We start from the raw sequence: 144,179 nt of genomic DNA, 5'->3' as shown, positions 1-144,179 counted from the left end.
CTCAACAAATAGGCTGTTCCCAGAGTGCTGTATCAAGGCACCTCAATGGTAAGTCTGTTGGAAGGAAACAATGTGGCAGAAAACGCTGTACAACGAGAAGAGGTGACCGGACCCTGAGGAAGATTGTGGAGAAGGACCGATTCCAGACCTTGGGGAATCTGAGGAAGCAGTGGACTGAGTCTGGTGTGCAGGAAATGGGCTACAGGTGCCGCATTCCCCAGGTAAAGCCACTTTTGAACCAGAAACAGCGGCAGAAGCGCCTGACCTGGGCTACAGAGAAGCAGCACTGGACTGTTGCTAAGTGGTCCCAAGTACTTTTTTCTGATGAAAGCAAATTTTGCATGTCATTCGGAAATCAAGGTGCCAGAGTCTGGAGGAAGACTGGGGAGAAGGAAATGCCAAAATGCCTGAAGTCCAGTGTCAAGTACCCACAGTCAGTGATGGTGTGGGGTGCCATGTCAGCTGCTGGTGTTGGTCCACTGTGTTTCATCAAGGGCAGGGTCAATGCAGCTAGCTATCAGGAGATTTTGGAGCACTTCATGCTTCCATCGGCTGAAATGCTTTATGGAGATGAAGATTTCATTTTTCAGCACGACCTGGCACCTGCTCACAGTGCCAAAACTACTGGTAAATGGTTTACTGACCATGGTATTACTGTGCTCAATTGGCCTGCCAACTCTCCTGACCTGAACCCCATAGAGAATCTGTGGGATATTGTGAAGAGAAAGTTGAGAGACGCAAGACCCAACACTCTGGATGAGCTTAAGGCCGCTATTGAAGCATCCTGGGCCTCCATAACATCTCAGCAGTGTCACAGGCTGATTGCCTCCATGCCACGCCGCATTGAAGCAGTCATTTCTGCCAAAGGATTCCCGACCAAGTATTGAGTGCATAACTGAACATTATTATTTGATGGTTTTTTTGTTTGTTATTAAAAAACACTTTTATTTGATTGGACGGGTGAAATATGCTAATTTATTGAGACAGGTTTTTTGGGTTATCAGGAGTTGTATGCCAAAATCATCAGTATTAAAACAATAAAAGACCTGACAAATTTCAGTTGGTGGATAATGAATCTATAATATATGAAAGTTTAATTGTAATCATTACATTATGGTAAATAATGAAATTTAACACTATATGCTAATTTTTTGAGAAGGACCTGTATAACAAATATACACATCAATAGCGGTATTCCGTATATAATGTATATAGACTGCTATATATACACATTATATAGGTGATACTGCTGTATATAATCACTGCATCACCTATATAATCTATGTATAGCAGTCTATATACATTATATAGTGAATACTGCTACTGATGTGTATACGCGGCCCTTGTCAGTGCAGGAAACAAAACGCGCGCATACAGGACCATTTAAAGGGCCGGCTGGAGGGATGGTGCACTATGTAGTAAAATCGCTGCCGATCTTCCAGCGGCCCTGTACAGCTGCTCAGGCACCGGCCCGGGGGGCACATGCATTCCTGCCAACCGGCCCAGTCCGCCCCTGTGTATGGTGGAGGTTTATATTCATGGCGCACAAAACGGATCAGCCACTGGAATTCAGCAGAACAGATCCTTCCCTCCGTGACACCTTCTGCTGAGAGAGAGTTGGGAAGCCCCATAAACAGACTTTTGGCTGTTCCCACAGACTTTAGTCTTAAAGGGGTTGTCCATTACTAGGACAACCCTTTTCCATCTAAATGTTTGGCCCCCGATAAAATAAAAAGCTTATACTCACCTCCCGTGTCGATGCCGTTTCAGCAGTGCCGATACACGTGCTCCCGGTGCTCTTGTGCGGTTGCATGACACGTGGTGCTTATAAGCATTGGCGTGTCTGTGTCCGCCTTCATACGAATTGAACGTATAGAGGAAGCCTGAGATCAACTGCAGCCCTGGCTTAATCTTCATGTTCACTTCGACAGAAGGCGGTGACAATGACGCCAGCAATGACTGAGTGCCGGACACCACAAGTCATAAACTACAGAAGCTTTATGTGCAACATATTCACATCAGAATAGGAAGACCTGTACCTTGAAGATGCCAGCGATGGAAAGGGTGAGACTGGATGTTTTTGAAACCAGTAGAAATTCTGAATATCCAAGGCCAAATGCAAGCAATCCTCCTATACCAAGGGTAGCTAATAAAAGCAGAAGGCTGTGGACATCTTGATAGCGAAAAAGCTGTGTTGAAGTGGATACGTGCAGACCTAAAAAAAGAGAAAAGACACAACTAGTTTTTAGCACTGGATTGTGAGAATTTATACATATAAGTATGGAACTAATGGATTTGCCACTCTATAATCTGACAAGAGGATACATCAATGCTCAGGGGCTGGCTGGCAATTTTCAGCCTGGGGGGCAATCACAAGGCAGTGGCCCTCGAGTTGCGGTGGCCCTCCTTTTCCCTGCTTATATCTGGCCACTGCATTAAAGTAGTAGAGATAACAGGCTTTAAAAACAGGCTGGTACACAGATATGGGAACTGAACGGAGCTTGCTGCATAGATATGGGAGCAGAATCGAGCTTACTCCAGAGATATGGGAACAGAACGGAGCTTACTACAGAGATATGTGAGCAGAACAGAGCTTACTACAGAAATATGGGAGCAGAAAAGAGCTTATTATAGAGATATGGGAGCAGAACCGAACTTACTAGATTCAGAGATATGGGAGCCGAACCGAGCTTACTGCAAAGATATGGGAGCAGAACCAAGCTTACTACAGAGATATGGGAGCCAGAACCGAGCTAACAGCAAGGATATGGGAGCAGAACCAAGCTTACTGCAGAGATATGGGAGAAGAACGGGGCTTGCTACAGAGATATGTCAGCAGAAACTAGCTTACTACAGAGATAAGGGAGCAGAACTAAGCATACTACAGAGATAGGGGAACAGAACCGAGCTTACTACAGAGATATGGGAGCAGAAACGAGCTTACTACAGAGATAAGGAAGCAGAAACGAGCTTACTACAGAGATATGGGAACAGAACCGAGCTTACTACAGAGATATGGACGCAGAACCGAGCTTACTGCAAAGATATGGGAGCAGAACCAAGCTTACTACAGAGATATGGGAGCAGAACCAAGCTTAGTGCTGAGAAATGGGAGCAGAACCGAGCTTACTGCAGAGATATGGGAACAGAATCGACCTTACTACAGTGATATGGGAGCAGAACCAAACTTACTACAGAGATATGGGAGCAGAACTGAGCTTACTACAGAGATATGGGAGCAGAACCGAGCTTACTGCAGAGATATGGGAGCAGAACCGAGCTTACTACAGAGATAAGGGAGCAGAACCGAGCTTAATAAGTCTACTACATGGAACCAAGTCTGCTACATAGAAACTGGAGCAGAACTGAGATTACGACATACATACAGTACCATAATCTAGATTACTACATTGATAGAGTACCAGAACCAAGCTTACTGCTTAGATATGGTGCCATAACGGAGCTTACTTACAAACATACACACAACAATACAGCTATACAGTGCCTAGTACTATCTCCACTACAGAGAATACATCTATAATATAACGCTGGGAGCGTCACTCTGTCCGAAGCCTCTATAGACTGCGCAAGCGCAAGCGCCGGCGCAGTCTGGACCGCACAGAGCGACGCTCCCAGGAGATCGCGGTATGCGTAAGCGCTGAACACACACCGCGATCTCCACCGGACAAGCAGGGACGAGCCAGGAGGCGGAGGGTGAGTATACTTACCTGACCCGTTCCACCGACGCGCTTCCGGGCCGTGACTGTCCCCCTGCTCCCGGAATCGGCGCCTGCGCAGTCCGCGCTTTCCGGCGCCATTTTCTTGAAGACACATTGCAGTGTCTTCAAGAAAATGGCGCCGGAAAGCGCGGACTGCGCAGGCGCCGACTCCGGGAGCAGGACCAAGAAAATGGCCGCACCCAGCACAGCCGCCGCGCCCAGCACAGCCACGCACAGCCGCCCACAGCAACGCACAGCCGCCGCACCCAGCACAGCCGACCATAGCCGCCCACAGCCACGCACAGGCGCCCACAGCCACGCACAGCCGCCGCACCCAGCACAGCTGCCCACAGCCACGCACAGCCACCCATAGCCACGCACAGCCGCCGCACCCAGCACAGCCAACCACAGCCGCTGCACCCAGCACAGCCGCTGCACCCAGCACAGCCGCCCACAGCCACGCACAGCCGCCCACAGCCACGCACAGCCGCACCCAGCACAGCCGACCACAGCCACGCACAGCCGCCGCACCCAGCACAGCCGCCCACAGCCACGTACAGCCACCCATAGCCACGCACAGCCGCCGCACCCAGCACAGCTGCCCACAGCCACCCATAGCCACGCACAGCCGCCGCACCCAGCACAGCCAACCACAGCCGCTGCACCCAGCACAGCCGCCCACAGCCGCCCACAGCCACGCACAGCCGCACCCAGCACAGCCGACCACAGCCACGCACAGCCGCCGCACCCAGCACAGCCGCCCACAGCCACGTACAGCCACCCATAGCCACGCACAGCCGCCGCACCCAGCACAGCTGCCCACAGCCACCCATAGCCACGCACAGCCGCCGCACCCAGCACAGCCAACCACAGCCGCTGCACCCAGCACAGCCGCCCACAGCCACGCACAGCCGCACCCAGCACAGCCGACCACAGCCACGCACAGCCGCCGCACCCAGCACAGCCGCCCACAGCCACGTACAGCCACCCATAGCCACACACAGCCGCCGCACCCAGCACAGCTGCCCACAGCCACCCATAGCCACGCACAGCCGCCGCACCCAGCACAGCCAACCACAGCCGCTGCACCCAGCACAGCCGCCCACAGCCACGCACAGCCGCCCACAGCCACGCACAGCCGCACCCAGCACAGCCGACCACAGCCACGCACAGCCGCCGCACCCAGCACAGCCGCCCACAGCCACGTACAGCCACCCATAGCCACGCACAGCCGCTGCACCCAGCACAGCCGCCGCACCCAGCACAGCCGCCCACAGCCTCGCACAGCCCACAGCCGCCGCACCCAGCACATCCGCCGCACCCAGCACAGCCATGCACAGCCACGCACAGCCGCCGCACCCAGCACAGCCACGCACAGCCGCCCACAGCCACGCACAGCCGCCGCACCCAGCACAGCCGCCCACAGCCACGCACAACCGCTGCACCCAGCACAGCCACCCACAGCCGCCGCACCCAGCACAGCCGCCGCACCCAGCACAGCCGCCGCACCCAGCACAGCCGCCGCACCCAGCACAGCCACGCACAGCCGCCACAGCCATGCACAGCCTCCGCACCCAGCACAGCCACGCACAGCCGCCTACAGCCACGGACAGCCGCCGCACCCAGCACAGCCACCGCACCCATCACAGCCGCCGCACCCAGCACAGCCGCCCACAGCCACGCACAGCCGCTGCACCCAGCACAGCCACGCACAGCCGCCTACAGCCACGCACAGCCGCTGCACCCAGCACAGCCACCGCACCCAGCACAGCCGTCCACAGCTGCCGCACCCAGCACAGCCGCCCGCACCCAGCACAGCCACGTCACATACAGCCGCCCGCACTCAGCACAGCCACATACAGCCGCCCGCACTCAGCACAGCCGCCCGCACTCAGCACAGCCGCCCGCACTGATGGGGGCGCAGGATGGAGCAGCACGTGATAGGATGGGAGCACATGACAGGATGGGGATGAGGATGGAGCAGCACATGACACGGTGGAGCAGCACATGACAGGATGGGGGCGCAGGATGGAGCAGCACATGACACGGTGGAGCAGCACATGACAGGATGGGGATGCAGGATGGAGCAGCACATGACACGGTGGAGCAGCACATGACAGGATGGGGGCGCAGGATGGAGCAGCACATGACACGGTGGAGCAGCACATGACAGGATGGGGGCGCAGGATGGAGCAGCATATGACAGGATAGGAGCAGCACATACCAGGATGGAGACCATATTCCAATATAAATGCTCGCCACCCGGGCGTAGAACGGGTTCAATAGCTAGTAATATTATAATATCACCATTACCTCTGCATGAAACTACATTCTATACAAAGACCAATGATGCCACCATACACTCCCTGACAGAAGTTATGTCGCTTATCCGTGTTATGTAAATAAAAGCTTATAACCTGATGTTAAATTCATCCATTGGTTGTATAAGTTATTCTTTTGAAAGCTGGAACCCTCCAAAATGTGATTTAGGTTAAGAAAATAAATGATCAAAGCAGAAATATTGATCAGGTAATGGACACAGAATGGTCAGATTTTTGCCCACAGACAAATAATTAACTTAAAATACAAATATATGTTGCATAACATTGGTGAATGAAGTTGTGGTGCTCATCTAGATTCTCTGGTTTTGTCTTCCAAGCTTCCTCTTTCATCCTTCCCTAAACATGCTCAATAATGTTCATGTCTGGTGACTTGGCTGGCCAGTCCTTGAGCACCTTGATCTTTTTTGCCTGGAGGAACTTTGTTGTAGAGATGGATGTATGAGATGGAGCACCATCCTGCTGCAGAATTTGACCTCTTTTATGATTTGGAATATAAGCGGTAGCTAATACTTCTTGATTTTTTAGGCTATTGATATTGCCTTCCACCTTGCAAATGTTTCGCACACCCCCATACTGAATGTAACCCCATGATCTTTCAACCACCAAATTTAACTGTCTTCTGGGTGTATTTTGGATCCATACTGGCTCCAGTAAGTCTCCTGCAGTGTTTGTGGCAGCTGTGGTGTAATTCTACTGAAGAGAAATCCATCTTCTGCTACTTTTCCAGTGTCCATCTATTTAGCAGGCTGTGGGACTTTGCAAATGCCACATGGTTTTTTATTTGCCTTTTGTTTAGTGCTGGCTTCTGGGCACTGATTCAACCATGGAGGCCATTTTGAGACAGAATCCTACAAACTGTTCTGGTTGACACAGGTAAAGGTTTAGGTGTGCACTCAGCCTTATTCTGGACCAATGGCCCAGAATAACAGTAAAAGTTAAATTCACTGCACTCTCTCTAGGTTTCTTATGCAAAGTCTGGTATAAATTTATTATACATAAACTGGGAGCGTAACAGAATATTACAGCATCTGTGATTTTTTATATACAACGTTTCGGCTCAACCAGAGCCTTTGTCACGTAATCGCTTGTTCCAGCTAAGATAGTGATATACAGAGAAGGCGGAAAGTCCCAGCGGTGCAATATAAGCTCTATTGTAATCTAAATGTCCGCCTATGGAAGATCCTGTCCAGTAGTGTGGACCTGCAGTGTCTGTTATGACAAGCGGCGCTCTCGCGCCTTGCTAACAATCGGCGTGTCATGTGCGGTGAATTTAACTTTTACTAGTTGACACAGGGACTTGAGGTGACCAGACCTGTTGGAGCTCTGCTGCTGTGGAAGAGGGGCTTGCTTTGGATTTCTAACCAACAAACATTCCTCCTGAGCAGTTGTGTTGCGGGGTCTGCCGGATCTGGGCTTGAAAAACACATCTCCAGTCTCTTAAAATCTTTTTTTTAATTCTTTGTACTTGACGCTGAGACACATTAAAGGTGCCCGCCACCTCTGCAGTGGATCTGGTCTTCAGCCTCTTGATAATCCAGGCTTTGGTCGCAGGGTGGATTTTTGGCATGTTGTCAAGAGCTCAAGTTGCAGTTCAAGTGAAGGTCTGGGGTGCTAGGTTTCTTTTTATACACACACACTAAATAACCGATCATTTACGGAGCACAGGTAAGGATGTAAACTAGGATTGGGTGCATTATATGACCAGGCGACAAAATTTTTGTCTTGCTAAAATCTGACCATTCTGTGTCCATTAACTGATCAATATTTCTGCATTGATGTCAATTTATTTTCTTAACCTAAACCACATTTTGGAGGGTTTCAGCTTTCAAAATAATAATTTATACAACCAATGGATGAATTTAACATCAGGTTATAAGCTTTTATTTACATAACATGGATAAGCGACATTACTTCTGTCAGGGAGTGTACAACTTTTACTACTAGTATACTACAATACTGATCATTAATTTAAAAAAAAGCACAACACTAAGTGCCATTGTATACAGGAACTCTGTATTTACGGTCAGTGTAAAGATACTACAGTGATCACTGGTGACCTTATACACAGGAGATCTGTATAAGGTGTCAGTGTACAGGTAATACAGTGATCACCACTGCCAGTGACATTATACACAGGAGCTTTGTGTATAGTATACAGTGTATAGTGTCAGTGTACAGGTAATACACTGACTCACTAGTGATGTCTCTAGCTGAAGTCCTTCATCTTTGCTTTTCATTTTCTTCCAGCACAGACTGCCATCACTTCTTCCAGTTAGCACTCGTCTCTGCATAAAATAACACAGTTGCCTAGAGCACGGCTTCCAGACCACATTCCCCACTTTTTCCCTTTCTTCTACACCATGTTCCAAATTATTATGCAAATTATATTTTTCTCGGATTTTCCTAAATGGTCGGTGCAAATGACAGTCAGTCTAATAAAAGTCATCACCCGTTAGAGTATACATCGAATTTTATTGGAGAAACCTCCCAATGATAACAGTATAATCTCCAAAATGAATAAAAACTCAAAATGCACTGTTCCAAATTATTAGGCACAGTAGAATTTCTAAACATTTGATCTGTTTTAAAGAACTGAAAATGCTCATTTGTGGAATTTGCAGCATTAAGAGGTCACATTCACTGAACAAAAAAGCTATTTACCTCCAAAACATCCTAACAGGCCAAGTCACATGTTACCATAGGAACCCTTCTTTGTTATCACCTTCACAATTCTCGCCTCCATTGAACTTGTGAGTTTTTGGAGAGTTTCTGCTTGTATTTCTTTGCATGAAGTCAGAATAGCCTCCCAGAGCTGCTGTTTTGATGTGAACTGCCTCCCACCCTCATAGATCTTTTGCTTGATGATACTCCAAAGGTTCTCTATAGGGTTGAGGTCAGGGGAAGATGGTGGCCACACCATGAGTTTATCTCCTTTTATGCCCATAGCAGCCAATGACTCAGAGATATTCTTTGCAGCATGAGATGGTGCATTGACATGCATGAAGATGATTTTGCTTCTGAAGGTCTGAAGGTACAATTCTGATTTTTATACCATGGAAGAAAGTTGTCAGTCAGAAACTATATACTTTGCCGAGGTCATTTTCACACCTTCAGGTACCTTAAAGGGCCCTTCCAGCTGTTTCCCCATGATTCCAGCCCAAAACATTACTCCTCCATCTCCTTGCTGACGTTGCAGCCTTGTTGGGACATGGTGGCCATCCACCAACCATCCACTACTCCATCCATCTGGACCATCCAGGGTTGCTCGACACTCATCAGTAAACAAGACTGTTTGGAAATCAGTCTTCATGCATGTCTGGGCCCACTGCAACCGTTTCTGCTTGTGAACACTCTTTAGGGGTTGCCGAATTGTAGGTTTATGCACCACAGCAAGCCTTTGAAGGATCATACACCTTGAGGTTCGAGGGACTCCAGAGGCACCAGCAGCTTCAAATAACTGTTTGCTGCTTTGTAATGGTATTTTGGCAGCTGCTCTCTTTATCCAATGAATTTGTCTGGCAGAAATCTTCCTCATTATGCCTTTATCTGCATGAACTCAGTCTGTGCTCTGTTTCAGTCGCAAATCTAATCTCTTCACAGTATGATGATCACTCTTAAGTTTTCGTGAAATATCTAATGTTTTCATGCTTTTGACCAAGGCATTGCACTATTTAATGCTTTTCAGCAGCAGAGAGATCCTTTTTATTTCCCATGTTGCTTGAAACCTGTGGTCTGCTTTATAATGTGGAACATCATTTTTAAGTAGTTTTTCTTTAATTAGAATCACCTGGAAAACTAACGATCACATGTGTTTAACCCCTTCCCGACCCATGACGCCACGTAGGCGTCATGAAAACCCGTGCCAATCCGACCCATGACGCCTATGTGGCGTCATGGAATGATCGCGTCCCTGCAGATCGGGTGAAGGGGTTAACTCCTATTTTACCCGATCTGCAGGGAGAGGGGGAGTGGTACTTCAGCCCAGGGGGGGTGGCTTCACCCCCCCGTGGCTACGATCGCTCTGATTGGCTGTTGAAAGTGAAACTGCCAATCAGCGATTTGTAATATTTCACCTAAAAAACTGGTGAAATATTACAATCCAGCCATGGCCGATGCTGCAATATCATCGGCCATGGCTGGAAATACTAAAGTGACCCCCCCCACACCCACCGATCGCCCCCCCAGTCCTCCGTTATGGGGTCCGGTCCCCTCCGTCCGCCTGCCGGCTCCCCCGTCCTCCTGTCCGCTCCCTCCTTGCTCATATCCACCCCCCCTGTGCTCCGATCCCCCCCCCTGTGCTCCGATCCACCCCCCGTTCATACTTACCGATCCTCCCGGTGTCCATACGTCTGCTCGCTGGGCGCCGCCATCTTCCAAAATGGCGGGCGCATGCTCAGTGCGCCCGCCGAATCTGCCAGTCGGCAGATTCCTTACAAGTACATTTTGATCGCTGTGGTAGGTTCTACCACAGCGATCAAAATAAAAAAAATAATAAATAACCCCCCCCCCCTTTATCACCCCCATAGGGACAATAATAAAATAAAGAAATTTTTTTTTTTTCCCCACTAGGGTTAGGGTTAGAACTAGGGTTAGAACTAGGGGTAGGGTTACGGGTAGGGTTATGGCATGTGCACACAGAGCGGATCGGCCGCGGATCCGCAGTGGATCGGCCGCGGATCCGCAGCGGATCGGCCGCGGATGGGCCGCGGATCCGCAGCGGATCGGCAGCGGATCGGCAGCGGATCGGCCGCGGATCCGCAGCGGATCGGCAGCGGATCCGCAGCGGATTGGCCGCGGATCCGCAGCGGATTGGCCGCGGATCCGCAGCGGATTGGCCGCGGATCCGCAGCGGATTGGCCGCTGCGAATTCGAAGCAGTTTTCCATCAGGTTTACAGTACCATGTACACCTAAGGAAAACCAAATCCGCTGTGCCCATGGTGCGGAAAATTCCGTGCAGAAACGCTGCGTTGTATTTTCCGCAGCATGTCAATTCTTTGTGCGGATTCCGCAGCGTTTTACACCTGTTCCTCAATAGGAATCCGCAGGTGAAATCCGCACAAAAAAACACTGGAAATCTGCTGTAAATCCGCAGGTAAAACGCAATGCCTTTTACCTGCAGATTTTTCAAAAATCGTGCGGAAAAATCTCACACGAATCCGCAACGTGGGCACATAGCCTTAGGGTTAGGGTTGGAATTAGAGTTAGGGTTGGAATTAGGGCTAGGGTTTGAAATAGGGTTAAGATTAGGCTTGTGGTTAGGGTTACGGATAGGGTTAGGGGTGTGTTGGGGTTACAGTTGTGGTTAGGGTTGGGATTAGGGTTACGGTTGGGATTAGGGTTAGGATTAGGGTTGGAATTAGGGTTACGGGTGTGTTGCGGTTAGGGTTGTGGTTAGGGGTGTGTTGGGGTTAGGGTTGTGATTAGGGTTATGGCTACAGTTGGGATTAGGATTAGGGGTGTGTTGGGGTTAGTGTTGAAGTTAGAATTGAGGGGTTTCCACTGTTTAGGCACATCAGGGGTCTCCAAACGCAACATGGCGCCACCATTGATTCCAGCCAATCTTGCGTTCAAAAAGTCAAATGGTGCTCCCACCCTTCCAAGCCCCGACGTGCGCCCAAACAGTGGTTTACCCCCACATTTGGGGTACCAGCGTACTCAGGACAAACTGGGCAACAACTGTTGGGGTCCAATTTCTCCTGTTACCCTTGCAAAAATAAAAAATTACTTGCTAAAACATAATTTTTGAGGAAAGAACAATTATTTTTTATTTTCACGGCTCTGCGTTATAAACTTCTGTGAAGCACTTGGGGGTTGAAAGTGCTCACCACACATCTAGATAAGTTCCTTCGGGGGTCTAGTTTCCAAAATGGGGTCACTTGTGGGGTGTTTCTACTGTTTAGGCACATCAGGGGCTCTGCAAATGCAATGTGACGCCCGCAGACCATTCCATCAAAGTCTGCATTTCAAATGTCACTACTTCCCTTCCGAGCCCTGACGTGCGCCCAAACAGTGGTTTACCCCCACATATGGGGTATCAGCGTACTCACAACAAACTGGGCAACAAATATTGGGGTCCAAATTCTCCTGTTACCCTTGTGAAAATAAAAAATTGCTTGCTAAAACATCTTTTTTGAGGAAAGAAAAATGATTTTTTATTTTCACGGCTCTGCGTTGTAAACTTCTGTGAAGCACTTGGGGGTTGAACGTGCTCACCACACATCTAGATAAGTTCCTTGGGGGGTCTAGTTTCCAAAATGGGGTCACTTGTGGGGGGTTTCTACTGTTTAGGCATATCAGGGGCTCTGCAAACGTAACATGATGCCCGCAGACCATTCCATCAAAGTCTGCATTCCAAAACGTCACTACTTCCCTTCCGAGCCCCGGCATGTGCCCAAACAGTGGTTTACCCCCACATATGCGGTATCAGCGTACTCAGGAGAAACTGGACAACAACTTTTGGGGTCCAATTTCTCCTGTTACTCTTGCAAAAATAAAAAATTCTGGGCTAAAAAAATATTTTTGAGGAAAGGAAACACATTTATTATTTTCACGGCTCTGCGTTATAAACTTCTGTGAAGCACTTGGGGGTTCAAAGTGCTCACCACACATCTAGATAAGTTCCCTTGGGGGTCTAGTTTCCAAAATGGAGTCACTTGTGGGGAGTTCCTACTGTTTAGGCACATCAGGGGCTCTGCAAACGCAACCTGATGCCCGCAGAGCATTCCATCAAAGTCTGCATTTCAAAACGTCACTACTTCCCTTCCGAACCCCGACGTGTGCCAAAACAGTGGTTTACCCCCACATATGGGGTATCAGCGTACTCAGGAGAAACTGGACAACAACTTTTGGGGTCCAATTTCTCCTGTTACTCTTGCAAAAATAAAAAAATTCTGGGCTAAAAAAATATTTTTGAGGAAAGGAAACACATTTTTTATTTTCACGGCTCTGCGTTATAAACTTCTGTGAAGCACTTGGGGGTTCAAAGTGCTCACCACACATCTAGATTAGTTCCTTGGGAGGTCTAGTTTCCAAAATGGGGTCACTTGTGCGGGAGCTCCAATGTTTAGGCACACAGGGGCTCTCCAAACGCGACATGGTGTCCGCTAATGATTGGAGCTAATTTTCCATTCAAAAAGCCAAATGGCGTGCCTTCCCTTCCGAGCCCTGCCGTGCGCCCAAACAGTGGTTTACCCCCACATATGGGGTATCATCGTACTCAGGACAAACTGGACAACAACATTTGGGGTCCAATTTCTCCTATTACCCTTGGGAAAATAAAAAATTCTGGGCTAAAAATCATTTTTGAGGAAAGAAAAATTATTTTTTTATTTTCATGGCTCTGCGTTATAAACTTCTGTGAAGCACTTGGGGGTTCAAAGTGCTCACCACACATCTAGATTAGTTCCTTGGGAGGTCTAGTTTCCAAAATGGGGTCACTTGTGCGGGAGCTCCAATGTTTAGGCACACAGGGGCTCTCCAAACGCGACATGGTGTCCGCTAACGATTGGAGCTAATGTTCCATTCAAAAAGTCAAATGGCACGCCTCCCCTTCCGAGCCTTGCCGTGCACCCAAACAGTGGTTTACCCCCACATATGAGGTATCGGCATACTCAGGAGAAATTGCCCAACAAATTTTAGGATCCATTTTATCCTGTTGCCCATGTGAAAATGAAAGAATTGAGGCTAAAAGAAATTTTGTGTGAAAAAAAAGTACTTTTTCATTTTTGCGGATCAATTTGTGAAGCACCTGGGGGTTTAAAGTGCTCACTATGCCTCTAGATGAGTTCCTTGGGGGGTCTAGTTTCCAAAATGGGGTCACTTGTGGAGGAGCTCCAATGTTTAGGCACACAGGGGCTTTCCAAACGCGACATGGTGTCCGCTAACGATGGAGATAATTTTTCATTCAAAAAGTCAAATGGCGCTCCTTCCCTTCCGAGCCTTACCATGTGCCCAAACAGTGGTTTACCCCCACATGTGAGGTATTGGTGTACTCAGGAGAAATTGCCCAACAAAATTTAGGATCCATTTTATCCTGTTGCCCATGTGAAAATGAAAAAATTGAGGCTAAAATAATTTTTTTGTGAAAAAAAAGTACTTTTTCATTTTTACGGATCAATTTGTGAAGCACCTGGGGGTTTAAAGTGCTCACTATGCTTCTAGATAAGTTCCTTGGGGGATCTAGTTTCCAAAATGGGGTCACTTGTGGGGGAGCTCCAATGTTTAGGCACACGGGGGCTCTCCAAACGTGACATGGTGTCCGCTAAAGATTGGAGCCAATTTTTCATTCATAAAGTCAAATGGCGCTCCTTCCCTTCCGAGCCCTGCCGTGCGCCCAAACAATGGTTTACCCCCACATATGAGGTATCAGCGTACTCAGGACAAATTGGACAACAACGTCCGTGGTCCAGTTTCTCCTTTTACCGCTGGGAAAATAAAAAAATTGTTGCTAAAAGATCATTTTTGTGACTAAAAAGTTAAATGTTCATTTTTTACTTCCATGTTGCTTCTGCTGCTGTGAAACACCTGAAGGGTTAATAAACTTCTTGAATGTGGTTTTGAGCACCTTGAGGGGTGCAGTTTTTAGAATGGTGTCACTTTTGGGTATTTTCAGCCATATAGAACCCTCAAAATGACTTCAAATGTGAGGTGGTCCCTAAAAAAAATGGTTTTGTAAATTTTGTTGTAAAAATGAGAAATCACTGGTCAAATTTTAACCCTTATAACTTCCTAGCAAAAAAAAAAATTGTTTCCAAAATTGTGCTGATGTAAAGTAGACATGTGGGAAACGTTATTTATTAACTATTTTGTGTCACATAACTCTCTGGTTTAACAGAATAAAAATTCAAAATGTGAAAATTGCGAAATTTTCAAATTTTTTGCCAAATTTCCGTTTTTTTCACAAATAAACTCAGAAATTATCGACCTAAATTTACCACTAACATGAAGCCCAATATGTCACGAAACAACAATCTCAGAATCGCTAGGATCCGTTGAAGCGTTCCTGAGTTATTACCTCATAAAGGGACACTGGTCAGAATTTCAAAAAACGGCAAGGTCATTAAGGCCAAAATAGGCTGGGTCATGAAGGGGTTAAGATTGATTTCAGTGATCCATTGAGCCCTGAGACACAATACCATCCACGAGTTTATTTGAAAAACAAAACAATTAAATCTTTATGACACTTAAATCCAATTTGCATAATAATTTGGAACATGGTGTACACTAGACATCTGAATACAGAGGTGCACCCACAAACAATATATAATTGGTTATTATGCAACCTCAGATTGTAAGCTTGCGAGCAGGGCCCTCATTCCTTTTGGTATCTGTTGATCTATGTGTTTATTGTTATGCTTAATGTCCATTGTCTGTACAAGTCCCCTCTAAAATGTAAAGTGTTGACACTATAGAAATAAAATTATCATTATTATTATTAACCGACCATTCCAAATATAAATTATAATCCGCCACTGTTGCACCTCTATCTGTGCATAGCCACTTTCCCCATTTAATATATAAATTAATTAGCACCTGTACTCTTTCCCCCAATTCATTACCAGTCACTTCATCCTCAACGCCCCCCCACTATGTACCTACCACTCTAACCCTAACCCCGATTCATTATAGTTACATGCCCCTCCCGCCCCAATTCATTGTCATGTCTTTCTCTCTCACCCTCTATTCATTATCAACTGCTCTACCCCACATTCAATACATCATTTACTCCCCCACCCTTAAAATTAATTATTTGTTCTTCCCCTAGATCATTTGCTCTCCCCACCCCCTCTTCAATTGATCATTTGCTCTCCCCACCCCCACCTTCAATTAAATTGCTGTCCCCTGTCCCTCACACTGAATTTATCATTTTGCAGTTCCCCCACTTTAATTTGAAGTCCCCTTACTTCATTCATTGCAGTCCCCTATCACCCCCTCACTTCATCTGCAGTGCCCCTTCATCATTTGCAGCCCCCTATCCGCCTTCCATTTCATCATGAGCAGTCCCCCATCAGACACACTTCATCATGTGCAGTCCCGCAGTCCCCTTCTCCCACTTCATCACGTGCAGTCCCCTTACCCCCCACTTCATCATGTGCTGTCCCCTTACCCCCCACTTCATCATGTTCAGTCACCCTTACCCCCCACTTCATGTGCAGTCCATCTTACACTCCACTTTATCATGTGCAGTCCCCATTACTCCCCACTTCATGTGCAGATCACCTTACCCCCCACTTCATCATGTGCAGTCCCCTTTAACCCCCAATTCATCATGTGCAGTCCCCCTTACCCCCCACTTCATCATGTGCAGTCCCCCTTACCCCCACTTCATGTGCAGCCCCACTCCCCCTTCATCATGCGCAATCCCCCTTACCCCCACATCATCATGTGCTGCCCCATTCCATCATGTACAGCCCCACTCTCCCCACTTCATCATGTGCAGTCTCCTTTATCCACTAAACTATCATGTGCAGCCCCACTTCCCCTTCATCGTGTGCAGTCCCACTCCATCATGTACAGCCCCACTCAACCTTCATCATGTGCAGCCCCACTTACCCCCTCACTCCATCATGTGCAGTCTCCTTTAACCCCCAAATTCCATCATGTGCAGCCTCCTTACACCCCCCACTTCATAACTTGCAGTTACACACCATTAAATTTATTTTATAAAGAAAACAAAAAAGTTCTTCATACTTACCTCACCAGTCGCTCCCCTGCAGTGCCTCTGCTTCTAGGGTCATGTCAGCGTGTGCGTGTTGACGCCATCGCGCATGCCCAACACCTAACCTAGAAGTATAGAGAACATGAAGGGAGCAGTAGCTGCGCAGCCGTCAAGGTGACAGCCAAGCATAGCTCCTGGCCCCAGCACAGACGTGTGCGCTAACTGTGATGCGGCTGTGTCTGCTGCCAGCCACATCACAGTACAGCAGACATGGCTGCACACAATTTGCTGTGTGGCTGTAGCCACCACCAGGCAGCCGGCCCTGAACAGCTGCTGGGGGAGCGGCCCGGGGGGCATTTGCCTCTTTGCCACCTGGGCCAGTCAGCCCCTGCACTTGGCCGTATTCTACGGTAGTGTGACTCCAGCCTTAGATGAACATTACAAAGCTTCAGTAAGCGCAGCTCCTGGCCTTTACTAATAAAGTAATGTGATCTTTTATTTAGACGATTAAATCCATTTGCAATGTTCAGAAGCTGAAAGAAGACACTTTCATTCCAAAGACTGTCATTAAACGCATCCCAGGAGATTCCATCTTCAATCCAAGCATTACGCTAAATTGGGATATTCTAGCTGTGTACACAGGGGAGAGACCATTACTAACCTAATCAAAGAGTCCAAAAAGCCTCTGCTCTAATACAGGCGTAGGGATCAATATCCTGCACAAGTGCAAATCTCCCAAATGTGTGTCAGACAAGCAGATCATGCAAGTAACAAGTCAGACAAAACAGTAGAGCACGTCATGGTGCCAACTGATCTAGAAAATCTAGAGCAGACTAAAAATCGGTATGAGAATACATAAGGAATCTTGGTATCCAGGTTTTACATTAAGGCTATGTGCGCGCGCTGCGTATTTGCTTGCAGAAATGTCTGCATCTCTTGGCAGAAAAACACAGCTGGGAATACACACGTTTATACATTTTTTGCAAATCCATAGAGCCGAAGATGTTTAAAAAAAAAAAAAAAAAAGTGATGTAATTTCCTTGTTCAACCACTTCAGCCAGATACCCTCATTAATATTAAAGACACACACACCAGCCTATGTAGGAGTATTAACATAATTAACCTACATATGCTGTAAAGCAACTGTCAGAAGTCAGCGTGAAATGCAATTTTTTTTTTTGAAAAATAAAGTAGAAAAAATATACCGGATTACTCACCGGTAATGCTCTTTTATAGAGCCCACGACAGCACCCACTAGAGAGAGGGGATCCGCCCCTAGGAACAGGAAACCTACAGAGAGATAAAAGGGGCGGCCCCCCCTCGCTCCTCAGTTGTTTTACAGAGAAAAGGAGGAACCGCCGCCAGGTTTTAGTTAACAGGTTCAGACATATGTACATATTTACAACCTTATACTACATTACTCTATTAGGCCGGCGTCACACTCGGCGTAAGACAATACGGTCCGTATTTTACGGCCGTAATATGGAGAAATGTTCCCAAAATAGTGATCCGTAGGCAGGGTGTGTCAGCGTATTTTGCGCATGGCATCCTCCGTATGTAATCCGTATGGCATCCGTACTGCGATATTTTCTCGCAGGCTTGCAAAACCGACATCTAATGGATTTATGTGCTCAAATGTTCGGTAAAACATATATACAGTATATATATATATATCTATATATATATATGTCATTGAGACACATATATATATATATATATAGCCTGTATTTATATTTACTACAGCGCGATATCTGTGAAAAGCCGGTAATTCAATTGCCGGCTTTTCATTTCTCCTTCCCAAACCCGACAGGATATGAGACATGGTTTACATACAGTAAACCATCTCATATCCCCATTTTTTTTGCATATTTCACACTACTAATGTTAGTAGTGTGTGTATGCAAAATTTGGGCGCTGTAGCTGCTAAAATAAAGGGTTAAATTGCGGAAAAAAATTGGCGTGGGCTCCCGCGCAATTTTCTCCGCCAGAGTGGTAAAGCCAGTGACTGAGGGCAGATATTAATAGCCAGGAGAGGGTCCATGGTTATTGGCCCCCCCCCCCGTGGCTAAAAACATCTGCCCCCAGCCACCCCAGAAAAGGCACATCTGGAAGATGCGCCTGTTCTGGCACTTGGCCACTCTCTTCCCATTCCCGTGTAGCGGTGGGATATGGGGTAATGAAGGGTTAATGCCACCTTGCTATTGTAAGGTGACATTAAGCCAGATTAATAATGGAGAGGCGTCAATTATGACACCTATCCATTATTAATCCAATTGTTTGAAAGGGTTAAAAAACACACACACACATGATTTAAAAGTATTTTAATGAAATAAACACAGCGGTTGTTTTAATATTTTATTGCTCTCTCAATCCATTTGCAGACCCTCGCTTGGCAAAACAATAAACCCACAATATACATACCTTCTGCTGACCCGTCACGTCCCACAAGATAATCCATCTGAAGGGGTTAAAATAATTTACAAGCAGGAGCCCTGCAAATGCAGCTGTGCTCGTGCTTGTAATTCCCCGGCGAATGAATGAAATGTAGGTCATTGACCTACATTTCCTTCAGTCGCGGTGGTGCGCCCCCTGGTGGATGTCCTCATATGACCTGGAGCGTGGGAAAAAGTTCCCAGGCTGCAGTTCATGAGAACATCCAGCAGGGGCGCATCACCGCGACTGAAGGAAATGTAGGTCAATGACCTACATTTCCTTTATTCGCCGGGGAATTACAAGCATGAGCACAGCTGCATTTGCAGGGCTCCTGCTTGTAAATTATTTTAACCCATTCAGATGGATTACCTCGTGGGACGTGACGGGTCAGCAGAAGGTATGTATATTGTGAGTTTATTATTTTGCCAAGCGAGGGTCTGCAAATGGATTGAGAGAGCAATAAAATATTAAAACAACCGCTGTGTTTATTTCATTAAAATACTTTTAAATCATGTGTGTGTTTTTTAACTCTTTCAAACAATTGGATTAATAATGGATAGGTGTCATAATTGACGCCTCTCCATTATTAATCTGGCTTAATGTCACCTTACAATAGCAAGGTGGCATTAACCCTTCATTACCCCATATCCCACCGCTACACGGGAATGGGAAGAGAGTGGCCAAGTGCCAGAACAGGCGCATCTTCCAGATGTGCCTTTTCTGGGGTGGCTGGGGGCAGATGTTTTTAGCCACGGGGGGGGGCCAATAACCATGGACCCTCTCCTGGCTATTAATATCTGCCCTCAGTCACTGGCTTTACTACTCTGGCGGAGAAAATTGCGCGGGAGCCCACGCCAATTTTTTCCACCATTTAACCCTTTATTTTAGCAGCTACAGCGCTGAAATTTTGCACATACACACTACTAACATTAGTAGTGTGGAATATGCAAAAAAAAAGGGGATATGAGATGGTTTACTGTATGTAAACCATGTCTCATATCCTGTCGGGTTTAGGCAGGAGAAATGAATTGCCGGCAATTGAATTACCGACTTTTCACTAACACCGCTGCGTATTTCTCGCAAGTCACACTGCTGGTCCGTGTGGAATACGTATTTTTCTCGCCCCCATAGACTTTCATTGGCGATTTTTTTGCGCAATACGCTGACAAACGCAGCATGCTGCGATTTTGTACGGCCGTAGAACGCCGTATATTACGGATCCGTAATATACAGCTGATAGGACGAGACCCATTGAGAAGCATTGTGCCGTATGTTATGCGAGTTTTACGCACGTAGTTTCTGCGCTCTTACGTCCGTAAAACTCGCATGTGTGACGGCGGCCTTATTTACATCTCCCTACCAAGGCACCACGTGCAACTAAATAAAAGAAAAGGGAGGGATGTGAATGGGTGCTGTCGTGGGCTCTATAAAAGAGCATTACCGGTGAGTAATCCGGTATTTTCTATTCGCCACGACAGCACCCACTAGAGAGATTTTCAGAGACTATAGATTGGGTGGGTTAACTGAGTCAAGAACCGAAACCCCAAAGGTTAGATCAGAAGCAGCAGATAGGTCTAATCTATAGTGCCTATAGAAGGTATTTGGTGAAGACCAAGGTGCAGCCTTACATATAAGGTCTATTGGCACGTTCGCCCTTTCTGCCCAGGAGGTCGACACGGCTCTTGTGGAGTGTGCTCCCACATGCATTGGAGGATCTCTTCCTCTAGCTTTATACGCCAAGATTATAGCATCCAGCGTGATAGCGTGTTCTTTGTGACTCTGGAACCTTTGGTTTTACCCTGGAAAGACACAAAGAAAGCCCTACTCTTCCTCCAGTCCCTAGTTCTCTCTAAATAGGCTAGAACAGCTCTTTTAACATCTAGGGTATGAAGTCTTACTTCTTCTGGAGTTGAGTGGTCTTTATAAAACGTAGGTAATAAGATCTCCTGGGATCTATGAAAACTAGTGGCTACTTTAGGGAGATAACAAGGATCCGTTTTCAAACTTATTCTATCGGATGTCACAGATAGAAAAGGAGGATCAATTGATAAGGCATGTAGATCACTCACTCTTCTAGCAGATACCAATGCTACCAACAATATTGTTTTTAACGAGATGTTCTTTAAAGAGGCTGCATGAAGAGGCTCAAACGGGCTCTGCGTCAAGGCGTCTAGGACCAAAGTTAGATCCCACTGAGGCACCTGTGGTATATCTATTGGTTTTGATCGTTCACATGCCGATATAAAACGAGATACCCATCTATCTCCTGCCACATCATGACTAAAGAGGGCTCCTAGAGCTGAAACCTGGACTCTCAGAGTATTTACAGAAAGCCCCAATTCAAGTCCTTTTTCCAAGAACTCCAATATTGAAAATATAGGCACCTCAGAAGATTTAAGTTGTGTTGTATGAAATTCAATAAATTTCCTCCAGACTCTGACATAGATCTGGGTAGTAGAAGGCTTTCTACTCTTCATGAGGGTATCTATAAGCCCACTAGAAAAACCTTAGAGTTAATAACTGCCTCTCAAATTCCATACAGTCAAATTCATGCCCTTTACCCGAGGATGGAAAAACGGTCCCTGAGACAGTAGGTTCCTGGTCTGCGGCAGAATCCAAGGGTCTGTAGTTGACATTGCCCTTAGCCATGAGAACCATGGCCTTTTGGGCCAAAATGGGTCTACCAACAGAACTCTTGCCCCCTCCTCCCTTATTTTTCTTATTACTATTGGTAATAGATTCCATGGAGGGAATGCATAAGCCAGGTCGAATGTCCATGGCACCTGAAGGGCAACGAATATGTCCGGGTTGTCCAGTCTGCAAAGGGAAGCAAATGTTTTGACCTGACGATTGGCCCTTGTTGCGGATAGGTCTATTTGAGGCATGCCCCACCGGCTTGTTATCAATCTGAAAATTTTTCTGTTGAGCATCCACTCCCCTTGATGAAGGGTATGACGGCTGAGGAAATCGGCACGAAAGTTGTCTATGCCTCTGATGTGCACCGCTGATAAGGACAACAGATGATTTTCGGCTAACATCATGATGTTTGATGTGACTTCCATAAGATTGTCTGACCGTGTACCTCCTTGATGATTCAAATAGGCCACCGCAGAGGTGTTGTCGGAGAGGACCCTTGTGTGGGAGCCTCGTAGCTGGGGAAGAAAGTGGAGTAGGGAATAATATATAGCTTTCAATTCTTTAGCATTAGAAGATTTAGCCGATTCTGATCTGGACCAAAGACCCTGAACCACCTGATCTCCAAAATGTGCCCCCCAGTCTTCAGGACTAGCATCTGTGGTCACTATAGCAGAAGGAGTGATGACCCATAGTACGCCCTTTGATAGATTTTCCCAGTTTAACCACCATGTAAGGGAGTGTACTACCTCTGACGTTAGAAAAACTGTCTGATCCAAATGTCCTCTACTCCTAATGTCCTCCTGTAATATAAATTTCTGGAGCTGCCTGGTTTGAAATTGTGCCCATTTAACCGCAGGGATACATGATGTCAGTGACCCTAGCAACGACATGGCACTTCTCAGTGACATACTACGTTTTTTGATTGCTAAGCCCACTTTGTCAATAATGGAAGCCTTCTTATCATCAGGCAACCAACATACTTGGTCAACTGAATCCAGAAGGAGTCCTAGGAATTTTTGACAAGTAACCGGTTGGAGTCTGGATTTCTCCCAGTTGACAATCCAGCCAAGTGTTTGTAAGGAAAATGCCACTTCCTCCAACCTTTGCTCACACTGTAGGGCATTTGTTGTGATCCGCTTTTTGGCTCCCCTGGTGGTGGCTGGTGGTACTGGAGACTTGTGTGTGCTTTTCTGCCTCAGCTCACCTGCTTCCATCAGTTTTGGGAGTTCCCTATTTAGCCTTGCTCTCCAGTCACTTCCTTGCCGGTCATCATTGTAACCTGAGTCATTCAGTTGCATGTTCCTGCTACTAGTCTGCTGATCAGCTAAGTGGACTCTTGTCCTTATTGTTTTGTTTTTCTTGTCCAGTTTACAGTTTTGTCATTTCCTGTTACTGGAAGCTCTTGTGGACTGAAATTGCCACTCCTGTGTCATGAGTTGACACAGGAGTCTTAAAGTAATTTCAGGATGGGTTTTTTGAAAGGGTTTTTCAGCTGACCGTGAAGTCCTCTTTTGTATCCTTCCTCTATCTAGTAAGTGGACCTCGCTTTGCTAAATCTACCTTCATACTGTGTATGTCTTTTCCTCTGAACTCACCGTTAATATACGTGGGGGCTACTATCATCTTTGGGGAATTTCTCTAGAGGTAAGCCAGGTCTGTTCCTTCCTCTTCCAGGCGTAGTTAGTTCTCCGGCTGGCGCATGGCATCTAGGCAGCCGTAGGAATGCTTCCTGGCTACTGTTAGTTGTGTGGTAGATTTAGGTCACGGTCAGCTTGAGTTTCCATCACCCGAGAGCTAGTCTGTTATTTTTGTGTTTCTGATGTTCCCATGCCATTGGGGAATCATGACAGTATGACCGGCCGCTGTTAAAGTAATTGGCAGAAGAAAGGAGAGTAAAAGAAGTCTGTAGATTTTTTTTTTTTTTTCCCTCTCATGTTTGCTACTTAGTTGGCTCAGTTGTATTTCTGCTCTATTTACAGCCTTGCCTTTCTCTCCTTCTAATCCTTGAATGGCTCTGATCTCTCCGGTTTAAGGATGGACCCTCAGAGTTTGGCTGCAGGTTTAAATAATCTTGCTACGAAGGTTCAGAATTTACAAGATTATGTTATACGTACTCCTATTTCTGAACCTAAGATTCCTACACCAGAGGTATTTTCCGGAGATAGATCTCGGTTTCTGAATTTCAAATGTAATTGTAAATTATTCCTTTCTCTCAGACCTCACTCCTCTGGAGATCCTGTTCAGCAGGTTAAGATTGTGATTTCTTTGCTGCGAGGTGACCCTCAAAATTGGGCATTTTCATTGACACCAGGGGATCCTGCGTTGCTCAATGTGGATGCGTTTTTTCTGGCTTTAGGGTTGCTGTATGAGGAACCTAATTTGGAGATTCAAGCTGAAAAAGCTGTAATAGCCCTGTCTCAAGGGCAAGATGAAGCTGAGATATACTGCCAAAAATTTCGTAAATGGTCTGTGCTTACTCAGTGGAATGAGTGTGCCCTAGCGGCAAATTTCAGAGAGGGCCTTTCTGATGCCGTTAAGGATGTCATGGTGGGGTTTCCTACGCCCACAGGTCTGAATGAGTCCATGACAATGGCGATTCAGATTGATCGGCGTTTGCGGGAGCGCAAACCCGTGCACCATTTGGCGGTATCTTCTGAAGGGACGCCAGAGAAAATGCAATGTGACAGAATTCTGTCAAGAAGCGAGCGGCAGAATTATAGGCGCAAAAATGGCTTGTGCTTCTACTGTGGTGATTCCGCGCATGTTATATCAGCATGCTCTAAACGTACTAGGAAGGTTGACAAGTCTGTTTCTATTGGCACTTTACAGTCTAAATTTCTTCTGTCTGTAACTCTGATTTGTTCATTATCAGTTATTACCGTGGATGCCTATGTGGACTCTGGCGCCGCTCTGAGTCTCATGGATTGGTCCTTCGCCAGGCGCTGTGGGTTTGATTTGGAGCCTCTGGAAGTTCCTATACCTCTGAAGGGTATTGATTCTACACCTCTGGCTTGTAATAGACCACAGTTCTGGACGCAAGTGACTATGCGTATGACTCCAGACCATCAGGAGATGATTCGCTTCCTCGTGTTGTATAATTTACATGATGTTTTAGTGCTTGGATTACCATGGTTACAATCTCATAACCCAGTACTGGACTGGAAAACTAGGTCTGTGTTAAGCTGGGGATGTCGGGGGGCTCATGGGGACATACCTTTGGTTCCTATCTCGTCATCTATTCCCTCTGAGATTCCTGCATTTTTGTCGGATTTTGGGGATATTTTTGAAGAGCCTAAAATTGGTTCTCTCCCTCCCCACAGGGAGTGTGATTGCGCCATAGATCTGATTCCAGGCAGTAAATTTCCAAAGGGTCGTTTGTTTAACCTATCTGTACCTGAGCATGCTGCCATGCGAGAATATGTTAAGGAGTCCCTGGAAAAGGGACATATTCGTCCTTCTTCATCACCTTTAGGAGCTGGGTTTTTCTTTGTCTCTAAAAAGGATGGCTCGCTGAGGCCTTGTATTGATTATCGACTCCTGAATAAAATTACTGTCAAATATCAGTATCCGTTGCCGCTGCTTACTGATTTGTTTGCTCGCATAAGGGGGGCTAAGTGGTTCTCCAAGATTGATCTCCGTGGGGCGTATAATTTGGTGCGAATTAAGCAAGGGGATGAGTGGAAAACCGCATTTAATACGCCTGAGGGCCACTTTGAGTATTTAGTAATGCCTTTCGGCCTTTCTAATGCGCCTTCAGTTTTTCAGTCCTTTATGCATGATATTTTCCGTGAATATCTGGATAAATTTATGATTGTGTATTTGGACGATATTTTGATTTTTTCTGAGGACTGGGAGTCTCATGTTCAGCAGGTCAGGAGGGTTTTTCAGGTCTTGCGGGAGAATTCTCTGTGTGTAAAGGGTTCTAAGTGTGTTTTTGGGGTTCAAAAGATTTCCTTTTTGGGGTACATTTTTTCCCCTTCTTCTGTTGAGATGGACCCTGTCAAGGTTCGGGCTATTTGTGACTGGACGCAGCCTACTTCTCTAAAGGGTCTTCAGAAGTTCTTGGGCTTTGCTAATTTTTATCGTCGATTTATAACTGGTTTTTCTGGTGTTGCTAAGCCTCTTACGGATTTGACTAAGAAGGGTGCTGATGTTGCCAATTGGTCCTCTGCCGCTGTGGAGGCCTTTCGGGAACTTAAGCGCCGCTTTTCGTCTGCCCCTGTGTTGCGCCAGCCCGATGTCTCTCTCCCCTTTCAGGTTGAGGTCGATGCTTCCGAGATCGGAGCGGGGGCGGTTTTGTCGCAGAAAAGTTCCGATTGCTCAGTGATGAGACGTTGTGCGTTCTTTTCTCGAAAATTTTCTGCCGCCGAAAGAAATTATGATGTCGGTAATCGGGAGCTTTTGGCCATGAAGTGGGCATTTGAGGAGTGGCGTCATTGGCTTGAGGGTGCTAGACATCAGGTGGTGGTTTTGACTGATCACAAGAATCTGATTTATCTTGAGTCTGCCAGGCGCCTGAATCCTAGACAGGCGCGCTGGTCGTTGTTTTTCTCTCGGTTTAATTTTGTGGTCTCATATCTACCAGGTTCTAAGAATGTGAAGGCGGATGCCCTTTCTAGGAGTTTTGAGCCTGATTCCCCTGGTGATTCGGAACCTACAGGTATCCTTAAGGATGGGGTGATATTATCCGCTATTTCCCCAGATCTGCGACGTGCTTTGCAAGAGTTTCAGGCGGATAGACCTGATCGCTGTCCACCTGGTAGACTGTTTGTTCCTGATGATTGGACCAGTAGAGTCATCTCGGAGGTTCATTCTTCTACGCTGGCGGGTCATCCTGGAATTTTTGGTACCAGGGATTTGGTGGCTAGATCCTTCTGGTGGCCATCTCTGTCTCGTGATGTGCGTGTTTTTGTGCAGTCTTGTGATGTGTGTGCTCGGGCCAAGCCTTGTTGTTCTAGGGCTAGCGGGTTGTTGTTGCCCTTGCCTATTCCGAAGAGGCCTTGGACGCACATCTCGATGGACTTTATTTCTGATCTTCCTGTCTCTCAGAGGATGTCTGTTATCTGGGTGGTGTGTGACCGTTTTTCTAAGATGGTTCATTTGGTGCCATTGCCAAAGTTGCCTTCCTCGTCTGAGTTGGTTCCTTTGTTTTTTCAAAATGTGGTTCGCTTGCATGGTATTCCTGAAAATATCGTTTCTGATAGGGGTACCCAGTTCGTTTCTAGATTTTGGCGGGCATTCTGTGCCAGGTTGGGCATTGATTTGTCTTTTTCGTCTGCCTTCCATCCTCAGACTAATGGCCAGACGGAGCGAACTAATCAAACTTTGGAGACGTATTTGAGGTGTTTTGTGTCTGCGGATCAGGATGATTGGGTTGCCTTTTTGCCGTTGGCGGAGTTTGCTCTTAATAATCGGGCCAGTTCTGCCACTTTGGTTTCCCCTTTCTTTTGCAATTCGGGGTTTCATCCCCGTTTTTCTTCTGGTCAGGTGGAGTCTTCGGATTGTCCTGGAGTAGATGCTGTGGTGGATCGGTTGTATCGGATTTGGGAACAAGTGGTGGACAATTTGAATTTGTCCCAGGAGAGGACTCAGCGGTTTGCTAACCGCCAGCGTCGGGTTGGTCCTCGCCTTCGTGTTGGGGACTTGGTGTGGTTGTCTTCCCGTTTTGTCCCAATGAGGGTTTCTTCTCCTAAATTTAAGCCTCGGTTCATCGGTCCCTATAGGATTTTGGAGATTATTAACCCTGTTTCCTTTCGTTTGGACCTTCCGGCATCTTTCGCTATCCATAATGTGTTCCATCGGTCGTTGTTGCGGAGATACGAGGTGCCGGTGATTCCTTCTGCTGGGCCTCCTGCTCCTGTGCTGGTTGAGGGTGAATTGGAGTACGTTATAGAGAAGATCTTGGACTCCCGTATTTCCAGGCGGAGACTCCAGTACCTGGTTAAATGGAAGGGCTATGGTCAGGAAGATAATTCTTGGGTAACTGCCTCTGATGTTCATGCCTCGGATTTGGTTCGTGCCTTTCATAGGGCTCATCCAGGTCGCCCTGGCGGTTCTTGTGAGGGTTCGGTGCCCCCTCCTTAAGGGGGGGGTACTGTTGTGATCCGCTTTTTGGCTCCCCTGGTGGTGGCTGGTGGTACTGGAGACTTGTGTGTGCTTTTCTGCCTCAGCTCACCTGCTTCCATCAGTTTTGGGAGTTCCCTATTTAGCCTTGCTCTCCAGTCACTTCCTTGCCGGTCATCATTGTAACCTGAGTCATTCAGTTGCATGTTCCTGCTACTAGTCTGCTGATCAGCTAAGTGGACTCTTGTCCTTATTGTTTTGTTTTTCTTGTCCAGTTTACAGTTTTGTCATTTCCTGTTACTGGAAGCTCTTGTGGACTGAAATTGCCACTCCTGTGTCATGAGTTGACACAGGAGTCTTAAAGTAATTTCAGGATGGGTTTTTTGAAAGGGTTTTTCAGCTGACCGTGAAGTCCTCTTTTGTATCCTTCCTCTATCTAGTAAGTGGACCTCGCTTTGCTAAATCTACCTTCATACTGTGTATGTCTTTTCCTCTGAACTCACCGTTAATATACGTGGGGGCTACTATCATCTTTGGGGAATTTCTCTAGAGGTAAGCCAGGTCTGTTCCTTCCTCTTCCAGGCGTAGTTAGTTCTCCGGCTGGCGCATGGCATCTAGGCAGCCGTAGGAATGCTTCCTGGCTACTGTTAGTTGTGTGGTAGATTTAGGTCACGGTCAGCTTGAGTTTCCATCACCCGAGAGCTAGTCTGTTATTTTTGTGTTTCTGATGTTCCCATGCCATTGGGGAATCATGACAGGCATTCTTTCCCACAATTAGGAGATCATCCAGATATGGAATGACCAGTGTGTCCTTTAACCGCAGAAAGGACATTACCTCCAACAATAATTTAGTGAAAACCCTTGGAGCCATAGATAGGCCAAAGGGCATTGCCCTATATTGTAGATGACGAACTTGACCGTCTATAAAAACTGCTACCCGAAGAAACTGCTGGTGTGACTGGTGTATAGGAAGATGGTAATAAGCATCTTTAAGATCCAGTACTACCATGTAACAGTTAGGGAACAAATTTTTAATGGCTGATCGAATAGATTCCATTTTAAATGCTCTGGGTCTTATGAACGTGTTCAGTTTTCTCAAATTAAATATAGTTTTAAAGGATCCGTCAGGTTTAGTAATCAGAAACAAGGGGGAGTAGAACCCCTTCCCTGTTTGAGATGACGGAACCTCTATTAAGACCCGTTTGGCAAGAAGGGACTTAATTTCTATTTCCAGTGCTTCTTGCTGTAGTCTGGATTTTAGGGAGGTGAGCAGGAAGGAATCCGGAGGTTTTCGGATAAAGTCTAGGGTGAGGCCTGAGGATATTAATTTTATGGCCCATGGATTTACAGTTATTTTCTTCCACTGATCAATAAATCCCAGAAGTCTACCGCCCACTGGTGGAATAGGGTTCCCGGAATTTTTCAGCTGGCCTGAAGGGACGTTTGTTGAACAAATTGCCCTTCTGCCTGAACTCTTTGTTCCTCCATTGGTCCTTAAAGCCTCCCTTTCTGCCAAATGATGGCTTCCTGAATGCCCTTCTGTAAGAAGGAACAAAGGGATTAGGGAAACCCTTCTTTCTCTCACCCGCCTTAGTGAGTATTTCATCCAAAACGGTTCCAAAGAGGTACTCACCCTGACAGGGTATGGCACACAATTTGGATCTAGACTGGGCATCCCCCTTCCAGTTTTTCAGCCATAATGCTCTCCTAGCAGTATTGGAGAGGCTAGCTGTCCTGGCCGCCAGGCGGAGAATCTACGGAGGCATCAGATATAAAAGCCGCAGCACTTTTAATTAAGGGAATAGATGCACGTAAGTTTTCCCTAGATACGCCACTTTTGATACTTTGGTCCAGCTGCTCTAACCAAACCAGCATAGACCTACTGGTACACGTGGCTGAGATTGCCGGCTTAAATGCAGTGACACAGGCTTCCCACGATTTTTTAAGAAGTGCGTCCGATTTCCTATCCATGGGATCGGATAAGGAACCTGCATCCTCTACAGGTAAAGAAGAACGGCGAGATGTAGACGCAACAGCCGCATCGACTTTCGGTATTTTAGCCCAGGTATTCAAATCCTCATCATCAAAGGGGTAGCGTTTTTTACAGGATACTGGCACAAACCCCTTTTGGCCCTTACTCCATTCTCTCTTAACGAGGTCCTTTATAGCCTGGTTTACTGGAAATACGTGGCCTTTCCGCTGAGAGACCCGCGAACATAACCTCCTGTGGCGTTTGGGGTTCTTTTGCCTCAGCCACCCCCATCGTACTTCTTACTGATTTAACCAGATTGTTTACGCTATCAGTTGGAAAACAGACATAGTCCTCTTCATCTGATGAACCAGATAGGTGAGAGACATCTGAATCAACCTACCCACTTTCTGCTGATGTGTCAGTTCTCGGTGAGGATACTTTCCTACTCCTTTTTTCAATATTTACGGAGGGACCACCTCCCAACGACTGAAGTTCTTCCCGAATCATTAGCCGTATTTCTTTTAACTTAACGGACTCCTCCTGCCGCAAGGTGTTCTCTATACATGCCTGACACAGCTTTTTAGAATAAGAGTCAGGCAGGGGCTCGGTACATATAGCACACTGCTTGTGCTTAGTCTTCCCTGTCCTTTTTCCCTAAAAAAGGAACAAAAGCAGAGGAAATGAATATAAGACTTAGCCAGGCTGTGTATCCACTCACCCAGAAGTACAACTATATACCGGCTGCTGGGTTGTTCGCCTGGCCTGGGGTGTGGAACGGGACGACTTCCTTCCCGATTTGTCAGTGGAATCACTCTTTTTAGAGTGTCCACTACTTTTTGTAGCATCACCACTGGGTTGTGGCTCCTCCACAGGGTGCTCACAGACCTCCTCTTGGAACGACATAATGGCACGCTGGCTGCACTACTACTGATCCTTTTATAGTGCAGGAGTCCCAACACATACCACACACACACCCTGCCACTGCCCTGATTTTTTTTTTTTACCTTGTCCTACGACCGCATCCAGGGAGGAATGGGACCGCCTGGAGTAATCCAAGATGGCAGTTCCCCCGGAAATACAATGCCGACCTCAGAGGTTCGGCTGTAACTATATCCGGGATTCGATCCTACTGCGCATGCGCCAGCGTTCTCTGCTCTGCTTCCGGGAACGGCAACCCCACACCGCGTCGCCATCATACCTGAGGGACCGGGGGGATATCCAGACCGGAACAACCAGGTACCTTCACCTTTCGGCCGTCCCCAACAACGATGTCCCAGCAGGGAGATCGTTGCAACTTTAGGCTCCGTAGTCGGCCGCCGCAGATGAGGAGGGAACCAACAGGAACCCCCGACTCTGCCCACCCGCTCTGGAGCCCCTGCCGCTCAGCAGAGACGCACAGGCGGCATCCAGGCGAGTCTTCCTCTTCAAGTAACTACACTAGAGTCTTCTCTGTGGGTTCCCTTCTAGGAACAGGAAACCAACTGAGGAGCGAGGGGGGGCCGCCCCTTTTATCTCTCTGTAGGTTTCCTGTTCCTAGGGGCGGATCCCCTCTCTCTCTAGTGGGTGCTGTCGTGGCGAATAGAAAAAAAAAAAATTGCGTGGGCTCCCGCATCATTTTAAATAACCAGAAGAGGGAAAGCCTCTGAGGGCAGATGTTAATATTCTGGGAAGGAGCCAATAGGTTCCCAGGCTATTAATATCAGCTCACAGGTGTTTGCTTTAGCCTTTACTGGCTAGTTTACAGGAGAAACCCAGAAAATAGGTCCCCCTATAAAATCAAACCAGCAAAGGCTAGGCAGACAGCTGCGGGCTGATATTAATAGCCTGGAAAGGGGCCATGGATATTGGTATCCCCCTAGGCTAAAAACCTCAGCTCTCAGCCACCTTAGAAATGGCGCATCTTATATAGATGTGCCAATTCTGGCACTTAGCCTCGCTCTTCCCACTTGCCCTGTAGCGGTGGCAAGTAGGGTTCATATTTGTGGGGTTGATGTCAACTTTGTATTGTCAGGTGACATCAAGCCCACAGGTTAGTAATGGAGGCGTCTATAAGATACCTATCAATTACTAATCCTATAGTTACATAGTGAATAAAGACAGGGCCAGAATAAAGACAGGGCCAGAATAAACACAACGGGCATCACTCCGACAGCGGTGGACACCGCGTCAAGACCCGCACATCGTCAGCACTCAGACGTGCTCTCTGCTCGCTACAAAAAGCAGACTTCAGATAAACTATAAGAACCATCAGATCTACTGAGTGGACACTCAGTCATTCTACTGTACGTAACTGACGAAGGCCACACCAGGCCGAAACGTTTTTTGATCGTACTACAGAATAAATACCTTAAATTCAAGTTGAGTGCCAGGTTCTTTATATATCACAAGTACCGTATATACTCGAGTATAAGCCGACCCGAGTATAAGCCGACCCCCCTAATTTTGCCACAAAAAAAACTGGGAAAACTTCTTGACTCGAGTATAAGCCTAGGGTGGAAAATGCAGCAGGTACCGGTGAATTTCAAAATTAAAAATAGATACTCCATACCGTTCATTATGGCCCCATAGATGCTCCACATAAAGCTGTGCCATATAGTGCTCTGCACCGTTGCCCCATAGCTGTGCCATATAGTGCTCTGCACCGTTGCCCCATAGCTGTGCCATATAGTGCTCTGCACCGTTGCCCCATAGCTGTGCCATATAGTGCTCTGCACCGTTGCCCCATAGCTGTGCCATATAGTGCTCTGCACCGTTGCCCCATAGCTGTGCCATATAGTGCTCTGCACCGTTGCCCCATAGCTGTGCCATATAGTGCTCTGCACCGTTGCCCCATAGCTGTGCCATATAGTGCTCTGCACCGTTGCCCCATAGCTGTGCCATATAGTGCTCTGCACCGTTGCCCCATAGCTGTGCCATATAGTGCTCTGCACCGTTGCCCCATAGCTGTGCCATATAGTGCTCTGCACCGTTGCCCCATAGCTGTGCCATATAGTGCTCTGCACCGTTGCCCCATAGCTGTGCCATATAGTGCTCTGCACCGTTGCCCCATAGCTGTGCCATATAGTGCTCTGCACCGTTGCCCCATAGATACTCCACATAAATCTGTGCCATTGCTGCAATAAAAAAAAAAAAAACAAAAACAAGAAAAAAAAACACATACTCACCTCTCTTGCTTGCAGCTCCTCGGCGTCCCGTCCCGGCGTCTCTCCGCACTGACTGATCAGGCAGAGGGCGCCGCGCACACTATATGCGTCATCTTGCCCTCTGACCTGCACAGTCAGTGCGGAGAGACGCTGGGAAGATGGCGCGGCGCCCGTCATGTGGAACGAGGGAAGGTAAATATGTAATACTTACCTGCTCCCGGCGTCCCGCTCCTTCCCCCAGACAGCTGGTCTTCGGTGCCGCAGCCTCTTCCTCTGTCAGCGGTCACCGGCACCGCTTCATTAGAGAAATGAATAGGCGGCTCAGCCCCTATGGGAGGTGGAGTCCATATTCATTTCTCTAATGAGCGGTCCCACGTGACCGCTCAGGGGGAAGAGCTGCAGCACCCGGAGACCGTGGGACGGGCAGGGGGAGCGACAGGAACGCCGGAACTAGGCGAGTATATGACAGTCCTCACCCGCCGACCCCACCACCGATCATGACTCGAGTATAAGCCGAGAGGGGCACTTTCAGCCCAAAAATTTGGGCGGAAAATCTCAGCTTATACTCGAGTATATACGGTATATGGTTTGGGAACCTACCTGTGCACCACCGTAGCAGTGCTCACGTGTTTTGACTTACAGGGCCAGAATAAAGACAGGGCCAGAATAAAGTCCTTTATATGAAACATTCACACAAACTCCTTTATTGAATCTAAATTTACCATACTTACTGAACGCCTAATCCCGACGCCCTTGTCTCCTGCAAACAATCAAAAAAATAAACCAACATTTACTATTCTGTCTGATGGAGTCCATTTAATACTGAGTGTCCCACAGCGATCAGACGTGTAGAACAGTCACATCGTGAGATGTGACCGCTCTACTCGGCCTCTGGCGATACACTTCGGTAGCGATTACCTCCTGTCAGTGTATCACTGAGCCGTTGTGAGAGTTCACTGGAGTTCATCAGCTCCGGTGCTCTCACTTACGGCACCGCTGTGAGAACTTTCCCCCGCAGTGGTGCCGTAAGTGAGATCACCAGAGCTGATCAGCTGATGAACTCCGGTGAACTCACGGCAGCTCAGTGATACACTGACGGGAGGTAATCGCTCCCACAGTGTATCGCCTGAGGCCGGGTGAGATCGACGTGGGACACTTGGTATTAAAATGGACTATGACGGAAAAGCTAAGTATATGTTGGTTTATTATTTTTGGTTATTTGCAGTCAGGGATTAGGTGTTCGGTATGTAATTTTTTTTATTTTATTTATTTTTTTTACAATTGAACAGAAGCGCCAGATGAGACGATTCTTCCATCATCGGCTCAAGGCTGCTTTCACACTAGCATCGTACGTCGCAATGCGTCGTTTTGGAGAAAAAAAAACGCACCCTGCTAAATTGCCTGCAGGATGCGTTTTTTCTCCATACACTTGCATTAGCGACGGATTGCCATACGTTGCATCCGTCGTGTTGTGACGCACTGTCGGCACAAAAAAAGTTACATGTAACATTTTTTCGTGCGTCGTGTCCGCCATTTCCGACAGCGCATGCGCGACCAAAACTCCGCCTCCCCGGACATCACAATGGGGCAGCGCATGCATTGTAAAAGTGCATCCGCTGCCCCCGTTGTGTTTTTCTTGCACAGTATGCGTCGGTACGTCGCATTGCGACGTACGACGCTAGCGTGAAAGTAGCCTAAAAGACATAGCCGGATGGGAGTAGTAGTGTCATCAGCCAACACCTGGGTACACACACACTTCCTCCTTCTGACATTTCCCTTTGACAAATTAAAGAAAACAAAACGCTACAAATACGGATGGAAATTTACAGATCATGTGCACAACATTTCAGGATTGTCATTGCATTACCTTGCTTTAGTATTCCATTGCGTTTTTGGACTAATTACACATGTGAAAACGCATCGATTACACATAGCCTAATCAGTAACATGCACCATAATTGGGTGAGGACTGCACAAAGACGAGGACCAAAGCTTGCATTAAAGATGTAAAAATATTCACTTTTTATTTAACTCCGCTTCCAACAAGACACATGTAAACAGAGCGCACTTCCAAAAAACAATCATAAAACCACTTATATTGAACAAACAAAGAAAACTCGTATTAACTTAGGCATATATTACAGCAGTCATGTACAGTGCAAAACATACAGCCGGCACATCAGATGTCCTTCTCCTTCACCTGTTTCTTGTATTGCTCATGCAGGTGCTTCTTGTATGCTGCAAGAACAGAAAAGTCTCATCATAAAAGCTATAGAACTCTTGTGGGTAGCAGCGACATGGGTTGAATAGATCAACCCCAGGATTGAGACTGGGGGAGGGGGGAATCTACACGGGTGACATTTCCTAAAATCCCTGGTAACAAGATTACTGTAGCAGCGGGTCAGCACAGTGCAAGAATATAGGAGGGTAATGCTTTATTAGAGCGAGAAGGGCTTGTGTGGTGGAAACAAGGCCACCTAGCCACAGGATGGGGGGGATAACGTGTGGATTGTGGGGGTTTGACCGCTGGTAGCCGCACTGATCGGCAGAACAGGAAACCTTTATCTCTGTTAGAATGGAGCGACAGGTTGGATATTGAATCTTATGCAGGCTTATTGACTAATATTTATGCCACTTGTGAACGCAGTCCAAATATTCGATAATCTACAAGTACGTACAATATCTGTGTGGTGTGAAAACTACAGATGGAGACTAAATCCAATCTGATCCCTATGAAGAACGCTAATGGCAATGTATACGGAGCTGGGCGCTTACCTATCTGATTCTGCCAGAGTTCTGCAGCGTGTGGATTCAAGGGGCTCTCATTATTGGGCTCTGGAAAAACAACAGTACAAGTCACAAAACGCTCAAGAGATTAACCCTCTGTTCAGAGAATACAGTCCGAGCACGTCACAAATGTGAACAGTTCTGAAAGCAGAGTGACACCAGTTTCTTATAGCACTTCATAGCCCAAGATCACATCTGTGTTTCTCTGAACGCCCAGGAGCCGCAATGCACAGACTGGCCGCGGGTCTCCTGACATGAGCTCATCCCCCTTTTAATTTTAATAAGGCTGTCAAATTTGAGTCAGGAGACCCCAGTCAGTTTGTGCATCCGATTACAGAGAGATCACATGTAAACCCGGCCTTAGACTGCAATACTGAATACTAAGAACACTGAATTGTGCCCTCACAGATCTGTCAGCTTCCAAGGTGCTCAGAGCTTTAGGACAGGGACTTTTCTTGCGGAAGAAACCATGTTTGTCTAAGGAGACCCCCTGAACCCTCTCATTTCAATGGTAATATCACTGAATATCTCAGATTAGACAGTATAATCTAAAGGTCCGCCATACACAGACTAATGTCAGCTGAACACAACGCTACAGACCAATGGGGCAAACACTGATGTTTATGGGGCATGATCTCCTTCTCCCAGAGGTGTCTGTCAGCGGCTTTCTCGGAGAATACAGGAGGGCTTGGTAGAGAGAGCGCCCCGTGTAAGAGACGGCAGGAATAGCCGTCAGCAGAACAAAGCTCTAATGTGTAAGGCTGGCTTCATTCTCCATGAAAGAAGACTCAAGTTCAACCTTGTTACTCTGACAGCCATGAACCAGTTTGTATCCAATCCAGGGACTCATCACAGCGGTCTTGTGATGCCGAGATGTGGGCAAGGTATACCATCCGATCGAGAGCTGCCTACTTTAATAAGGGCAGTCTGCCGCCCCTAGTGCAGAAGCCCCGGCCAGAGCCCACCAGCACCCTGCTCACTGGTCTAGGTCAGTGCATCTGCACACATTCATATTTCATAAGTGAGTAAATAATTTATCTGAGAGAAGAGCCACTGAATGTGCGCAGAGAACCAGGAGAGCACAAGATTACGGCCATGCTCCAGCGCAAAATTCAGTATGCCAAACTAGTGATGAGCGAATATACTCATTACTCGAGATTTCTCGAGCACACTCGGGGGTCCTCCGAGTATTTTTTAGTGCTCGGAGATTTAGTTTTTCTTTGCCGCAGCTGAATGATTTACATCTGTTAGCCAGCATAAGTACATGAGGGTATTCCCTAGCAACCAGGCAACCCACACATGTACTTATGCTGGCTAACAGATGTAAATCATTCAGCTGCAGCAAAGAAAAACTAAATCTCCGAGCACTAAAAAATACTCGGAGGAACCCCCCCCCCCCCCCCGTGCTCGAGAAATCTTGAGTAACGAGTATATTCGCTCATCACTACAAATAATGTATGAGTTTAGCACATAATACTGGGGGGCCATGATGAAAGATTTGATTTTTGAAAACTTCACTCACCCATTAAATCCCATACAGCCAGCTCAGTGGTCCTGGCTGCATTATGGTCGCATGCATGTACAGGAGCAGAAGTAATGGGATAGGGTTGTTTTTTTTTTGTTTGTTTTTTTAAATTGTTCTAATATTTCCTGCACTTTGGGTAAATTATAGTTCTTGGAGCAACCTCTTCTATAGTCAGCGCACATCACAGTTAGTGATGAGCGAATATACTCGTTACTCAGGTTTTCCAGAGCACGCTCGGGTGGTCTCTGAGTGCTTGGAGATTTAGTTTTTCTTGCCTCAGTTGCATGATTTACAGCTGATAGACAGGCTGAATACATGTGAGGATTCCCTAGCAACCAGGCAACCCCCAGATGTACTCAGGCTGGCTAGCAGCCGTAAATGATGCAGCTGCGTCAAAAACTAAATCTCCGAGCAGTTACAAATACTCGGAGATCACCCGAGCATGCTCGGAGAAACTCAAGTAACGAGTATATTTGCTCATCACTAATCAGTCATATCTAATCACAAGACTATTCATATCAACCTATACACAGAGTCAGGAATAGATGGAGCAAATCTCACCTCCTAGAAGGCTTTGTAGAGAAAGCAGGATGGTCCTGACATCATATAAAGCCGACCATTTGTCCTTTAGGATGTCCAAGCAGATGTTCCCATGACTGTCCACATTCGGGTGAAAACACGGGGTGATAAATTTCACAGTGGGAGCATTGTAGGGGTAGCCACTTGGAAACTCCAGAGACAGCTTGTACCTTAAGCTCTCATAAACCTAAAAATGAAAGACAATGAATACGGCACCTGGATTCCCACATTTCCTCTTCTTGTCCAGTTACAAACTAAAGATCACAGAATGTTCGAGCTGGCAGGGACCTCCAGGGTCCTCATGTTCAACCCCCAGTAACTAAACCATCTCAGACAGATGTCTGTCCCACCTCTGTTTGAAGGCTTCTATTGAAGGAGAACTTACCACCTCTTGTGGCAGCCTGTTCCACCCATTGATAACGCTGTCAAAACTTTTCTAATCTGTATCGTCTCCCTTTCCGTTTCATTCCATTGCTTCTCGTGTTTCCATGTGCAAATGAGAATTATGATGATCCCTCTACACTGACAGCCCTTCAGATATTTGTAGACAGCTATTAAGTCTCCTTGTAGCCTTTTTGGAAAGCTAAACATTCCCAGATCCTTTAACCGTTCCTCATAGGACATGATGAGCGGACTGCAAACTACCTGAAGGTGCAGCTCATCATGATTAATCAGAACGCGGCAGCCATCTTCCAAAAGAGACCAAAGGAGAAGAACTGTTGGAAAATAGAGAACCGATTCCTCATTTCTGAGCCGCACCGCTTCAGTGGTCTTTGCTGGGTGAAAAGTACCGTAACTCCATCTTGTCCTTGCGTCAGTCAGGTGACTTATAGACCAGATGACAACAGTTCTGGGTCTGATGGACCCCAATGGGCTAGAAGTGGTTCATAGAGGCAAGTGATGCTTTACTTTACAGGAATTCATTTTCACTGGCTCTCTTGGAAGAGCAATAAAATCCCATTAAAATATACCCCTAGCCTTAAAGCATGTTGTCACACTGGCTGAAGGAAATGGGTCCGAGACTGGAACAGTGCTAGAAGTGGCAGTGCGTCATGTGATGTTACAAAAAATGTTCTACTTACCGTATTTATACAGCAGCAGTCTCAACGACTGACGCTTTAAATGTAAGTCCTCTGTCCCAGGTCAGATACTCACCCTCCGGAGTGTTCCCCATTTCATTGTGGCGCCATTTTGTAACAGCAGCTTCTGAGTGGCCAGGAGTCAGAAGTTACATCACAAGCTCTCAGTGTAAGTCAATGAGAACCAGAACGAGACCATCAGACTTGTATGTAAAAGTGACCTCCGCGCCACTCCATGAAATACTGGTGCTGCAGGCAGGTCACTTTTTGCCGGACATTGACGGGAGTGGCGGTGAAAAACACTGGAAGGTGAGTATCAGACAGGGGACTTACAATTAAAGCACCACTCCAACCATGCAATAAAAACAAACACTGGAGTGGCGCTTTAATGAGGCCTTGCGATATGACAACTTTATTAGTACCAATCATCTATATCTTATGTGTGCATGTACCTTATCCACATTTCCACTGGCTGACCTGTGACCATTAAAGGGGTAGTCCGAGCACAGGGGATTTGATGGCCTAGCTCCAGATTAGTGAGGCGCCCCCAGTGATCAGCTTTTTTTTTTTTTTTCTTTGCTTCACCCATGGTTGAATGTAAACACTTTGAACAGAGCTGCTGAGCACATCTTTATTCAAAGAGTAGCAGCCGCCAGGTGCTACAATTCAGCATCGCTGCACTGCTGCGGCCACTACACTCTGTAAGGAGCCGCGCGAGGGAGCAGCAGTCTGTTATTGGGAAATAAGTGTTCCTGACAATGCTCAATAATCAGCCAATGTAAGAGCACCCCAACTTAGAGGGGCACTGGTCTACTTACAACAGGCAAGAGCCAGACTATCAAAATCCGGTAGGCAAACGGTTGGTCGGCCATATAGGTACTGTTTCCACAAGTATGTCAAACCCCCAAAACAGCCAACTTAATAACTCATCTTTAGAAACTCTACAGTGTCACAGAGGGTTGTCTGGGACTTTTATACCGATGGTCAATATCTGATTGGTGGGGATGCAACACCGGACATCCCCCGCTGATCACCTCATCCTGGTGGCTAGTGGTGCCGAGTTGCACAGCTCCATCAGTGGCTGCTGCCGGGTACTGCACGTCTGCCCCTTACGGATTTGAATAGGGGGCAATGTGCAGTACCTGATCGTGGCCACTATGCAATTGGTGGCGCTGTACACATTCAGCTGGCACTGGGAACAGCAGATCGGCGAGCGTGCCGGGGGTCACACCCCCATTGATCAGATATTCACCACCTATTTTAAAAATAGACCATCGATATAAAAGTCTCAGACAACCACTTTAAAAGGGACTGTCGGCACAGAATGAATGAGTGTGCAAACCAAGTACAGGCGCTCGGTGCACCCTCGGTGTGGCCAATCATTGATACACACTTGTTCAGCTGAGGAAGCCCCGCCAGGTGAGGCGGTCCTCTTATCCCCGCCACACATCACCAATACACTCCTGTAGCTGAAACCTTCCCTGTGGTCCTGTCTACTCTTATACCCTCCATGACCGGCCCAAAGGGATTGTCATTTCCACCATTATATACTTGAACATTTCTGTTAATAAATTTCATATGGCTTCATTAATCTTCAGTGGGCGGTCCTACCAGTGATTGACAGTCTTCTCTGGTTGTGTATAGGTAGAGAAAGCTGTCACTCACCCACAGCACCGCCCACCAGGGATGGGAAGGAATAAGACCCTTCCCCCACAATCCCGTACATCGCCTGTATAGTGTATACCGGGCAGGTACAGGGTGGGCAGAGCCCCCGCCCGGCAGGTACAGGGTGGGCAGAGCCCCCGCCCGGCAGGTACAGGGTGGGCAGAGCCCCCGCCCGGCAGGTACAGGGTGGGCAGAGCCCCCGCCCGGCAGGTACAGGGTGGGCAGAGCCCCCGCCCGGCAGGTACAGGGTGGGCAGAGCCCCCGCCCGGCAGGTACAGGGTGGGCAGAGCCCCCGCCCGGCAGGTACAGGGTGGGCAGAGCCCCCGCCCGGCAGGTACAGGGTGGGCAGAGCCCCCGCCCGGCAGGTACAGGGTGGGCAGAGCCCCCACACACACACACACACACACACACACACACACACACACACACACACACACACACACACACTCTCTCTCACCGTCCCCTCGGCTCCGTCTATGGTCCCGATCCACCGGAAGAGATTGTCGGACTCGGGGAAGGCGGAGATCCCTTTATCTCCAGACATCTGCGGACAACACAGGACAGTGAGCCTCCAATCCGCAGCCCCGGCAGCGCCGCACAGTGTGTACTCACCATCAGCGTCATCAGCTCCTGCTGCAGCCTGCAACACAACACACCAGCGTTACCCCCGGCCACGGCGCCCGCTCCCCCCGGCCACGGCGCCCGCTCCCCCCGGCCACGGCGCCCGCTCCTACCTCTTCCCGACAGACCCGCGGGCCGCCTGGGCTCCGGCCTCCGTCCCTTTCCGGGCAGTGGCGGAAGGCGCCGCCGCTGGATCTACATTCTGTGAGGCCATTAGTGGATGAGGCTGGGACTGCTGCTGCCGCGAGCTGCGCTCTCCTCTCTGGACGCTTCACCACTGATCCTACCGCTCTCAGTTTGAATGCTTTAAACTTCAGTCTCGCCAACCAATCGCCTGTGTGAAAGGCTTTGACTCCACCAATCAGTGTGCGTTGTTTCAGCAGTCACCAAGGTGATAAGTGGCTTGGCCTCATAGGGAACGTTTAAAAAGGAGGTCAACGATTGGCTGCTGATGTACTCACTGTGATACGTGGAGCTGAACGTCCATCACCCCCTCCCCTCCCCCGGCGTCACTAACCCGTTGGGTGCCGGAAATAAGAGAGGTTTGATTTATAGTCACTGCTTCCTGGTCGTTGCCGCCGCGGGGCGCTGACACTGGGGTGCAGCCTGTACGGACTCGGCTATACGGAACTATACCGATAGCAGCCGTGCCATGTATACACCATATGTCACCTATATGCTGAGGGTCCTGCGCTGGGACCCCTCCACACACAGGACCTGGGGCCCAAAGGGTACGGTGTGCTAGTGAGCATGTGCACAACTGGTCCTCTCACTGGTAGCAGGGTGCTGGGGGCACCCTGAGCCACGTGGGGGGTCTGAGACACACAGGTGCCACCTAGCTTGGGGATAGGTGACAGATGTAACTGGGACAACCCCTGTCACCCGCCCAAGGGGGCCGATTGTGCTTTTATTTCATATTTGCTGAGTATTCAGTTTAGTGTAAATCCGCCATCTGGGTTCAGTGGTCCGATTATTAGGGCTAATTCTTTGGCTACTTTCACACTAGCGTCGTTTTGCCTACGTCACAATGTGTCGTTTAGGAGAAAAAACGCATCCTGCAAAGTTGTGTGCAGGATGCGTTTTTTTCCCCATAGATTTACATTAGCGACGCATTGCGACATATGGCCACACGTCACATCCATCATGCGATGGATGCGTCGTGTTTTGGCGGATCGTCGACACAAAAAAAGTTCCATGTAACTTTTTTTGTGCGTCGAGTCCGCCATTTTCGACTGCGCATGCGCAGCCGGAACTCCGTCCCCTCCTCCGGACATTACAATGGGGCAGCGGATGCATCGTAAGACTGCATCAGCTGCCCACGTTGTGCTACTTTAACACACTGTCCGTCGAGACGACGCTTAGTGACGGCCCGTACCGACGGACTAGTGTGAAAGTAGCCTTAAAGGGAACCTGTCACCCCCCCCAGGCGTTTGTAACTAAAAGAGCCATCTTGTGCAGCACTAATGCTGCATTCTGACAAGGTGGCTCTCTCAGTTATAATGCCTGCACACGCTGAAATAAACGTTTATAAAATGTGCCCCCTCATACGGTGAAATGTTCCCGGAGGCGGGTCTTTCCTTCCTAATCAGACGCAGCACAGCCGTCACTTCGGGCGCCTCCTCCTCTTGCAGCATTATCGTCCCCGGTGCCTGCGCATTAAGTTTTTTGGGGGCATGCGCAGTTGCGCTGCCCTTCTTACAGCGCAGACGCCGGGGACGATAATGAGGTAAGAGGAGGAGGCGCCCGGCGCGCACAGGCCCGGAGTGACGGCTGTACTGCGTCTGATTAGGAAGGAAAGACCCGCCTCCGGGAACATTTCACGGTATGAGGGGGCACATTTTATAAACGTTTATTTCAGCATGTGCAGGCATCATAACTAAGAGAGCCACCTTGTCAGAATGCAGCATTAGTGCTGCACAAGGTGGCTCTTTTAGTTACAAACGCCTGGGGGGTGACAGTGTTAGGGCTAGCGGAACGCACCGGGTAAATATAGAGGTTTTATAATAGATGCATTCGCAGCCCAGGGTCCACCGTGCAGGAGAACCTGCTGCTAGTAAACGGCGGAACTATAAGGCGGTATGAGCTTACCCTGTTACTTCACAGAGTAGCCGAAACTCAAAGCACTGCGCCCTGTTTGACTTCACAGTGGCACAGGCTAACTACCCAACTGAGAGCAGTCAGTGGTCATGCATGCACACAAACTCCTCGCCGGAGGTGCCAGCATTCTAGGGGCTTATTTCAGCCGGGTCCCTGAACACAAACTCACATGACCACACTGGCACAAAGCACATAACATAGAACAATACTAGCGCATAGCCGTGCGGCCATGCGAGCCTTAAATAGTTGCAGCCCATACAGGACCTTCCTAGAAGGACCAATGAGAGGCTGCCACAGAACGTGAGCACCTACAGGACCTTCCTCAAGGACCAATGGCCTTAGCTGCAGTGTCTGATCATGTGACCCTCGATCTCCACTGAGAGATCTTACTCTGGGCATGGTCAGAACGAGAAAAGGAGGACTTAGTCCCAGAAGCGTCTGCTCGCCGATGCCCAGCACTGACTTCAATGGCAGAAGCAGGAAAAGCAGCAGTAACTCTCTGTACAGAGTCAGACTGAGCGAGATGCTGGGACCGACGTCTCTGCTGAGCAGGCTCCACCGCGGCAGGAGAAGAATGGGAGACCGCAGTGGAGATGGCCCGAGATTCCCCCTGTGCAGAGGCGGGAACTCGACTCCTAACAGACAAGTTCCCTTTAAGGACCTTACAAGGGGGCGTGCCTTACAGGATTATCTGGGAACGTATATTGCAGGATTCTCTGGGGTGTCTCTTACAGGATTATCTGGGGGCGTGTTTTTTACAGGATTCTCTGGGAGCATGTTTTACCGGATTCTCTGGTGGCGTGTATTGCAGGATTCTCTGAACACATCTTACAGATCCTCTGGGGGCTTGTATTACAGGATTCTCTGGGACGTGTCTTATAGGATTCTCTGGGGCACGTCTTACAGGATTCTCTGGGGGCGTGTATTACAGGATTCTCTGGGGGCGTGTCTTACAGGATTCTCTGGGAACGAGTGTTACAGGATTCTCTGGGAACGTGCCTTACAAGATTCTCGGGAGCGTGCCTTACAGGATTCTCTGGGGCGTGCCTTACAGGATTCTCTGGGAACGTGCCTTACAGGATTCTCTGGGGCGTGTCTTACAGGATTCTCTGGGAACGTGCCTTACAGGATTCTCTGGGAACGTGCCTTACAAGATTCTCGGGAGCGTGCCTTACAGGATTCTCTGGGGCGTGCCTTACAGGATTCTCTGGGAACGTGCCTTACAGGATTCTCTGGGAACGTGCCTTACAAGATTCTCGGGAGCGTGCCTTACAGGATTCTCTGGGGCGTGCCTTACAGGATTCTCTGGGAACGAGTGTTACAGGATTCTCTGGGAACGTGTCTTACAGGATTCTCTGGGAACGTGCCTTACAGGATTCTCTGGGAACGTGCCTTACAAGATTCTCGGGAGCGTGCCTTACAGGATTCTCTGGGAACGAGTGTTACAGGATTCTCTGGGAACGTGTCTTACAGGATTCTCTGGGAACGTGCCTTACAAGATTCTCGGGAGCGTGCCTTACAGGATTCTCTGGGGCGTGTCTTACAGGATTCTCTGGGAGCGTGTCTTACAGGATTCTCTGGGGGCGAGTCTTACAGGATTCTCTGGGAACATGCCTTACAGGATTCTCTGGGAACGTGCCTTACAAGATTCTCGGGAGCGTGCCTTACAGGATTCTCTGGGGCGTGTCTTACAGGATTCTCTGGGGCACGTCTTACAGTATTCTCTGGGGGCGTGTATTGCAACATCCTCTTGGGGCGTGTCTTACAGGATTCTCTGGGGCGTGTATTACAGGATTTTCTGGGGGCGTGTCTTAAGAGTATTCTCTGGGGGCGTGTATTGCAGGATTCTCTGGGGTCCTGTATTGCAGGATTCTCTGGGAGCGTGTATTACAGGATTCTCTGGGAGCGTGTATTACAGGATTCTCTGGGGGCGTGTCTTACAGTATTCTCTGGGAGCGAGTATTACAGTATTCTCTGGGGGCGTGTCTTACAGGATTCTCTGGGGGCGTGGCTTACAGGATTCTCTGGGGGCGTGTATTGCAGGATTCTCTGGGGGCGTGTGTTACAGTATTCTCTGGAAGCGTGTATTACAGGATTCTCTGGGGCACGTCTTACAGGATTCTCTGGGGACGAATATTGCAGGATTCTCTGGGGGCGTGTATTACAGGATTCTCTGGGGACGAATATTGCAGGATTCTCTGGGGGCACGTCTTACAGGATTCTCTGGGGACGAATATTGCAGGATTCTCGGGGGCGTGTATTACCGTATTCTCTGGGAACGTGTATTGCAGGATTCTCTGAGAGTGTGTATTACAGTATTCTCTGGGAGCGTGTCTTACAGGGTTCTCGGGGGCACGTCTTACAGGATTCTCTGGGGACGAATATTGCAGGATTCTCGGGGGCGTGTATTACCGTATTCTCTGGGAACGTGTATTGCAGGATTCTCTGAGAGTGTGTATTACAGTATTCTCTGGGAGCGTGTCTTACAGGGTTCTCGGGGGCATGTGTTACAGTATTCTCTGGGAGCGTGTATTACAGTATTCTCTGGGAGCGTGTATTACAGGATTCTCTGGGGGCGTGTCTTACAGGATTCTCTGGGGCACGTCTTACAGGATTCTCTGGGGGCGTGTCTTACAGGATTCTCTGGGGGCATGTCTTACAGTATTCTCTGGGGCACGTCTTACAGGATTCTCTGGGGGCGTGTCTTACAGGATTCTCTGGGGGCATGTCTTACAGGATTCTCTGGGGACGAATATTGCAGGATTCTCGGGGGCGTGTATTACCGTATTCTCTGGGAACGTGTATTGCAGGATTCTCTGAGAGTGTGTATTACAGTATTCTCTGGGAGCGTGTCTTACAGGGTTCTCGGGGGCATGTGTTACAGTATTCTCTGGGGGCATGTCTTACAGTATTCTCTGGGGGCGTGTGTTACAGTATTCTCTGGGGGCGTGTCTTACAGGATTCTCTGGGGCACGTCTTACAGGATTCTCTGGGGGCGTGTCTTACAGGATTCTCTGGGGGCATGTCTTACAGTATTCTCTGGGGCACGTCTTACAGGATTCTCTGGGGGCGTGTCTTACAGGATTCTCTGGGGGCATGTCTTACAGTATTCTCTGGGGCACGTCTTACAGGATTCTCTGGGGGCGTGTGTTACAGTATTCTCTGGGAGCGTGTATTGCAGGATTCTCTGGGAGCATGTATTACAGGATTCTCTGGGGCACGTCTTACAGGATTCTCTGGGGACGAATATTGCAGGATTCTCTGGGAGCGTGTATTACAGGATTCTCGGGGGCGTGTATTACAGTATTCTCTGGGGGCGTGTATTACCGTATTCTCTGGGAACGTGTATTGCAGGATTCTCTGAGAGAGTGTATTACAGTATTCTATGGGAGCGTGTATTACAGTATTCTATGGGAGCGTGTATTACAGTATTCTCTGGGAGCGTGTATTACAGTATTCTCTGGGGGCATGTCTTACAGTATTCTCTGGGAGCGTGTCTTACAGGATTCTCTGGGGCACGTCTTACAGGATTCTCTGAGGCGTGTATTACAGTATTCTCTGGGAGCGTGTATTACAGTGTTCTCTGGGGCACGTCTTACAGGATTCTCGGGGGCGTGTATTACAGTATTCTCTGGGAGCGTGTATTACAGTATTCTCTGGGGCACGTCTTACAGGATTCTCTGGGGGCGTGTCTTACAGGATTCTCTGGGGGCATGTCTTACAGTATTCTCTGGGGCACGTCTTACAGTATTCTCTGGGAGCGTGTATTACAGTATTCTCTGGGGCACGTCTTACAGGATTCTCGGGGGCGTGTATTACAGTATTCTCTGGGAGCGTGTATTACAGGATTCTCTGGGGCACGTCTTACAGGATTCTCTGGGGGCGTGTCTTACAGTATTCTCTGGGGCGCGTCTTACAGTATTTTCTGGGAGCGTGTATTACAGGATTCTCTGGGGCACGTCTTACAGGATTCTCTGGGGGCGTGTGTTACAGTATTCTCTGGGAGCGTGTATTGCAGGATTCTCTGGGAGCATGTATTACAGGATTCTCTGGGAGCATGTATTACAGGATTCTCTGGGGCACGTCTTACAGGATTCTCTGGGGACGAATATTGCAGGATTCTCTGGGAGCGTGTATTACAGGATTCTCGGGGGCGTGTATTACAGTATTCTCTGGGGGCGTGTATTACCGTATTCTCTGGGAACGTGTATTGCAGGATTCTCTGAGAGCGTGTATTACAGTATTCTATGGGAGCGTGTATTACAGTATTCTATGGGAGCGTGTATTACAGTATTTTATGGGAGCGTGTATTACAATATTCTCTGGGAGCGTGTCTTACAGGATTCTCGGGGGCGTGTATTACAGTATTCTCTGGGAGCGTGTATTACAGTATTCTCTGGGGGCGTGTATTACAGTATTCTCTGGGAGCGTGTATTACAGTATTCTCTGGGGGCGCGTCTTACAGTATTCTCTGGGAGCGTGTATTACAGGATTCTCTGGGGCGTGTCTTACAGGATTTTCGGGGGCACGTCTTACAGGATTCTTTGGGGGCTTGTATTGCAGGATTCTCTGGGGGCGTGTCTTACAGGAATCTCTAGGGGCGTGTATTGCAGGATTCTCTAAGGGACGTGTCTTTAGGCTACTCTGCATTATTACTCTATTAGCACCGCCCTCTTGTAAAGATGATAAGCATTAAGACTAAATAGAAAGGCTAAGTGCTCATATTCAGTGATCAAGGGCACTTCATACCTGAAAAGTTTTAAAATAAAGCTTTGAAGATTTTGTAATGTTTTTCAGTGGAAAAATTAAGTTTTTCATCTCTGCACCTGTGCTGCAATTCTCTCAGGTGAGAGAATGGGATCACAGTAAGGTGACACTATGATCAGAGACTAAGCAGTGTCATTAGCATGAAAGAATAATGGTAGTGTGACCCCCGTTCTCATCCTGGTGACAGGTCCTCTACATGGTGCACTCTGCTGTATGGGGCTCTCCCAGGGCTGCCACTTGGAATTTTGGGGACCAATACTGGCAAAATATTCGAGCTCCGTTGTGACGTCGCCCAGGCTCCACCCCAGCTCCGCCTCCACCCTTCGAACCTTCCACAGTCCCATCGCCCACTCTTGGAAAAACTCAACTTATCCACCACGTTCTCACAAATCAGATCTTAACAGTTCCCAGCAAACGAAAGATAACATTCATAATCAGCAGCTTTTGTTCTGGCCAAAAGAATTTTTAAAGGGAACCTGTCACTCCCCCTCTTCCCAGGCGTTTGTAACTATAAGAGCCACCTTGTGCAGCACTGATGCTGCATTCTGACAAGGTGGCTCTTTTAGTTCTGGTCCCTGGCACTGCTGCAATAATCGCTTTTGAAATTTGTTTCTCATACCTCGAAATCGCCAGGAAGGCAGGTCTTTCCCCCCTAATCCAGAAGCCTCCCAGCCGTCACTCAGGGCCTCTGTGCGCCGCGCGCCGTCTCCTCTTCCTTCATTAGAGTTCCCGGAGCCTGTGCTGTTTGGTTTTTTTTGGGCATGCGCAGTTGCGCTGCCCTTCGAACTTACAGAGCAGGCGCTGGGAATGCTAATAAAGAAAGAGGAGGCGGCTCCCGGCGTGCAGAGGCCATGAGTGACGGCTGGGAGGCGTCTGGATTAGGGGGGATAGACCAGCCTCCCTGGCGATTTCGAGGTATGAGGAACAAATTTCAAAAACAATTATGATTCCCAAGTTTTCAAATTGTCTACTATGTGCCGTCATCTCTATGGAAACACCAGACCACTACCTCAAACCTCTAGGCCACCAATGCCATTTGTTTGTGTTGGGGATGAAGCTTTCCAACTATCGGAGCACCTGCTGAAACCTTACTCCAGTAGTGGATTGACGCCAACTAAAAGAATTTTTCATTACCGCCTCACACGAGCACACAGAATGGTGGAGTGCGCTTTTGGGATGCTGACGGCCAAATGGCGAGTTCTATTGACCGCTATCAACTTGAAGACTGACACTATTGACGAGGTGGTGAAAGTGGTAAGTCAGAAATAATGACTTTTATAAATTTGGTGCCATACCTATATTGAATCCAGGGGGTTCATTTTCTCCCCGACTCAAGCGCCTCACATCCGTCCATCATACCCCTTTGGCCACCGGGCACCGCCTCCTCCCGTCACCGGCGCCTGCACTGTGCAACCATTTTTCGGGCATGCGCCTTGCGCGCTGCCCTGAAACTTACATGAACTGATGTACGGAAATTGCGCCTGCGTGTAGCGCAGGCCCTAGATCCCACCCTGCCGTGTGCTATGATTTATTCACACTGCGGGGCTGGGAATCTGGAGCCTGCGCAGTGAGTCTCTCTGCGCAGGCGCCAGATTACCAGCCGCGCAAGAGGGAGATAGGGACAGCTGCAGAGAGACTCACGGTGCAGGTGCCAGATTCCCAACCCCGCAGTGTGAATAAATCGTAACACACTGCGGGGCGGGATCTCGGGCCTCCGCTATACGCAGGCGCGATCTCCGTACATCAGTTGTTGTAAGTTCCAGGGCAGCGTGAGGAGACACAGAGAAGGCGGTGCCTGGTGCACTGAAGGGATGATGGATGGTTGCAAGGCGGGTGAGTCAGGGGGAGAAAATGTACCAAATTGGCGAAAAATTTATAAAAGTCATTATTTCTGCGGTAATAGGGATAAAACAACATAAGAGCCACCTTCACAGAATGCAGCCTTAGTGCTTCAGAAGGTGGCTCTTTTACCTTAATAGGCCCTGGGAGGGTGACAGGTTCCCTTTAACCCCGAGGGTGGTTTGCATGTTAATGACCAAGCCAATTTTTACAATTCTGACTCTTTATGAGGTAATAACTCTGGAACACTTCAACGGATCTTGGCGATTCTGAGACTGTTTTCTCATGATATATTGTACTTCATGTTAGGGCTCATACTCATTTGTGAGAAAAATGGACGTGTGCAATCCGATAAAAAAAAATCGGATTGCACTTGAACCAATGTTATTCAATGGGTGACATCTCATCTGCGATTTTTTTTCTCAGCCGAAATCGGACTGAGAAAAAAGATCGCAGCATGCTGTGATTTGCTGCGTTTAAAAAAAACAAAACGCACGGTATACGGACCATCCGTATGCCGTCCGTTTTTTACAGATACCTTACCATTCTGTGGCATAGAACACTGTAAATGGTCCTGTAAATTATTGTAGAAAAATAGTTGCAGAGAAAAAAACGCATTGCATACGTATGTCACACAGATGCTATGTGAGAAAAATCGCATTGTACTCGCATGACACTCGTCCGTTTTTTTCAGTCCAGATTACAGACCGTTTTTTTTCTCGCAAATGAGTATGAGCCCTTAGTGGTAAAATTTCTTTGATATAACATGAGTTTGTCTAAAAAAACAGAAATATGGGGAAAATTTTGCAATTTTCCAATTTTTATGCCCTTAAAAGAGAAATATATCACACAAAATACCGTATATACTCGAGTATAAGCCGAGATTTCCAGCCCAAATTTTGGGGCTGAAAGTGCCCCTCTCGGCTTATACTCGAGTCATGGTCGGCAGTGGGGTCGGCGGGTGAGGGGGAGAGCAGTGTCGCATACTCACCTGGTCCCGGCGCTCCTAACGCTGTCCCATGGTCTCCCTCGCTGCAGCTCTTCTTCTATTCAGCGGTCACGTGGTACCGCTCATTAAAGTAATGAATACGGACTCCACTCCCATAGGGGCGGAGCCGCATATTCATTACTGTAATGAGCGGTACCAGTGACCGCTCATTACAGGAAGAAGCTGCGGTACCATGGGACAGGCAGGGACAGCGTCAGGAGCGCCGGGACCAGGTGAGTATTTCATATTCACCTGTCTGCGTTCCATTCGCCGGGCGCCGCTCCGTCTTCCCGTCCTCTTGCAGTGACTGTGCAGGTCAGAGGGCGCGATGACGTATTAGTGTGCGCGCCGCCCTCTGCCTGAACAGTCAGTGCGGAGAGACGGGACGCTGAGGAGCAGCGACAAGAGGTGAGTATGTGATTTTTTTTTATTGCAGCAGCATTACATGTGGCACAATGCTATATGGAGCGTCTATGGGGCCATAAAGAACTGCATGGAGCATTATATGGGGCCATAACTGCATGGAGCATTATATGGGGCCATAACTGCATGGAGCATTATATGGGGCATCTATGGGGCCATAACTGCATGGAGCATTATATGGGGCATCTATGGGGCCATAACTGCATGGAGCATTATATGGGCATCTATGGGGCCATAACTGCATGGAGCATTATATGGGGCATCTATGGGGCCATAACTGCATGGAGCATTATATGGGGCATCTATGGGGCCATAACTGCATGGAGCATTATATGGGCATCTATGGGGCCATAACTGCATGGAGCATTATATGGAGCATCTATGGGGCCATAACTGCATGGAGCATTATATGGGCATCTATGGGGCCATAACTGCATGGAGCATTATATGGGGCATCTATGGGGCCATAACTGCATGGAGCATTATATGGGGCATTTATGGGGCCATAAAGAACTGCATGGAGCATTATATGGGGCTCCTGATTCAATATGGATATTCAAAAACACTTAACCTACTGATGTCTCAATTAACTTTACTTTTATTGGCATCTATTTTTATTTTTGACGTATACCGGTAGCTGCTGCATTTTCCACCCTAGGCTTATACTCGAGTCAATAAGTTTTCCCAGTTTTTGTTGCAAAATTAGGGGGGGGGGGGCGACTTATACTCGAGTATATACGGTAGTTAATAATAGTTACTTGTTACTCGAGATTTCTCGAGCATGCTCAGGTGACCTCCGAGTATTTTTTAGTGCTCGGAGATTTAGTTTTCCTCACCGCAGCTGAATGATTTACATCTGTTAGCCAGCTTGATTACATGTGGAGATTTCCCTAGCGACCAGGCAACCCCCACATGTACTTATGCTGGGTAACAGATGTAAATCATTCAGCTGAGGCAAGAAAAACAAACTCCGAGCACTAAAAAATACTCGGAGGACCCCCGAGCGTGCTCGAGAAATCTCGAGTAACGAGTATATTCGCTCATCACTAGTTAATAAATAACATTTCCCACATGTCCCACATAAGCACAATTTTGGAAATGTTTTTTTTTTTGTTAGGAAGTTACCATATAAAGGTTAAAAGTTGACCAGCGATTTCTCATTTTTACAACACCGTTTTTTTTTTTTTAGGGACCACATCACATTTGAAGTCACTTTGAGGGGTCTATATGATAGAAAATACCCAAGTGTGACACCATTCTAAAAACTGCACCCTTCAAGGTGCTCAAAACCACATTCAAGATATTTATTAACCCTTCAGGTGCTTCACAGAAATTTTTTGAATGTTTAAAAAAAAATAAAAAAATTAACATTTAACTTTTTTTCACAAAAAATTAAATTCAGACCAATTTTTTTTTATTTCACCAAGGGTAAGAGGAGAAATTGGACCCCAAACGTTGTTGTGCAATTTGTCCTGAGTACGCCGATACCCCATATGTAAACTACTGTTTGGGCGCATGGCAGAGCTCAGAAGTGAAGGAGCACCGTTTTACTTTTTCAATGCAGAATTGTCTAGAATTGAGATTGGATGCCATGTCGCGTTTGGAGAGCACTTGATGTGCCTAAACAGTGGAAACCCCCACAAGGCAGGATATCTGCCTTGTTATTCCAGAGTTGCATAAACGGAGACAGTCCCATTTATTGTCTACTTATATTATAGTCTTTATTGACTTTTCTATGGATTAACCCCAGGGATGTGGTTGTGCTGTTTTTGTATTGTTTTTAATCATTTTTGCGTGTTTCTGTATGTCACGGAGTTAATAAATTTATACCTTTTTGCAAAAAATATTTTTTTCTGGAGTGCACCATTTCCATGCATTGATCTTTTTTCTTTTTTCTGGCACATTTCCGTTCATGCATGGTGCTGCACCCATCTACAGGTCATTTATGCCTATCTGTGTAGTGCACCTATACCTTTTGTAGAAACCCCCCACAAATGACACCATTTTGGAAACTAGACCCCCCAAGGAACTAATCTAGATGTGTGGTGAGCACTTTGAACCCCCAAGTGCTTCACAGAAGTTTATAACGTAGAGCTGTAAAAATAAAAAAATCATTTGTTTCACAAAAATCAACTTTTCACCCCCAATTTTTTATTTTCCCAAGGGTAACAGAACAAATTGGACCACAAAAGTTATTGAGCAATTTGTCCTGAGTATGCTGATACCCCGTATGTGGGGATAAACCACTGTTTGGGCGCATGGCAGAGCTCTGAAGGGAAGGAGCGCCAGATTTTACTGTTATGGTTTGCAGGTGCCATGACCCACTGGGAGAGCCCATGAGGTGCCAAAACAGCAGAACCCTTCATAAGTGACTCCATTTTACGAACTACACCACTCAATCACTTCATCTAGGGGTGCAGTGATGATATTGACGCCATGGGTGTGTCACAGAATTTTATACCATTGAGCAGTGAGAACAAAATAACTACATTTTTATCACAAAAATTTTGTTTTAGCCAAAGATTTTACATTTTCACACAAGAAGTGGGTAAAAATGGCAACAAAATTTGTCCCACAATTTCTACTGAACGTGCAATACCCCATATGTGGCTGTACAGTGCTACTTAGCCATGTGGAGAGACTTGGGAGGGACCGAGTGCTATTTGCCTATTGAAGTGAATGGGTCTGTGCACGTTAGTGTGTTTCCACGGACTGTGTGTCTGTGGGCAAAACACGCTCACATGCCCATTTTTTTAAATGTCAGCATGGGCCATAAAACGTCCCACACACGTGCATACACATAACACACATGGATGTTATCCATGTGATACGCATCGGAACCGGGGAAAAAGCATCATAGTAAGCGCTGTTCCCCGGCGCCGGGTGCTGACCACAAGGGAGAATGATGAGAGTTACATTTAAGTAATAAAAGAGACAACAGGCGGCGGCTGATGAGACTATTACTCCCATCAGCCTACCCCTGTTGCTGCTAATAACAGTGACAGCAGGAGCGGCAGATGTACTATTTTTTCTGACTTGAACGCCCCGCCCTTCACCATGCTGTGATTTTAATTATATCCAAACCCATTTGGTTCCGACCTTCCTATAAATGCAGGCTTTACCATGACATTAGCCAGAGGTAAGTTTTCACACTAGGCAGTTAGGTCAGGGACCCATCCGATCCATGAGATTATCTTGACGTTTGGTGGATGGGCTCACATTTTTTGGCCAAATTTTGTGCTAAGCATCTCATGTGTTTTTCATAGATTTCACAAGCCATTATGCTATTCACATTTCATGTATTGCACATTCCCTTGCTTTAGTACAGTTGAGTGCAGCCATTGATCTATTTGCTATGTAAGTTGTTTTTGGTTATGCACCAGTTCAGACTAGTTCTCTGTTTAGTCAGTTTACCATTACTTGCTATGTCTAGCTCTCCTCTACCAGTGCTGCCAGCTCTGCTGTATACCCTCTACCCACTCTGACTGCCCTGAGATGAAATATGTATGTAATCATTGTCAAGCTTCTGCCCAAGGCAAGATGGCCAAAGGCGAAACAGGAGAGAGAGGAAGCTCTGCCACTAGTGAAGGATATAAGGGGGTACACCTGATACTTGCCCTGAGCCACCCTGGCAGGTTCTTTCACCCCGTGCAGAGATCACGTTCCTATCCCTGTCTTACCTGAAGTACCACCCTGCTTAGTGAGTAGGACAGCAGGAATACTAGTCCTGCTCTACTGTAAAGACAGAGGGAAAATAGTCAGGGATAAAAGAAAACCGTAATCATACAAAACCACTCACAAACAATTGAGTGGGAAATAAGGATGGAAAGGATGAGGCAAGACAAATAGGAACAGGGACTAGGGAGACACACACAAACCAACTACATTCAGATATCTCTGAAACAGCTCCAAACGCCTGCTCCTTTCTCAGTTCACTCCTCCAGCTCCAAACCAGGTAGATGCAAGCTATCACTGGCAATAACTGGTGTTTAGCGAAGAGTAAACCAGAGGGAAGTGATGAACTCTGAGAACAGCTGAGACAACTAAGGACGGAGAGCCATGGAGGACAAACAGGATTGTTTAACCCTTGAAAGAACAGAGCAAGGAAAACCTGAACTGCTAATAAGAAGGTGAATCAGTTCTAACCAGCACAGATTTACGTGTAACCAAAGTGTTTTTACGGTCTACAATGTTGCAGCATCCCGTGAAAATCACACATCTCTGCTCAACTCCCTGCACTTTGTAAATAAACAGTAGCTTAAAGGCCTTTTAGAGATCATTTCATCTTCAACTTGGTTAACTGTTCACAATAACAGTAATTTTGACCAGGGGTGCCCAAACTTTTACATATTGCTGTACGCAGCTCAGCAGTGAGCGAATCAAACTGTCATTACATGTCTCACACTGAGAAGGCCTGTTCTAAAGGTACCGTCACATTAAGCGACGCTGCAGCGATATAGACAACGATGCCGATCGCTGCAGCGTCGCTGTTTCGTCGTTGTGTGGTCGCTGGAGAGCTGTCACACAGACAGCTCTCCAGCGACCAACGATGCCGAAGTCCCCGGGTAACCAGGGTAAACATCGGGTTACTAAGCGCAGGGCCGCGCTTAGTAACCCGATGTTTACCCTGGTTACCAGTGTAACTGTAAAAAAAAACAAACACTACATACTTACATTTCGGTGTCTGTCGCGTCCCCCGGCGTCCTCTTCCCTGCACTGTGTAAGCGCCGGCCCTAAAGCAGAGCGGTGACATCACCGCTGTGCTGTGCTTTATGGCCGGCCGGCGCTGACACAGTGCAGGGAAGCGGACGCCGGGGGACGCGACAGACACCGGAATGTAAGTATGTAGTGTTTTTTTTTTTTTCATTTACACTGGTAACCAGGGTTAACATCGGGTTACTAAGCGCGGCCCTGCGCTTAGTAACCCGATGTTTAGCCTGGTTACCAGTGAAGACATCGCTGAATCCGTGTCACACACACCGATCCAGCGATGACAGCGGGTGATCCAGCGACGAAATAAGCTGCTGGCCTTCTAGCTCCGACCAACGATGTCACAGCAGGATCCAGATCGCTGCTGCGTGTCAAACACAACGATATCGCTATCCAGGACGCTGCAACGTCACAGATCGTTATCGTTGTTAAGTTGTTCAGTGTGAAGGTACCTTAAATCTATTGTGGGGGCGTGTTCTTTTCCCAGTATGTCACTGATGATTGATCAAAGTCATGCAGGGGAAGAAGCACACACTCCCAAACAAAAAACTGAAGTAACACCCCCTTGGGTGTATTGAATATATTACAAATGTTCGTCAAACATAACGAATGATGATTCATTTCACAGAACGAGCTGAGAATGTTTCATTATGGTCAAGATTAACCATTTTATTTTTGCTGTATATGCTCCCTTTTAATGCTCTGATACAGTTTACTGCTTTATATCTACTCATAGAATGGGACTTATTCATAATTCTAGAAAAGCTTTCAAGTATGTCAGATTTAACAGCATAGTCCTAGGACATCACACCTCTATCCAAGCAATAAGTCACTGATTCCCGTTCAGGACTGATACACTAATGGAAATATCTGGAATCAAGATTGAAATTCACACAAGTGGCTCCTGACTGTTCATTCCTATGTCATTATCTGCTATTAAAATAGAAGAACAGTGCAGTAGCATAAAGGAATATTTTTATTAGGACTCATTCACGACGTGCATTGTCTTCGTCAGGCCGGATGCTCACGAACCGGATTTACCGCATTCAATACATTTCTATTGATGCAATTGCTCTTGCGGAGATGAAATTGACATGCTGTGGTCTGGAAAGATGAGTCACATGTCAGTCTCCGCGGGTGATCGGCGGACGCATAAATGCACAGCGTCAAACCCGCAGCAACTCTGTATCGTGGGCACATACCCTTATAGGTGAAAAAAAAAAAAAAAAAAAAGGATTTTCTTCAGTATTTGGTCAATGTGTCAGTTATCACCCTGAGGGTTCTATCAGGAATATTCTCATCTGCCCCAGAAATAAACAAATTGCAAAGCTTCTCCTACCCATTACATTGTAAAAAACAGACAGCAAAGATGGCATCTGTATGTTGTCTGTGCTTTTTACAGACCCACAGACATGTATGGGTGATTTTCATGTGTGGACATGTCTCCGTGATTGTTTTGTAGACATCTGGTCCGCTGAAAACTACAAAATTGTGAACAGCCCCAAAATCTATAATGGGTGTGTATTCCATCAGTGAAATATGAATAGAACATGTACGTGGGAAACACAGCCGAACGAGACCTTTGTGTAGGTACAGACATTTGTATTTTCAGTCCATGAGGACGGGACACTATAGTAGCCTAATGTGCTAGTTCACATGTCATAAATCCAACTCGACTACGTCATCAGCACCTATAGACTTGTGCAGAAACGGTTAATGAGACATCTACTCCTGCTCTGTTCTCATGAGCTCCATGTACTTTCTCATCTTCTCCATCATCCATGGAGGAGCAGTAAATGGCTTCAGCTCATCCAGCCGCAGCTCCCTGCAGTCTCTGTAGGATATCGATAAGAATCGGGGAACAAGTCAATCAAGATGCAAATGAAAAAAAAACATAATATAAAGTAGAAGGCTGACATTTTGCAACTTGTGCATAGTTTTCTACCACTGGTATCCATAGTACCTGTATTCATCTGTGTTTGACAACTCAAGGATATCTGCTTCCAAAAGTATATACACCTGCAACATAAAACGTATGAACAGTCAGATCTCATAGTAATAAACTGCACGGAGGGCATATGCAGTAAGGTATATGCAGCTAGCTCAGAAATGTACCATTTTACCACCGGTAGCTCTCATGTACTGATTTTCTGTCAACCACTGTTTGTCCTGAGGGTCAACTGTATACTGCAAGAGAAACAAAACAACTATAACTTTGGTGAAATGTCTTTATGTGGGTTTACTTTTCAAAATGGTTTATGCAAAATTGGTGGGCCATTTATATGGATACACCTGGGTGGGCCATTTATAAAGCTGCATTAAAAAATGGCCGACTTCAAAATGGCCGCCATTGTCAACAACCATCTTGAAAGGTTTCCCCCCCCTCCCATATACTAATGTGCCACAAACAGGAAGTTGATATCACCAACCATTCCCATTTTATTTAGGTGTATCCATATAAACGGCCCACCCTGTATTATAAATTATATATGCATGATTAGATTACATATAACTGAACATGCTTTTAGAAAGTTTTCCCCAACATGAAAAGTCACCCGTATCAGACTACTTTTTAGTGAACTTTGTCCCTCAGAAAGCAGAGTTATATCCAATATGGCTATTATTACTCTTTTCAAAAGTTGCTGTGATCCAGCATTCATAGTGTGTGGCCGTTATAAAGAAGTAGTGAGCAGTGTAGCTGTGAATTCAGCACTATGTGGAGTTAAAATACTTTCTAGAAAGCAGCAGAACCATATATGCGTGTCCTGTTCCTTTTTCTCTCTCACTCGGCTTCTCCCTTGCCCCTCTCTACAGACTTCAATAGGCAACTTTATTTTGATACCATAGGAAGCTGAAAATCAGCCTGTTTTCTTTTTTTTACTAAAATACACTACAGTAATTTGGGGTTCAGGAGGCTAGAAGGGAATAAAAAGTAGCTAGTAAGTGGAGTAAAAAGTATATTTCTCTAAACCCATATATTAAAAGTATTGTTACTACTGTTTTATGCACAGTTTGGTGCATATATGATCAGCTTTATTTCTCTATTCCTAAGCTCCAGATCTCGTACTTAACTGGCACAGCTATCCATCTAACATATTCTGAGATTTGACTACGGCTAGCTATGGATGCATACGGCTTTATTGCAGACACTCATTCTTTATTCCAGGCTTTACATACCTTAAAAAGCTGTGGGTGTTTTAGATAAATCCGGCCCCTGGTCCCTCCCATTCCTAAAGCCCTAAAGGAGAAAAAAAAACACTGATAAACATTATATACATAAGTACTGTGGCACAGTTTTAGGCAGGTGTGGAAAAAATGCTACAAAGTAAGAATAGTGATAATAGTTTATCTTTATGAATTAACAAAATGTAAAGTGAACGAACAAAAGAAAAATATACATCACATCAATATTTGGTGTAACCACCTTTTGCCTTCAAGCCAGCATTCATTCTTCTAGGTAGACTGGCACAAAGGTTTAAGAAACCTGGCAGGGAGGTTGGTCTAAACATCTTGGAGAACCAACCTCAGATCTGCTGTGGATGTGTTAATCATTCCGTCTCTTCAAGCTGAGAAATCCAGACTGGTACTGATCCATAATGCTGTACCATCTGGGAGGTGTCGGATAAGCTTCAAACTTATTCTGCAGCAGGATATTTACCCAAATCTACAAGCAATGCCATCAAGAGCTATTTTCAGCGTAAAAAAGATCAAGGAGTCCTGGAAGTGTTAATATGGCCCCCACAGAGCCCTGATCTCAACATCGAGTCTGCCTGGGATCACATGGAGGGACAGTGGGATTTACACAAGCCTACATCCAAAGATCTGTGGTAGTTCTCCAAGATGTTTGGAACAACCTCCCTGCCAAATGCCTTGTGACACTCTGTGCAAGTCTACCTAGAAAAATGAGGCTATTTTGAAGGCAAAATTGCATTGCTAATTGATAAAAATAAACTATTAACACCTCTTTTTATAGCATTCTTACTTTTCAGCATATATCAACTACTGCCTAAGAATTTTGCACAGTATTATATATGATTAAATTAAATCCTTCTTACTTATTAGCCCGTGATCCCAGCACAAAGTGGGTTGCATCATTGAGTCTTGCTGGATCCCACTATAATAAAATAAATACATTTTAAAAAAGTTTAAAGGGTGGACTAAGTGTTTTCTCACTACCAATTATACTTTATAGACCATGTTCCCAGTTGCAGGGTGAAACTGATTGGATGTTTCTAGAAAAACCTTTTATTTTTGCTTTCAGTATTAATTGCTACAGACATAAAAAAAAAAAAAAAAGATTACTCTTATATATGAATAATTGCTAACGCAACACATTAACCCTTTCCTGATATATAAAGCTAACTAAATGACTCGTATCAGTGTGCCAGGCTGCAGAGCTGCTATATATTTACAGGCCCTCTACCTATGGCTATCATGGGGTTTCAGTTTCAGGGGGGTGATATGCAATTTTTTTTTTATTCCATAGCACTCGGATCAATGTTATATAACATATGACCGTGCGGATGACCGCGGGAAGTGCGGATGACCGTGTTTTCCTCACAGAATGTGTCTCTGAAAAAAAAAAAAAAAAAAAAAAAAACGCTGCTGCAATTTCACTCCAGAATCCGATGGGTGCGAGGAGAAAAAAAAAATTTAAACAATATGAGGCCACATGGAGCCACAGTACAGCATTCAATATTGCTCCAGTCTTCCTCATACACCAGGGTTCTCTATGAGAAAACCGCTGCCAGACTTCTGGCAGTGGTTTATTTCCCGAAGAACAAAATGACTGGCCATCAGAAATAAAGGTGGGAGAACTGCTGAGATTGGTGAATTCAGCCATCATTAGTCTTAGGCTTCTTTCACACTAGCGTCGGGCTCGGCCCGTCGCTGTGCGTCGGGCCGACGTTCCCGACTCTAGCATTGTCTCCGCCGCACAACGGGGGCAGCGGATGCATTTTTCCAGCGCATCCGCTGCCCCATTGTGAGCTGCGGGGAAGCGCGGGGAGGTGGGGGCGGAGTTCCGGCCGCGCATGCGCGGTCGGAAAAAGCGGACCGTCGTGAGCAAAAAACGTTACATGTAGCGTTTTTTGCTCCCGACGGTCCGCCACTGCACGACGCATCCGTCGCACGACGGGTGCGACGTGTGGCAATCCGTCACAATGCGTCGCTTAATGTTAATCAATGGCGAAAAAACGCATCCTGCAAACACTTTTGCAGGATGCGTTTTTTTGGCAAAACGACGCATTGTGACGGAATGCAGTTAACGCTAGTGTGAAAGTAGCCTTAATGTATGGGAGACCCTAAGACATGTCAGGCTATGGATACATTTATACTGTGAAGACGCCATGACTGCCAGTTTCTAGAACTCTTGCAGTGCTAAAGGCCATCATCTAATTCTCTGGGGTAGATGACATTGTAGCGGAGCAGAACTGGCAGTACCTAATGGTCCAGGTACTGTGTTTGGTTCTGGACCAGTCAGATCTTGATGGGAGCATCCTGAGCACATACTATTTAAAAAGTGTCGTCCTGTTTTATGACATTGAAGGCCTGTCCATAGGAGAAGTCATCAATAACAAAACTGTGGGGGTCTGACTTCCTCACCGATCAGCTGATATCAGTTCGGTGGTGACCCGATGAAAACACAGAATGGAGCTGAACAACACAGTCCCATTCGATAGGTATCAGCCAGTGTAAAGTACCATCAGCCGATTCTCCTGAATAGCAGCCGTCACAGGCAGGAATACTGGTATCATTAATAGAGTGTGAGAAGGAACATTTAGATGGAACTTTTACTAAGGAGAAGATAAAATATAAGCCGCAGTCTGTTCGGCCTACACACAGGTGACCGGGCCACTGAGAGCGGCATGGTCCACCTGTTAAGTCAAAATTAGGCTATCACATCAAAAAGAACAGTACAGGCCATCTGTCCAGGTTAAGGTCAACTCATGTTAAACCACATTGAACAAAGCTTTACTGTTCAGCAACAGTCAATGTTTAACCCTTTCACCCCAATGCCTGTTTTCACCTTCCTGAACAAGCCAATTTTTACAATTCTGACCAGTGTCACTTTATGAGGTTATAACTCTGGAACGCTTCAACGGATCCCACTGATTTGGAGACTGTTTTCTCGTGACATATTGCACTTTATGACAGTTGTTAAATTTCTTTGATATGACTTGCGTTTATTTGTGAAAAAAAAAAAAAAAAGGGAAATTTGGTAAAAAAAATTTGAGAATTTCTCAATTTTCAAACTTTTAATTTTTATGCCCTTAAATCAGAGCGTCGTGTCACACAAAATAGTTAATAAATAACATAACATTTCCCACATGTCTACATTACATTATCAAAATTCTGGAAACTTTTTTTTTTGTTGTTGTTAGGAAGTTATAAGGGTTAAAAGTTGACCAGCGATTTCTCGTTTTTAACAACAAAATTTGCAAAACCTTTTTTTTTTTTTTTTTTTTTTTAGGGACCACATTACATTTGAAGTGACTTTGAGGAGTCTATATGGCTGAAAATACCCAAAAGTGACACCATTCTAAAAACTGCACCCCTCAAGGTGCTCAAAACGACATTTAAGAAGTTTATTTCTACTGGCTAACACGGTACCAAGATATATTTATTTCCTGTATCAAGAAGTTTATTAACATTTACCTTTCTTTCACAAAAAATTTCCTTTAGACCTAATTTTTTTTTTAATTTAGCAAGGGTACCAGGAGAAAATGGATGATACATTTTGTTGTGCAATTTCTCCTGAGAATACTGATACTCCATATGTGGGGAAAATGTAAAGTTAGCTGGCATAATTAGTGGACGCCATGTCATCTTTGGAGAGCCCCTGATGTGCCTAAACAGTGGAAGTCCCCAACAAGTGACACCATTTTGGAAATTAGACCCCTTATGGAACTTTTCTAGATGTGTATTGAGCACCTGGAACCCACAGGTGCTTCACAGAAGTTTATAAAGTTAAGCTGTGAAAATTTAAAAAAAAAAAAAAAAAAACACAACATTTTTCACACAAAAATCTCTTTTAGCTCCAAATTTTGCATTTTAAATAAGGGTAACAAGAGAAATTGCTCCAAACAATTTGTTGTGCAATTTCTTCTGAGTATGCTGATACCCTATATGTGGAGGAAAACTACTGTTTGGGCACACGGCAGAGCTCGGAAGGGAAGGAGCCCCATTTGACTTTTTGAATGTAAAATATGCTGGAATAATTAGCGGATGCCTTGTCGCGTTTGAAGAGCCCCTGATGTGCCTAAACAGTGGAAATCACCCACAAGTGACACCATTTTGGAAACTAGACCCCTTTGGGACCTTATCTAGATGTGTACCGAGCACCTTGAAGCCCCAGGTGCTTCACAGAAGTTTATAACGTTAAGCTGTGAAAATTAAAGAATTTAAAAAAAAAAAATCATTTTTCCCACATAAATCTTTATTTAGCTACAATTTTTGTATTTTCACAAGGGCAAAAAGAGAAAATTGACCCCAAAGTTTGTTGTGCAATTTCCCGGATTTCACAGATACCCCATATCTGGTCGAAAACTACTTTGGGGGCACAGTGCAAAGCTCAGAATGGAAGTAGCGCCATATTACAGTGCAGATTTTGCTGCGTTTGTTCTGTCTGAATCACGTATTTCAGAGATTTACACGGAAACCCTGGTGTAAGCGCAGAGAGCAGGATAAATGTGCACCAAGCCCTACTGCGATCTTTGGGAGGAAGAATGAAAAAAAATAAAACTAATTCTTCACATGCTGTTGAATTATTTTTTCCGCCATTCCTTGTGCGGTATAAGTGATTAGGCGACTTTATTCTTCGGGTCGGTGCGATTACAGCGATACCAGATGTATATCGAGATTTTATGCTTGGCAGCTGTCACACACTAAAAGACTCTCTTTGATGCAAAAACTAGTTTTCGCAAAATAATTTTTACATATTTTGGCCCACAGAGTCAAGTGATGGCTTGTTTTTTTTAGGGAGGAGCTGACGCTTTTATTGGTAACATTTTCGGACACATGACATTTTTTGATCGCTTTCTATCTTGATTTTTGGGAGACAGAATGAACAAACACCAGCAATTCAGGAATTGCTTTTTTTTTTTTTATATACCGTTCTGTGTGTGGTAGAATTGGTAAGACAGCTTTATTCTTCGGGTCAGTACGATTATGGCGATACCTCATTTATATCTTTTTTTATGTTTTGGCGCTTTTACACAATAAAAACTATTATATAGAAAAAATAATTATTTTTGCATCACTTTATTCTGAGAGCTATAACTTTTCTATTTTCCTGCTGATGGAGCTGTATGATGGCTTGTTTTTTGCTGGACAAGATGACGTTTTCAGCGGTACCATTTTTATTTACATCCGTCTTTTTGATCGCGATTTATTACACTTTTTGTTCAGTGGTATGAAAATAAAGCATTGTTTTTTGTTTATTTTTTTATGGTGTTCATTGAAGGGGTTAACTAGTGGGACAGTTTTATAGACTGTGTCGTTATGGACACGGCGATACCAAATATGTGTACTTTTATTGTTTTGTTTTTTTTTTATTTACATAAATGTATTTATTGGAAACATTTTGTTTTTTGTTTTTCCCTTTGGGGATTTTTTTTTTTTTTTTACACTTTTTAATATTTTTTTTTACTTTTCACATTGCCCCAGGATGGGACATCACTGTATGGTGTCAGGTTGCTGATCGGATACTCTGCACTGCAGAGTATCACATCAGCATCTGACAGGCAGGGAAGGAGGCATGTCAGCGCCTACTCAGCAGGTGCTCACAAGCCACCTTCCCTGCAGGACCCTGAAGGACTCCATGGCCATCTTGCGGCCGGGGGTCTCCATAGAGACAATCAGGACAACGCGATCGCATCGCTTGCCCTTTACGCCTTAGTACACTCTCTGCAGGGCAGACCAGCATCTCTATCGGAATGTATGTTTAGCACGGCAGGAAGTGTGATCAGACCAGCACATGCGACTGTCCACAGTCAAAGTGAGCAAGCTCACATTCATTAAAATGAACCAGGTATAGATTCCACAGGACTTGTCCATACCTTTGGCTGAATTGAGGAGTATACTGGCTGTACCCAGCCATAATGTCGCTAGAATTATGATCTCCTAACTATCTGGACAGGCTTAAAAGGATGATCTACTTACCTTCCACAATAACTTCAACAAGTTGCACCCAACCATCAATCTCGCTCTCAATATCCCAAAGTCTGAAGTACATTTTCTGGACACGAGGCCCCATATACATCAAAGACAATACCATACAAACATCAATTTACCATAAACACACAGGATGTTCTGTGTATCTTAGGCTACTTTCACACTTGCGTCGTTTGGCATCCGTCGCAATGCGTCGTTTTGGGGAAAAAACGGATCCTGCAAATGTGCCCGTAGGATGCGTTTTTTTTGCCCATAGATTTGTATTGCCGACGGATCGCGACGTATGGCCACACGTTCCATACGTTGTGCACTGGATGCGTCGTGTTTTGGCGGACCGTCGGCACGAAAAAACGTTCAAGGGAACGTTTTTTTGTACGTCGGGTCCGCCATTTCCTACCGCGCATGCGCGGCCGGAACTCCACCCCCTCCCGGACCGGGACTTTACAATGGGCAGCGGATGCGTTGAAAAACTGCATCCACTGCCCACGTTGTGCCAAATTTTCACAACGTGCGTCGGTACGTCGCGCCGACGCTTAGCGACGGACCCATACCGACGCAAGTGTGAAAGAAGCCTTAGCTGGAACAGCCTTCATGCACGACACAAAAAATCCATAATCAACAGTCAAGCTCTGAGATACACTGTTCAGACAGTGAGAATACAAAACTACACCTGGCATCTCTGAGGAATACATTCCTACACAAGGATACCCTCACTGGTAATAGATGAACAGATCCAAAACCCAAGAAGCAGCCTCCTGGACTAGAAAACAGAGGGAGAAAAGGGAGCCTCTTATGGTCACATACAACTCCCGCGTGAGCATATTAAGGAAAATTGTTACAGATCTTCAACCCATAGGGACTAGAGGCTGACAGAAATATTCCTAAATCTACTATTCCACTCCAAAAAACATCCCCCTAACTTAAGGAATCTCTTGTCAGCAGTGTCCGGTCATCAATATCATAGATGGGAACATTCCCCTGCAACAGTTAAAATGCAAGACTTGTACTCGCTTATTAACAACAAAAACAGTCCACATATCCAGCACAAATCAGGACTATAATATCATGGATGTCTTTTCATGTGCATCTTCCAATGTGATGTACGTGATACAATGTACAATGTGCCCTGGAGGAACATATATAGGGTAAACTAAACAAAAACTACAAACAAAGATGAATCTACCAATTTCCTTCTATGATGGAATCACTGACTGGGTGGATCAGGGAAATGCGGTAGATATAGTGTATCTCGACTTCAGCAAAGCATTTGATAAAGTATCTCATACTATCCTTATTGAAAAAATGACCAAGTATGGGATTGACAAGGTTATGGTTAGATGGATTCATAACTGGCTCAGTGATCATACTCAAAAAGTGGTAATAAATGGTTGCACATCCAACTGGAAAAGTGTTTCAAGTGGGATACCATAAGGCTCTGCCCTGGCTCCAGTGTTGTTCAACATTTTTATAAATGATCTTGATAAGGTGCAGTGCAGCGGGGTTGGTTCAGTGTGAAAGATAGTGACCACAGGAAAAGTTCACAACAAATGTATTTTAATGTCAACACTCACACAGTGTACAGCATACAGCATCCTCCGGATCGCAGCCGGGAAACAAAAGTCCGTGGAAGTCCGGTTGCAGAGGGTGATGGTACCACCGCATCAAGCTGCGGGGTGCCAGGAGTTTGCTCTGCTGGCTCTGTGTTAACTCACAGGTTGAGCTTCTGCAGAGCCATCTACTCCGCAAGTTGCAAACTCCAAATTGACACACTCAACCCTCTACTGCAGGGGTTTTAACAATCAACCTGTGGCCTTAGGCAACATGGAAAACCCGGCCGGGGGAGGAAACGGACCGCCCAGCAAGCTTCCTGTCGTCCGTTTCAAAAATAAAAGCCCGTGGGAGGTTTTCCTAAATCTGCCCTTGACAAATAGCTTGCCCAAGACTACACCTACTTTTATTCTGCATTGCTACGTCTGTGACTGCAATGCACTCCCGCATCCTCAATATGTTTCTGAGGGCATCCTGGGGGACCACATACCATCCCTCGCAAATAACACTGGTCGCTGCCTCACAAAGGGAACTGAAGGTAAAATAAAATTTGCAGACCATGCAAAGCTAGGAGGGATAGCCAACACTAGAGAAGACAGAGAAAGGATTCAGAAGGATCTAGATAAGCTTGAACAATGGGCAGCGACTAACAGAATGGTATTTAGTGGAGAAATGCAAGATTGTACATCTGGGCAAGAAAAACTAAAATTACATCTATAGAATGGGAGGAACAGACCTAAGCAACAGCATGTGTGAAAAAGACTTGGGTATACTAATTGATCACAGACTGCATATGAGTCAATATAGTGATGCAGCAGTAACAAAGGCAAACACAGTTCTAGGATGTATTAAGAGAAGCATAAAGTCTAGATCATGTGAAGTAATTATCCCCCTCTACTCCTCCTTGGTCAGGCCTCATCTGGAATACTGTGACCACTTATGGGTACATTTAAAAAAAAAAAAAAGACATTGAAAAACAGAAGCAAGTTCAGAGAAGAGCTACCAGGATTGTGAACGGACTGCAAAGTATGTCCTACAAGGAACGGTTAAAGGATCTGGGAATGTTTAGCTTGCAAAAAAGAAGGCTAAGAGGAGACTTAATAGCTGTCTACAAATATCTGAAGGGCTGTCACAGTGTGGAGGGAGCTTCCTTATTCTCAATTTAACATAGAAACATGAGAAGCAATGGAATGAAACTGAAAGAAGATACAGATTAGATATTAGAAAAAACTTTTTGACAGTGAGGGTGATCAATGAGTGGAATAGGCTGCTATGAGAGGTGGTGAGTTCTTCTTCAATGGAAGTCTTCAGAGGCTGGACAGACATCTGTCTGAGATGGTTTAGTGAATCCTGCATTGAGCAGGGGGTTGGACACGATGACCCTGGAGGTCCCTTCTAACTTTAACATTCTATGATTCTACCAGGTGCACTATAAGGAATGAGCTGGACACACCGGTAGAGAAACATTTCTCTGGACCTAAACACAGTATGACAGAGTGAAAAATATTAAATACTGAAAGGTCATTTTAAGGAGAGAGAAAAATCTAGGAATTCAAGTTGATAAGGATGTTTAGGTCTTTGGAAATGAGAGTCAAACTAACATCTGGACTTCAGTCTCTCTACTTGGACACAATTCACACCTCCACTATGATGACTGCAGATCACCAAACTCCTAAGCCATCACTCCCACCACGTCTCCATCTGTAACAAAAAACTTTGCACTTTATTTGTAAAGTGCTGCGGAATATGTTGGCCCTGTATGAAAAAAACTGTATATTATTATTTTATAACCTTGGTTCATCTTTAAGAGGCATAACCCCTTCTACAAATGTCCTGTTGTAATATCTCCTTTTCTCAGTAATGCATTTGTAAACATGCCTGATGAAGGAGCCTCCGTGCTCGGAAAGCTTGCAGACATAATTTTCCGGGATAGCCAATAAAACATATCACTTCTAGAATACTTTTGTCATTTTGGGTATTTGCATTTTTTTTCTGGCTAACATGGTACCACAATATAATAATGTTTTTATTGTACACCAGCTGCAAAACACATGTATCTCAGGTCCTCCATGTAGAACAATGTTCCCCAACTCCGGTCCTCAAGAGCCACCAACAGGTCATGTTTTCAAGATTTCCTTAGTATTGCCCAGGTGATAATTGCATCACCTTCACAGGCAATAATTCCATCACCTGTGAAATACTAAAGAAATCATGAAGACATGACCTGTTGGTGGCTCTTGAGGACTGGAGTTGGGGAACACTGATGTAGAAGATGCTTAGAACTTTACCTTTGGCCCTTCACGTCTGATAGGATCACCAGCTTTGGGTTTTAAACTGCAAAATGAACAAAGCAAATAAAATCAGTCCACATACAGCCATTTTATCCTCCATAACTAACTACTTGAAGAACATTTTATTATTATTTAGCTTTGCTATTTTTCCTCCCCTTCTTAAAAAAAAAAAAAAAAAGGGGTTCCAGTAGTCAAGCAAGGAAAACTATAAGCTTGTTTGTGACGTGAGCTGTAGTTTTTATCTTTACCATTCTGGGGTCTGGAAAACATTCTGATATTTTTATTGCTTGTTTTTGAGAGGTGACAGCTTTTTTTCCCATCAGATCTATCACTGCTGAGTACAATTTGTAGATTCTCCTAAATTTATGTCTGGCATGAAATCTAGTTAATAGTGATGAGCGAAGGTGCTGGGATAAGGTGTTATCCGAGCATGTTTGGGTGCTAACCGAGTGTCTTCGGTGTGCTCGAATAATATGGCGCAACACACGCAGGGGTTACCCGTTTGTTAGGCAATCACTGCATATGTTGTGACTGTCGACAGCAGTGAGACATGCAGCCGTGGGGACTCAAACATATTATTCGACAACGCCTAAGATACTCAGTTAACACCTTATCCAAGCACCTTCGCTCATCACTATTAGTTAACCATTTTGGCCAATGGCAGCATCTACAGGAAACCAACATGTTATTAGACTATCCCATCTCTCATTTTCTCCACCAAGCATATCCCCTATAGCTATCCAGAGCCTCCAACTGTTCAAAAAAGCTCAGTTTTTAAAAAAACCTATTGGAAATGTTATTTTACTGAGGGCAAACATAGGGATTCAGAAGGTGTTGTCTGAGAAGTGGACGGGGTTTAAAGATAACTTTGATTGCAGCAGTGAGCCTCTAAGTTACTTCCTTCAATCTGCGGCGTGGCTTGGCCAAGTAACATGTTTGGAATCACAGTCATTGGACTAACCTGGAGAATAATAATGTTGTCAGCTCATTTTTACAGCACAATGAACAGCGGAAAAACAAAACTCAACACATGACGGTATCACAGGTGCTTTACCCCCATTTCTACACACTTTGAATTATCCTGTTTTCCACTTCCTTGTATGGTAAAATGAATGAAGTCAATCAAAACCATAACTCGCCCAAAAGAAATAAAAAAAAGTTATGGATATGGAAGAAGGGGAGGAAAAAATGGAAGCCTGAACACGAAAAAAACATAACAAAAATCAAGGAGGTAACGGGCTCTGCTTCATTGCGTTGCAGAACTGGTCGAGCAGTGAACCATTGGGGTCCCACACATGTAATTCGGCCGAGGCCGATGAGATGACTATTCATACTCACGATGTAAGTCCTGAGGAATTGCGCTCATATAATGAGCTTTGTCCCGGGGGGCGCCCCTTTCTCTGTAATAGAAACACAATTTTCATATCCCCTTCTAATGAAGACTTAATTAGCAACCTTTTAGCTTGTTTACTACCTTTTTGGGGACAGGACTCCTCCGCAGAAATGACTCATCTTCCGCTATTCTTGTTCTCTGAAGAAAGAGAAGAACAATAAGTATTAAAGTGGGTGGACTCAAGTTCATAAATGGGTACACTGCTAAGTGCTTGTAAAAACAAAGACTTTACAAGTTACCTCTTATTAAAAATCTGCTCGCTCCCCTTATACCAAGAGCCAAAACGTTTTTTTATTTTTCCGTCAATATGGCCATGTGAGGGCTTGTTTTTTGCGGGACGAGATGTATTTTTGAATGACACCATTGGTTTTACTATATCATGTACTTGGAAACAGGAAAAAAATGCGGTGAAGTTGCAAAAAAAAAAAAAAGTGCAATTCCACAACTGCGTTTTTGGATTTTTTTTTTACCATGTTCACCAAATGCTAAAACTGACCGGCCTTTATGATTCTCCAGGTCATTACAAGTTCGTAGATAGCAAACATGTCTAGGTTCTTTTTTTTGTTTAAATGGAGAAAAAAAGTGTGTTAAAAAAAAAAAAAATAATAATGCGTCATTTTCTGAGACCCATAGTGTCTCCATTTTTCGTTATCTGTGACTGGTTGAGAGCTTATTTTTTGCATGCCGAGATAACGTTTTTAAAGAGAACCTGTCAGCCGGATTGTGCACAGTAACCTACACACAGTGTCAGGTTGCCGCTGTTATACTGATTAAAATGATACCTGGTTGATTAAATCCGTCTTGTGGTTGTTTCTTAGCCCCTTCATGACCTTGGGATTTTCCATTTTTCCGTGTTCGTTTTTTGCTCCCCTCCTTCCCAGAGCCATAACTTTTTAATTTTTCCGTCAATATGACCATGTGAGGGCTTATTTTTTGCGAAACAAGTTGTACTTTTGAACGTGGATTTAGCACGTCGTGTACTAGAAAACGGGAAAAAAATTCCAAGTGCTGTGAAATTGCAAAAAAAGTGCAGTCCCACACTTGTTTTTTTGTTTGGCTTTTTTGCTAGGTTCACTAAATGCTAAAACTGACCTACCATTATGATTCTCCGAGTTCTACGAGTTCATAGACACCAAACATGACTAAAAATAAATAAATAAATAAAAAAATTGCGCCATTTTTCGATACTCGTAGCGTCTCCATTTTTCATGATCTGGGGTCGGTTGAAGGCTTATTTTTTGCGTGCCGAGCTGGCGCTTTTAATGATACCATTTCGGTGCAGATACGTTCTTTTGATCGCCCGTTATTGCATTTTAATGCAATGTCGCGGCAACAAAAAAAAATGTAATTCTGGCGTTTCAAATTTTTTTCTCGCTATGCTGTTTAGCGATCAGGTTAATGCTTTTTTTTTTATTGATAGATCGGGCGATTCTGAACGCGGCGATACCAAATATGTGTAGGTTTCTTTTTTTTTTATTGATTTATTTTGAATGGGGCGAAAGGGGGGTGATTTAAACTTATGTTTTTTTTACTTTTTTTTTTTTTTTTTTTTTTACTTTTGCCATGCTTCAATAGCCTCCATAGGAGGTGTTACAGAACCCCCCCAGCACCAAGAATATGTTATGCAGTATATGTATGTATAATAGGTTCCATGTGAAATGCATCAGTCCACAGGCTGCGCCCCTGGACAAGATATTCTCCTTCTGACCTCCCCACCTTTGTAATTCCCACAGTAAAGGTACCTTCACACGAAACGACTTTACAACGAGAACGACAACGATCCGTGACGTTGCAGCGTCCCGGATAGCGATATCGTTGTGTTTGACACGCAGCAGCGATCTGGATCCTGCTGTGATATCGCTGGTCGTTGATTAAAGTTCAGAACTTTCTTTGGTCGTCAGATCGGCGTGTATCGTCGTGTTTGACAGCAAAAGCAACGATGCCAGCAATGTTTTACATGGAGCTAACGACCTGTGAGAACGATAAGTGCGTCACCGCTACGTCACAGGATCGCTCCTGCTTCGTTCTGGAGCTGCTGTGTTTGACATCTCTCCAGCGATGTAAACAGCGACGCTGCAGCGATCAGATAGTTGTCGTTCTCATTGTAAAGTCGTTTCGTGTGAAGGTACCTTTAATATCGGCAGGCTCCGGCCACCTGCGGCTATTGTAATGTATGTCTGGCCTGCTGTTTTTCTATTGGCCTGCCCTGTGTATCTGTGTTATATATGCTGTGTGCTGCGAATAAAGTGTTAGTAAAGGTACCTTCACACTGAGCAACTTTCCAACGAGAACGATAGCGATCCGTAACGTTGTAGCGTCCTGGATAGCGATCTCGTTGTGTGTGTCACGCAGCAGCGATCAGGATCCCGCTGTGATATCGTTGGTCGGAGCTAGAAGTCCAGAACTTTATTTTGTCGCTGGATCACCCGCTGTCATCGCTGGATCGGTGTGTGTGACATCGATCCAGCGATGTGTTCACTTGTAACCGGCACTGACAGTCAGTGCGGGAAGCCGCCGGCGAGGGACGTGACAGACACCGGAATGTAAGTATGTAGTGTTTTGTTTTTTTTTACATTTACAATGGTAATCAGGGTAAACATCGGGTTACTAAGCGCGGCCCTGCGTTTAGTAACCCGATGTTTACCCTGGTTACCCGGGGACTTCGGCATCGTTGGTCGCTGGAGAGCTGTCTGTGTGACTGACAGCTCTCCAGCGACCACACAACGACTTACCAACGATCACGGCCAGGTCATATCGCTGGTCGTGATCATTGGTAAATCGTTTAGTGTAACGGTACCTTTAGACTGGAAATACGTGGAGTAGCAGTCAGCTTTTATATGCTCTCATGTAATCAAGGAATTCCAGCCAGCGTCCTTCATTCAGACTCCAGCAAAAGAAAAAGGGGACTTCCTGAAACACGGGGTGGTACTGAAAGAGGTACCCCAGTTTGGTAGACCCCGTTACAGGAGGCTAGAAGCTGGCACAACTCGATCGCCTCTGCTACATAGCAGCGATCATCAGATCGCTTCTATGCAGCAGAAATGCAGGTGTGCTATGAGCGCCGACCACAGGGTGGCACTCACAGCTACCGGCGATCAGTAGCCACCGAGGTCTCAAGGACCTCTATTGTTACTCTGCAGAAGCATCGGCGACCCCCGATCATGTGATGGGGGTCGGCGATGCGCTCATTTCCGACCGGAAGCGCCAGTTAAATGCCGCTGTCTGCCTTTGACAGCGGCATTTAACTGGTTAATAGCGGCGGGTGAATCGCGATTTCACCCGCCGCTATTGCGGGCACATGTCAGCTGTTCAAAACAGCTGACATGTCCCGGCTTTGATGCGGGCTCACCGCCAGAGCCCTGCGTCAAAGCGGGGTGTCTGACCTCGGACGTACTACCCTGTCCGAGGTCAGAAAGGGGTTAATCTTTATTAATTTATTTCTTGATCTTTATTTTCAGTTTTGTGTTAATGATATGCTCGTGCCCTGAGGCGGGGTATGTGATGCTCTGATTAGGTATTCATAATGCAGACAGCTGACTGGTCACTGATCCCTCAGTGACCTGCCCCCTAGTTTGCATAATGAATACCATCACATACTGAATTAAAAAAACGCTTTTGCAGTGGTTACTGTGCAGTTAATAATCCCTTTCCCAGATTTACTTGAGCGAGGGAAAAAAAAAAGTAATTTTGAAAATGGAGCATGAGCAGTAGCAGCTATCAGTTTGTATAGAGATCTGATAGCTGCTATTGCGCCATCTTGCTGGAGAAAAGATTAAAAAAAAAGAAAAGGGGATCTCCTCCTCCAAGATGGCGCCGCTAATCAGAGCACCACATACACCAGCCCCGCCTTAGGGTACGAGAATCTCATTAACACAAACCTGAAAGTAAAGATTAAGAAACAGCCACAAGATGGATTTCAACAATCAAAATATCACTGTAATCAGTATAACGGCGCCAACCTAACACTGTGTGTAGGTTACTGTGCACAATCCTGCTGACAGGTTCCCTTTAATGATACCATTTTGGTGCAGATACGTTCTTTTGATCACCCGTTATTGCATTTTAATGCAATGTTGCGACGACCAAAAAACGAAATTCTGTTGTTTTTACTTTTTTTTTCTCTGAGCTGTTTACCGGTCGGATTAATTATTTTTATTGCTTGATAGATCGGGTGATTCTGAAAGCGGCAATACCAAATATGTGTATTTTTTATTTTTTAATTGTTTTATTTTGAATGAGGCAAATGGGGGTGATTTGAACTTTTATATTTTTTTAATATTTTTAAAAACATTCTTTTTGTCTTTACTTTTTGCATGTCTCAATAGCTGCAGTTGTCTGATCGCCTCTGCTACACACAGATGATCAGATCTGTCAAATTGACAGCGGAATTTAACGGGTTAACAGATGCGGGTGGATCGCGATTCCACCCACAGCTGTTAGAGGCACATGTTAGATGTTCAAAACAGCTGACATGTGCCGAGAAAGATGTCGGCTCTTCGCCGGAGCCCACATCAAAGGGAGAGACACAACATGCGCAGTACATGTATGGCACATGTCGTGAAGGGGTTAAAGGGAATTTGTCACCGCATTTGACCCATCTAAGACTATTAATATGGACATACAGGTTATAGACTTCTAAAAGATGTCCTACCTGTATGCCTTATGGATCATGCATGCCATGTTGTGAAAAAAAAAATAAAAATCAGCTTTTATCCAATTTTGTAAATTACATCTTCCAGGCTATGGGAAGGTCGTTGCCCAGAAGATACTTCTATCTCTGTACTGTATCTCCATATATCTGACCTCCCACCAGTATCACTGTCCCTGTGACATCGGCCGCTTGAGAGGAAATTTTGTGCGTGTGTCTTCCTGTCCTGTTCTTTCATCCACAGTGTTGCACCCTTCTATGGATATAGGTATCAAGTGCCTTCTGCGCAGGAGCAGTTACTAGTGTGGCCCGACGCACGTGTGGTAATGCACAGGCGAGAGATTTCCTCCCAGTCAGCCGACATCACAGGGACAGAGTGTCGTTAGTGGGAGGCGAGATATATGGACATAAAGAATGGAGCCAAAGTTATCATCCAGGCAATGTCCTGCCCATAGCCTGGAAGAGAGGCTTTCCATCAGGCCTGGCGTCCCCTGAAGGATGTTGTGTAGCCCGCGTAGCTGTACGGGATGTGCCGGCTCCTTCCTGTATTCATTCGCGTCTTTCATAGGAGGCACAGGAATCCTCGTCAGCCCCCGGCGTGCAGTGGTGTGATTAGGACAACACGCTGGTGATGTCATCACTGCTGCTGGCCGGCACCTCAGCAGCAAAGCACTGCAGGAGCGGAGACGGTGTGAGAGTAACCGCTCCATATCACTGTGGATAACGGGGGAGGGGGTTCATGTTGTTATGAGGGCACATAATAGGGGGACAATGGTGAAAGAGGGCACAGTTTTGCGAGAAGCAGTGAAGGTGGGGGTTACTTTATTCAAAAAGGCAGTGGGGGATGTTTTGCAGATGGGCACTGTGTGTGGAGATATTTTTCAGAGGGGCAGCATGTGTGGGGGTGATAATTTGGAGAGGGGCAGTTTGCAGGGGATATTTTGAAGAGGGGCAGTGTGTGAGGGTGATATTTTGCAGAGGGGCAGTGTGTGGGGGATATTTTTTGAAGAGGGTAGTGTTGGAGGGGATATTTTGCGCAGGAAGCACAGTGAGGGACACAGCATGGGAGTTATTTTTTATTCATGGGGCAGTGTAATGATATTTACATTCTTAAGGGCACCATGTCAGGAAGTGCTGCAGAAGACCAGAGCACAGACGAGTTCTGGGCATGGCGTCTGTGCTACATGGAGACAAAAAGGGATGGCAACAACTTCAATCAGAGAAGATGTCAAATATAAAAGAACCAGGGAATAAATATTTGTTTGTGATCCGGTCTCGTCAGTGCAGTGGTTCTTGTATGGTCCACAGTCTGATGACTGTTAATAACTCTCAGTATCTCCTTACCATTGTTAAAGACATACTGTGAGCTGCAGGCTCACGTGATGCAATTATACATGGGGTGACCCGACATTGCATTTGATCCCTGTACTAAGCTCGGTGATTTATTCATGTACTGATGGTAGTTCTGACGCTGCATTCATGTGCTGACGGTGGTTCTGATCTTGTACACATGTAGAAATCCAAAACGTTCAAGACTATGTTAAGACTCTAAAATCCCCAAAACGTAGAGTTTTGAGATTATAACCACGTTTTGGCGAGATTCTGCTTTAAAAACCTCAGTGGATGGCATCCATGTGCTGTACGTGTTTTACAAGGACCATAGACTTGTATTGTCCCTTATCATACGTGCTGCTGGTAAATAAAAATGGACATGTCTCCGTGTAGATTACAAGGACACCCGATCCGTGTAAAAACATTGACATGTGGGCAGCCCCAAAGGTCATTATGGGTAGGTGTGGTATCTGAGAATAAAACAGATGACACATGTCTCGGAAGCACGGGCATGTGAAGGAGGCCTTATGCATTGTCAAAAGCAATAACAGAGGGGCAATGTGGTGTAAAACCAGTAATGAATTGCAAATGGCAGCTTCTGTATTTTTATATTTTTCCACTAAAAAGGGCATACACCTATAAGATAAGGGAATTTATACACAATACGTAACAGATGTATTAGTTGAGGTTCTCAATTCACTTATGTGAGTGATTCTAGTAATAGGGGACAGCTGGTGTGGGGAACCATGTAACCTGCAGCTGCTCTCGGAATACAGGTAAAGTTTACAGCGCCCAATATCTGGCAATGGACAGAGGCAGCTGTGATGTCCCTCCACATTTATAAGGAGCCACACACTGAGCCTGTACTATATGGAAGGGGGCACACTTCCCTGTGACAGTTCTTCTGCTTTAGCTCGATTCATTAATATGTAATGTATGTTAGATGCCAGAAAAATAAAGGTTTGCCTTTCCCAGGAACAGCGCCACTTTTCTCCATGCCATGTCATGTGTTGTGTTGCAGCTCAGCCATATTCAGCTGAACACTATTATAACAGGAACGGTTCATGTTTAATTCTGGACAACCCCTTTAATGCAGATATTCTCCAATATATAAAGGAAGGCTGGCATGACACCTCCACATGATACCACCAGCAATAACTAACGCTTTCATCTTACCTTCACAAAGCTCCCCTCTAGCACAGGTTTTACTACGGCCTTGTCTCGATCTGTAAACAGCACCTTGGCCTGTATAAGGGAACAGGACAATGCTTAGTAGTAAATACACCTGTCTAGCCAGGTCTGCCGGACTTTATGTATTACCTGCTCCAGGCAACTACGGCAAGTCTCCCGAATCAGCTGTTCTGGGTCCACCTGATTTCCGACATTCTCCCTCACATTTGTCGCAGCTTTCTGGAAGAACTAGGAGTAAAACACAATTAGAACAGACATGGCTTATTATGCTAGAATATTACAGCCAATGTGATACACAACACACGCAGACCTCCGACAGACTGCAAAGTGACTTCACATTAGCTACCCATCATGCTGCAAAATCCAGCCATAGAGTGAGAGCCCACTAGCTCTAGTTTATTCATTCTCTGCCCCCCCTAACTGACAGCTGCAGCTTGTACTGAGCAGTGTGAGGTCGGTTTCACACGTCAGTGTCTCCGGTACGTGTGGTGACAGTTTTCTCACGTACCGGAGACACTGACACACGTAGACCCATTCAAATGAATGGGTCTATGCACATGTCTCCGTGTTTTCACAGACCGTGTGTCCGTGTGCAAAACACAGAGACATGTCCGCTTTTCTCCGGCAGCACGGTCCGCAAAGCGTCCCGCACACGTACACACGGAGAACAGTGTGCACTCTCCTCCGTGTGCACGTACCGCCTGCAGGAGAAACAGCGCTACAGTAAGCGCTGTCCCCCCTGCTTGTGGTGCTGAAGGCGGCATTCATCTCTTCTGTCCTGCTCGGCTGAAAGCAGCGCTTGCAGAACAGAAGAGATGAAAAATGACGTTTTGTTTTTTTTTTTCTTTAAAAATAAAGTTTGGGGGTCACCTCCCACCTCCCACCCCTCCCCACCCCCTGTGCGCCCGCCCGCTTGCAGAGAAATACTCACCCAGCTCCCGCGATGCCTCCTCTCAGCGCCGGCTGCTTGTCCTTTGTGAGCGGTCACGTGGTACCGCTCATTACAGTGATGAATATGCGGCTCCACCTCCCACCACCCTGATGACCTCATGGATCCGCCCATGGACTTGCTCATTGCCCAACCCACTAACCAATGGAATACATACGATCACTCCCATTTCAGAGCTAACCGAGCCCCCCTTACAGGGGTTATATAAACCTGTGTTCTGACTAAATAAAGGCCCCTGGAGCTGAGCCATAGATTGATCAAGGAGAGTTTACATCCGACTGTGTGTTGTCTGATGTTATTTCTTTAGTGCGTACCTGATCAATATCCATTAGGCCAGGAGTTGGCAACTGGAGTGAACATTTCTTATTGTTCAACCTAACAAGATCTCAGCACAAACAGGGAGGAGGGACACTGAGGAGCTGTCAGACTGGGTGGATGATTCCGTTTAAACTTTTACACTGCAATGTTGTACTCCATGTCAGGGCAGCTCCTAATGAGCGCTTGGCTGCATCACAGATGAGTGCACAAACTATTTTGAAATCTTTCAAACATGGAAAGTCGCTTATGTGACTACCATTGAGCAGGGCGCTGTCCACGTGCAAACCACGAGGCCTACACACTGACCGAAAATACGTTCCTCTGAACGTAACCTTATGTAGTAGGAGGTCTGCCTTTAGTTCAGCTGAGTCTCGAGCAGTCTGATGTAGAGGTTGGCTAAATGCACATTCTCTGGCACAAAATCTGATGATGGCTTCAGAGCTGAGAACATGACAGATGCATCATAAATAAATAGGTAGTGAAGGATGACAAAATATTTACCTTCATATATTTATTGAAAACGCCTTGAATTTCTTCATTGATGCTCGGCTGCAAAACTGCACGCAGCAGATCCATGGACACTACTGGGTCAGTAAAACTGTAAGTCAATAAGATAAACTATACACATTAATCGCAAGAAAAAATAAATAAATAAAGGTGCAGACTAAACAGCAGTGCTCCTATTCTTACCTGACTGCAACATGAGCACGGCGCCCCCGACGCTGCACTTGCCTGTGCTTGATCATGATATTCCATGGGTTCTACAAGGAAAACAAAGAGACCTAAGGACAGGACTGAGCACTCCCAGAAGCCAATGCTAGTACTTGATACTAAAGCTTTAAGATCTCCCTGCTGCTGGCATCAATGTAAGATGGCATGTAAAGGTGGGTGCACTTTAAGTTACATCAGGCCGTTAAAAGTCAAAATAATTATCCTTCAGAAACTTTGAAGTCAATACGTGGTCTGGCTAAAAGTGGAGGGTCCAGAACTAAGGGAACGCTCTGTCTAAGTCAGTAAACCATTTTAAACCAGTAGTTACTAGGAGAACCAGGTAAGAAGCCCTCCCAATCATTAGGTGGAGTAGCACAAGGGTCCGGTCGGTGAGGAGCTCGCCTCAGCTTGGGTGACAGTAGTAGGGGCTATACTAAGGCCGGGTTCACATTGCATTAATGGCAGTCCGCTGACGGAATCCGTTTCATAGCGGCACTAACGCTATGTAACAGATCCGGTAGCGCACCCATTGACTGCCATTATGTAGCGCATCGCAACCATGTCATAATCGGCTCTATCTGCGCTAGCGGGTGACGGACCCGAAACACTGCAGACTGCGTCCGAGGGTCCGTCACAGAATGACGGAACATCACTAACGCATACCGATTATGACATGCGTTAGCGATGCGCTACATAATGGCAGTCAATGGGTGCGCTAACGGATCCGTTACATAGCGTTAGTGCCACGTTAGTGCCGCTATGAAACGGATTCCGTCAGCGGACTGCCATTAACGCAATGTGAACCTAGCCTAAGAGAAATTATTTGTTTTACCACCTCCCACTCCATGACGTAGTATTATATTATGAAGCTGACGTGGGTGCATGGAATAGGTTCAGCTGACACAGGGCAAGTGCCAGAGGTGTGATAGAGTCCCTATAAAGGCATGTGTGGGCTGTATCAGCGCAGAATGAAGGTTGAAGCCAAGTACAGACGCTTGGTGCACCCTCGGTGTGGCCAAACATTTATATACACTTTTCCACCTGCTTGGTTTCCATCTATCTCCACCCTTCTCTGGCTTTATAAAACCAGAGCTGTCAATCATAGAAGGGGTGGAGATAGATAGAAACCAAGCAGGAGTGAAGGTGTATATAAATGATTGGCCACACCCAGTGTGCACTGAGTAATTGTACTTCGTTTAAATAGTCATTCTGTGCTGACAGTCCCTTTAACAGCAGCATTGGAAGCTAGCTCCGATCATTGCCACACCTGAATGCTGATGGCAATATCCAACAGTGGAGCAATAATGGTGGGCCGTCCGGTAGGTCGCCAATTACGGGGGACCAATGGATTTGGCAGCTGGAAGCAGGCTGAAGGCAGCACTCCTATGACTGGGCTTCAGAGATCGTGATTTTCACCATATACTACAATATTGAAGTATTTAGTAAAAAAAAAAAAAAATCACTGACTCAAGTCCTGCACGAAGAATAAAAAACAGAGGAAAAAATGTTTTAGAAAAATAGAAAAAAAAAAGATGGAATCAACTTCTTTTACCCCATTAAAAAAAAAAATATATATATATATATATATATATATATATATATATATATATATATATATATATATATATATATATACACACACACCAGCTGAAGAGCCCGGCGTTGCCTGGGCATAGTAAATATCTGTGGTTAGTCATAGCACCTCACTTCTCTTATTTTCTTTTCACGCCTCTCATTTTCCCCCTCACTCCTCTTATTTTCCCCCTCACTCCTCTCATTCCCCCCTGACACTTGTCATTTAGACCTCACATCTGTGTGTGTCATCTCCTCCTGTATATAGTATATACCTGTATGTCATCTCCTCCTGTATATAGTATATACCTGTGTGTCATCTCCCCTGTATATAGTATATATGTGTGTGTCATCTCCCCTGTATATAGTATATACCAGTGTGTCATCTCCTCCTGTATATAGTATATACCTGTGTGTCATCTCCCCTGTATATAGTATATATGTGTGTGTCATCTCCCCTGTATATAGTATATACCTGTATGTCATCTCCTCCTGTATATAGTATATACCTGTATGTCATCTCCTCCTGTATATAGTATATACCTGTGTCATCTCCTCCTGTATATAGTATATACCAGTGTGTCATCTCCTCCTGTATATAGTATATACCTGTGTGTCATCTCCTCCTGTATATAGTATATATGTGTGTGTCATCTCCCCTGTATATAGTATATACCTGTATGTCATCTCCTCCTGTATATAGTATATACCTGTGTGTCATCTCCCCTGTATATAGTATATATGTGTGTGTCATCTCCCCTGTATATAGTATATACCTGTATGTCATCTCCTCCTGTATATAGTATATACCTGTATGTCATCTCCTCCTGTATATAGTATATACCTGTGTCATCTCCTCCTGTATATAGTATATACCAGTGTGTCACCTCCTCCTGTATATAGTATATACCTGTGTGTCATCTCCTCCTGTATATAGTATATACCTGTGTGTCATCTCCTCCCGTATATAGTATATACCTGTGTGTCATCTCCTCCTGTATATAGTATATACCTGTGTGTCATCTCCCCTGTATATAGTATATATGTGTGTGTCATCTCCCCTGTATATAGTATATACCTGTATGTCATCTCCTCCTGTATATAGTATATACCTGTATGTCATCTCCTCCTGTATATAGTATATACCTGTGTCATCTCCTCCTGTATATAGTATATACCAGTGTGTCATCTCCTCCTGTATATAGTATATACCTGTGTGTCATCTCCTCCTGTATATAGTATATACCAGTGTGTCATCTCCTCCTGTATATAGTATATACCTGTGTGTCATCTCCCCTGTATATAGTATATATGTGTGTGTCATCTCCCCTGTATATAGTATATACCTGTGTGTCATCTCCCCTGTATATAGTATATACCGGTGTGTCATCTCCCCTGTATATAGTATATACCTGTGTGTCATCTCCTCCTGTATATAGTATATATCTGTATCTCATCTCCTCCTGTATATAGTATATACCTGTGTGTCATCTGCCCTGTATATAGTATATATCTGTGTGTCATCTCCCCTGTATATAGTATATACCTGTGTGTCATCTCCTCCTGTATACAGTATATACCTGTGTCATCTCTTCCTGTATATAGTATATACCTGTGTGTCATCTCCTCCTGTATATAGTATATACACCTGTGTGTCATCTCTCCTGTATATAGTATATACCTGTGTGTCATCTCTCCTGTATATAATATATACCTGTGTGTCATCTCCTCCTGTATATATCTGTATGTCATCTCCTGTATTAGACCGCATTCACAAGTTATTTGGTCAGTATTTTTACCTCAGTATTTGTAAAGGCCCTGTCTCACATAGCGAGATCGCTAGCGAGATCGCTGCTGAGTCACAAGTTTTGTGACGCAACAGCGACCTCAGTAGCGATCTCGCTATGTGTGACACGTACCAGCGATCAGGCCCCTGCTGCGAGATCGCTGGTCGTGTCGGAATGGCCTGGACCTTTTTTTGGTCGTTGAGGCCCCGCTGACATCGCTGAATCGGTGTGTGTGACACCGATCCAGCGATGTCTTCACTGGTAACCAGGGTAAACATCGGGTTACTAAGCGCAGGGCCGCGCTTAGTAACCCGATGTTTACCCTGGTTACCAGCGTAAATGTAAAAAAAAAAAAACAGTACATACTCGCCTTCTGATGTCCGTCAGGTCCCTCGCCGTCTGCTTCCTGCTCTCACTGAGTGCTGGCCGTACAGTGAGAAGTGAGAGCACAGCAGTGACGTCACCGCTGCGCTCTGCTCTCAGTGTACGGCGGCTCAGTCAGAGCAGGAAGCAGACGGCAAGGGACCTGGACACCGAAAGGCGAGTATGTACTGTTTTTTTTTTTGGGTAACCAGGGTAAACATCGGGTTACTAAGCGCGGCCCTGCACTTAGTAACCCGATGTTTACCCTGGTTACCCGGGTGCTGCAGGGGGACTTCGGCATCGTTGAAGACAGTTTCAACGATGCCGAAGTCGTTCCCCTGATCGTTGGTCGCTGGCGAGAGCTGCCTGTGTGACAGCTCCCCAGCGACCACACAGCGACTTACCAACGATCACGGCCAGGTCGTATCGCTGGTCGTGATCGTTGGTAAATCGCTTAGTGAGACGGGGCCTTAAGCTAAATTGGCAGCCTGATAAATCCCCAGCCAACAGGAAGCCCTCCCCCCTGGCAGTATATATTAGCTCACACATACACATAGACAGGTCATGTGACTGACAGCTGCCGTATTTCCTATATGGTACATTTGTTGCTCTTGTAGTTTGTCTGGTTATTAATCAGATTTTTATTTTTGAAGGATAATACCAGACTTGTGTGTGTTTTAGGGCGAGTTTCATGTGTCAAGTTGTGTGTGTTGAGTTGCGTGTGGCGACATGCATGTAGCGACTTTTGTGAGATGAGTTTTGTGTGGCGACATGCGTGTAGCAACTTTTTGTGTGTCGAGTTGCATGTGACAGTTTAGTGTAGCAAGTTGTGTGCAGTAAGTTTTGCGCATGGCGAGTTTTGCGCGTGGCGAGATTTATGTGTGGTGCGTTTTGAGTATGTGCAAGTTTTGTGTGAGGCAACTTTTGCATGTGTTGCAACTTTTGGGCATGTGGCAATTTTTCCGCGCGTGCAAGTTTTGCGTGTGGTGAGTTTTCCATGAGGTGAACTTTGCACGTGTGGCGAGTTTTGCGTGACCCTAGTTTTGCATGTGGCGAGTTTTGCCCGTGGTGAGTTTTGAGCGGCGACTTTTGTGTTTCGACTTTTATGTGGCGAGGTTGGTGTATGTGTGGTGAAATGTGTGCTGAGGGTGATATATATGTTCAAGCACGTGGTAGTGTGTGGCGCATTTTGTGTGTATGTTCATATCCCCGTGTGTGGTGAATATCCCATGTCGGGGCCCCTCCTTAGCAACTGTACGGTATATACTCTTTGGCGCCATCGCTCTCACTCTTTAAGTCCCCCTTGTTCAAATCTGGCAGCTGTCAATTCGCCTCCAACACTTTTCCTTTCACTTTTTCCCCATTATGTAGATAGGGGCAAAATTGGTGAATTGGAACGCGCGGGGTTAAAATTTCGCCTCACAACATAGCCTATGACGCTCTCAGGGTCCAGACGTGTGACTGTGCAAAATTTTGTGGCTGTAGCTGCGACGGTGCAGATGCCAATCCCTCGATGCTTCCTCTCAGTGTCGCAGCTTCTTCCTGTATGAGCGGTCACGTGGTACCGCTCATTACAGTGATGAATATGCGGCTCCCCCCCTATGGGAGTTGGAGCCGCATATTCATCACTGTAATAAGCGGCACCACGTGACTGCTCATACAGGAAGAAGCTGCGGCGCTGAGAGGAAGCATCAAGGGAGCCAGGTGAGTATTTTATTTCCAACGGGCGGGCGCAAAAGTGGTGGGAGGGGGGTCGTGACAAGGATCTTTATTTAAAACACAAAAAAAATAAAAAAACAATGATTTTTCATTCATTCTCTCCAGTGAACGCTGCTGGAGAGAAGAAATGAATGGCGGCTTCAGCACCACGCTGGGGGGACAGCGCTTACTGTAGCGCTGTCTCCTGCACGGCACACAGACTGCACACGGACAGCATCCGTGTGCGGTACGTGTTTTACACGGACCTATTGACTTTAATGGGTCCGTGTGATCCGTGCGCTCCCACGAACACTGACATGTCTGTGTTTTGCACACGGACACACGGTCCGCAAAAAATCAATGACATGTGCAGAGACACATTGATTTGAATGTGTCTACGTGTGTCAGTGTCTCCGGTACGTGAGAAAACTGAGACCTCACGTACCAGAGCCACTGACGTGTGAAACCGGCCTTACACGGAGATCACGCCTCTCACATACACCGATCTCTTACACGGTGGAGATCACGCCTCTCACATACACTGATCTCTTACATGGAGGTGATCACGTCTCTCACATACACTGATCTCTTACATGGAGGAGATCACGTCTCTCACATACACTGATCTCTTACTTGGAGGAGATCACGTCTCTCACATACACTGATCTCTTACATGGAGGAGATCACGTCTCTCACATACACTGATCTCTTACATGGAGGTGATGATGACTCACATACACCGATCTCTTACACGGAGGAGATCACGTCTCTCACAATACACTGATCTCTTACATGGAGGTGATCACATCTCTCACATACACTGATCTCTTACATGGAGGTGATCAAGTCTCTCACATACACTGATCTCTTACATGGAGGAGATCACGTCTCTCACAATACACTGATCTCTTACATGGAGGTGATCACATCTCTCACATACACTGATCTCTTACATGGAGGAGATCACGTCTCTCACATACACTGATCTCTTACACGGAGGTGATGATGACTCACACTGATCTCTTACATGGAGGTGACCACTTCTCTCACATACACTGATCTCTTACATGGAGGAGATCACGTCTCTCACATACACTGATCTCTTACATGGAGGAGATCACGTCTCTCACATACTGTACACTGTTCTCTTACATGGAGGTGATCACGTCTCTCACATACACTGATCTCTTACATGGAGGTGACCACTTCTCTCACATACACTGATCTCTTACATGGAGGAGATCACGTCTCTCACATACTGTACACTGATCTCTTACATGGAGGTGATCACGTCTCTCACATACACTGATATCTTACATGGAGGAGATCACGTCTCTCACATACACTGATCTCTTACATGGAGGAGATCACGTCTCTCACATACACTGATCTCTTACATGGAGGAGATCACGTCTCTCACATACTGTACACTGATCTCTTACATGGAGGTGATCACATCTCTCACATACACTGATCTCTTACATGGAGGTGACCACTTCTCTCACATACACTGATCTCTTACATGGAGGAGATCACGTCTCTCACATACTGTACACTGATCTCTTACATGGAGGTGATCACGTCTCTCACATACACTGATCTCTTACATGGAGGTGATCACGTCTCTCGCATACACTGATCTCTTACATGGAGGAGATCACGTCTCTCACATACACTGATCTCTTACACGGAGGTGATGATGACTCACATACACTGATCTCTTACATGGAGGTGATCACGTCTCTCACATACACTGATCTCTTACATGGAGGTGATCACGTCTCTCACATACACTGATCTCTTACATGGAGGTGATCATGTCTCTCACATACACTGATCTCTTACATGGAGGTGATCACGTCTCTCACATACACTGATCTCTTACATGGAGGTGACCACTTCTCTCACATACACTGATCTCTTACATGGAGGAGATCACGTCTCTCACATACTGTACACTGATCTCTTACATGGAGGAGATCACGTCTCTCACATACACTGATCTCTTACATGGAGGAGATCACGTCTCTCACATACACTGATCTCTTACATGGAGGAGATCACGTCTCTCACATACTGTACACTGATCTCTTACATGGAGGTGATCACGTCTCTCACATACACTGATCTCTTACATGGAGGTGATCACGTCTCTCACATACACTGATCTCTTACATGGAGGTGACCACTTCTCTCACATACACTGATCTCTTACATGGAGGAGATCACGTCTCTCACATACTGTACACTGATCTCTTACATGGAGGAGATCACGTCTCTCACATACACTGATCTCTGACATGGAGGTGATCACATCTCTCACATACACTGATCTCTTACATGGAGGTGATCAAGTCTCTCACATACACTGATCTCTTACATGGAGGTGATCACGTCTCTCACATACACTGATCTCTTACACGGAGGTGATGATGACTCACACTGATCTCTTACATGGAGGTGACCACTTCTCTCACATACACTGATCTCTTACATGGAGGAGATCACGTCTCTCACATACTGTACACTGATCTCTTACATGGAGGTGATCACGTCTCTCACATACACTGATCTCTTACATGGAGGTGACCACTTCTCTCACATACACTGATCTCTTACATGGAGGAGATCACGTCTCTCACATACTGTACACTGATCTCTTACATGGAGGTGATCACGTCTCTCACATACACTGATCTCTTACATGGAGGTGATCAAGTCTCTCACATACACTGATCTCTTACATGGAGGTGATCACGTCTCTCACATACACTGATCTCTTACACGGAGGTGATGATGACTCACATACACTGATCTCTTACATGGAGGTGATCACGTCTCTCACATACACTGATCTCTTACATGGAGGTGATCACGTCTCTCACATACACTGATCTCTTACATGGAGGTGATCATGTCTCTCACATACACTGATCTCTTACATGGAGGAGATCATGTCTCTCACATACACTGATCTCTTACATGGAGGAGATCACGTCTCTCACATACACTGATCTCTTACATGGAGGAGATCACGTCTCTCACATACACTGATCTCTTACATGGAGGAGATCACGTCTCTCACATACTGTACACTGATCTCTTACATAGAGGTGATCACATCTCTCACATACACTGATCTCTTACATGGAGGTGATCACATATCTCACATACACTGATCTCTTACATGGAGGTGATCAAGTCTCTCACATACACTGATCACGTCTCTCACATACACTGATCTCTTACATGGAGGAGATCACCTCTATGTAAGAGATCAGTGTACAGTATGTGAGAGACGTGATCACATCTCTCACATACACTGATCTCTTACATGGAGGTGATCACATCTCTCACATACACTGATCTCTTACATGGAGGTGATCACATCTCTCACATACACTGATCTCTTACATGGAGGAGATCACGTCTCTCACATACTCTGATCTCTTACATGGAGGAGATCACGTCTCTCACATACTGTACACTGATCTCTTACATGGAGGTGATCACGTCTCTCACATACACTGATCTCTTACATGGAGGTGATCACGTCTCTCACATACACTGATCTCTTACCCGGAGGTGATGATGACTCACATACACCGATCCCTTACATGGAGGTGATGATGACTCACATACAGCGGCCACCATCAGCCAGGTACATACAGTGGTGCCACTATCGCCCATACAGCCAGGTTGTATATCCAGCCCCATCCGCTGCAGTAACACTAACCGGTGACGCTCGGTCCCCGGGGTCTCCATCCTCCTCTCCACAGCTCTGGCCCTTGACTTCCGAATCGTTACTCGTCCCCATCATTGATTTCAGCAGCAATCCCGGACATCACGTAAACATGGCGCGATGACGTCATCTAGACGCGCCGCCTCCTGTAGCCACAGCTACTGCGGCCAGCTCTGTGCTGCGTCCTGTCCTGGGATTCTAGTGTCCCCGATAGCCATATTCCTGCTCATCGTCCTCAGCTGTCTGTGCTTCAAGGACGGGGAGAGCAATACCATCCACCGGAGATTCACCGAAATTAGTGTAGGGGATGTTACACATAACGACCAATCAGGTCGCTGCTTTTATTGCTTTTCGGGTGGCAGAAAAATAAGAGCTGAAATCTGATTGGCTGCAGCAGTAATGCACACTCATTTCCGAATACAGAATCAGTCTTTCAGGCAGCTCAGTGCAAACCACACTGTTGTTTTACAGCTGCCCCTTCCTCCCAGGAAGCAAAATGAAATTCTCATCTGCAGTCCTATGTAACACTATAACATCCAGAGATTCCGCTCTGAGTCACGATAACATAATGGATGTTCCCTGCAGTCCTATGTAACACCACACATGATACAGTGATAACTCCGAGTGTACAGTCCTGGCCGAAAGCTTTGAGACTGACGCAAGTTTTGGTTTTCCCAAAGTTTGTTACTTCAGACGATGCTGTTGGTTTCTTATTCTGTGGTTTTCCATCTTTTAGATGTTTCTATGATTATTGAAGTACAGTTATCAGCATTTCACAAGTTTATACACTTTATATTGACGAATACATGTAGATTATGCAAAGCCTCAATATTTAGTGTGTTGACTCTTTATTTTTCAAGACCAGCTAGTTTCCCTGACATCCTGGATCCGAGGAGCACGGATCAGCTCCCCTACACACGTCCATGGCACGATATTCCGACGTCAGCGGTCGCCTCATCACACTGCAGACGTCACGACAGCACCACGGAGGAGGCGAAGACACGGGAGCAGCGAGCAAGAGAAAGCGCCATGTAGAGCCTAAAGTACGAGGGGCTTTTACTGTAGGGTGATTATAAAGAGTGAGGGCGCAGTATGGAAAGAGGGCATTATAGGGGGAATAGTGTAATGGGGGGCTTAGCATGCGGAGAGGACATGATTGGTGGACAGAGAATAGTAGGCTTAGTATGGAGAGATGACAGCGTGGAGAAAGGGTGGACACAGTCTTCCAGGCCATAGTTCATAAAGAAGGAAGATGTGGTGGATATAATTCATAAGGAAGGACAGTGTAGCAGTTGTAGTTCACAAGAGCGGACAGTGTTGCAGTCATAGTACATTAGTTGGGATGGTATGGAGAGAATATTTCATAGGATAGGACTGTGTGTAGGTCATGTACCATAAGAGGGATAATGTTGGAGTCATTTTTTTGTGCAGGGAGCACAGTGAGGGGTAATTATTTATTAAAGGGTATAGTGTAGGGCTTAGGTGGCTCAGTGGTTAGCACTGCAGCCTTGCAGCGCTGGGTTCAAATCCCACCAAGGACAACATCTGCAAGGAGTTTGTATGTTCTCCCCATGTTTGTGTGTATGGGTTTTCCTCCCACACTCCAAAGATATACCGATAGGGAAGCTAGATTGTGAGCCCCAATGGGGACAGTGATGATAATGTCTGTAAAGCAATGTGGAATTAATGGTGCTATATAAGTGAATAAAATTATAAATATTTTGGGCTCAACGTTGGCAGTGATTTTTAGTCAGGTGGCGTAATAATGTCACTGCTATGTGAACTATGTTGGGGTGCTCTGGAGAAGAGGGAAGTCTGCAGAGGCAAGCTGTAGCTGTGAAAAGTCATCATGGTGTCTGCAGGGGCGGACACAGACTGCTTGGGGCCCCTGTGCAGGAAATGTGCCTGGGCCCCCCTCCTTTTAAGGCGACAAAGCTAAGGCTATGTTCACACTTTGCGGTTTTTGCTGCGGATCCGCTGCAGATTTGCCGCTGCGGATCCGCAGCAGTTTTCCATGCAGGGTACAGTACAATGTTACCCTATGGAAAACAAAAACCGCTGTTCCCACTTTGCGGAAAATCCCTTTAAAAACCGCGCGGAATTGCTGCGGAAAAAAAGAAGGAGCATGTCACTTCTTTCTGCGGATTCCACAGCGGTTTTCAACATGCACCAATAGGAAAGTGCTGTTGAAATCCCGCAGAGGAATCCGCAGAAGAAACCGCAGGAAAATCCGCAGCGAAAACCGCAGCGGATTTTCAATGCGGTTTTTCCAAATCCGCTGCGGAAAGATCCGCAGCAAAATCTGCAAAGTGTGAACATGCCCTAAGGGACTGTGCTATACATAAGTGAGTACACTTTATACTAAGGGACTGTGTTAGACATAATAATCGATAATAATGTCTTCCTCCACCTCCCCCTGTTCTTAAACCCATTATAAATCCCCCCATCCCATTATTGCCCTCTCCCCCACCCCCATGATTGACCTCTTCACCACCTCCATTATTGCTTTCTACCCCACCACCCCATATCATTGCCCATTCCACCACCTCCATCATTGCCTCCTCCCCACCACCCCCATCATTGTCCTTTCCACTGCCACCATCATTTCCTCCTGCCCCACCACCCCTATCATTGCCCTCTCCATCAACCCAATCATTGCCTTCGGCCCCGTCACCCCCATCATTGCCCTCTCCTCCACCTACACACACACACACACACAGCACCATTCACCTCTCTGCACACACACACCTCACCTCTGCTCACACAGTATCCTGAAGCCGCACCATCGCTGGCAGCTTCCTGTCTCACACAGCCGTGGCGCTAAATGATGATGTCATTCAGCCGCTGCTGTGTGGCAGGAAGCAGGATGGATCCATTCTCTGCAGCTCCGCTGCCTTTTTCTCTTGCAGGCAGCGGAGCTGCAATCCCATGATGGCAATCTGGCCAGGGGCCCCCCGGAGACGGATAAACTGGCCAGATTGCCCTCATTATTAGCCACCCTGCAGGCAGGGATGGTTTTAGGCAAAGTGGGTCCCTAGGCAAAGTTTAAAATAGGGCCTCAAATATTAACATATTGCACATCACACAGAAGCTTTTCTGTTTTATTTACAAGCGCTGAGTTCAGGCCACTAACGGAATGTGATCGACAATACTGAAGTTGTTCAATGCTTGTTTCCCAGCCTCTTTACACCGTCTGAGAAAGAATGATGGGAACAGAACAATCACTAATAGATCACTAACAGATCACCATACAGTATCATGTTACCAGCAGCACACCTACAGTTTACAACGGCGATGTGCTGCTGAGAACAATGATTTCTGTTCCGGCATAACCAATCCAATCAATAGATGAATAGGCAGCATTTTACTTGTTTAGTATAATACACCTCATAGTCCTCAATATATTATAATGTGCACCACAGTCCTCCATATTGTAAAATACACACCGCATAATCCTCCATATAGTATAATACACTCCTCAGTCCTATAATTCACTTCCCACAGTATAATGCACCCCATAGTTCTTCATATAGTATAATGTATTCCCCATAGTCCTTGATACAGTATAATGCAGCCCACATATAGTATAATGCAGCCACCCCATAGAGCATAATGCAGCCACCCCACAGAGTATGATGTAACCCCCATGGAATATAATGCAGCCACCCTCATATAGTATAATGTAGCCCCCCCATAAAGTATGATGCAATCACCCCTCTTAGAATATAAATATAATACAGCCCCCCATATAATATAATACAGCCCCCTCCTCATAGAATATAATGTAGCCCCATCAAAGAGTATGATGCAATCCTCCCTCATAAAATCTAATACAGCCCCCATAGAATATAATACAGCCCACCTCCCCATAGAATATAATGTAGCCCCCATAGAATATAATGCAGCCCCCCATAGTATATAACACAGCCTTCCCCATAGAATATAATGCACCCCCCATAGTATATAACACAGCCTCCCCCATAGAAGATAACGTATAATGTACCCACCTTAGTATACAACACAGCCCGCATAGTATACAGCACTGCTCGCATAGTATACAGCACTGCCCGCATAGTATACAGCGCAGCCTCATAGTATACAGAACAGCCTCATAGTATACAGCGCAGCCTCATGGTATACAGCACTGCCTCATAGTATACAGAGCAGCCTCATGGTATACAGCACACAGCCTCATGGTATACAGCACACAGCCTCATGGTATACAGCGCAGCCTCATAGTATACAGCACACTGCCTCATAGTATACAGCGCAGCTCTCCCCCCCAGAATGGCCCCACAGTCCAGTACTCACTGTTATAGAGTAAAAAAAAACAAACAACACAGCACACTCCTCACCTCTCCTCGTGCCTGCGCTGCTTCCAGTTCCTGCTCCTGCCGGCACACAGTGAGTGCGCGGCAGTGTCTGTCAGAGGCAGAGCGGGGAATGATGAGAGAGGTAGCGTCAGCTGACGCTCTCTCCTCCATCATTGCTTTGAACTGTACCGGCAGAAGCCGGTATAGTTAAATGCGGCGGGGGAGTCGGCGCTGGCGGCAGGTGGGCCCCCTGCCTCACAGGGGCCCCATAGCAGCTGCGTGATGTGCCGCTAGCTGGGGGCCCCTGGGGGAGCGAGGACCTAGGCAGCTGCCTGCCCCTAACGCTGGCCCTGCCTGCAGGGGCCCCCTGGAGCCTCCGGGCCCCTGTGCAGCTGCACAGGTTGAACAGGCGGTATGTCCGCCCATGTCTCTGTCTCTCTGTCACCAATCTACAAAAATATGGGAAAAAAAAAACCCAAAAATGCTTTTCTATGTAAAAATCTAAAAAAATTAAATATTATACACAGAACAAGTTACACATATTTAAAGACATGCACCCGTAAAGGGAATTTCTCAGTAGTTTTTTTTGTAATTTGAGAGCAGCATAATAAAGAGCTAGAAACCCTGATTCCAGGGATGTGCAACATCAAAAAGTTAATTTATTTCAGTTCTTCAATACAAAAAGTTAAACTCATATATTATGTAGAGTCATTACAAACAGAGTGATGTATTTCATGTGTTTATTTCTGTTAATGTTGATGATTATGGCTTACAGCCAATGAAAACCCAAAAGTCATTATCTCAGTAAATTAGAATAATTAACAAAAAAAACACCTGCAAAGGCGTTTAAAAAGGTCCCCTAGTCTGTTTCAGTAGCTCCACAATCATGGGGAAGACTGCTGACTTGAAAGATGTCCAGAAGGCAGTCATTGACACTCCACAAGAAGGGTAAGCCAATAAAGGTCGTTGCCATAGAAGCTAATGTTCACAGAGTGCTGTATCCAAGCATAATAATGGAAAGTTGAGTGGAAGGAAAAAGTGTGGTAGAAAAAGGTGCACAGCCTTGAAAGGATTGTTCAGAAAAGGCCATTTAAAAATTTGTGGGAGATTCACAAGGAGTGGACTGCTGCTGGAGTCATTGCTTCAAGTGCCACCACAGAGACGTATCCAGGACATGGGCTACAAGTGTCACATTCCTTGTGTCAAGCCACTCATGACCAATAGACAATGCCAGAAGCCTCTTACCTGGGCCAAGGAGAAGAAGAACTGGACTGTTGTCAGTGGTCCAAGGTGTTGTTTTCAGATGAAAGTAAATTTTGCATTTCATTTGGAAATCAAGGTCCCAGAATCTGGAGGAAGAGTGGAGAGGCCACAATCCAAGCTGCTGGAGGTTTAGTGTGAAGTTTCCACAATCAGTGATGGTTTGGGGAGCCATGTCATCTGCTGGTGTAGGTCCACTGTGTTTTATCAAGACCAAAGTCAGCGCATCCATCTACGAGGACATTTTAGAGCACTTTGGAGATGGAAATGTCATTCTCCAGCAGGACTTGGCACCTGTCCACACTGCCAAAAGTACCAATATACCTGGTTTATAAACAACAGTATCACTGTGCTTGATTGGTCAGCAAACTCGCCTGACCTTAACCCCATAGAGAATCTATGGAGAATTGTAAAGAGGAAGATGAGACACCAGACCCAACAATGCAGATGAGCTGAAGGCTGCTATCAAAGCAACCTGGGCTTCCATAACACCTCAGCAGTGCCACAGGCTGATCGTCTCCATGCCATGACGCATTGATGCAGTAATTGATGCAAAAGGAGCCCCGACAAAGTATTGAGTGCATTTACTGATGACATATTTCAGTAGTTAAACAAGAAGTTTCCCAAGATAAATATCAAAAATAACAGGTCCAAATTCAAAAAGAATTAAGAACACAAAAAACCCCAATAGGTGTAATTAAAGTAACAGGGGAATCAAAGAATATGTTCAACCATAAAATCAATTTTATTAATAGAAATTAACACTTAAAAATCTGAGCATATTATCACTACCAAAGTAGGAAAGTCAGGGGATCATAAGAGAAAGTATAAAAAGGGGTAAAACTATATAATATAAATAAGTGTATGCAAAGCATAAGGCTCTGCCAAAATTGCACAAGTGAAATTGATGTAAACAGAGGTAAGTTACAAAGGGTTAAAAGATGTGAAAAAGGCAGAGCAACAATAGGGAAAAGTATAAAGTGAAAAGTATGGTCCCCAATAACACAGATAAAAATAGGTCTAAATGTGTCAACATACCATATGGCCATATAATAGAGAAAATAATTTTGTAGAAAGCTAATAATATCAATTATCAATTCATTAAATCAAATGATAAAATCCGTAACCTGATTGTCCACAAGCATCTATCATAATTAAATCAAGTCCATAAAGAGGTTCACAATCCCGGCTGTTCAACAGTCTATCAAGGCTCCATAATGTCTCATAGAAAAAAATAATAAAGAATTCACAGTCTAGCCAGAGACCATTTCTAGAGTTCATATATTCTGCAACAGATCCATGGAGTACAATAGCAGAGAAAAACAAGCTTGTTTGTAGGAAGACTTTCCTCCCCCAATTCTCCATCTCTTTATAGGATGAAAAATGTTCACAAAGTAGAAATCATCACATACGTGGATATAGATAGGTGGATTAAAATCCGGCCTTCATGGCTGTATACTGCAGAGCAAACAAATATGAGTTCAAATCAATAAAAAACACAAACCCACCTCCCAAAAGATGCCTCCATATTTCTAAAAATGAACCAAACCCCAGATTTTCATTAAGCCTGGTCGGTACCCAATCTAAAAGTCCACTTGCTCTCAACATAAGCAAGAGTTTTCTTGAGATCACCACTTCTCGGTCCCAAAAGAACTCTGAGAAGACTTGAATCCCTATGATGGAATTGTTGAAAATATCTTAGTAGGGTTTTAAATTGTTCAGGATCATCCTCTGTCCTAGATTTGTCCATGTCTCTTACATGTTCCTTGATACATACGTGAAGTTCTCTAGCAAGGAGACCAATGTAGATTTTCCCACCTGGACATCGGGCGTGATAGATCACCCATTAAATGGTGTCTGATGTCATATGTCTAATTTAATGACATTCCCCTGAAGGTAGCCCTCTCAGGTGTGTTCATAGTTGTCAATAATTGTGTCCTGTCCTGTTTATGAGACTAGGACACCTGCTGATTGTGCTATGTCTTCACATGTCTGTGTGGATGTGACGTCATAAGTCGTCTGCACCACAAATAATATGGGAGTGAGCGGTGACATCTTACTCCTTTAATCCCCATTCTCCAGATGATGCCTGAGAGCGGGCGAAACATGTTGGGGGATTAATGTTTATAGATTTAGGGCGATAGGACCTGCATTACAATAACGGTGACAATCCGCCAGTATATAACTAATCGCTGACTGCAGCAGTAAATGGTACAGTGTATTCACTGCCTGTGACTGTGACACAATAGCACAAAGAAGCCGAAATAACAGGGTCATTTTCATTTATAGGGGTTTTAATTGTTTTCTTTGTGTTACATGTAAATAAAGCGATATTATAAAGAGGAAGAAGAAGATTTCGGTGACCCCAGAGATGAGCAGCAGTGACCCGTCCTTCCCATGGGTTGTGGTGGGATTACTGTAAATCACATGTGATGGGTTATTGGGAACGGTACAACCTGTATTATATATAGCACTGATGGCTTTATTATATACTGCCCCAATATCACCATATTCCTGGTAAGAGGTAATAATTGGTAGAAAGTGTTGGTTATACAGAGAATATAAAAGCTCAGGAAGAGTTTACAGCTCCGTGTATTCTGTCCATGAGGTGCAGTAGAGCCGGCTGGGTGGCACTGGGGGTAATAGGTGCGCACCACTTTGGTGGAATAGACTCTTGGGAGAAATGATAAAGGGAAATGGGACATCGAGGAAATATGTGATAAGAAACATAGAAAAACTAATAAAAATATTAACTTTACAATACAAAAATAATGTAAGTTATAAAATGGAACGATGATGAAACACATAGAGGGATTACTAATCTAATAAATAAACCACTGGAAGTCGCCATGAAGTTCTCTGCCGTTCCTCTGGACTCTAAACTGTCACCCATGATGCCCACATCACAGTGTATAGGGCAGAGCAGGGCCAGGAGCCGCTGCCTGGCAGGAGCCACCTGAGGGTTCCGTCACCTCTGGTCACCTGCACACGACCAACTGCCGTTTACTTTCAACTGTGGGCTGAAGTGATTGGACCGAGGTCTACAGGCGGGAAGAGATTACGGAGAATGGCGACTACTGGACGAGGAGAAGCGAGCGAGAAGAGAGCGAGGAGAAGCGGCGCGAGGAGAAGAGAAAGAGGGAAGAGGACAGCGTGACCGGTTTAAAGAAGAAAAGGAGACGAGACAACAGCGGATTGGAGGAGCCAACACCTGGATGCAGTGGAGACCCTGGATCATCTGGCCCCTATGCCAGGCTTAACATCAGCCGCTTCAACATCCACCAGGTCCTAAGTAGAGGCGCCTTTGGCAAAGTAAGGCCTACATATTTGTTATTTGAAATCTGAGATTTTTCATATATCCCCATGTATTGTTCTCTGTTATCAGCCATGTCTTGCTTTGTTATTGCTCATTGTAGTGTCCTTCTGTGAGATGAGGTATAAGACATCACCATAGTTAGGGCTAGTGCTGCTATAACCTGGTATTCTTCTGTACTGGAGGGTTCATCTCAGGGGTCACAGCTGTAGAGGGCAGGGGACATTATTTTTTTCTCCTATCAGGCTGCCATATTGTACATACATTTGTCTCTGTGTTTTTATTAAATCTAGATAATCAATTATATTTGGACCATACTAATGCCAACTCAATGCCTCTACTAATGCTTACTCTGTTTATTTCCATATGGTAACAGAGGAAAACCCTTTAAAAAGTCATCGTCATTTTAATTTTTATTTCATAAATCAATAGCAAACATGAAAATAAGCAGCTTTGTAATAATTCTAATCAGATAAATCTTCTTTCTCCACCAAGACTGATTTTTCATATTCTATATTCTCAATTTCTGGGTAAACTCTGTATTTAGTGAAGACAGATTGTTACATTACTGAGAGGAGATGACAGTTGGTGCTGATAATATTCTATGTAGTGGAGAGGAGGGGCTAAATGCAAAACTCCTCCCTCCTCCTCCCCCCTCCCTTCTGCATAGAATATTATCAGCACCAACTGTCATCTCCCCTCAGTAATGTAACAATCTGTCTTCACTAAATACAGAGTTTACCCAGGTACATAGAATTTTGAAAATAAAAAATCAGTCCTGGCGGAGAAAGAAGCCGATTTGGCTGATAAAATGTATTACAAAGTTAAATATTTTCATGTGTATTATTGTTTTATGAACTAAATATTAAAATGACGAATATTTATTAAGACCTCTCCATAGCCCATCCATGGAGCAGGCAGTGCATTGTTCTGATAGATAGATCTGCTCCTCTATATGGTCCTGGTCACTAGCAGACTGAGCGATCACTCAGTTTTCTCATGCGCCTTGTGGACTATAAAATCCAGATCCTTCCACCCCTGCAGACAACTTCTAAGTATTCTCCATTTGTGTTTTTCAGGTGGTCCTGGCATCTGTCCCCGGTAGTAACATCAACGTGGCCGTCAAAATGATCACCAAAAGGGACAACGAGGACACCATCTTGAGAGAGCGGCGGATACTCCTGGCGGCCAGACACTGCCCATTCCTGTGCCACCTCTATGCCGCACACCAGTCTCAGCACAGGGCATATTTCATCATGGAGTACCTGTCCGGTGGCAGCGTGGAGGATTTGATCAGGATGTGCGGCTGCCTGAACATCGGCAATGTGAGGTGAGAAAGCAGAGAATGTACCTAAAAGAGAACTAAGAGAAAGGGAAAAACCTGAGGTCGGGGTGCAGCTAGGGGAGCACTGGCAGGGCATATATTTAGGGTGCTGGAAGCAGGAGGTGGGGTGCCATGGTATTTGGGGATTGCCAGAGAAGGATTTCATGACATTGATTCTGCACTCTGTTCTCTCGATCAGATTCTACACAGCAGAGATGGTAAGTGGCCTCCAGTTCCTCCACGGACACAACATCGTCCACCGGTAAGCAGAACTTTCCTCCTTCTCTCTGTCCCCTTTACAAGCTGTAGATATGGCCCCCGACTTCCCTGGTGTCCTGTCGCCTATTCTGCCGTATTTTGTAGTGACCCATTTTCCATCTCTTGTAACACTGGACAGATTTCTTATTTTGTTTTCTTCTTTCATTGCAGTGACATAAAGCCGGATAACATCATGTTGGATGCAGATGGCCACATCCGTATCATCGACCTTGGGCTTGCCCAAGATGGCGTCTCCTCCTCCAAAAACATCTCTGGAGTGACGGGCACTTTCCATTACATGGCCCCTGAGGTGCATCGTAGAAAACGGTATGGCGCAGCAGTGGACTGGTGGAGCCTGGGGATTGTGGTGTCCAGGATGGCAGCAGGGCGATATCCATTTTACAACGGCCCCGTCAAGCAAATGGCTTTCAAATCCATCATCAACGAGAAGCCAAAATTTCCAACTTGGCTTGATGCTGACGTGAAACATCTCATCAAGAAGCTGCTGCGCAAAGACCCTCAGACACGCCTGGGTGTGAGCGGGAACATCAGAGAGCATCCATTCTTTACCACCATCGGCTGGGAGGATCTGGAGGAAAGGAGAGTAGAGCCACTATTTACACCATTCAGGCCAGTTCTGGAGAACCACCATCTGCAGTGGCCGGAGCACACAGTCCTTCACCCCGTGGCCGGATTTACGTACGTGTCACCAAGCTGGACCCGGTAAGTATCTCCTCCTCTGGGGATAACACTCATCAGGTGCTGTTCTCTCATTGTGGTAATCATCACCCTTGATCTTACCTTTTTTCACTTTTTCTGACAGTGACTTTATGTTTCTATTTTTCTTAGGTGGATGAAAAGATCTGGACTGTGAAAGAATTCACGACCATCTGGTGAGTGACCGATGTACACACAGGACACCTATTATGTCAGTACATTGCATCTGATGTTATATAGCAGAATGGTTCATTATAAAGACCATTCCCCTAATATAACATAAGATCCGGTAGATAGATTTCCTGTCTTCCTCTTATGTCTTGCAGGATGAGCCCGTGCCAACTGCCCAGAACTTCATGCCTCCTGACCCGTGCCTCACGTCTCTGCTGCTGTACGTCACCTCGGCTGCCCTTCAACATCATTTCTCTCTATACCATCTTCATGCCGGACCACTGCCATTGCTGCCCCAGACCCTTGACCTCCTGGGCTGGCATCTAACATCCCTCCAGCCCGAAGATCTTCTACCCCAGGAGCGGCCTGTGCTAAGTTTCCATCTGGTGAGTTCAGGAACAATAGTCGCACCTTTCAGTCCTGGGGCCGCTGAGCAGCAGCATGTAAGGAGCGGCCATTATCCCTGAACTCACCTTAGCACAGGCCTGGTAAGTATCGCACCCATCACGCATCACCCACACTACATGGTCAGTGCAGGTCCCCACACTACATCATCAGTACAGGCACACACATAGCACAGAGTACATATCAGCACATAGATGTAGGACATAGATCGGCTTCTGATCCTGAGATTTAATCTGATCGCCATATTTGGGGTCAGGAAGGAATTTTTCCCCCTAATATGAGGACAATTGGCCCATTCCTCATAGGGGGTTTTCGCCTTCCTCTGGATCTACACGGCCTTAAATAGGTTTAGTATAATAGATTAATAAGTAAAATCACACACTAGTAGCACAAAAAAAGTTATAATAAAATAAAATGTTCTTACTTTAAAAGAAAAAATAGTTCCTATAAATAATAATTAGTCCAAGTAAAGGAACATATATATTATTTTACATGACAGGTATATTACACAGGTTAGGTACATTACACAGGTTAGGTAACAGCCTTTGATCTTGGGATTCATTCTGATCGCCATATTTGGGGTCAGGAAGGAATTTTTCCCCCTGATATGAGGATAATTGGCCGATTCCTCACAGGGGGTTTTCGCCTTCCTCTGGATCAACACGGCCGATACATACATTTAGTGTCATAGGTTAATAAGTAAGTGCACACTTTTAGAGCATAAAAAAAGATACAAAATAAAATATTATTAGTTGAAAAAATGTTTCCTAACCAAATATAGACATAAATTAGTCAAAACATGCTACCAGATTAGTAGGAAAAAAATAATACAACACATTTTTTTACTTTAATCTCATCGGTTCATTATCAGCCCTTGATCCTGGGATTTATTCTGACCGCCATACTTTATTTGGGGTAAGGAAGGAATTTTCCCCCCTGATATGAGGATAATTGGCCGATTCCTCACAGGGGGTTTTCGCCTTCCTCTGGACCAACAAGGCCCATAGATAGGTTTAGTAAAATAGAATAAATAAGTAGCTTCTTATGTTTATAATAACAAATATATAATTTATGTAAAATAATAATATAATATTTTGGATTTACAATAATATAGTCAACACAAATATAAGCGTAAATTAGCCGAAAAATAGAAATTACTTTTATATTTTTATATAATAAACATTTATATAATAATAATATAATAATAATTTTAAATAATATATATTTTTTACATTAAACTTACGTATACACATTAGCTATGAGCCCTTGATCCTGGGATTCATTCTGATCGCCATATTTGGGGTCAGGAAGGAATTTTCCCCCTGATATGAGGATAATTGGCCGATTCCTCACAGGGGGTTTTCGCCTTCCTCTGGCCCATAGATAGATTTAGTCTGATAGATGAATAATTTACACATATACATGATATATAATATATAATAACCTCATCTATAAATAAAATCTTCTTTTTACCCCTATACCTTTGTGTTGTCTTTACTCCATTGCTTGGCCATGTAGTCATTATTATACTGCCCCCTATGTCTGGTGGGCGCATACAGCAGTGTCCCCCACGCTCCAGGCTTCACGGCCCCAACACATCATGGTGTCAGGATTTCCTTCGTATTTCTCGGGGGAGAGAACCTGCGGCAGCTTCTGAGGCCTCGATAATAATTCCATCCTCAGTGCAAAATGAAGGAAATCCTGACACCATGATGTGTTGGGGCCGTGAGGACTGGAGTTTGGGGATCAATGTCACACATGAGATAAAGCTGGATGAGCCCCGATATCGTTATATCCAATGGGGATAAATCAGGTAATTGCTCTGATTCCTGGGAGTGTCAGGTCCAGAGCAGGAGACTCTGGGGCCTTTCTCCATTTCCGCTAATAAATGAGAACACTGAGCCGCTCCATCCTCTATTACCTCAGAACTTCCTAACAGGACAGAGAAGAATGGGTTTCTTATACCAGACCCCCATATCATAGACAGCCAGTCTGATTAGATCCTCCAGAAAAGATGAATGAAGAAGGAGAATCCCCTGCAGAGAGGCGTCCACAGCAAGAGATGTGATAGTAACAGCTTTTGTGTCATTTCCTAGTGATCTGTATCTGGAAATAAAGGATGACAATCAAAATGGCCGCCATTATCGCTCCTACAGGGGACATCACTAAGCTTTCATACACCCTGAACAGTACATGGTGTAATGACACATCCCCTCACATTACCACTGTTACAGAGGTGCCATAAAGCTCTCATAGATCCATGGTCAGCATTAGGGGTAGGCAGACTTGGCATCTGCCTAGTACCCTCACTCCTCCAGGGGCCCCCAGCCAGTGGTATACCGTTAATAGCGGCATACCACGCAGCCGCTAATACCGACACACCATGAGGCCACTATGGGATCCGTGGGTCAGGGGATGCCGATACAGTTGAAAGCAATGATAGAGGAGAGAGCGTCATCTGAAGCTCCCTCTCCCATCATTCCCCTCTATTTCTGACGCAGTGGGTACGCGATTACGTCAATTAATCTCGCACCATGCTATGCCGGGCAGTGGAGCTGCTGAGACGCTCTGCAGCAGGGGGGGAACTAGGAGGAGAGGTGAGTATTGTATTTTTTTTCATATATTAGTGAGTACGTGCAGCCATAATACTGCAGGACAGTTGGGCTACATGATACTCTATGGGGTGGATGAATTATACGCTATGGCAGTTCCCCAACTCCGGTCCTCAAGAGCCACCAACAGGTCATGTTTTCAGGTTTTCCTTAGTATTGCACAAGTGATGGAATTATTGCTTGTGCAGGTGATGCAATTATTACCTCTTCAATATTAAGGAAATCCTGAAAACATGACCTGTTGGTGGCTCTTGAGGACCAGAGTTGGGGAACACTGCTCTATGGGGTGCCTACATTATACTCTATGTAGTGGCTGCATTATACTCTGAGGGGGGATGCATTATACTCTGAGGGGGCTCCATCATACTCTATCAATGACTATGACTATGGAGTGCATTATCCTTTATGGGGGCTGCATTACACTCTATCGTACTATGGGGAGTGTATTATACTATATGCACTATATGGAACCTGCATTATACTGTATGGAAGGCTATGGGGAATGCATTATACTATATGAAGAACTATGGGGTGGATTTCACTACATGAAGGACTATGGGGGGTGCATTATACAATATTGAGGACTAAAATTAGTGTACTATACTATTTGGAGGACTGAGGAGTGTATTTGTCACAACTCTGTTGTCGGGTGTCCTGGGACCAGGGGCTCATTCCCTGTCCCGAACACTAGGGGCCCCTAGCTTGCCCTGTTCCCGAGGTTACTTCTGATGATGAAGATGCTGTGGCCACATACCTTGCCTTAGCTCCACCCTCAGTCTGCACCCTTACCGCACCCAGGAAGGAGGTGATTAATAGTGTACCATAATATACCAACCAGACTAACAAGATAATACGAACAGGGGTAACGAAAAATACCAAACATACAACCCCCCATAGAATATAATACAGCCCACCTCCCCATAGAATATAATGTAGCCCCATCAAAGAGTATGATGCAATCCTCCCTCATAAAATCTAATACAGCCCCCCATAGAATATAATGTAGCCCCCCATGGAATATAATTTCAGTCCACCTCCCCATAGAATATAATGTAGCCCCCATAGAATATAATGCAGCCCCCCATAGTATGTAACACAGCCTTCCCCATAGAATATAATGCACCCCCCATAGTATATAACACAGCCTCCCCCATAGAATATAATGTATAATGTACCCACCTTAGTATACAACACAGCCCACATAGTATACAGCACAGCCCGCATAGTATACAGCACTGCCCGCATAGTATACAGCGCAGCCTCATAGTATACAGAACAGCCTCATAGTATACAGCGCAGCCTCATAGTATACAGCGCAGCCTCATAGTATACAGCGCAGCCTCATAGTATACAGAGCAGCCTCGTAGTATACAGCGCAGCCTCATAGTATACAGCGCAGCCTCATAGTATACAGCGCAGCCCCATGGTATACAGCACACAGCCTCATGGTATACAGCACACAGCCTCATGGTATACAGTGCAGCCTCGTAGTATACAGCACACTGCCTCATAGTATACAGCGCAGCTCTACCCCCCAGAATGGCCCCACAGTCCAGTACTCACTGTTATAGAGTAAAAAAAAGCAACAAACAACACAGCACACTCATCACCTCTCCTCGTGCCCGCGCTGCTTCCAGTTCCTGCTCCTGCCGGCACACAGTGAGTGCGCGGCAGTGTCTGTCAGAGGCAGAGCGGGGAATGATGAGAGAGGGAGTGTCAGCTGATGCTCTCTCCTCCATCATTGCTTTGAACTGTACCGGCAGACTGCGGCGGGGGAGTCGGCGCTGGCGGCAGGCGGGCCCCCTGCCTCACAGGGGCCCCATAGCAGCTGCGTGATGTGCCGCTAGCTGGGGGCCCCTGGGGGAGCGAGGACCTAGGCAGCTGCCTGCCCCTAACGCTGGCCCGGCCTGCAGGGGCCCCCTGGAGCCTTTGGGCCCCTGTGCAGCTGCACAGGTTGAACAGGCGGTATGTCCGCCCATGGGTGTCTGGACCACATGAAGAAAGTGAGAACAAATCCAAACAGAGAAGATATCACCCACAATGGATGTAAAAAGTCAACCCATCCTGTTAAAATACCAGGTTCTTGCCATGTAAAAAGATCATACCTAGAAGAAATAATTCAGAAATTTTTCAACCTTTAACCCCTTAGTGAGCGAGTCAATATTGACCTTAAAGGGAACCTGTCAGCAGGATTGTGCACAGTAACCCACAGACAGTGTCAGGTCGGCGCCGTTATACTGATTACAATGACACCTGGGTTGGTGAAATCTGCCTTGTTGTTTAATCTTGATTTATAGTTTTCAGTTAATGATATACCCGTGCCCCGAAGCGGCCTGTGGGGGGCTTCATGTGGTGTTCTGTAGTGATGAGCGAATATACTCGTTACTCGAGATTTCCCGAGCATGCTCGGGGGTCCTCCGAGTATTTTTAGTGCTTGGAGATTTAGTTTTTCTTGCCGCAGCTGAATGATTTACCTCTGTTAGCCAGCATAAGTACATGTGGGGGTTGCCTGGTTGCTCGGGAAATCTCGAGTAACGAGTATATTCGCTCATCACTAGTGCTCTGTTTACATATTCATCTATATGGGCTTATGGCAGGTCACGGATCCCTCAATGACCTGCCCCCTATTTTACATAATGCATATAATGTGAGATTAGAAAAGAAAATTTACTTCATCAAAATTGCGGCGGCGCCTGCACAGCATCATGTATCGCTTTATGCTTATAATATTGCCTAGTAAAAAAAAAATTGAACTTCATCAAAATGGCACCGGCGCATGTACAGTAGCATCTATCATGTTCCCTTTTGCTGCAGCTAATTTTTTCTTTCTCCATCAAAATGGTGCCTGCGGCAGCGCATGCGCAGTAGCTTTATCGGTACGCGATAGTGCTACTGCACATGCGGCGGCGGCGCCATTTTGATGAAGTTAAAAGATTTTTTTCTAACCACACAATATGATGTGCCTTATATAAAATAGAGGGCAGGTCAGTGAAGGATCAGTAAAGGAACAGATGATTGGCCTCGGGGAGACCAAAACATCCAACACCGCGGAGACACCATCACGTGTTTCTCAACGCAGTGATCCAGAACACTGCCCCCATCCCTTATGGGAAATATGCAAATGCATGTAGGATAGCTGCGGAGACACCATCACGTGTTTCTCAACGCAAGCAGTGAATAGCCAGGCCTTTCCCCGGGAAGGAACAACCACTGGAAGGGCAGCATCCAATAAAGGAAAACATCCAATACAGGATGGATACCATGCTTGGCATAGGTGGTTTTCCTGTATTGGATGTTTTCCTTTATTGGATGCTGTCCTTCCCGTGGTTGTTCCTTCCCGGGGAAAGGCCTGGCTATTCACTGCTTGCGTTGAGAAACACGTGATGGTGTCTCCGCAGCTATCCTACATGCATTTGCATATTTCCCATAAGGGATGGGGGCAGTGTTCTGGATCACTGCGTTGAGAAACACGTGATGGTGTCTCCGCGGTGTTGGATGTTTTGGTCTCCCCGAGGCCAATCATCTGTTCCTTTACAGCCTTTTACTAGGCACTGCTCCTAATAGCCAGATTCCTACTCCACACTGATGAGGGGCAAACACCCGAAACAGCTGTCTGTGGATGGATACCATGCTTGGCATAGGTGGTTTTCCTGTATTGGATGTTTTCCTTTATTGGATGCTGCCCTTCCCGTGGTTGTTCCTTCCCGGGGAAAGGCCTGGCTATTCACTGCTTGCGTTGAGAAACACGTGATGGTGTCTCCGCAGCTATCCTACATGCAAGTGAAGGATCAGTGACCTGTCATAAGCCCATATAGATGAATACCTAATCAAAACACCACACAGCCCCCCCACTGGCCGACCCGAAGCACGAGAATCTCATTAACTGAAAATAAAGATTAAATAACAACCACAAGACAGATTATATCAACCAAGGTGTCATTGTAATCAGTATAACGGCGCCGACCTGACACTGTCTGTAGGTTACTGTGCACAATCCTGCTGACAGGTTCACTGTAATTACTGGGCCAAAGTTTTGAAATCTGACCAGTGTCACTTTATGAGGTGATAACTCTGGAACGCTTCAATAGATCCCACGGATTCTGAGATTGTTTTTAGTGATATATTGTACTTCATGTTAGTAGTAAATTTTGGTCGATATCACTTGCGTACATTTATGAAAATGTAACAAAAAATGTGAAAATTTCTCAATTTTCAAACTAAAATTGTTTTTTTTTTACCTTAAATCAAATAGTTATTCCACACAAAATAGTTAATAAATAACATTTCCCACACATATTATTTACTGTATGTCAGCAGAATTTTTTAAGCATACATTTTTTAATAGGAAATTAGAAGGGTTCAAAGTTGATCAGCAATTTCTCATTTTTCCAACAAAATTTATCATTTTACCAAAACCACTTATTAGGGGCCTCATCACATTTGAAGTGACTTTGGGGGGCCTATATTACATTTTTTTCACTTTCACAAGGGCAACAGGAGAAAATTAACCCCCAAAGTTGTTGCGCAATTTCTCCTGAGTACATTGATGTACATTCTCCTAATGTGCCTTAAGAGTGGAAACCCCCCAAAAGTTACCCTTTTTGGAAACTGCACCCCTCAAGGATTTTATCCATCCGAGAGGCGGTAATCATGGGCTCTCTATCCATCTTCCTGGCTGTTGCGCGCCGTCCTCCTGCTTTGATTGAAATGTATGACGTCTCCAGCTTAAAGGGAACCTGTCACCACGTTTTTGGAAGATGGGATAAAAATAGCGTTAAATAGGGGCAGAGGTGGGCATTACATTAGTGTGTTTGTTATGCGTTTATTACCCACCTAAGTTGCCGAAATACCTTTGCAAAGTCTCCGTTTTCGCCTGTCAATCAGGCTGGTCTGGTCAAAAGGGCGTCTTGTCTTCCCCCAGATTTTGCGTAGTTTTCCGTTGGTGGCGTAGTGGTGTGCGCATGCCCAAAGTCCTGAATCCTCTGCCAGGGGATTTAAAAGAGCGCGCTGTTCGTTTTCATTGGTGATCGGTGGGCGCGGCCATCTTCCTTTGGCCGCGCGTGCGCAGAAGCGGCGCTGTGCTGGCCGCGGCTTCAGGAAAATGGCCGCGGGATGCCGCGCGTGCGCAGATGGATATCGCGGCGGCCATTTTCCTGAAGCCGCGGCCAGCAGAGCGCCGCTTCTGCGCACGCGCGGCCAAAGGAAGATGGCCGCGCCCACCGATCACCAATGAAAACGAACAGCGCGCTCTTTTAAATCCCCTGGCAGAGGATTCGGGACCTTGGGCATGCGCACACCACTACGCCACCAACGGAAAACTACGCAAAATCTGGGGGAAGACAACGCCCTTTTGACCAGACCAGCCTGATTGACAGGCGAAAACGGAGACTTTGCAAAGGTATTTCGGCAACTTAGGTGGGTAATAAACGCATAACAAACACACTAATGTAATGCCCACCTCTGCCCCTATTTAACGCTATTTTTATCCCATCTTCCAAAAACGTGGTGACAGGTTCCCTTTAATCCACATAGCTGGGCGAAATCTACTTTGCGCTACTGCAGGCTGAGCCGAAAATATCTTTCAAAAGTTAAGTTACTTTTTAAATGTTTAAAAGTGCTAGTAGCTGCGTCTAATCAATACTGTTCTTCCTGTAGAGTTCACAGTCTGATAATGGCTGCTGATAGCTAGGGATGAGCAGGCCCCGTGGATGTTCAGATTTGTTGGCTGGTTATCAAAAATGGGGGAACCCTGAGCTGTTTTATTTTTTTACTATTTAAATAATTAAGAAAAAATGGTGTGGGGCCCCCTCTATTTTTGATAACCAGTCAAGATAAAGTAGACAGCTAAGTGCTGCAGCTCACAGTTGTATGCTTTACCTGCACTTGTTTTTAAACATTTTTTATTAGTATTATTTTTTTTTCACATGTTGCGCCAGCCATTTACAGCCATGCTAACACTTGGCATAGCTGTGATGGGGTGGGAAGTGCCCACACTGGAAAAGCTTGTTGACTGGCTGCGCTGCAGTCTTTTAACAAGCTTTGTTTAGGCTGTTGAACCAGAACAGTTTGATGATAAAGGATTTGATGGTGCTCCAGGGGATCATCAGAAAAGGGATTTTTTTTTTTTATAACCCAACCCTGACTTGTACTTCTCAACAACTTTGTCCCTAACTTGTTTGGAGATCTCATTGGTCTTCATGGTGTCATTTGGTTTGTGGTGCCTCTTGCTTAATGGTGTTGAAACCTCTGTGGTCTTTCAGAAAAGGTGAGTATGTACTGACTGACCATGTGACACTTAGCTTGCATGCAGATGGACTTCCTTTCACCAAGTATGTAATTTATGAAGGTAATTGCTTGCACTAGAAATTTTTAGGAGCTTCATAGCAACTGGGTGAATACATATGCACATGCCAAATTTTAGTTACCGTATTTTTTGGCATATAAGACGCACTTTTTCCCCCCCAAAAAAGGGGGGAAAATGGGGGGTGCGTCTTATATGCGCAATGCAGGCTTACCGTGGACCGTGGCGGCAGAGGTGCGGTGGCAGAGGTGCGGCGGCAGAGGTGTGGCGGTGGAGATGAGGAGGCGCAGTGAGCGGGGTCCCTTTCCCCGGTGAGTTGATGCTGCAGCCCCGGTAATGCACAGAGCCGGGTGAATCCTGTTGTTATCGGTGCGCGCGGCCATCTTCCTGAGGCCGCGCGTTCGCAGATGGAGCTCTGCTGCCCGGGGCTTCAGGAAAATGGCCGCGGGATGCCGCGCGTGCGCAGATGGGGATCGCGGCGGCCATTTTCCTGAAGCCCCGGGCAGCAGAGCTCCATCTGCGAACGCGCGGCCTCAGGAAGATGGCCGTGCCCACCGATATCAACAGGATTCACCCGGCTCTGCTGCATTACCGGGGCTGCAGCATCAACTCACCGGGGAAAGGGACCCCGCTCACTGCGCCTCCTCATCTCCACCGCCACACCTCTGCCGCCGCACCTCTGCCGCCACGGTCCACGGTAAGCATTACCGGCTGCTGCATCACCTCACCGGGACTTTGGACTCTGTATCCTGTATCCTTTTGCTTCCCAGGATGGGTGCAGCAAGGTTCAGGAAGGATCTCGTGGGCACATGGACTGGAGATGATGGAGGTAGTGGTGTACATTGTGAAGCGAGTATTCCACAGGCGCTCAGATGTCTGAGTCCTTGCCGCTTCCCGGCGCTCAGACATATGAGCTCCTGTGGAATACTCGCTTCACAATGTACACCACTACCTCCATCATCTCCAGTCCATGTGCCCACGAGATCCTTCCATCACCTCACCGGGGAAAGGGACCCCTCTCACTGTGCTTCCTCATCCCAGCACCTCTGTCGGTAACCACTGCTGCCACCCTCCCATGGACACCAGGCCGTGGCGTCGCCCACCTAAGCAGGAAGGGACCCTGCTCAGGTGCACGCCGTACCGCCTCACCCCACCTCTGCCGCCACCATGCCTCCTGTGACCCTGCTCTGCCACCGCCAGCCCTCAGGTAAGATACTGTCAATTCGGACAATAAGACGGACCCCCATCTTATAAAAAATCTTTTTTTCTGCAATTTTCACCCCAAATTTGGGGTGCGTCTTATGGTCCGGTGCGTCTTATATGCCGCGAAATACGGTATTTGATCCCATAAAATTAATTTATGCCTTTCTTTTTCCCACTTCACCAAGTTAGACTATTTAGTGCTGATATATAGTGGAAAGTGGATTACAAAAACAGGTTGTAATGTAACTAGCCAAGAGGTTGAACACTTTTGCAATCCACTGTATTGGGAGTTGCATGTTCATGCAATACAATTGTATATGCTGCGGGCTGACCTGATAATGCAATTGATCACTGTACTAAGCTTAGTGACCATGTACTGATGATGGTTTTTGGTGACGTAGTCATATATTGTTGGTGACTCTAGTGATGTATTCATGTTCTGATTGTAGTTCTGGTGCTGCATTCATGTACTGAACATGGTTCTGGTGTTACATTCAGGTGCTGTATTGCTCTAATGCTACATTCGTGTACTGATTATGGTTCTGGTCAGGTATATACACACGTAGTCAAAATTGTTGGTACCCCTCGTTTAATGACAGAAAAACCCACAATGGTCACAGAAATAACTTGAATCTGACAAAAGTAATAATAAATAAAAAATCTATGAAAATTAACAAATGAAAGTCAGACATTGCTTTTCAGCCATGGTTCCACAGAATTTAAAAAAAAAATAAAACTCATGAAATAGGACTGGACAGAAATGATGGTACCCCTGAAAATAATGTGACAAAACGGACATGTTAAATCACAGTGTGTCCATTAACTAGCATCACATGTGTCTACAATCTTGGAATCAGTGAGTGGGCCTGTATATAGGGCTACAGATACTCACTGTGCTGTTTGGTGACATGGTGTGTATCACGGTGCTGCCGTCTTCCTGTTGCTGCCGTCTTCCTGTTGCTGCCATCTTCCTGTTGCTGCTGCCGTCTTCTTGGTGGTGCCTTCGTCTTCCTGGTGCTGCTGGATGAAAGTATAGAAGCTTTGAAAATGTCTGTTTGTCTTGCAGTCTGTACTCTGTTCTGATTATGAAGGCAGCAAATTTATTCCTCATTTGTGCAACTTCCACTGTAGTCCTCAAAGGGTGATCATGGTAATCCGGCAATGTGGTATTAACAGGTTTCGTAAGTACGAAGTGGGGTTACCCTTTTGACAGGATGTAATTATGCAGAACAACACATGCGTTCACAACCTCATCAATTGTCTCTATTTTAAGATTGATTGGTGTTCCCAAAATGGTCCATTTAACTGCCAAAAAAACAAAGGCGCACTCCACAGTTCTTCGTGCCCTTGTCAGTCTGTAGTCGAAAATTCTTTTTGTGTGAATCAAGTCCGGACTCGAGTATGGTTTTATGAGGTTGGCACACAGTTGAAACACCTCATCCCCAACAACAAACGGCATTGGTGGTCCTTCAGTGTTCGGAAGAGGTTGTGGCGGTGAGTTTTTGAAATTGTGTGAGTAATTTCCTCGTCCAAATGAGCCAATGGCGACAAATCGACACTGAGCATCTGCAATTGCCATGAGAACAAAGAAAAAGTATTTTTTATAATTGCAGTACTTGAAGGATCCACTTCCAGCAGGTTTAAGACTCCGAATGTGTTTGCAGTCCACAGCCCCCACACAGTTTGAAAAATTACAAATTTCCTTTTATTTTTCAGCCATAGTTCAGTTGTGGGTTGGGGGAGGAATTCTGCATGCAGAACGTCACACAATGCAAGGCAGGTGTCTCCAACAATCCCAGAAAGGGTGGACACTCCAATCCGGAATTGGAAATGTAGAGATCTTAAGGTCTCTCCGGTAGCCAGGAATCTGTGGAAAAGAAAATGGGAAAAAAAATTAGTACATGGCTTTTAGAACAATAATATTAATGACAGGTGTTTCTTTCTCAAAATTACGTACCTCAGGGTCACCAACAGATGTTTCTCAGCAGGAATTGCTCTACATAGTTGCGTGTCCTGCCTGGTGATGGATCCTCGCACGCGTTGCATCAATTAATCAAAGCTCTGTTCAGGCATCCTCGTGTATTCGAAAAACTTTTGTGGGTTTTCACGAAGCTCGGTGTAAAATGAGTGGTAGGCTCCACAGCTCGCACAGGCTTCAACAATGGGGTGTTGCCAATAGCGACAACGACATCTTCTCCATCTTTCTCTTCTCCTTTCTTCCTCACAAGCCACAGCAAAAGCCAATTTCAATGATAAATCCAGATTCAGATTGAAGGTCTCCACGCTTAGATCCATCTTGTAGCAGGATACAGCATCATAAGAAGAGGATTTCATCTGTGCAGGGTCTATATATAGAAATTCCATAATCCACGCCCATTGGGAAATACCGTGCGCATGCAAATAAACAATGCAAACGCATGCAAAAACGCATACAAATGCATGTGTGGCGCCCCAGGGTCCTGGTCATCGCAGTGGTATTGCTTTCCTCTGAAGGAGAGTGATGCTACGTTTGGAGGCAATGAAGGAAAACTCTTTGTCAGGTAACACAATGCATGCAACATGTTCACACTCCAGACCAGAAGGGGGAGCTCTAAGCCTGTTTAAGGTGAACTTCCCTATAAGAACATCCTGATCTGGAGGGAAAGGGTTCAGTTGCTGTCTGGGAGACAGAGGAGAAGGAAGCATAGGAGCCGTGTAGCCTAAAGTGCTGCAGCTCCTAGGAAACAAACAGAAAGCCGAACAGATTGCAGAGAGCATAAAGGAAGTCATAGCAAAGGATAGGATACCAGAAGGGGACCAGCCCTGCACAGGCTGCCTCCTTCTGAGGCGCAGAATCCCGGTAGCCAGCACACCGAGGGAGTAAGGACCTTTATGCTTTACTTCAGAGACCGGCAGGACAGCTAATTGCAGGTTACCTGTCCGCAGCTACACCCAGGAGGCACGGTGGCACCCCTCAGAGGCAGGGGCGTGCTAGAGTCCCTACAATCAGCCTCAAGCCACCAGTCATACGGGTATTGTCCTATCCTATATGGGGACAGAGAGAGAGACATTACATCTGTGAGGACCTTATGTGAAGCCATAGGCAGTAAGTAACTACAACACTGCAGCGCATGGGAAAGCTACTGATTTCCACCTGGACAAGGGGACTCTGGACTTGCCTCCAAACCGGCCAGACTCTGCCTGCTCTGTGATCTGGTGCCCTGGACTGTGGATGCTGTAGTCTTCAGTAAAGGTAAAGAGACTGCAACCTTGTGTCCTCCTTCTTCTCTGCGCCTCTCACCATCCACCATCTACACACCGGGAAGCCCTGGGGATATACTTCACCTGTGGGAAGGTATACCATCTATCTGCCATAACATCTCCCCAGCGGACCCCTAAGCAGCGTCAGTCACCCTGACCGAATACCACAGGTGGCGTCACGAACACAAACTTTATCCCTTTAACCCCTTTACCCCCAAGGGTGGTTTGCACGTTAATGACCAGGCCAATTTTTACAATTCTGACCACTGTCCCTTTATGAGGTTATAACTCTGGAACGCTTCAACGGATCCCGGTGATTCTGACATATTGTACTTCATGATAGTGGCAAAATTTCTTTGATATTACCTGCGTTTATTTGTGAAAAAAATGAAAATTTGACGAAAATTAGAAAATTTCGCAATTTTCCAACATTGAATTTTTATTCCCTTAAATCACAGAGATATGTCACGCAAAATACTTAATAAGTAACATTTCCCACATGTCTACTTTACATCAGCACCATTTTGGAACCAAATTTGTTTTTTGTTAGGGAGTTATAAGGGTTAAAAGTTGACCAGAAATTTCTCATTTTTACAACACCATTTTTTTTTATGACCACATCTCATTTGAAGTCATTTTGAGGGGTCTATATGATAGAAAATACCCAAGTGTGACACCATTCTAGAAAACTGCACCCCTCAAGGTGCTCAAAACCACATTCAAGGAGTTTATTAACCCTTCAGGTGTTTCACAGGAATTTTTGGAATGTTTAAATAAAAATGAACATTTAACTTTTTTTTCACACAAAATTTATTTCAGCTCCAATTTGTTTTATTTTACCACGGGTAACAGGAGAAAATGGACCCCAAAAGTTGTTGTACAATTTGTTCTGAGTACGCTGATAGCCCATATGTGGGGGTAAACCACTGTTTGGGCGCATGGCAGAGCTCGGAAGGAAAGGAGCGCCATTTTACTTTTCAATGCAAAATTGACTGGAATTGAGATGGGACACCATGTTGCGTTTGGAGAGCCCCTGATGTGCCTAAACATTGAAACCCCCCACAAGTGACACCATTTTGGAAAGTAGACCCCCTAAGGAACTTATCTAGTTGTGTTTTGAGAGCTTTGAACCCCCAAGTGTTTCACTACAGTTTATAACGCAGAGCCGTGAAAATAAAAAAAAAAATTTCCACAAAAATTATTTTTTAGCCCCCAGTTTTATATTTTCACAAGGGTAACAGGATAAATTGGACCCCAATAGTTGTTGTCCAATTTGTCCTGAGTATGCTGATACCCCATATGTGGGGGGGAACCACTGTTTGGGCACATGGCAGAGCTCGGAAGGGAAGGAGCGCCATTTGGAATGCAGACTTAGATGGATTGGTCTGCAGGCATCACGTTGCATTTGCAGAGCCCCTAATGTACCTAAACCGTAGAAAACCCCCACAAGTGACACCATATTGGATTCTGGAACCCCCAAGGAACTTATCTAGATATGTTGTGAGAACTTTGAACCCCCAAGTGTTTCACTACAGTTTATAACGCAGAGCCGTGAAAATAAAAAATCCTTTTTTTTCCACAAAAATTATTTTTTAGCCCCCAGTTTTGTATTTTTCCAAGGGAAACAGTATAAATTGAACCCCAAACGTTGTTGTCCAATTTGTCCTGAGTACGCTGATACCCAATATGTGGGGGGGGGAACCACCGTTTGGGCACATAGCAGAGCTCGGAAGGGAAGGAGCGCCATTTGGAATGCAGACTTAGATGGATTGGTCTGCAGGCGTCATGTTGCATTTGCAGAGCCCCTGATGTAACTAAACAGTAGAAACCCCCACAAGTGACCCCATATTGGATACTAGACCCCCCAAGGAACTTATCTAGATGTGTTGTGAGAACTTTGAACCCCCAAGTGTTTCACTACAGTTTATAACGCAGAGCCGTGAAAATAAAAATTCTTTTTTTTCCCCACAAAAATTATATTTTAGCCCCCAGTTTTGTATTTTCCCAAGGGTAACAGGTGAAATTGGACCCCAAAAGTTGTTGTCCAATGTGTCCTGAGTACGCTGATACCCCATGTGTTGGGGTAAACCCCTGTTTGTGCGCACGGGAGAGCTCGGAAGGGAAGGAGCACTGTTTTACTTTTTCAATGCAGAATTGGCTGGAATTGAGATCGGACGCAATGTCGTATTTGGAGAGCCCCTGATGTGCCTAAACAGTGGAAACCCCCCAATTATAACTGAAACCCTAATCCAAACACACCCCTAACCCTAATCTCAACTGTAACCCTAACCACACCCCTAACCCTGACACACCCCTAACCCTAATCCCAACCCTATTCCCAACCGTAAATGTAATCCAAACCCTAACCTTAACTTTAGCCCCAACCTTAACTTTAACCCCAACCCTAACCCTAACTGTAGCCCTAACCCTAGCCCCAACCCTAGCCCTAACCCTAGCCCTAACCGTAGCCCTAACCCTAGCCCTAACCCTAGCCCTAACCCTAGCCCTAACCCTAGCCCTAACCCTAACCATAGCCCTAACCCTAACCCTAGCCCTAACCCTAATGGGAAAATGGAAATAAATACATTTTTTAAATTTTTTAATTTTTCGTAACTAAGGGGGTGATGAAGGGGGGGTTTGATTTACTATTTATAGCGCGTTTTCTAGCTGATTTTTGATTGGCAGCCGTCACACACTAATATCGTTCCGCGTTTGGTAAAATGGATAAAGCAGTTTTATTCTTCGGGTCAGTACGATTACAGCGATACCTCATTTATATCATTTTTTTATGTTTTGGCGCTTTTATACGATAAAAACTCTTCTATAGAAAAAATAATTATTGTTGCATCGCCTTATTCTGAGGACTACAACTTTTTTATTTTTTCGCTGATGATGCTGTATGGTGGCTCGTTTTTTGCGGGACAAGATGATGTTTTCAGCGGTACCATGGTTATTTACTTCCGTCTGTTTGATCGCGTGCTATTCCACTTTTTGTTGGGCAGTATGATAATAAAGCGTTGTTTTTTGCCTCTTTTTTTTTTTTTTACGGTGTTCACTGAAGGGGTTAACTAGTGGGACAGTTTTATAGGTCAGGTCGTTACGGACGCGGGGATACTAAATATGTGTACTTTTATTGTTTTTTTTTTAAATTTAGCTAAAGGAAAATATTTATTGGAACAATATATTATTTTTATTATTATTTATTTAGGAATTTTTTTTTTTTTTTTTACACATGTAATTTTTTTAAAATTTTTTTACTTTGCCCCGGGGGGAAGGGGGGGGCATCACAGTAAAGTGACAGATCACCGATCTGACACTTTGCTGTGCTGTGCACAGAAGGGAGGCTTCCCGGCGCCTGCTCTGAGCAGGCGCTGTGACGTCACCTCCCTGCAGGACCCGGATGCAGCCCCGCGGCCATTTTGGATCCGGGGCTTGCAGGGAGGAGACGCTCGGTACAAGGTGAGCACATCGCCTTGTACCAATCGTCTCAGGGAAGCATGCAGGGAGCCCCCTCCCTGCGCGATGCTTCCCTATACCGCCGGAACACTGCGATCATGTTTGATCGCAGTGTGCCGGGGGTTAATGTGCCGGAGGCGGTCCGTGACCGCTCCTGCCACATAGTGCCGGATGTCAGCTGCGATAGTCAGCTGACACCCGGCCGTGATCGGCCGTGCCACCCCCGTAAGCGCGGTCGATCGCGCTGGACGTACTATTCCGTCCTTGGGAAGTAGGGCCCACCCCACATGGACGGAATAGTACATCCAATGGCAGAAAGGGGTTAAGTCTCCTTCATGCGTGTTGCCTGTAGCAGTAGGCCTCCGAGACCGTGAGGCCTCCACTTCATTTGAGTCAACTACCCATGTTATTACTATCCTTATATTCTTCTGACAATGGTAGTCTACGAAATAATATTTGTACCACCTGAGTGTGGCTCCGCATGAAAGCAGGTTGCGCTCTTGTATGTGGTATCAGGGCTCCCAGCACAGCAGCCTACACCGATCCCTCATCCACCTCGTCTTACTTTGACGTTCAGTTGAAAGCTGAATACATTGAGCTGAATCACCTCATGCATGGCTGATTGCTGCCGTGCCATGATACAATTTGTCCCTCATTTGATGTGTTTTGGCCGCTTTTGTGGCAGCACGGTGGCGCAGTGGTTAGCACTGCAGCCTTGCAGCGCTGGAGTCCTGGGTTCTAATCCTACTCAGGACAACATCTGCAAAGAGTTTGTATGTTCTCTCTGTGTTTGTGTGGGTTTCCTCCGGGTACTCCGGTTTCCTCCCACATTCCAAAGACATACTGATAGGGAATTTAGATTGTGAGCCCCATCGGGGACAGCGATGATGTGTGCAAACTGTAAAGCGCTGCGGAATATGTTAGCGCTATATAAAGATTATTATTATTCACTTGAATGGCGTTGGTTATGTTCGGCGAAAACTCGACTAATAAGTCAGCGAATATTGAAAATTCGGCGATCGTAAACCGAACCGAACATTGAAATATTCGCTCATCTCTACTCATACACAAACCACATGACAGACAAGACATTATCTTTTATTTGTGGAAAGCCAAGGTGTGTGAGAATGCAGCGCCCCAGAGTCCTGGTCGTTGCAGTACTGTGGCTCCGCCGCTAAGGGGAGCTATGGTACGTCTGATGGCACTGAAGGAGTTCATCTGACCAGGTATCACAGACACCAATACATTTCACAGTCGGGCCTCCAGGGGGAGCTAAGGGTTCTATTCACTAGGCCACTCCCCACCATTGTGGGTAAACTGGGGGTCAGGCAGGAAGTTAGATCAGAAAGCTGACTGGGTTGGAACCAGGCAACACCTTGTGGCAGAGGGTGTTGCGGGAGAAGATTCGGTAGGGTCTCTGTCAGGGGTGGGATCCTGACAGAGGCTTGGCAACTTGAGCGAACGTAACGGGACCGTGCCTGCTCAGGATAGCGGCGGTGCCCAAGGAAGGATCAAAAGCGAGATAGATTGTGCTGAGTGAGAAACGAGATCAAAGCAATAAGGAGAATACCAGTAGGAGTCGTGCTGTAAGACCGAGGCAACATCCTACTGAGGCGCACAACCGGCGGCCGGAACGCCGAGGGAGTATTACAATATTCAGCTTCAAGCAATACTCTAAACAGCGGCAGGACAGTCAGTCTAAGGCGGGCTGTCTCACCTAAATCACCTATGCAGTCTTGGGGGGCAACTTGTGGAGAGGGGCGACTCTAGGGTCCCGGAAGAGCTCCGAGCCTACCCGTCAAATGGGTGCCGTCCCAACCGTAACATCAGGGGGGGACGGAGGATTAGCAGAACATCATCTAATCGAGTTGTGAGGGAACTTAAGAAACGGACACAACAGTTGTGGGGACTTTCCGTAAGCACAGCAGGGAAGGACCGCAACACATAGCGCTAGAAGGAAGGCACAGATTTCCACCTGCTAAGAGAACTCTGGAGGTGCCATTGGACCGGCCGGACTTGCGCAGCCTGGTTATCCGGATTCCGGACTGAGGACCCAGAGATCTTCAGTAAAGAGGTAAAGAGACTGCAACCTGGTGTCCTCGTTATTTACTGCACCGCACCACCACAGCATTACCACCGCTATCATCTACCCACATCTATCACTGTACGCCCCTCAGCAGGGTCACGGACCGGGCCTAGCCACCGTGACAACCCCAGAGCAGAGACTCAGAGGCCCGGTACCGGGTACCTCTCGGCCCTGCGGCAGTGAGGGCGCTACATTTTGGCGTCACGAACAGGATCTACTTAAGCCTGAAGAGTCAGGTCATGTGTGCCTTGGAACTGTGATTTACTGTACTTTATTGCAAAGACTGTGTGCTGCCATTTGCCGCCAAAAGTTCCCGCCAAAAGCCGCCGCCATTGCAGCGCCACAGAGAGCGCAGAAGAAGAAGGGCGTGCCATGGGAGGAGACTACCAAAGCGGCGCCAGAAGTAGCGACCGCCCCCTCCGACTCCTGCTGCGAGAGGACGACCTACCCAGCAGCAGAGGAGAACCGCCCCCTGATTTGCGACGGCGGGAACGAGGTGAAGAAGGAGCTCAACCTCGGAGAAATGGCGGAGCCAGGTGCATGCGTTGCCGCCGAATGCCCGACAGCGACGATGAGCAGCAAGTGCCCGAGCAACGGCGAGGTGATCCCGGCTTGCCCTCATCCATCAGAGACGGACTCGCGTCCACCGCCAGTGGAGGAGCCGAGTCTACCTATCCCAGCCACTGAGCCCTGGAGGGCGGAGCCACGTCAGGAGGCCGTTCCGGAAGAGCCGCGGTCCGGGCTGCAGCCGATTCCAGTGTCTTTGTCAACGGACTGGAGCGACATCGGTGGAATCACAACAGGCGCAGGTATGGACGGCACCCCTACTCCCCCGGCCGATTCTGCTCTCCCGACCGATCCGGCTCCCCTGACCGATCCCGCTCCTGTGACCGCTCCTCACCCCAGCAACAATAACCGCTTCTTCTCAGTGGAGCGGGTAGTCCTCACCCCCGACGCGATGGGGAAGCTGTTACCTCCACTACCGACCAAGATGGGGGAACCCATAGATGTAGGCCCGGACGGGGTGATCCTCTGGTGGGACACCCCCTGGAATGAGCCGTATGGAGCTTCGGGGGAGAGCCTCACCCTTGCGGTACTTACCTGGGAACAGTATAAGCAGTGCCTGATCCAACACTGGAAAAATCGAGATGAGACTGAACAGCATGAGACACAACGTAAAAAGTCTGCGCATGGCAGGAAAGACGTGGTAAAGCGGGGTACTGTATTGGCATATCATCCGAAGAGGGGATGGGGCTCCATACAGGAACCGGGGCTACCCACTGATGTCTTTGTTACTAGCTACAACGTAAAAACTCCCTGCTGCAGTCGAGATGGTGACCCATTACAAAGAGGGGACCAGGTGACCTACACTCGCCACCGGAATGCACAAGGATGGTGCGCTCGGAACGTACGCCGGTGTGAGCCCGAGGGAGCGTCGCCTGTTGCCCCGATCATGATTGATCCAGATTTGCCAGATCTTGTTACTGTCACCACCGTACGCCTTGTAGCGGCTACTGAACTTGCAAGCAGGGTTAGTCTTCAAATCCAGACACCGGCTGATCTGATGGCACCTGAGGGACCAACTACCAGCATGGGTGCTGCCTCAGCCAGGGGTGGGGAACCACCTTCTGTACCGAAAAATAAGTAAGCAAGAATGCTTTAGTATATGTATATAGTTACTGTTCTCCTGATTTTTGCTGCTAAACCCGTTGAGGGTTAACTCCTAAAGGGATCCCTTTGTTGACCCGGGATCCCTATTGTTTTGTTTGTTTTTTCTAAGTTTTGCACATGTTTCCAGAACTGCCGCAATCATGAACAATGCATGATACAAACTTTCTGTAAATAGTTTGCACCTTATTAAAGGTGCTCCCTACTGGTTTTACTTCAAAAAGGACTCTTTGTGAAGATACCACACTGGAACCTTTGCTGAGTACGGACTGGTAGCTAAAGAAGATATGCTACCTCATAGAGACTTGGTCCCCTCTTAAAGGGGATGTTCATTTGTTGCACTTAAAGAATGGTATTGCTTTAAGACTAAGAGATAGCAATAATGTTTTGATAAAGAGAACGTGATGATAATGTTTATGTGAGAAAGTTATATGTATCCCACTAGTTAATTGTAGAGAAATGCTGATGATGTTCCCTGAAAGTGAAAGCTAGAGGAAGGATGCAGTGGGCCCGTAGGGGAAGACGTAGTGACCAGCATACATGTCAGTAAGAAAATAATGAGAAGGTTTGATGTTCTATAGAAAAGGTTTGATAATGTTGATAGACAACGAGGATAGAAGGTGAACCCTGAGTCCTCCTAGGAGCCATGTAGAGATGGCTCGGTGCTCTTAAATTGGAAGTAATGTTATGTTCTATACTGTGTATAGTAGTTGAAAAGACAGAAGGCTCGGGCTGAAAGGAGCGGTCCTGTAAGAAAGGAGAGGCAGTAGGTCTGGTGCTGTTAGGACAGGCGGTCCTGCAGATTTAAAGAAGGGGAATGTAAAAGTTAAATTGCCTTATAATGTGATTATAGGAAGGTCTTTAGTGGATTTAGAGTGTACATCCTTAAAGGCAATGTTAAATTATTGTTCAAGAATTTGTACTAAGTAGAATACCCGGTTGGGTAAGAAAAGTTATTTATAGCATGTTGCTATGATATTTAACCACGTTTGTAACGTTCAAGTGTCCTCACCTCCCATAAAGGGAAGCTCTGTTCAAATATACTTATTGTTATTGCACTCAACAAAATTGTATGTCTTTTGCTAACTTGTATTGTTGTTTTCTTCCCAGTCCCGGAGTACTGGATTTAACCGGGGGGGAGTGCAGCGCCCCAGAGTCCTGGTCGTTGCAGTACTGTGGCTCCGCCGCTAAGGGGAGCTATGGTACGTCTGATGGCACTGAAGGAGTTCATCTGACCAGGTATCACAGACACCAATACATTTCACAGTCGGGCCTCCAGGGGGAGCTAAGGGTTCTATTCACTAGGCCACTCCCCACCATTGTGGGTAAACTGGGGGTCAGGCAGGAAGTTAGATCAGAAAGCTGACTGGGTTGGAACCAGGCAACACCTTGTGGCAGAGGGTGTTGTGGGAGAAGATTCGGTAGGGTCTCTGTCAGGGGTGGGATCCTGACAGAGGCTTGGCAACTTGAGCGAACGTAACGGGACCGTGCCTGCTCAGGATAGCGGCGGTGCCCAAGGAAGGATCAGAAGCGAGATAGATTGTGCTGAGTGAGAAACGAGATCAAAGCAATAAGGAGAATACCAGTAGGAGTCGTGCTGTAAGACCGAGGCAACATCCTACTGAGGCGCACAACCGGCGGCCGGAACGCCGAGGGAGCATTACAATATTCAGCTTCAAGCAATACTCTAAACAGCGGCAGGACAGTCAGTCTAAGGCGGGCTGTCTCACCTAAATCACCTATGCAGTCTTGGGGGGCAACTTGTGGAGAGGGGCGACTCTAGGGTCCCGGAAGAGCTCCGAGCCTACCCGTCAAACGGGTGCCGTCCCAACCGTAACATCAGGGGGGACGGAGGATTAGCAGAACATCATCTAATCGAGTTGTGAGGGAACTTAAGAAACGGACACAACAGTTGTGGGGACTTTCCGTAAGCACAGCAGGGAAGGACCGCAACACATAGCGCTAGAAGGAAGGCACAGATTTCCACCTGCTAAGAGAACTCTGGAGGTGCCATTGGACCGGCCGGACTTGCGCAGCCTGGTTATCCGGATTCCGGACTGAGGACCCAGAGATCTTCAGTAAAGAGGTAAAGAGACTGCAACCTGGTGTCCTCGTTATTTACTGCACCGCACCACCACAGCATTACCACCGCTATCATCTACCCACATCTATCACTGTACGCCCCTCAGCAGGGTCACGGACCGGGCCTAGCCACCGTGACAACCCCAGAGCAGAGACTCAGAGGCCCGGTACCGGGTACCCCTCGGCCCTGCGGCAGTGGGGGCGCTACAAGAACAGCAGCCCCTCGCTACAACTACCACCCTGGCCACCTCACATATCTGAAGTTAAAAAATTTTCTTTTGTCTTGTGTCACATAATGAATAATTACTTAACATGGCAGAATAGCGCCCTGGACTTGTCTAAGATCAAGAGGCGTTTTAATTGGCACATAATAAAAACTAACATATATATTGGCAAACTGCCATTACAAATTTCTGAACGTCAGGGCTCATTGGATTGACTATACCCTTCTTTCTCAACACAGTAGAAACCTGGTCTCGCCAAGCTTTTGGTATTTACCACCCTGAGAAAGAATGCATCTTTCACTTGATTTATTTATTTTTTAAACCACCTCCTGTTGACCTGCAATTTTAACAGTGTTTTGTTTCTGATTAATTGTTCTGTCTTTTTTTGTTTTTATTTTTTGTAAATTGGAAAACTATTATGAAAATAATGGTAAAAAGATGGGAATTTAAATGTTTTGGAATTTTTTGTTTTTGCTTTCCACTAGGATCTGTTCCAATTTGAATGAAAAAGTAATGCACATGACAATGGATAATGTTATATATATTATATTATTACTGTATAATGTTAAAATAGATCAATTTTATGTATCACACAGCAAGGGATTGATCTGTGCAGGAGTGGCACATGGTTACACAAGATTATTATATTGTCCCATACGCCTCTTTGGGTGTCAGACTAGGCAAATTTGACCTTGTCCATGATGCCAGTTATATTGCATATTACAGTGCTTTGGGTACAGAGTATAAAATGTAAGAAGATACCATTTCCAAATCTGCCTCAGGGCTCATACCCATATGTGAGAATAAACAGACGAGTGCCACGTGAGTACAATGCAAGTGCAATGCGATTTTCACACCTAGCATCCGATTTACATCCGAGTGCATTGGAATTGCTATCCGATTGCAATGCTATTTTAACATGAGCGTTTACATACAGCAGTTCTCTGTATGTAAAAGCTCATGTCAAAATCCAAAATCGCATTGTAATACACAACTGTACACATCCTTTTAAAACCAAACTGTCCACTTAGGAGGCAACACTGTTTGACAATCAATTTCACATGCTGTTGTGCAAATGGAATAGACAACAGATGGAAATTATTGGCAATTATCAAGAAACACTCAATAAAGGAGTGGTTCTGCAGGTGGGGACCACAGACCACATCTCAGTACCAATGCCTTCTGCCTGATGTTTTGGTCACATTTGAATGTTGGTTGAGCTTTCACACTCGTGGTAGCATGAGACGGACTCTACAACCCACACAAGTGGCTCAGAGACTGCAGCTTATCCAGGATGGCACATCAATGGGAGCTGTGGCAAGAAGGTTTCTGTCAGCGTAGTGTCCAAAGGCTGGAGGCTCTACCAGGAGACAGGCCAGTACACCAGGAGACGTAGAGGGGGCCGTAGGAGGGCAACAACCCAGCAGCAGGACCGCTACCTCAGCCTTTGTGCAAATAGAAACAGAAGGAGCACTGCCAGAGCCCTGCAAAATGACCTCCAGCAGGCCACAAATGTGCATGTGTCTGCACAAATGGTTAAAAAACGACTCCATGAGGATGGTCTGAGTGCCCGATGTCCTCAGATGGGGGTTGTGATCACAGCCCAACACCGTGCAAGACGATTGGCATTTGCCACAGAACACCAGGATTGGCAAATTCTCCACTGGCTTCCTGTGCTCTTCACAGATGAAAGCAGGTTCACACTGAACACATGTGACAGACGTGACAGAGTCTGGAGACTCCGTGGAGAGAGATCTGCTGCCTGCAACATCCTTCAGCTTGACCGGTTTGGCAGTGGGTCAGTAATGGTGTGGGGTGGCATTTATTTGGAGGTCCGCACAGCCCTCCATGTGCTCACCAGAGGTAGCCTGACTGCCATTAGGTACCGAGATGAGATCCTCAGACCCCTTGTGAGACCATATGCTGGTGCGGATGGCCCAGGGTTTTTCCCAATGCAGGACAATGCCAGGCCTCTTTTTGGGGAAAAAAACGTTGCCCAGGATGAGTGTGGCAGAATAAAGTTTTTTCACTATTTTCCACCTGAAACAGTTGGAGTGCTGCCTTCATTTTTTTCCTCTCTCTCTCTCTATATATATATATGTGTTACTGACATTTATAAATATATTTATTCTATGTGTATATATCTATTCTATCTTTTCTATTATAACCTGTCAGTGTGATTTTTACAGTAGCGGTATATGAATTACCGGCTTTTCAAAGGACACCGATGCATAAAAATGGACAGCACTCGCATGGTTCAAGTGCTGTGCATTTTTTTCTCACATCCATTGACTTGCATTGGTGAGTCTTGTCTGAGATACGCAGCAAATGGCAGCATGCTGTGATTTTTTTCTCAGTCCGATTTCAGTTGAGAAAAAAAATCGCAGATGAGTTGTCACCCATTGAATAACATTGGTCCGAGTGCAATCCGAAATTTTTATCAGATTGCACTCATCTGTTTTTCTCACAAGTGAGTGTGAGCCCTCAAGCAGTGGATGGATAGATACTGCCTTTACAATGCCTCTTCTGTAATGACTGTGGTTTTATCCCACAAGATAATTGTTTCAATCTGTTCTATGATGTGGCATTAGGAGATGAGCTGCACACCTTTGAGGTGTGATGATTCATTGTAAATGTTTCATAAGACAAAGAATCAACTGAACAGCTAGTATTAGATGGCTAAGATCTCATAGGAAACTTTTTGGTTAGGAGGGGTTATGTAATACTTATGAAATTGGACAGATAATGCAATTACTTTGTAGAGTACCTTTTTTCAGCTATGGTTGTAAACATATGACATTAAAGTGTCAATATGAAATAGTAGGGTAGCCCCTTTCTATCCAGTATTTCTTTACTGTTTCCACAACCACAAAATGTCTCTCAGAAAATTAGTCCAGGTGGCACTGTAATTAACATATGGCAAACTCTTAAAGAACATTTCCTACAGAATGGGACACATTACTATGAACATTTTATAGATAATTTTTAATATTCCATGAGTCAGTTTACACCTTTGGAGAAAATCTTTTAAAGGGGGTTACATGATATTAGAAAAACATGGCTACTTTCTCTACAAACTAGTGTCCATTGCAGCTTAACTTTCCCTTTATTGGGATTGAGTAGCCTAACCTTAGATCAAGGGTGGGTAATTCATTTTCCCAAAGAGCCTCATGAGATTATGACTGTTGTGGAGGGCCGAATCAACTGTCCAAACTTAATTCTGCTAATTATTTTTGTTTTATATTCATTTTTATCACATACTGTTTGTAACAGGTTCAGTGGTGGAACCACTGTGCTGAAGCCCAAGAAAGACATGGAGGGACGTAACTAGGAGCCTAACCCAATCTGACCACGGATACGCAGCAGCGTACAACAACGAGATCCGAGGAGAGACAAGGGAGGTGGTCCAGATGTTACTCCAGGACTGACCTGGTGGCAGCTAACCTCCTAGGAATGGGTAGCTGGGGCGACTTAAGGGAATGTCCAACAAATGCAGGCAGGCAGAGTAAGATGGCAGGTATCAAAGATGCAGACGGGACTGGCTGATGGAGAGATGAGCACTGGCAAGGGTAACTGGACCAAATGACATAGAGATGAACTCTGGCAGGAGCAGCGGAACCAAATAACATTGAGATGAGTACTGACAGGTGCAACTGGACCGGCTAATGTTGAGATGAACGCTGGCAGATGCAGCGGGACCGGCTGACATCAAGATGTGCACTGGCAGGAGCAGCGGGACCATCTAACATTGAGATGAGTACTGACAGGTGCAACTGGACCGGCTAATGTTGAGATGAGCACTGGCAGATGCAGGGGGACCGGCTGACATCAAGATGTGCACTTGCAGGTGCAGCGGGACCGGCTGACATTGGCATGAGCACTAGCAGGTGCAACTGGACCGGCTGATGTTGAGAAGAGAACTGCCGGGCCGTTGAGATGGGCACTGGCAGGTGCAACAGAACCGGCTGTCATAGCAATAAGCAATGGCAGGTGCCTTGTACTGCGATATAAGCACTGGGATCTGAGAACTCTCAAGAGTGATAGGAAGCAAACTCTCAACATTGCACAGGCACCTCCTTGTTGGAGGAGGTGCTTTAAATAGTAAGTGTCCTCCAACTATTGGCTGGGGACACTTTTTAGGAACGCTTGCGGCCCCTTTAAGAAAGGGAAAGTGTGCTCGTGCACCCTAAGCATAGTGCCTGGGGACTTGGGTGCAGTTCACGAACCCCAGGTAGCAGCAGACTCGGAAGGAGCAGGACTGGGGCCGTAGTCATGAGTACACTTGTGTCTCTGCAGAGAGAGATTGACTGCAGGCAGAGACGCTGGCGCTACAGTACCCCCCTTATGCCCCCTCTTTTTCAAGCCTGCCAGAAATTTCTCCAGAAGGCATGGACGTTTTCTCTGGGCTCCCAAGACCTCTCCTTAGGACCAAACCCCTTGCAAGAAAGAAGGTCTTTCCTCTTAGGGTATGTGCACACGTTGCAGATTTGCCTGTGGAATTTTCTGCACAGATTCTGCATCTCTTGGCAGAAAACGCAGGTTAAAATCCACGTGGATTTGATGCGTTTTTTTCTGCGGATTTTCATGCGTTTTTTTCATGCGGATTTGTATGCATTTTTGAAAAGCTAAATAAAGATCTATTATTGAACAAAAAAAAAAGAATTGTGATGTCATTTTTTTTGTCCAACCTTTTCATTTACATACTCCATTGAAGAATAATAGATAAATAGATCATAGATAGATAGATAGATAGATAGATAGATAGATAGATAGATAATAGATAGATACATCTATAGATAGATAGATCTATAGATAGACCTAAAGATAGATAGATAGATCTATAGATAGAAAGATCAATAGATAGATATGCAGCGCCCCAGAGTCCTGGTCATTGCAGTACTGATGCTCCGCCGCTAAGGGGGGCTATGGTACGTCTGATGGCACTGAAGGAGTTCACCTGACCAGGTATCACAGACACCAATACACTTCACAGTCTGGCCTCCAGGGGGAGCTAAGGGCGCTATGTATTAGGCCACTCCTCACAGTCTGGTAAAACTGGGGGTTAGATAGGAAGTGAGAGAGAAGCTGACTGGGAATCGAACAGGCAACATCCTGTGGCAGAGGGTGTTGCGGGGAGAGACTCAGGGGGGTCCTTGTCAGGGTTGGGATCCTGACAGAGGCCTAGCGAACAGAGAGAACGTTACGGGACCGCGCCTGCACTTGATCGCGGCGGTACCCCAAGAAAGGATAAGAAGCGAGGTTTATTGTGCTGAGTGAGAAACGAGATCAACGCAACAAGGAGAAATACCAGTAGCAGTCGTGCTGTAAGACGAGGCAACATCCTACTGAGGCGCGCAGCCGGTGGCCGGAACGCCGAGGAAGTACTAGGCTCCAAGCAATACTTCAAACCTACGGCAGGACAGTCAGTTATAGGCGGGCTGTCTCACACAAATCACCTACGAAGACATAGGGGGCAACATTAGGAGAGGGGCGACTCTAGGGTCCCGGAAGAACTCCGAGCCTACCCGTCATACGGGTGCGTCCTAGCCATACAATCTGGGGGACGAAGAAGAACATCAGAATCGAGTTGTGAGGGAACTTCAGAAACAGACACAACAGTTGTGGGGACTATCCCCTAAGCACAGCAGGGGAGGACCACAACACACAAGCGCTAGAAGGTAGGCACGGATTTCCACCTGCAAAGGGAACTCTGGAGGTGCCATCGGACCGGCCGGACTTGCGCAGCCCGGTTAACCGTATTCCGGACTGAGGATCCTGAGCCTTCAGTAAAGAGGTAAAGAGACTGCAACCTGATGTCCTCGTTATTTACTGCGACCGGCACTCCACCGCACTACCACCACTTTCCACACCTATTATTGGGCGCCCCTCAGCAGGGTCACGGACCGGGTCTAGCCACCGTGACAATCCCAGCGCAGAGACTCAGAGGCCCGGTACCGGGTACCCCTCGGCCCTGCGGCAGTGGGGGCGCTACAGATAGATAATACCAAGCCCGATGTTTAGTAATAAATATAATAAAATGGTACATAAAAAGTTAAATAAAGACACACACATACACACAATATCTGCATTAGGCCGGGGTCACTCTTGCGAGAAACTCTCACGAGTCTCACACCTCAATACCTGGCACTGCCGTCGGCACTTGGGACCGGAGCGTTCAGCTGCATAGAAATACATGCATCCACACGCTCCGGTCCCGACTGCCGGGGGGCAGTTCCGGGTATTGATGCGAGAGACTCGTGTGAGTTTCTCACAAGTGTGACCTCTGCCTTAAACGTAATATCTGTTTAATTTATAAAAACAAATTGTAAAAAAAATGGCGTGGGCTCCCGTGCAATTTTCTGTGCCAGAGGGAGAAAGTCAGCGACTAGGGGCCAATGTTTATAGCCTGGGAAGAGGTTAATACCCATGGATCTTCCCAGGCTATGAATATCAGCCCGCAGCTGTATATTTAGCCTTTACTGGCTATTAAAATAGGGAGGACCCCCCCAAAGAACAACGTAGAGTCCCCCTACAATTAATAGCCAGAAAAGGCTATGCAAACAGCTACAGGCTGATATTCATAGCTTAGGAAGGGGCCATGGATATTGGCCCCAGCTACAAACACCAGCTCACAGCCATCCCAGAAATGGTACATCTGTAAGATGTGCCAATTCCGGCACTTAGCCTCTCTCTTCCCACTGCCCTGTAGTGGTGGCATATGGGGTAATAGGGGGTTAATGTCACCTTTGAATTGTAAGGTGACATCAATCCGGCTTAGTAATGGAGAGGCGTCAATAAGACACCTATCCATTGCTAATCCTATAGTTGTTCATGAGTTAAATAAACACACACACACATGCAGAATAAAATATTTTAATGAAATAAAACACTACACAGTTTTGCCATCTTTATTGTTCTGCCAATCCATGAGACGCCCTCGATCTTCTGCAATAAATAAAAAAATAAAAAACCAGCACAAATGCTCCCTGGTCCGACGCAGTCCATTTAATAACGACTGTCCCACAACGATCTCCCCTATAGATATAGATATAGCTTTATAGGCCTCCAGTGACACACTGACAGGAGACAATGGCTCCTGCAGTGCATCACTGAAGAGGTTACCTGAGTTCAGGCTCTCACTTTACGGCAACGCTGCGTGAGAATCCTGCGGTGCCGCAAGTGACAGTATGAACTATACTGAACCCACGGCGGAGTGATACAGTGCGGAGGATTACCTCCTGTCACTGTACACCTGAGCCCCTGGAGAGCGGTCGCATGTGTTAAAAAAAATAATAATAATTCCTAAATAAAGAAAAAAAAAAATTTTGTTCCCATAAATACATTTCTTTATCTAAGTAAAAAAAACAATAAAAGTGCCCATATTTAGTATCGCCGCCTCCGTAACGACCCGACCTATAAAACTGTCCCATTAGTTAACCCCTTCAGTGAACACCGTGTAAAAAAAGAAAACGAGGCAAAAAACAATGCTTTATTATCATACCGCCGAACAAAAAGTGAAATAACACGCGATCAAAAAGATGGATATAAATAACCATGGTACCACTGAAAACGTCATCTTGTCCCGCAAAAAACGAGCCGCCATACAGCGTCATCAGCGAAAAAATAAAAAAGTTATAGTCCTCAGAATAAAGCGATACAAAAAATAATAATTTTTTATATAAAATAGTTTTTATCGTATAAAAGCGCCAAAACATAAAAAAATTATATAAATGAGGTATCGCTGTAATCGTACTGACCCAAAGAATAAAACTGCTTTTTCAATTTTACCAAACATGGAACGGTATAAACGCCCCCCACAAAAGAACTTCATGAATAGCTAGTTTTTGGTAGTTTTGGTTCTGCCTCACAAAATTCGGAATAAAAAGCGATTAAAAAATGTCACGTGCCCGAAAATGTTACCAATAAAAACGTCAACTCGTAACGCAAAAAACAAAACCTCACATGACTCCTGTGGACCAAAATGTGGAAAAATTATAGCTCTCAAAATGTGGAGACGCAAAAACTATTTTTTGCAATAAAAAGCGTCTTTTAGTGTGTGACAGCTGCCAATCATGAAAATAAGCCAAAAAACCCGCTATAAAAGTAAATCAAACCCCCCTTCATCACCCCCTTAGTTACGGAAATATAATAAAATTAAAAAAATGTATTTATTTCCATTTTCCCATTAGGGTTAGGGCTAGGGTTAGGGTTTGGGCTAGGGCTAGGGTTAGGGCTAGGATTAGGGTTAGGGCTAGTGCTAGGGCTAGGGTAAGGGTTGGGGTTAGGGTTGGGGCTAGGGTTAGGGCTATAGTTAGGGTTGGGGCTAAAGATAGGGTTAGGACTGTGGCTAAAGTTAGGGTTAGGGTTGGGGCTAAAGTTAGGGTTGGGGCTAAAGTTAGGGTTATTGCTACAGTTAGGGTTGGGGCTAAAATTAGGGTTAGGGTTGGGGCTAAAGTTAGGGTTAGGGCTACAGTTAGGGTTGGGGCTAAAGTTAGGGTTGGGGCTAAAGTTAGGGTTAGGGTTAGGGCTAAAGTTAGGGTTGGGGCTAAAGTTAGGGTTAGGGCTACAGGTAGGGTTGGGGCTAAAGTTAGGGTTTGGATTACATTTACGGTTGGGATTAGGGTTAGGGGTGTGTCAGGGATAGGGGTGTGGCTAGGGTTATGGTTTGATTAGGGTTAGGGGTGTGTTGGAGTTAGGGGTGTGGTTAGGGTTGGGATAAGGGATAGGGGTGTGTTGGGGTTAGGGGTGTGGTTGGGGTTAGGGGTGTGGTTGGGACTAGGGTTAGGGGTGTGTTTGGGTTAGGGTTTCAGTTACAATTGGGGGTTTCCACTGTTTAGGCACATCAGGGCTCTCCAAACGCGACATGGCATCCGATCTCAATTCCAGCCATTTCTGCGTTGAAAAAGTAAAACAGTGCTCCTTCCCTTCCAAGCTCTCCCGTGCGCCCAAACAGGGGTTTACCCCAACATATGGGGTATCAGCGTACTCAGGACAAATTGGACAACAACTTTTGGGGTCCAATTTCTCTTGTTACCCTTGGGAAAATAAAAATGTGGGGGGCTAAAAAAACACTTTTGTGGGAAAAAAGATTTTTTATTTTCACGGCTCTGCATTATAAACTGTAGTGAAACACTTGGGGGTTCAAAGTTCTCACAACACATCTAGATAAGTTCCTTAGGGGGGTCTAGTTTCCAACATGGGGTCACTTGTCAGGGGTTTCTACTGTTTAGGTACATCAGGGGCTTTGCAAATGCAACGTGACGCCTGCAGACCAATCCATCTAAGTCTGCATTCCAAATGGCGCTTTTTCCCTTTCGAGCTCTGCCATGCGCCCAAACGGTGGTTCCCCCCACATATAGGGTATCAGAATACTCAGAACAAATTTAACAACAACTTTTGGGCTCCAATTTCTCCTGTTACCCTTGGGAAAATACAAAACTGGGGGCTAAAAAATAATTTTTGTGGAAAAAAATATAATTTTTATTTTCACGGCTCTGCTTTATAAACTGTAGTGAAACACTTGGGGGTTCAAAGCTCTCACAACACATCTAGATGAGCTCCTTAGGGGGTCTACTTTCCAAAATGGTGTCACTTGTGGGGGGTTTCAATGTTTAGGCACATCAGTGGCTCTCCAAACGCAACATGGCGTTCCATCTCAATTCCTGTCAATTTTGCATTGAAAAGTCAAACGGCGCTCCTTCCCTTCCGAGCTCTGCCATGCGCCAAAACAGTGGTTTACCCCCACATATGGGGTATCAGCATACTCATGACAAAGTGCACAACAACTTTTGGGGTCCATTTTTTACTCTTACTCTTGGTAAAATAAAAAAATTGAGGGCGAAAAGATCATTTTTGTGAAAAAATATGGTTTTTTTACGGCTCAGCATTATAAACTTCTGTGAAGCACTTGGTTAGTCAAAGTGCTCACCACACATCTAGATAAGTTCCTTGGGGGGTCTACTTTCCAAAATGGTGTCACTTGTGGGGGTTTCAATGTTTAGGCACATCAGGGGTTCTCCAAACGCAACATGGCGTCCCATCTCAATTCCAGTCAATTTTGGATTGAAAAGTCAAATGGCACTCCTTCCCTTCCGAGCTCTGCCATGCGCCCAAACAGTGGTATACCCCCACATATGGGGTATCAGCGTACTCAGGACAAATTGTACAACAACTTTTGTGGTCCGTTTTCTCCTTTTACCCTTGGTAAAATAAAATAAATTGGAGCTGAAGTAAATTTTTTGTGAAAAAAAGTTAAATGTTCATTTTTTTTTAAACATTCCAAAAATTCCTGTGAAACACCTGAAGGGTTAATAAACTTTTTGAATGTGTTTTTGAGCACATTGAGGGGTGCAGTTTTTAGAATGGTGTCAAACTTGGCTATTTTCCATCATATAGACCCCTCAAAATGACTTCAAATGTGATGTGGTCCCTAAAAAAAATGGTGTTGTAAAAATGAGGAATTGCTGGTCAACTTTTAACCCTTATAACTCCCTAACAAAAAAAAATTTTGGTTCCAAAATTGTGCTGATGTAAAGTAGACATGTGGGAAATGTTACTTATTAAGTATTTTGCGTGACATATCTCTGTGATTTAAGGGCATAAAAATTCAAAGTTGGAAAATTTCAAAATTTTTAAAATTTTCGCCAAATATCTTTTTTTTTGACAAATAAACGCAGGTAATATCAAAGACATTTCACCACAGTCATGAAGCCCAATATGTCACGGGAAAACAGTGTCAGAATCACCGGGATCCGTTGAAGAGTTCCAGAATTATAACTTCATAAATGGACAGTGGTCAGAATTGTAAAAATTGGCCCGGTCATTAACGTGCAAACCACCCTTGGGGCTTAAGGGGTTAATGGAGAAGGGACTCTGAAAGTCACAAAGCCTATTTTTATAGGGCTATCAGGCGGCCTTTACTATTCTTAAAGGGCTAGCAGTCGACCCTCACTATTCTTAGAGAGGCATCAGCCGTCAATGTTTTGTTATTCCCTTTATTAAACACTGGGTCTCCTATACTGTTATTGTGTATGCAGTGAGTAGCAGGGCTGCCCAAAATTTGGACGCACCCTAATACCCCTTTGAATAGACGTACAGGAGGGCCTCCTGAAAGCAATGTTCCCATTATTAGGAAGTGGGTCTCCCATAGTGTTTGCCTATGCAGTGAATGCAAGGGTAGCCAAAAATTTGGATGCACTCCAATGCCCCTTTGAAGAGATGTACAAGAGGGCCTCCTGAAAACAATGTTCCCGTTATTAGGAAGTGGGTCTCCCATACTGTTTGCCTATGCAGTGAATGCAAGGGCTGCTAAAAATTTGGAGGCTCTCCAATACCCCTTTTACGAGACGTAGAGGAGGGCCTCATGAAAAAATGTCTCCATTATTAGGAAGTGGGTCTCCCATAATTTTTGTCTATGCAGTGAATGCAAGGGCTGCCAAAAATTTGGAGGCACTCCAATGCCCCTTGGAAGAGACATGGAGGATGGCCTCATAAAAAAATGTTCCCAATAGAAAGGAGCGGGTCTCCTATACTTGTAATGCTCATGCACTAAGTTGCATCACAGACCACGGTCACCCTGGTGATGTAGTGGTGGAGGATGAGGATGAGGAGAAGGAGGAGGACAACAGCAAATAGCCAAAATCAGAAAGCGTATACCCATGTGTGGGTGTGAAGAGGTGCATGGGAATAGACCTCCCAAAAAAAGACACTGGATATGAGTTTATGTTACGCTGCTATCATTTGGTGGTGTTGAGAAGTCTGGCCCAATCCTGCCCTTGTTCATTTTTATAAGAGTCAGCCTGTCAGCATTTTCGGCTGACAGGTGGATGCGCTTATCAATTATAACTCCACCAGCAGCACTAAAAACTCGCTCTGACAAAACACTAGCAGCACGGCAGGCCAGGACCTCCAAGGCGTAGAGAGCCAGTTCATTCCATGTGTCCAGCTTGGATACCCTATAATTATAAGGCACAGAGGAAACACGGAGGACATTGGTACCGTCATCAAGGTACTCCCTAAGCATCTTCCCAAACTTTGCACTCTTGTGAGAATACTCCGCGCCTCAGGGCCTGTGCGATGGGAGGGTTTGAGAAATCTCTCCCAGAACTTTGACAGTGTTCCCCTGCCTCTGCTGGATTGGAGTTGTGTCTCTCTCGCTTGTACTCCTTGGTTGTCCAATGAACTGTGACCCCTGCCACCAGTGTCTTCAGATGGGAATTTTTTGAATAATTCCGCACTTAGGTCCTTTTGGTACTGCCCCATTTTAGTAGACCTGTCTGCCTCGGGAATAAGAGATAGAAAGTTCTCCTTGTAGTGTGGGTCTAGAAGTGTCACCAACCAGTAATGACTGTCACCCAAAATTTTGAGAACGAGAGGGTCGCGGGAAAGGCAGCGTAACAAACTCAGATATGCGTGCCAGACTAACAGGCAAGAATTTCTTGTCCTCACCAAGAGGACAACTGACCATGCTCTCCTCCTCCTTCTCTACCCTGTCCTCAGGCCATCCACGCTGAACAGACGGTATGACAGTTGTGCAGGTAGTACCTTCTATAGCGCATAAAACTAGCTCCTGCTCTTCCTCTTCCTCATTGTCACCCAATCCACGTTGGGATGAAATGAGGCTGGGCTATGTGTAATCACCTTGTATGGTTCCTTGCTCCATCTCATCGTGCTCCGCCTTCAATGTATCCTCTTTGATTGTGAGCAGAGAGTGGAGCGCCCGCTAGGACCATGGGGTACTCGGTACCGGGTCTGGTGGTACTTAAAGGGGTGGTCACAGTGGCAGTGACCCAGTCCGTGGCCCTGGGCATCCAGTTAAAGGGGATGTAGATGAAAGTGGAAATAAAGTCTTTAATGGATGATTCGTGACGCCATCTGTGGTATTCGGCCGGGATGGCCGACGTTGCTTAAAGGGACCACTGGGACTGATGTTAATGCAGCTTGGATGGTTCTCCTCACCACAGGTAGAGCGGGGCCCCAGGGCTGCCTGATACAGTTGGTAGGGTATGGTAAACGATGGGGTGCAGGATTGAGGGCGTAGGTAATGATTGATGAACACAAGGGTAGAAGTTTCCTTTACCGTTTACTGGTGAAATACAGGTACAGTCCAGGGTACAGGTAGCAGGTGGTGTTGGGGTCCAGGCAGCCTGGAAACAGCTTGGGACCAACTTAGCCAGGTGGGTTCAGAGGCCTTCCTTCTGCGCTTTGTACTCTGACCCTTGCTGCCTGAAGCTCTGCATAAGTCCTCTCAGTGTCTATACTCCCAACCCGTATGGCTGGCAGCCTGAGCCTGTCATGGGCACTGCCTTCTCTCTGGCAGCCCCAGGCTCCTGACCTGCTGTGTTGCCTCTGGGTGTCAGTTGGGGTCAGGAGACTTGGAATCTCCTGCCCTCCGGATTCGGTGGCTGGGTATGCAATCCTCTCACCACCACAGACTCCGGTGTCCGGTCTCTTTGCGCGTTCTCTTGGGGTGAGCCCAATCGCAGCTCCAGACCCCAGTCTCTCTCCTCACATCCTTCCTTTCCCTTCAGTGTCTCACACTCAACTCTCTAACCCTGCCTCAAGACCAGAACTTATAGGGAAGCTTCCCCGAAACTGGGTTTAGAGCTCCCCCTTCTGGTCTGGAGTTAGGAAGGTGTTATATGTTGTATTACTTGCCAAGTTCTCCTTACCTCCAGGCATGACATCATCCCCCGTGAGGAAGGCAATGCCATTGTAGCAACTGGACACCTGGTGAGCCACAACAGCGTTTCAGAACACATAGAAGCGGGATGGTGATGCTAATTATGGCATCATCGCCACTCATCATCTTGGTGGAGTCCTCAAAGTTTTGGAGGATGGTACATATGTCTGACATCCATGTCCACTCCTCAGGTCTAAAGAGCGCCAAACATGCAGGGCGAGGACCCGAGCTCCCACCGAGCAACCCCGGAAATACTTGGCGAGCTCTGAGCATCTTGAGCAGTGGGATGCTCTGGCAAGTACCGAGTAGTGTTGAGCATACTCGCTCATCACTAGTCCTCAATGCTGACAGGAGTCGATGTGGTACCAGGAACCTTGAAGAAAGAACTGAGGACAACAGGTTTGAGAAAAGACAAATGGAAGGAATTGGGGATTCGCAAAATGGCCGGGAGTGTGAGCTTGTAGGTTACTGGATTAATTTGTTTCAACACCTCGACGGGACCGATGAAGCGAGGAACCAATTTGTAGGACGGTATCTTGAGACGAACATACTTGGATGAAAGCCAGACCTTATCTCTGGGAAGAAACAGAGGCAAATCCAGATGTCTCTTGTCTGCGTCTCTTTTCATCCACTTGGAGGATTATACTAATGACAACTTGGTGTCCTCCTAGATTTCGAGAAAAGTTCCTGAAGAGGGAATCGGCAGCAGTAATATCGGAGGTGATAGCATCAGAAAACAGGACTGCTGACCTTGAGGAAGACACCTTAGGAGTCGATACACGTGGGTCACAGCACTTGCGCAGTCTACTACTACTATGTATTTGACCTAGGGATGATTTACAAAGACATTTGGTATGGCCTCTTGAGAATCTCTATTTTCTGTTTTCTGAGCATTTGGCTTTTTTTTTGCCCTGTCAATAGGTTCCGACTATTTCATACTTGCTCACATTGGTGTAGGATATTCAAGTGTGTGAGAAGTACATATTACTTGTCATTCCAATGAGGTTGCTGTGTATTTGTATCTCTATTTGAATTGGATAACAGCATGCTTATACTGGCTATTTAGTATTATACTAACATCTTGTTTACATGATATATGTATTAATAGATTTGACTGTGAAGTGTTTTTTTGAGTATTTAACTCATGTTTATTTGGACCTGAATCCACCACCCTGTTTGGGGTTTTTAAATGTTTTTAATACTTTTTTTGTGTAGTGTTTACAATAAAAATTGTTATATTTGTACCAAAGCTATTAGTGTGGTGATCCCAATTTTTGATGCATATACTTTTCTCATTTGGTCTGTTCAAATTTAATGCATTTGGTGATCCCCTTTCCTATAGTAGTGGATGGTGCCCTCTCAAATTGCTTCTTGCCTAATACAATGATACCTCACAGTCCCACACAGAATGATGTAACCCCACATAGTATGATATCACCACACAGCCCCTCAAAGGATATCATGTTCCCTAAAACAGTATTATTGCTCACACAGCCCCCTACACAGTAAGATGTCCCCACAAAGCCTCACTACAGTGTATTATGTCACAACATCCCATACAGAATAATATCCCCACACAGCCTCCTTACAATAGCATTATGTCCCCACTCAAAATGGTGTCTCTACAGAGCCCCCTTACACAGTATTATGTCACTACAAAGATGCTCAAACAGTATGATATCCCCACATAGCCTCCCACCACAGTACATGGTCCCCACAAAGCCTCACTGCACACTTATGTCCCCACAGCTCCCCATACAGAATGATATTGCAAATTGCCCCCTTACACAGTATTATATCCCCACACAGCTCATTTAGACAGTATTATTTCTCCCACATAGCCCCCTTGCTCAGTATTATGTATCCACACATTGCCCATGCAGAATGATGTCTCTACGCAGCCCCCTTCCACAGAATTATGTCACCATATAGCCCCATTATACATAATTATGTCCCTACACATCTCTCTACTCAGAATTATGTCTGAACACAGCCTTCTTACACAGTATTATGACCCCACACAGCCCCCCGACACAGTATTATGTCCCCATACCGCCCCTTTGCACAGTATTATGTCCCCACACAACCCCTTTACATAGTATTATGTAAAAAAAAGCATACAAACAAAACTACTCACCTGTTCTCCCCAGCTCTGATCTGTGCACTAAGGTACACATGATGTGATGTAGTGATGCCATGGTGCCTGTTGCGCCCTCAGACATACGGGCTCAATGAAGGAAGAGGGAGCAGCCATCATCATTTTCACCAATGCAAATAGCAGTGAAAGTGAAACGCCAGATAGAGGGTGGCCGCCTAGTGCAGGAGGTCACTGCGTAAAGCCCTTCGGCCGTGCCTGGAATGCACTTTGCCCAGGTTTTCTATAGACTGATGTTTCTCAACTCCAGTCCTAAACTTCCCCCAACAGACCAGTATTTGAGACTATTCAGTTGATTTTTGACGTATTGAAAGTAATTACATCGTTTATACAACACTTGTTGGTACTGTAAGACTGGAGGTGAGAAACACTCCCTTAGGGCTCATACTCACCTACGAGAAACTCGGATGAGTCTCGCACGTCAATACCCGGCACTCAGGAGCGGAGCGTGTGGCTCCATGTATTGCTATGCGGCCGCACGCTCCGATCTGAGTGCCGGGTGCAGTGCCGGGTATTGACTTTCGAGACTCATCCGAGTTTCTCGCATGTGAGTATGAGCCCTTAGACAGCTTAAAGGAGAAGAATTGTGCTACCGAAAGAGAGCAGCCATGTGTTTCCAAGGTGGTACAATCATTTTCAAGAACATGTTGAACGTCTTTAAAGCTAAACTACAGTGAATGGACAATGGACATGCATTGCTTAATATGCGCCTAATATTCCTGTATATGGTGTTGTCTTTACCTAATACCTATCAATACTTTACCAGGTATTCTTTTATACGTGAGCGTTGCAATTGTTACCACCTCAATGTGCTCACTATACCATCCTTTGATCACTCCTCAGTGAGTACCCAGCATTTTATGAAACAGTTCCGGGAACATTCTTTATTTTCTTTGTCTTGTATTTTTTGGAAGTAATGGTGCATTTTGCAACCTTACTCAACGTGTCAATCTGACCACATTTTCTTTTATTATAAGAAACAACATTAAAAACAGTTTAATCATAGAACTTATTGTACTGTCAACTATCTTGGTACAAAGAGCCCTGAGGAAAACAATACCTGTTCTACCTCCTTCACACCTCTTTGGCAGTTTTTACATTGGCTTGTGAAAAAAACACAGTGGGTTTGATTCATTATTGGATTTCTGCCAGTTTATTATTGAGTTTTGCTTGTGTGTTTGTTTTCACCAAATTCATCCAATTGCGCCTTTTTTTAAAGTCTATTTTATGTGTTCTGCTATTGTTTTTGCTTTTTTTAGATTTGCCACTGTGCATGGGTTTAGGATTCAAGATGTTTTCGTCTGATTCATCATTTGCGTTTTTTCAGCAAGTGGCAAAATTTGTCACAAATGTATTCTAGTCCCCCTGTAGTAATTTTATATAAAACAGAGTAGTTTTTGCAAGATTTTTAAAAACATGCTACTTTTTGCTCTAAAATGTCAGAAAAATGGTTAAAGTCTGCAAAAAACAGACCATTTTTGACTTTGCATAAAAATCATGAAATATGTCTGCCATTTTGATGAATTGGCACAAAAATGTCAAAAATTGCACAAAGCTAAAAATAGAAAAGTGACTTAACCCCTTACCGACAACGAGCATAATAGTAGGCCGATGTCAGACTCCCTCCCTTTGATGAGGGCTCCGGCGATGAGCCCACATCTTTCCGGGCATATGTCAGCTGTTTTGAACAGCTGATATATGTCCGCAATAGCCACGGGTGGAATCGCGATCCACCCGCGGCTATTAACTAGTTAAATGCCGCTGTCAAACTTCGACAGCTGCATTTAAACCGCGCTTCCGGCAATCGAGCTGGAAATACGCACACAGGTGACATCGCCTCTATGTAGCAGAGCCGATGGGGCTATGGCAGCTTCTAGCCTCCCATGGAGACTATTGAAGCATGCCAAAAATTAAAAAAAGTTTTTAAAAATTGCACTTTTTTTGCAATTTTACCGCACTTGGAATTTTTTTCCTGTTTTCTAGTAAATGACATGGTAAAACCAATGGAGTCATTCAAAAGTACAACTCGTCTCACAAAAAAACAAGCCCTCACATGGCCATATTGACAGAAAAATAAAAAAGTTATGTCTCTGGGAAGAAGGGGAGCGAAAAATGAAAATGCAAAACCGAAAAAAGCTCCTGGTGTTAAGGGGTTAAAAAACCCTCCATAAATGAGGAATAGGGCTCCATGTGTTTCACCTGATTTTTACAAAAATTTTTGTGGCCGGTTTCACATGTCAGTGGCTCCGGTATGTGTGGTGACAGTTTTCTCACGTACTGGAGACACTGACTCACGTAGACACATTAAAATCAATGTGTCTCTGCACATGTCAGCGTGTTTTCACGCACCGTGTGTCCGTTTGAAAAACACAGAGACATGTCAGTGTTCATGGGAGCGCACGGCTCACACGGACCCATTAAAGTCAATGGGTCCGTGTAAAACACGTACCGCACACGAATGCTGTCCGTGTGCCATGCAGGAGACAGTGCTACAGTAAGCGCTGTCCCCCCCAGCGTGGTGCTGAAGCCGGAATTCATCCCTTCTCTCCAGCAGCGTTTGCTGGACAGAAGGAATGAAAAATCAATGTTTTTTTAAATTATTTTTGTCTTTAAAATAAAGATCCTTGACACCTCCCCCCTCCTACCCCCTGTGCGCCCGCCCGCTGGAAATAAAATACTCACCCAGCTCCCTCGATGCTTCCTCTCAGCGTCGCAGCTTGTCCTGTATGAGCGGTCACGTGGTGCCGCTCATTACAGTGATGAATATGCGGCTCCACCTCCCATAGGAGTGGAGCCGCATATTCATCACTGTAATGAGCGGTACCACGTGACCGCTCATACAGGAAGAAGCTGCGGCGCTGAGAGGAAGCATCGAGGGAGCTGGGTGAGTATTTTATTTCCAGCGGGCGGGTGCACAGGGGGTGGGAGGGGGAGGTTGCTGGGAACTTGATTTTAACCACACAAAAAAAAAAAAGATTTTTCATTCCTTCTCTCCAGCGAACGCTGATGGAGAGAAGGGATGAATTCCGGCTTCAGCACCAGATGCAGGGGGCAGCGCTTATCTCTAGCGCTGTCTCCTGCATGGTCCGTGTGGTCCTCAGTGGGCACACGGGCGGCACACGGCCACGGATAACTCCGATACTGATTTTTCCGGTACCGGAATTATCTGGACGTGTGAGACTGGCCTGAGTGTGTGTGAGATGGGGGAGTTATACCCATATATTTGACATGAGGGTTTTTTTTTAGTTTTTTTTAATCCCTGTAGAGAAGCCGTTGAAAAAATGCCTGATTAAAAAAATACTACACCACATCTAGAGTATTCTGTGGGTGGAATGGGTGGAGCATTGGCGTAAAGGCACATGGGAAAGCTTGCCCGTCAAAGTTATCAAAAGTTACACCTCTTTAGTGACGTAGATTACACCAGAAATGTATTTCAGTGACTGAAGCACTTCTGACATATGCGAGTTGTACGGTGCGCTTATTTCATTAAGTGGCATTAGGTGCATCTTCCTCCAGTGGTTATATTCATTAAGACTGGCGTGCAAAGTAATTAATCAGCACATTGCGGATTAGGGTGCAGAATTTTCTGCACAAAAGCCGCATCTCCTGGCAGAAAACGCAGGTGCAGATTTGACTCGTTTTTTATGCGGATTTTGTGCGTTTTTGTTGCGGATTTTGTGCGAATTTCATGCTTTTTTATCACTGCGGATTTCTATTATGGAAGGGTGCAGAAACACTGCAGATCCGCACAAAAGAAATGACATACTACTTTTTTCATCTGCAGCGTTTTCCATGCGGTATTTTCCGCACCACTAGCACAGCATTTTTTTTCCTATTGATTTACATTGTACTGTAAATCACTTTGCGGATCTGCAGCGTTTCTGAAACGCTGCGGATGCGCACTAAATCCGCATCCTGTGCACACAGCCTAATAGCATAAATTTTGAGGGGTACAGCGGACTGGTTTGGCCCATTCTCCGCCAATTTTGGCAAAGCACTCCAGGATTAGCCTAAAAACACCAAATGTTGCAACATTTTTGCTCAACTTCGAGTTGCGCATACATTTTGCAACATTTGAAGATGTATTACAACAGAAAACCTGCAAAAACGTCACTATGAACTGGATCCAATAAAATATTTACTGGTTTTACTAGGTTACTCTGTGACATAGCCAAGAGGAGTGCAAATTTTGTCATTGCAGCTTAACCTTAATCTATGTGGAGCCACATAATGAGTGAAGCACCTTAGATAAGATGTTGTTCATAGATATTCATACCACAACCTATATATATATTCATGTATACTAGTTGGCCCATGCAAAATTTTTGCACATTGGTTGTCGGGGGCGCAGGCAATTTCAGGAAAACTAAGCTGGTCAAATGTAAATGTATTTAATGAGAGGTATGTGTCTCACTGACATATATATACTGTATATGTTTTCACAAATATTTGAGTCCATGGATCCATTATGTCCATTTTGCAAGCTGGCGAGAAAATCTTGCCATACGGATGTCACGCAGATGCTTACATGCGAGAAAATCGCATCCTCGCACTGCACACGGATGACATACGGATCACTGTTCAGGGAACATTTCTGCGATTGTCGTCCGTGTAATACGGGCTGATTTTTTATACGTAGTGTGTGAATCCAACCTAAGGGAGATCCCCCAACATTACACATAATGGTATTTTACTTACTGAAGGGGTCTGATTGTCAGGACCTTGCAAAACAACAGGGGCTGCAGCATTTTTTCCCCTCCACAGCAGCACTGATATCTATCTGCAGTGTAGGGAAGTGCAACACAGCCCTATGTATGTGAACGGAGCAGCTCCCTGTAGAGTAGTGCCACTTTGACAGTAAAAATGATGAAGGAGAATTGACCCCATAACTAAGCGTATTTACACCATTGTATAACAATTAGGAATATCCCTTTTAAAAAAAAAGT

At 45.8% G+C, this 144,179-nt stretch overlaps 3 protein-coding genes across 3 annotated transcripts; 1 reads left to right on the top strand and 2 right to left on the bottom strand.

Moving 5' to 3' along the window:
• Positions 1-34,965: 34,965 nt before the first annotated feature.
• UBE2C (ubiquitin conjugating enzyme E2 C) lies at positions 34,966-41,620 on the bottom strand. The gene is made up of 6 exons (XM_077251671.1): positions 41,337-41,620; positions 41,215-41,242; positions 41,060-41,146; positions 37,841-38,045; positions 35,743-35,802; positions 34,966-35,205 (listed from the first exon to the last, which is right to left on the bottom strand). The coding sequence occupies exons 1-6, from the start codon at positions 41,435-41,437 to the stop codon at positions 35,147-35,149; spliced, it is 540 nt and encodes a 179-aa protein (XP_077107786.1). The 5' UTR covers positions 41,438-41,620; the 3' UTR covers positions 34,966-35,146.
• Positions 41,621-56,945: 15,325 nt separating this feature from the next.
• On the bottom strand, positions 56,946-89,078 carry DNTTIP1 (deoxynucleotidyltransferase terminal interacting protein 1). Its single transcript, XM_077251670.1, has 13 exons — positions 88,759-89,078; positions 79,582-79,652; positions 79,393-79,489; positions 77,754-77,852; positions 77,610-77,678; positions 70,535-70,591; positions 70,399-70,460; positions 69,058-69,103; positions 60,103-60,161; positions 59,225-59,285; positions 58,163-58,234; positions 58,011-58,066; positions 56,946-57,881 (listed from the first exon to the last, which is right to left on the bottom strand). Exons 1-13 carry the CDS (start codon positions 88,840-88,842, stop codon positions 57,773-57,775), a joined length of 942 nt encoding a protein of 313 aa, XP_077107785.1. The 5' UTR covers positions 88,843-89,078; the 3' UTR covers positions 56,946-57,772.
• Positions 89,079-96,096: 7,018 nt separating this feature from the next.
• LOC143767915 (protein kinase C delta type-like) lies at positions 96,097-101,840 on the top strand. Its single transcript, XM_077256436.1, has 7 exons — positions 96,097-96,141; positions 97,377-97,649; positions 98,730-98,980; positions 99,174-99,236; positions 99,404-99,955; positions 100,082-100,125; positions 100,276-101,840. The coding sequence occupies exons 1-6, from the start codon at positions 96,097-96,099 to the stop codon at positions 100,104-100,106; spliced, it is 1,209 nt and encodes a 402-aa protein (XP_077112551.1). The 3' UTR covers positions 100,107-100,125; positions 100,276-101,840.
• The last annotated feature ends 42,339 nt before the right edge of the window (positions 101,841-144,179 follow it).

Source organism: Ranitomeya variabilis, chromosome 4 (assembly GCF_051348905.1).
Source record: "Ranitomeya variabilis isolate aRanVar5 chromosome 4, aRanVar5.hap1, whole genome shotgun sequence".
Classification (NCBI taxonomy): Eukaryota; Metazoa; Chordata; class Amphibia; order Anura; family Dendrobatidae; genus Ranitomeya; species Ranitomeya variabilis.
This window is presented reverse-complemented; position numbering and strand designations above follow the sequence as displayed.

Bases quoted from the DNA above. Each gene is read 5' to 3' on its own strand.
- UBE2C (XM_077251671.1), bottom strand. From the start codon at position 41,437: ATGGCCTCACAGAATGTAGATCCAGCGGCGGCGCCTTCCGCCACTGCC. The intron at 41,147-41,214 runs GTGAGTACACAC...TGTTGTCCGCAG, and splicing joins AGGAGCTGATGACGCTGATG to ATGTCTGGAGATAAAGGGAT. The intron at 35,206-35,742 runs GTAAGCGCCCAG...CTGTTCTTGCAG, and splicing joins ACTCTGGCAGAATCAGATAG to CATACAAGAAGCACCTGCAT.
- DNTTIP1 (XM_077251670.1), bottom strand. From the start codon at position 88,842: ATGATGGGGACGAGTAACGATTCGGAAGTCAAGGGCCAGAGCTGTGGA. The intron at 77,679-77,753 runs GTAATACATAAA...TCCCTTATACAG, and splicing joins GCCGTAGTTGCCTGGAGCAG to GCCAAGGTGCTGTTTACAGA. The intron at 69,104-70,398 runs GTGAGTATGAAT...TTCATTTTGCAG, and splicing joins AATTCCTCAGGACTTACATC to TTTAAAACCCAAAGCTGGTG.
- LOC143767915 (XM_077256436.1), top strand. From the start codon at position 96,097: ATGTTCCTTGATACATACGTGAAGTTCTCTAGCAAGGAGACCAAT. The intron at 97,650-98,729 runs GTAAGGCCTACA...TGTGTTTTTCAG, and splicing joins GTAGAGGCGCCTTTGGCAAA to GTGGTCCTGGCATCTGTCCC. The intron at 98,981-99,173 runs GTGAGAAAGCAG...TCTCTCGATCAG, and splicing joins CTGAACATCGGCAATGTGAG to ATTCTACACAGCAGAGATGG.